The sequence below is a fragment of the Harmonia axyridis genome, chromosome 3, assembly GCF_914767665.1.
Source record: "Harmonia axyridis chromosome 3, icHarAxyr1.1, whole genome shotgun sequence".
Taxonomy (NCBI): domain Eukaryota; kingdom Metazoa; phylum Arthropoda; class Insecta; order Coleoptera; family Coccinellidae; genus Harmonia; species Harmonia axyridis.
This window is the reverse complement of record NC_059503.1, coordinates 33895117-34039295: the sequence shown is the minus strand read 5'-3', so window position 1 is coordinate 34039295 and position 144179 is coordinate 33895117. Positions and strand designations below refer to the sequence as shown.

Here is a 144179-nt window from a genome sequence, read left to right as displayed (position 1 = left end):
AAAATCACCGTTCATAAAGCGTTGAAACCACTCTCGACAAGTTATTTGGCTAATAGCGGCCTTGCCATAGATATTAGAGAGCATTCGATGAGATGCATCCTCAGATTTCTCTTTTGGAAAGCAGAAAATTAAAATGTCCCGCAAATGACGAGAATTTGGCTTGTAAACTGACATGTTTAATCGAGATTAACTTTATGATGCAGACACAAATTCAAATTACATTCCGATGGCGTTATGTTGATAAATACCTAAGCTTATTATATGACATCTACGATCTATTTATTTCGACTACCACTTACCGCTACAGCCATCTATTGCAAAACGGCGGAAGCAGAATAGTCCAGGTAGAATCTCATGGAATTTATTCTTTATATGATTTCCTGCATATGTCCGCCGCGGCTGCGAGTTACAAAGTCCATTAGATTAATTCATTTTTTCACTTTTTTTCCCAATGAATCAAGCCATATAATATGAATAGTGGCTTGAATTTTATTTATTTACTTCCAAGGCTTGAGTCAAGTTTTGCTAGTATTTCTCATATAGGGTGCTCCAGATTTTCACGCGTAACTTCAGTCTGCTTTGCGTCGACTAAATATGTTTCTGCCTCAATGCTGAAATGTTCTTAGGCAATACAAAATATTCCACGATCTACGTTGTGTAGTTGATGAACGTAGTTCAATCTTCAGATGGAAAAATATTAAATTCTCGTAATCTAAATCGAGTTAAGCGCTACGCCTGAATTCTCAAATCCAACGTGTTTTTTCTGCTACTCGTCACTACCAAATTCACAAAATATGCCGGATTTCAGCAATGCTGACCGGAGGCCGTACTTCAACCACTTCCTGTTTTTGCCCCACAGATCTGCTCCCTTCAGTTTCCGGCTCAGATATCAAGGACCAATTATCATAAAAGCGGAACCCTGGCGGTGGTCTGGACCGGAGGATGTAATAAAATTCCTCTTATCCATAAATGAATTTGTTAGCAGGCCATACTGTGGCCATAAACATCCTGCATTATTATTTAAATTGATTTACTGCCGGCCTGCCCGTATGCCGGATTTATGCCGCATCCGACGGAAAAATCTTATCGGAAAAAGTTGGACGGGAAATTTTCGGCGGTTATTCCGAACTAACGTCGCTTGAGTTATGGTCTCACGGGGCCCTCTTATAACGGACTGGGAAGGGTGTCGATAAATTTGAGGAGGGTCAGTTGCTGAGGTCGGGATGCCAATATGCCTCTTGTACAGGTTGATTTGTCTATTTTATCGACGAATTATGCACCGCAATGCTAGTGATAATTTTTTTTCATTTTTTTTGAGTATTTTTGAATACAGGATGTTCCCAAAATGGAGGTACAAACGAAAATGAGAGAAGTATTCGTTAATCTCGACTATAAATTTATTTGAACGCAAGGTTAATCGAGTATGTAGTCAATTATCCAAATTTAAGCTCTTTATTGTCTCAGTCAGGCTTTCAGATATTCACTTATCCTTCTTCAGGGCTACTGGAAATTACATAACGTTGTAAAAACATATTGAAGTAAGCTCGGAAGTAAGTGTAATAGAACTTACATCAATGTGAGATAATAACAACACTATAAATAAAATAAAACGAAGTAATTTCCACTATGTTATTTAATTGTTTGCAACAATTGTTTCGCCACACTGTGGCTTCATCAGGCTACATTTCTGAACTGATGTTGCAAACAATTAAATAACATAGTGGAAATTACTTCGTTTTATTTTATTTATAATGAATTTCCGCCAAGTAAGGACCGAATCCATTAAATAAACAACACTATAATCTCCATATGTATTATAATCATGAGAAACCTTTGTTGAATCTTAATAATTAATAATAATAATGAATGCATTTATTGTTGAGTCTCACACTCATATGGGACAAAAAAGATATCAATTATCAGAGATCCAGTAATCCGGACTCTGCTTAGGTATTAAATTAAAAAGAGATGAAAACAAGAGCAACCAATAACAAAATATTCTCATTAAACAACAAAAAGAATTAAATTTAAAAAATTACAAATTCCAGAAAAAGTCGTGAATAGAGATCATTAGTTTTGAAAATTTTGAAGGAAAAAAAAATTAAACATTCTGATAAGAAATACATCAAATCCACTTCAAAATTTAGTTGGATTTGAGACAACAGAGATGAAATCAAGGGATAAGGAGACGAAGGAGATAACTGTTGAAAAATGGTATTTGTTCATTGATGTTCTAAGAGATTTCGCTTATACTTGTTTTTCAAAGATCGAACAAGATTTTTAAAAGCATTAATAGTGTTTGCTGTGTTAATTAATCAATAATAATCAATATATAATTAACAAATAAATAACAATAATTAATAAGTCGAAAGACACATGAATGAATAATGTTAAAAATTAAAAACATAGAAAAACACAAGAACAAGAGGCGCAGAAAGGAATGACAAATGAGTACGAGTGACTTCATAAAATGAGCAAGTATTACGCGTTTTATGGAGGGAGAATCATCACATCTTACTCATATTCCACGATTTTACAATGAATGGAATTAACCCCATTAAAATCTGAGTTGATATTCAAGTTGTTATTATGGCTCATGATTTCAACCCCTTCAAAAAACTCTCGTTTGTACCTATTTCGCTCAGATCTTGAACACCTAGCATCTGAGAATTTTATAGTATATCCGGTTTCATATATAATATGTTTTGATAAGCCAGTGATTTGTCTTTTCCTTGTACAATCTCTAACATGTTCCTTTATTTCAGTTTTCAAATTTCTGCCAGTTTGGTCTATATATATCTTATTACATTCCATGCAATCTCTAGAGTAAATTATTCCAGATTTGTTGGTGTTTTGTTCTTAATTTTTTAGAAAACGTATTTACCTAAAGTTCAAGGCATGCGTGCAACAATTATTAGATCTTGATTTTAGGTACATGACTTCTAAAAGATTTTATGATAGCAGGTGTGATGACAGGATTGAAAATGAGAGATCCCTTGAATTATTTTTTTTACATGTGAAAATATGACATTTTGGTGGTTTCAAGTTTAACAATGCATTATTCTCACCAATTATTCGGGATAATAATGATTATATAACTCATGTTCTGATGAACCAATAGAATCTGTAAATTTCCCATGATTACGGCGTATTGATAAGTGGATATACCCTTGACAACGTGGTATAATCGTTTTGTTGTTTCGCCTCCTGCCATATTGGGATCATTCCTATCATTTCTTGGACGTTTGCCAAAAAAATAAAAGTCAAGCTCAGTTAAATGTCATTGAATTAATAAAATGCAGTGCTTTGGTTATAGTTATTGAAATTATTCGTTATATAATCGTAAGGAATACCAACTCGAGGATAGACAATATATTTCGATCATACGAGCCTCTTCACTCATATATTTTAATTCATTAGTTGGGTAAATCCAGTTCGAAATTATAGTAACACAAAACCTTGAGAATTCTAGAAGAATTTGGAAGTGCTCATTTGTTGCCTTCATATACCTATATGAAGGTGACGGAGAGTTTCATCAATTTTAAATGTTTTGGTCCTAATTAGGGAGTTTGGTATCTAATTTTTCACAGAAATTCAGATCAAAGAACATATTTCATTCTCAATTAAAATTGTTCCTTTCGGATTATCGAAGAGATACATAAAATGACACATTATATATTCCGAAAACTGGAGTTCAAATTGAACACTTCCAAATGAAGGGTTTTCCAGAGGAATGTCAATTTGATATTGAAAAAAAAAACAAGTATATTTCAGGAGAAATCAATGGATATTTATTTTATTCTGAAGAGGAAGAAACGTTGAAAAATGATATCAACCAAATGACCGCCACGGCTTTGTTTGCGGCACCATATGCTTTTCATGAAATTTTCCATGACCAATTCGAACATTTGCTACTGTATTCCCTCGATAACACCACGAATTCCATATTTCTGATTGTGGAGCTTTGGCATAGACCTTACCTTCACGAGCCCTAAAAAAAAGTCCAAAGGTGATAAATGTCAAGATCTCGGTGGCAGTTGTGATCACCACTTCAAGAAATGACACCATCTGGAAATTTTTCCTCAAAATCATTAATCATAGCTAATTAACAAGATCGACAAGAAATCATCAAAGCTGGGTTTTCGTCAACACTAGGGGCTACTGCAACAATATTTCGAGTTGTTCTTGATCCACGCAAATGTTTTAGATTATTCACAACACTAACTAATTCCAACAGTTCAAATATTCCCTTCAATTTTTTTAGTACCGGCCGAGAAGTTGCTTCAGGACGACCCAAAAGTGCTTCAATTTTGCGAATTGAGAGCGCAATATTTTCTCCGTTTCCGTAGTGAATTTCAACAATTGCGATGCATTGTTCCCGTATCGTTCCATTTTTAGTAATGGTGTAGATTTCACTAGTCAAATGTCAAAAAAACTAAGCTTCAAAGGTGACAGCTGCCCAGATCGCGGACTATTTCAAATGAAAATTTTTATTGGAAAACCCTAACCTACTACATTCGCTTATGACAATCAGCAAATTATGTACGATGAAATCACACGCCTTCTCACATCCAAACCTTTTACGATCGCTCCAGTTTTCTGGTGTATCCGTTCAACCCCATCAGTCTTACCAACGGGGGTATCTCGTTCCAAGTAGGGTGTCCAACAGAAAAACAATATTTTCCCATCTGGATAAGTTATCAATCATCAATTCTATTTTCCATTAGTCCCCTGACTGTGCGGCACTTTCAACCAGCACCCCCTCCCTAACCCTCAAATTCCTCCACGCCATCAATCATGGTCCCTCATATATTGCCATATGATGATGCAACAAAAATTGGGAAATGTGTGTGGTAGACGTCGAGCAATAACTAATTTTGGGGGAGATAGCTGTGGTGGAGATTCAGGTGGGAAACGAAAGGGTGGAGAATCCGATTCGCCACGTCCTGAGTGATACATTGTCGAGTGTCACTTGGGTGTAATTGGAGGATGGAAGAGGGTTGGAAAACTCACTCATTCTGAAGAGATTCCTGGCAAGTTTCGGAAAGATATCGGATTATGTGGTGATTCTTTTCAACGAATCTTCCTCAGAATTACATTGTAGAGGAAATGGGCAGGCTGATATCGAATTTGTACTCAGCTGTTCTTCTATGAGATCTTTAACCTTGTATTGGCTGTCCCTAATTCGTTGTATAGTGTGAGGAACTCAGAATTCCTTTGAGATGAGAAGAAATGAATACCACAATTTCGGGCTCGGTTTTCGGTTTTCGAGAGAATCATCTGGTGAAAACTACAACCTCATAAATTCAACAATTTTCAATTTCTAAGAGAAATTGGGGTAGAGAAAATTTGATGTGATCTCACCAGTCGTGAAACTTTTGATTTGCTTGGAAGAATAACTCAATAACATAAAGCTTTTTGAAACTAAAGGAAAAATGCAAAGGATTGAGAGGGAAAATTTGATATTCACTTCTCTACTTCTTGCTCATGAATATGATTAAATGTAATGCAAAGTGACTAAATGCCACTGGATCCTGATCTATGATCAGAGTTATCTATGTAACTCTACTTGTTAGGGTAATTGTTAAAAAACGAATGAATTGATTTAAGAAGATTTTTCTTCACAATTGATGAAATATAGGAAACATTTCCCACGAGGTATTCATTGATCGCCAGAATATTAGATTGTATAAATAACAAACACTGTGTCCGTAAAGTATGGAACAAATTCATTTTTAGCTAAATCAGACCATTTCATGAAATAATCCTGAAACACGTCGATTTTTGATTTTAATTTACCGTATTTTAAAATGATAATCCAATATACCTGGTGAATTACTTTCGAGTAATGACGTTACCGTCATGTTTTTTTAATGGAACACCCCCATTTTGTCCCAATTTTCCGATTACTCTAGCTGAGCTGATTCCAAAAATGTATCACATGTTGATTCCAATTGATACAGGGTGGACAAAAATACAATCGTTTTGTGTATACTCATAAAGTAACGCGTAACATTCTTTATTAGTTAAATTAACAATATTATCAGAAATACTTATTAATGAAATAACTTATTGTCTAGCGGCAATTGGTTTGAATGTAACACGCTGTTGTTTGTTACATTTTTAAATCAATAAAAATGTATGAAGGTAAGAAAAAATTTCTTTCATATTCTGTCTGCTAGACCACAAGTGCCAAACATGTTTGGAAAAATTATTAATCTAACAATGTAACGAACTACAGGGTGTTACATTCAAACCAATTGTCGCTAGACAATAAGGATTTTTGATAATATTGTTGATTTAACTGATAAAGAATGTTACGCGTTACTTTATGAGCATACACAAAACTATTGTATTTTTGTCCACTCTGTACCAATTGGAATCAACATGTGATACATTTTTGGAATCAGCTCAGCTAGAGTAGATAATCGGAAAATTGGGACAAAATGGGGGTGTTCCATTAAAAAAAAATGACGGTGACGTCATTACTCGAAAGTAATTCACCCTGTATATTGGATTATTATTTTGAAATACGGTGAATTAAAATATAAAATCAACGTGTTTCAGGATTATTTCTTGAAATGGCCTGTTCTACTAAAAATTAATTTGTTGCATACTTTACGGACACACTGTATATTGAAATGCACACATACATGGTATGTGAATAGAGGCAAAAAAAATTAGATATTAGGTAAATCGCTCCAACCTCCAATTTTTTTTTTCTTGAGCGAGACTTTTTTTCCATAAAAACCATCATCATATAATTTCATCCCTCTATGCGGCAACCCTAACCTTTAAATTTGAATAGGGAAGATGGGTCATGTGACATGTTGTTGAAAAAGTGTTTTCCTCCAGAAAGACTGAACAAATTGTTTCAATATCGTATTATTGCTTAATATTTATGATGTTTGAGAATACCTCCCAATTTATCTGAAACATGAAATATTTTCAAAAATACAAGACAGGAGGATAAAAATTGATGAGGAGGTGTAATTCTTCCCAGCAGACGCATTCTGTGCTATTAATTTTCGATTCAGGTGGCCCCACAAAAAAAGTCTACATGAGACAGATCTGAAGATCTATCTGGCTATTCTATAGGATTTCTCCAGCCAATGCACTTGTTGAGAACGTTAAAATCTACAAATTATCTAATACCAGCGGCATGATGAGACAGAGCTGTATCTTGCTATCAATAATTTGAGTTTTAACCTTCTTCCACTATTTGAAGGTAGCCAGATCATAATTATTTCAACATTCATGTTCTCAAATCATAATTAAAACTGTTGCTATAAGCAACTATTAAACAGTTAAACACACCTTTCGATTCAAGTCAAACGATAATTTTCATCGGGAGTGAAACATTAAAAAGTTTCAGGTGCAGAGAGGAAGTTCGATACGCCATTTATCTCGTGAAATTTACGGAGCAGGTGTCTTTTATTCGAGATTATTCCGGAGCTTGCTGAAATTAGCATCGGAAAACGTAGAAGTGGCCTCCGAGGCCGTATTTTTGGGACTGCGAAGGCTCAAGGGTACAGTTTGATTTATGAATAAACATTTTAACGATACATTAGCAGAAAGAGAATAAGTTTCCAGCTAGCGCGGGGTTTTATTCATGATTTATCTCCTACGTTTTTGCCACGATTCCGTTCAAAACAATTTATACCAACAGATATGTTGGAACCAGAATAGAAATAGGAAATATTTCTAAGAAATCTCGATTTATATCTATTCAGTGACAAAAAAAGTATTTTTCTACAACTTGATTTTTAGACGATATGGTTTGCAATTAAAATGAAGCGATTAAAATCAGGGATAGATAATTCCAAGCTCCAGGTAAAGACAGTCGTTTTATTGACGTTTCGCCTACACCTAGGCTACATATGATCAAAAAGTAAAATCGTGATATGTTCCATGACATTTCTGAATACGTTCAGGTGAAATGAGAAAAAACTGACATGAAATTAAGAGCTTTCAAGGGCTATAATTATATGTGCGGTCAAAAGCTTCTCCAGCCTAGCTCCATTTGAGATGCCTCAACGCATCTCTTACTCCTGTTCGGTTCCTTATGGTTTGGTTAGGTATAAATGATTTTAGAGCAAGTTCTGCACCTTAGTTAGGATAATATATATTGTATCACCTTCTCTGTTTTACACCTTAGTAAGAAAATTCTCCGATTCACATATCTACCTCTAACGTCCATTAACTTCGATAACATCTTCATTTCTACACATACTTCAGGACCATACTGTTCTCTTACAACGTCATAAAAACCATAAGGACACATCTCAGAGATCATGAATAATAGAATAATAGTAACGATGGTGCTTACTCTGTTTTAGAAATACTTGTTTCATAATGACTTGAGAATGGCTACAAACAATAGCCGAAACGTCGTCATTACTGAATAGAAATAAAGAGTAATTTACTGGAATATATTTGGTCACCTATATCCAATAACTCAATATATATAAATGATTTTAGGTATAGAATTTATCCAGATTCATAGGTGAAGGAAACCTGGCTTCATATTTTGGTTCATCATAATAAAATTCTTTGGAAATTCAAAAATACATATTCAAACTATCTTTTTGAATCATGGCTTCTCCGCCTATCAATTCATTTCACTCTCAACCTCAATCAAAATAAGGGAACGTGTAGAACTTGATAGAGCCACGTGTGTTGAATTGCTCCACACTTTTCAAGGTCTATATCAATGAGATGGAATCCACCAATTAAAATGATAATACTACCCATTTTCAGCTTTTTATGGTACAGAAATCTGGATGTTCCATAAATCAGAAATGGATAAACTTACAACATCTGAATGATGTTGCAGATGATGAAGCAGATTGCTGGATGTCTCATGTTTAGATATTATTATAAACGAGCCGGTTCCTCGCGCATAGATAAGAGGAAATACATTTAAAATGATAATACTGCCCATTTTCTGCTGTTGTATGGTTCAGAATACTGGATGTTCGAAAAATCAGAAAGGAATAACCTTACAACATCTGAATGATGTTGCAGGATGATGAAGTTGATTGCTGGATATCTCATGTATGGATATAATTATAAACGTGGCGGTTTCTCACGCATAGCTGAGGAGAAAGACATAGTAGGGATCACTAAAAAGAGGAAACACTTTTGACATATTATGAGAGAATTAAAATACGAACTGCTGGGGGTAATAACAGAAGGTAAGATAAGAACAAATTGAAACGTTGGCATAATGTTCGGATAGAGGCCAGTGAATTGTTCAAAGCGGCTGACAATAAAATAAAAATTGCTAATGTCCAACCTCCGATGAAAGAATAAGAAGAAGAATTATTTCATCATCGATTTTCATCTTTCAGCATCATTGCAGCCAGGGCCGGCGTTAGGGGTAAAACAGTTAAGCGACTGTTTCAGGCGCCTCAATTCGAGGGTCGACAATTAAGCCCGGTTTGTGGCCTCCTTTTCATATCTAAAAAAAAATATAGTCTTGATTCTTAAAAACAACATGAGGTTGATCCGCTCCTCTGAGTTTATCAACATTCCCTGCAATAAAAATCTCAAAACAGTCTTTACTAAACCGCCTGTTCAATAAATAACACATGACAACCCAACCAATATAAGCAGCATTCCTTATAAACTTATTTGAAAGAGGGATGAAATGTATTTCACAAAGACGAAAACAACACGATCTTCGCTTTCGAATAATGTGGAAGTTGTTTACACATTCAATATATGAAAAATTCCTACGATTTTGCATTCGAAATTAGAAACTGTTAAATGCCAAAATCTTTTCAGCGGAACATATGTTTTTATTTCCATTTAGTTTTCGAAGCTTTGCATGCCTTATCGCCCTTTGTATCTTGTATTATGATAGGTAATCTTTCATCGATCGTACGCTGTGTATTGTGGAAGTGAATATCAGATATAATACTTACGCATTGTTCATCGACGTCGTAGATATCCAGGAATAAATCAAGATACATACAGCGTAAGTAGCTGTTTTATTTAATTAAAAAACTCCAAAAAACACGTCATACTAGATTCTTCATCGGAAATGGAAAGTTCTGTATTTTCATCGGAGCAGGTGATGTTTTTTGGTAGGTGGGGTGGTTATGAAGGTGGTCATGTTGTTTTTGTTACTTTTTCAGCAGGGGTGCCAAAAAATTCTTTGCTTCAGGCGCCAAAATTGCTCGCGCCGTCCCTGATTGCAGCGGCTACGCGTGTTATGTGCAAAAAGGAATTCAAAATGTTCCTGATTACTTGGTTAGTCGGAGTGATTTTTCATCGCATCTCGACTGCTTCTAAATACACTGTAACACACATCATTAGCGCTATGGCACATTTACAATAAGGAGTTGATGGCAGTTTTTTGTTTGAAATGTATCTTTTGTGAAATCCCCAATTTAAAAAAAAAATTAAATTAAATCTGATTTCTTTATCAGGCGCCTTCCTGAAAATAACTTTAAAAACAAGCAAAAAATCCTCATCCTCATCCCACAATCGATCTTCGAGTCTCCAAGGATACGTTGAGATTCTACAAACAGGGATTGCGTTTAGCTCTATGCTGCCCTCTAAATAATTCGAACTAGTGGAGCGTTACTCCTACAGAATTAAGAACACTAATCACAGTTGCTTATGTGAGTGGTCTGAACTTTTCAATTTCGAACTCTTCGCAACTTTTAGTGTAGATGAAAAAGGAGAAAAGGGTGGATGATGTAGAGATGGATTCTTCGGTGATCTATATTGTTTCATTCTCGGGGGAAGTTATTAATGCCAAGGAAAGGAGTTTTGTTAGCTCTTTGAATCTGCAAGTTTTTGTTATCGTAAGTCCCTGAGTTGTAGAAGATGAGTTTCATGGGAATAAAGGAACCTCACAAGGCGCAACGAAGGCCTAGTTATTTTTCTCATTTTATTTGCGAGTAGAATGTTCATTTTTCATACTTTAGACTGGGATTGTTCAAGCAAGAACTAGAACTTCACAGGATGCATGATATTCTCATCTCATACGCACATACCGTATAGCTCAAACACCCTCACCTGATTTTGAATGTATATGAATATCATAACCCTGTTGTTCAAAATAGATATATAGTGCGATGTATTAGGCGAATTGAAATGTCCCCGGCCTGATGCACAGATGGCGGTGCTAGTGTTAAATCCATACGATTTTTAGTTAGTTCCAACCTTCAAACGATACGTGTCAAAATTTGACAGCAGTCCGACCATTAGTTTGTGAGATATTGCGTTGTGAGTGTAGCTACTTCGTGTGCTGATGAAATATTGGTTTTTGAAGGGAAAGATAGGATATTGTGCAACAAGTGGACAAAGTCCAATTTTTCTCGCGAGTGTGGAAGTTTGAGGCACGAGCCTGAAAGGCGAGTGTTGAAAACACACGAGCGAGAAAAGGACTTTCTTCACATGTTGCACACTATACTTTTCCTACAACTGCACAAATTTCAATAATTCAAGTAATGGACTTGATTCAAATCAAAATGGCCTTCATTGACAGTATGTGCGTTTCTATGGAAACAACTCAAAAGCTCAATTTTATTGGTCTACCAGTGAGGTGTGGGCAAAGTGCCGTGAGAAATAATATTTCCCTAAGTATGAGCAATACATAGTTTTGAAATTGAGTCAGCTATGAAGAATTTCGCTACTTTTCATAACAATTGTAGGAAAATACAGTTGAGGCAAAATCTTGGTTTGGTGATGAGTTTCCGGGGTCTGCACCAGGAAAATAAACCATCATTGATTGAGTTTAAACGTGGTGAAATGAACACCGATGAAAAAATCAAAAAATTCACAAAATATTTTTGAATGGCCCTAAAGTGAAGTTGATCGAGATAGCAGACATTGTTAAGATATCATCTGAGCGTGTATCCTCATATCATTCACGAATATTTGTACATGAGAAATCAGTGTGCAAAATGAGTGCCGCGCGAGCTCACAATCGATCAAAATCAACAACGTGCATGTTAATGAATCTGAGCAGTGTTTGAAGCTGTTTAAGTGCAATAAACCTGAATTTTTGCATCGATATGTGGCAATGGATGAAACATGGCTCCATCATTCCACTCCGGAGTCCAATGTTAGACACCTTACTCCAAATTTGAGTTCAAGAAGTTCAAGGGGATTCAAAATTATGTTTCCAAGATATAGAGATGAATTGAGAAAAGAGGGTTGATACTAGTTGTTAATGTTATTTATAGATGTTTTTCACCTGAATCTCTTAGGCTCCTTTGGGACTTGTCAGAGGGTGAAAACCTCGTTAGGAGAATCAATGCTGTTTTTATTTGTCAATCATATTTTTCAGTATCCCAAAGTTAACAGCGAATGGTTTCAAGGTCTTATGAAAGCGGAAAATTTATCTCTGGACTCGAACTTTCTGAGTATGGAGAATTCAGCTACTGAACCTAAACTGCTGCTGAAAACTTTGTCATATCTACTGATATGTTCTCCTTCAATCATACTCAGTAGTCATATCTCGAGTTCTTGCCAAATACCCAAATATTTCCTCAAGTTCAGAAGGAATAATATTCGATGATATTGCAAGCACGAGGTATATGAAGGACTATCTCCCGAAAAAAATATTAATTGAAGGCTGATTTTTCAGGTCTGTAGTTTTTCGGAAAAAACGTTTCCATTCAGGAATCCATGTACTTCTATAAATGCAAACAAGTCTGACAGGGTTCATAACTTTCGATGTCGAGTCTGTTTACTCCAAATTTCATTTCATTTTTATCTTCCATTTTTTCATATCTCGAAGAGTAAACTTTGCAATTGAATGGAGAAAAACATTCCGAGTCCATATCGATTCTTGTAAATATCCACTTCCCCGATATCTTCGACAAACATCATAGATCGAAACAGGATAAATATCAACCGGACGCCGGTTCTATAAAAAAAATGACGCCATCACATTCAATGATGGGATGTTATATTTGCGTCCAGTCTCTCGTATCGTTGTGCAAATATAACGGAAAGAAAATATGATTCCAATATTTCTTTCGAGGTCGATCTGGAAGGGAACATCATCCCGGACCTCCAAGCTGCCCTGAGGGGAAGAATTTCCGTGAAAATAGGATACAGGGAAAATGGGGCCAGATGTCAAGCTGGTACGGATTGGGATAGGGACAGAAATGGACGGGTATGATGAGGGGTAACGACGGATATGGAGATGACTTTTTGGAATTGAAATAACGGGTATTTAAGTATTGGGTTTTAATGAGATATCTGGAATTGAAATTCATACTTTTCAGGAACATTCTCTTTATATAACGTGAAATATACAGGGTGGCCATTTGAAAACGAAACAGACGAGATTACAGACGAAATAAAGTTTTTCGATAGAAATGCTCGGACAGGTCGATTTCTGTTTCGAGGGTGACAACTTAAGATGTAGGTTACGGACGCATAGCGCTTCAACCCTTGCTGCTACAACCCCCACCCCCAATTTTTGAATAGGGAAGATGGGGTGAGTGATACCTCAATTTAAAGGTATATTTATACTGATTTCAGCACAGTAATTGTTTTTTTCATTTTATGCATTAGTTCTCGAAATATTCATGCGTTAGTTAGTTAGGAAGGAAGCCACAGTCATGGTTGTTTTGAAGCTCAAAATGTCGAACACTACAAGCGCCATGAAAACACCACTTCATTTCCAAATACTTAGTTAAGAATATTTCGAGAACTAATGCATTAAAAGAAAAAACAATTACTGTGCTGAAATCAGTATAAAAATACCTTTCAAATGAGGTATCACTCACCCCATCTTCCCTATTCAAAATTTGGGGGGGGGATTATAGTAGCAAGGGTTGAAGCGCTATGCGTCCGTAACCTACATCTTAAGTTGTCCCCCTCGAAACAGAAATCGACCTGTCCGAGCATTTCTATCGAAAAACTTTATTTCGTCTGTAATCTCGTCTGTTTCGTTTTCAAATGGCCACCATGTATATACACTGTGTCCGTAAAGTATAGAACAAATTCATTTTCAGCTACACAGACCATTTTAAGAAATAATCCTGAAACACTTCGATTTTTTTCGTATTTTAAAATAATAGTCTGATATAAAGGGGAATTATTTTCCAGTAATGATGTCACCGTCATTTTTTTCAAATGGATTGTCTCAATTTTTCGATTACTCTAGCTGAGCTGATTCCAAAAATGTATCACATGTTTGATACAGGGTGGACAAAATTACAATAGTTTTGTGTGTGCTCATAAAGTAACTCGTAATATTCTTCATAAGTTAAATTAATAATATTATCAGAAATACTTATTGTCTAGCGGCAATTGGTTTGAATGTAACACCCTGTAGTTTATTATATTTTTAGATTAATAAAAATGAGCTGTTTCCAAACATGTTTGGCACTTGTGGTCTAGCAGACAAAATAGGAAAGAAATTATTTCTTATCAATTTAAAAAAAGCATAGTCGTCTAGTTTTTTGTGAAATGTCATTATTTGTTTATTGCCGCTAGACAATAAGTATTTTTGATAATATTGTTAATTCAACTAATAAAGAATGTTACGCGTTACTTTATGAGCACACATAAAACTATTGTAATTTTGTCCACCCTGTACCAATTGGAATCAACATGTGATACATTTTTAGCTCAGCTAGATAAATCGGAATATTAAGACAGAATGGAATTGTTCCATTAAAAAAATGACGGTGATGTCATTACTGAAAAGTGAATCCTCCCTTTATTTTAGATTATTATTTCAAAATACGGTAAATTAATAGTATATTATTCAACGAGCGGTAATGTAGGTCATAACTCACGCAGATAAAGTTTGAAGTTTTACATCACTCGCCTGCGGCTCGTGATGTAATTCATCAAGTGAGTTATGACCATTACCGCAAGTTGAATACTATACTTTATCTACGACTATATCAATGAATACTAAGAAAAAATACAGACTTAGAATATAGACAGAAGGAACGGGAAATAAACATATGTGCTCAATCCCGACTACAAGAGAAATGGAAACTTAGCGTCACCAATCACAATCGAACAAGCTTCGGCTAGCTCTAATCCAGTACAGAGTACAGACATAGAACTATATTGAAAACCCTTAATAGTTGCCTATAAAAATGCATTAAAATATACCAAAAAACATTCCCTGTAAACGACGACTTAATGACGTTACTGCTACAAACTCCTTTATATTTTTTCGGGCAAGTAATTCTGTATGGTAACATTAGCTGTTTGTCTTTTGGAAATGTATACCCATATAATATTTCATCTTCACTATCTGAATTAATCGTTTTCAGCAAAACATTCACAATAATTAGATATCAACTTAATTTGCAAACGTCAAAATTATTGAAGTGACATTCCCTCGGACATTCCTCCCCTCAATAACAATAATGGAATGTTCCCTTTCGGCCAATCGAATAAAAGCAGAGAAGTATAGAACCACAGATCCATATTTTCCGATTTATTATAGTGAGTTATTATAACTCACGATGTTTGTTGATAGATACTATTAATTGCTCAAAAACAGTTGAATAATGAATATCTAATTCAATAGGAGTAGATAAAATCAAAAATCGACTTGTTTCAGGATTATTTCTTAAAAAGGTCTGTTTAGCTAAAAATGAATTTGTTCCATACTTTACGGACACTGTGTATAACTTCAACAGTAATAAATCCTTGATTAATAATACATGTTATATCATGACTTATACTGAGGACAAGCAGCACATTTTTGCTTTTGATATGAGCAATTTTTGTATGGCTCCTTACCATATTAAGTCTATAGAAGTGTTTGCGATATAATTGAAATAAATAAATAAAAACAGAACAATAGAAATTATTCTACCACTTGCAACATCTCTTCAATTCGCATAAACTATAACACTTTTTTGGACATTTTATATTCATCAATAGAGGTTGATGTGAAGGTTTCCGCCAGTACTAGCTTCCTGGGTGTTCTAATTGATCATCAGCTGAATTGGTCGGAACATATCAACTCATTGCGTAGTAAATTGAACTCTGTTCTCTACACTCTCCGTGTTTTGGCATTGCAGTCCGACTCTGAGGTTATGAGGACAGTGTACTTCTCTAATTTTCATTCGATCATGTCCTATGGAATCATAGCTTGGGGTAACGGTTCGGACGTTGGAAGGATTTTTGTGGTCCAAAAAAGAGCACTCAGAACCATGCTTGGTTTCACTGCGAGGACATCTTGCCGCGGACATTTTAAAAGTCAGGGAATACTTACTACTGCCGGAACTTATATTCTAAAATGCTTATTATTTTTTAAGAACAACCATGATCTGTTTCGGGAATATGAGAATTCCAATAGAACAAGGCGCATCCACCTGTTTCACTTTCCCAGATATTCACTTTCACTGACGCAGAAAAATGTGTAATATATGTGCTTGAAGCTGTTTGATAAGCTCCCGAGGAGTTATCAAATACTAAAAGGAAACCTTTTCAAAAATCAAATCAAAAATTTATTGATAAATCTGGAACCATACAATGTCGAGGAGTGCTTGATTTCTGTTTTTCAAATCTGAACGTTTTAGTTTTGCATAGTTTATTTAGTTATATTGACGTATTTTCTTTTCAATGTATGTTTCGATTATGGAAATAAATATATTATTATTATTATTATTATTATAATACTCTTTTTTGTAGTTTTGTTGATGGAACCGAAAGTCCCATGCTCTACAAATTTACTAAATTAGGTACTTTACTACCAGAAGAAACTCTTCTGGTATTATTTGAAATGTTTGTATCTGTAATGTTTATTTGTTTGAAAATTGTCAACAAGTTGTGTATCTTGATCAATTTTTGGTATCAATATATTGTATTAAATGATATTGCATACCAATATTTAAGTACCGAAACATCGATTCCTTCGAGAGCATTCGTAATTGGTTCAAGCAAAAAACTTCATCACAATTATTATATTATTTATTACTGTCACAGGTGATGATACCCGTATTAGGTGGTGTGAAATGCATTTAGTATAGTTACAATTTTTCTCTACGAAAATCAGATACAGCTTTCCTTCAGAAAATGTAATGAGCTCTTAAGCATTCATTCGTCGTTAGATCCTAACCAGCCAGTAATTTTTTGTCTCTAATTAACTGGCTTCTTCCAGGATGTTCATATTCATCACAGTCTGATGATTCCCTATCGAGTTCGTTTTTAAATGAGGACGTTTTTACTTCTTTTTGAGTTCGTTACCTGAACATTTCGTTACAGCTTTTGTGATGGTCTCTAACGACAAATTTCTACTCACTAGATGATGAAATTGTTTTCAAATTCGAAGATGTCCATTCGTCTGACCTCAAACACGATAACTTTCGAATAAAAATACCCAGAAATGCTTCATTTTCAGGGTACATTGATTTCGTTAAATGAAATATTCGGACTATGGGTTCCGTAAAGATGACCCTTTCCATGTTAATTTTGGAACTGATGGGAATTTGATCTGAATAGAAAATCGCTTTTGGATGTAAAAAATTTCAGCTACGAGCAATCTTATGTTCATCTCCCCTGTCAGATCTAAGGAAAATTCAAAAATAAAATAAAATAAGTTCGGAAAAACCTTGACAACAGATCTGATGGCTATAAAATTAGATAAAACCCCTAATAGTCCAGTAGACAAATATAAAAAGGTGGGTTTTCTGGAAAAAATTCCGAACTTAATGAAACTCCTACAGTTTGTTCGGGGGTGTTGTGGGATGACAAGTTATCCAACAGCAGGACCTTGCACTAACTTGAGCAGGGCCGAAGAACCTCTTAATTTCCGGTATTTCTCAGTATTTTGCTCATAACCTCTAAACTGAGTAGTTTTCGACCAAAACGTTCATATTTAAGTTGTAACGCATTAAATTCTCTACAATTTACCACAAGTAAGCACGGGGTCCTCATGTTGGATAACTTGACAGGAATCATCACATAGCACCCCCAAACCATGTGTAGAAGTTTCATTGGATTCGGAATTTTTCCAGGAAAATGTACATATCTACTGGACTATAATATTATGTTGGATGTGTTTCAGCATCGGTTTTTTCGGACCGTCTGCAACCATTTTTCAACCTACTGAGTGCCAAGGTTATTGCTCAAATGTTGGTTGGTTTTGATTTGGATATATTGTTTGCTTAAATGCATTATCAGACAGTAAGCAAGTTTGACATCTGTTTGAAACATGTTGTTTTAATTCGTTCAAATTATAAGCCCAGATTTAAGCGGTTCAGTCCGTACAAAAATTCGGGTATTACTTGGAACTTGGAACTTCATTCTCTTTTGCAGTCAGGCTATTAGCCTTTTACTGTTCCATCTCAATATAATTCACCTCTGGTGAGCTCTAGTATGTGGCATTATGCCACTCAGAAGGTTTGTGTAATCATGACACAATCTCTGTGCCAGTAAGAGTTTGGCTTTAACTTACACTTTCTAGGGAAGTGCCATCTTTGGTCTTTTGTGTTTCCTAGGGGCTTTTTCATCATAGTCGCAAGCTTTCCTTTTAAGAGGGTTAATTTTCTATTTCACTGAAGGTCCTCAAGCTCAGATCATTTAGATGGTCGTCTAGGAATGGTATTTGCAGGTCTTCATGTGTCCGTTCGTTGCTGACAAACCATGGTGCATTTACGGCTCGTCGCAGGATCGTATTCTGCACGACTTGAAGTCGCTGCAGATGCATCTGCGCCGTATCCCCAAGCTGGGCATGCGAAAGACATGACTGGCCTAATGGTGGAATAGAGAAGAAGCTTGTTGGAAAGAGACATTTTGCCGGTTTTTTAGAAGTAGCGGTTGCAATGCTGCCGCTGTTGTCTCTCCCTTCATCACCGCTGATGTGACATGTTGTTTCCAAGTGAGCTTCTTGTCAAGTATCACTTCCAGATACTTGGCCTCGTTTTTTCATTGGATCCTCCTACCCACCATTATGACGTGTGCTTGGGGATCTTTTGAAAAGAACGGCTTCGCTCTTCTCAGGGTTTACTTCAATTTTCCATCGAGCAAACCACGATTGAAGTCTGTAGATGGCTTCTTGTAGGTATTTCTTAGCCATTTTGGGACACCAAGAACTGGCGGTGTCGTCAGCTTACAGTACCATGGAGGTTTTCTCTGTTCCAACTGTATGATCTTCTTTTCTTCCGTTATTGTCTTCAATCTTTTCAGAATGACTGTTTCCGTAATTCGAGTATTATTCTCTTATAGTCTCTACTGAAGCGGTAAGGGTACCATGGATATAAGTATGGCGTCTCATCAGCAATTTTTGATATCTAGGAAGCGCTAATTTTTGGAAATACTATTTTCTTATTATGCGGTCGGTCAGAGATTTGTGCGTTCAGAATTGAATTTGGATAGTTGCATGGGATGCTCGCTTTATTTAAGAGGTAACTTTCAACTTTGATGGTAATTCGATGTTTTGATCATTTATTTCGGGACTTAAAATTAGTTTAATTCGTTTTATTTTAGAATTAATGATGAGTCAAAAACTTTATATTTTATCAATTTCCACTTGTGAGGCCCGGCCTCTGTTGCTTCATATAAAGAGCCTCCACTGTCTCAACGTAATGAAATTCTATCTCTGATATCGTGAAAAATAATCCAGGAAACATCGAGCCCAAAACCCGAACGCTGCCGCCTCAGGAAAAAACCAATTCTTTTACTACCCACAAATTACCGAATGCGTATGCCATACTCGAATACGGAATAGGTGCTCTAAAATTCTTCCGGTTTCTCGTTGAATATTCCATAAGCAGCGGAGAAAATAATATCCGAAATTCATATACTCGGTACCTTTTCGCTAGAGGTTAAATAATTGTTCAGTACGTGAAGCAGGTAGAATTTCCCGTGCACCTGTGCCTTTTCCGCTTTTTTTCGCTTCCCCACTCCTTTTCTCCTCCTGCATAGTCAGGCATCCTTTAAACGTATAGTCGGAATTTCTTTCTACCCTACTCAAACGGAGCTATGCTAAGGTTATTCCAGGTCTGGTTCACGTTGATTGGAATTTTTCGGGGGGTGTTTTTAATACCTTGGTATACCTATAGATTTCTTTCGGGATTTCAATCATCATGGAAATCCATCTTGGAAAGGTATTATCTATGTAAGAAAAGGAGAAATATTTCGATCGGAACCGATTGATGTCGAATGAATTTTGTCTGATTGGATTTCTTCTGTTTCCTATACTCAATTCGAATAGTTCTCGCAATCAAAGTCTAACGACGGGTTTGAGAAATCTTTAATTGACCAATCAACTCGTTGAATGTAGTTTGAAATCTATGGAATTGTCAAAAATGAACTGAAATTGAACACAGACATGATTTGATAGAGCAAATAAATCACCACGATATAAGTTTCATGAAACCCAGCATTAGTCACCTAATGATCATGTTGATTATCTTGAACCTATGAGTACAGATTACCAAATTTTTAATTCAGAATTATTGTTCAATATTCAGTAAGATATAACATGTAAATTCAGGGACACATTTTATCATCAGAATATGTGGAAAACTTATCAGACTGGAATTTGAAGATATCGCCAATTTCATCCGCTGAATCATTAATATTCTACAACGTATAACTCACAAATTGAAAATCTCTCGTTCGGTATATTTTGTGAAGTTTTTGAATATATCAATTATCCCTTCCTGAGCATATGAGATAGTATTTTCTTGATGTGGCTGACCGAATCAAATCACATTGAATTCTTTAATATTCAGAGATCGAATATGGGATGGTAAATGGTTGAACAATTTTATGCCCTGATATGTGGGAGACATTTTAAATTTTGTTGTTTTGTGGTATAAACAGCACTCCCCTACTTCTTGTATGGTTATTATGAAAGCTAGATAATTTGGTGATGCTATTCTATTTTTTCTTGATATTCAATAAGATTTTAAAAATAAAAATACAAGACAGTGTGAGAATACTATTTTGTAAAAAAACTGGTCAACAAGACGACCCTACCAACTTCTAAAGAATTTTCCCCAAAATAGGATGCTGTGAGATAAATGGCTAAATACTAAGCTGTAATAAATATTGATCAGCGATGACATGGAAAACAAGTGTCTCAATATACCTACTTATAGCGAAAATGAACTTTTCAATCTACCACAGACCAAATAAATGTGACTGAACCATCACAAACCTCCATCCAGAAAAATTCCAAGAAATTTTACACGATCTTTAGATATGGTTACAGTATCTTGATGATGAAGAACAAGTTTCACACTTTTTGCACCCGATGAAAAATTAATATAATACATTCAGTCTTTTCGATATCAATCACAAGATTATTTGTATGGCACCATTTCACAAAACAATCCAGTAGAAAGAGAATATTTGGAGCTCTTCGAAAGAAGAAGCCCTAACAGCAAACGACGTGTCGTCATCAAACAAAATAATTAAACACATCTTCGAGAAAGATGGTGACTCGTTTTGGGAACAAAATCAGAATAATTCATCTCTCAGACTTGCAGGAAGGTCATTGATAAAAAGAAGAAACAACAGAGGTCCCAGGACGGATCCCTACGGATTATAACATTTTTCTATTATAAAGTCGAAAGAGAGACTATCAAAGGTGCTTGAAAGGTCAAAAAACAATCCAGCAACATGAAACCCGTTATCAAGACATATATGTATATGTATTCAGTGAATTGAACAGTTGCCGTTTGGGTTGAACGGCGAGATCTGAAGCCATGCTGAAATTATTCAAAATACTATATTTGTCGACATATTTCATCATTCTGCTGAAAGCTATCTTTTCTCGACAACTTTAGAAAAGAGTTCAGCAGATAAATTGGCTTGGTCTATATGATATCATGAATCTAATTTTTCTTGAACACTGAAATGACTGTAGCTCTCTTCAACGATGAAGAATATTTGTTTTTGATTATTGACGAAAGAATGTAAAATTTCAATTCAAACATTATTTTTTATGTCTGTGATAAAAAGGATTCTTTCAGTTACAACATGTTCGTTATCGACACCGTGAAATGCTTTTCTGTATAATTCACCCAATACCACAGCCGCGAAAAAGTTCCGTAACAATACTTTATCGCATATATCTCGTGCAAACCGCATACGGTCCCATTAACTCGACGGCCCAGCGAAATTCGGTTCATTTATCTGGAATGCTTTTATTATTCGAACAGAATAGATGTGAAATGAGGTCCGGTCTATGAAATAACACTTTTGCAAATTGGAAAATCATTCATTTAGTTGGCCTCCACGCGGACGAAGTGTAAAAATTCCAAATTTGTTATGCAAATGCGCTCAGCGTTGTTCGTACAGTTTGGCAACGCTTCATTTCGTTTCACGAGGGAGAATATTTCGGTTCGACAGTTGAATATTTTTCATTTATTGACGGATGTCCTAGACATAGAAGTTAAACATGCGATACAGTATGCAAAAAATAGGAAAGCTTGCGGCCCAGACGAAATACAATTACAGCAAGTCCACAGGTTCAGATACTTGGGAGTAGTGCTAAATGATAAGTGGGATCCAGATATAGAAATAAAAACGAGAATAGAGCAGGCCAGGAACATGTACAACAAATAGAAGCAAATTATCTGTAGTCGAAAACTGAGCTTGGACGTTCGAATCAGAGTAATTAAATGTTACGTTTGGTCTATCCTTCTGTATGAAGTTGGAGTGTGGACACTAAAGTTGAATACCATGAGACGCCTAGAAGCCTTTGAAATGTGGCTCTATCGCAGAATGCTCAGAATATCATGGACACAAGACATAAGTAATCAAACAGTATTGAGCACCATTAACAGAGAACAAGAGTTAATAACAACAATCAAGAAAAGAAAGACCTCGCACCAGAAGAAAAAGACGGATGTGGCATCTACAGCGCACATTCCAAAATGGGGGATTTTTGAGGTTAAGTAATCAATGTAGCTAGTTATGATTACTATACGACAATGATCTAATAATATATAGATTTCCCTTAAGCGGTCGTGCAGTGAAAAGCATTGTCTCCAAAATTAAAGAAAAAAAAACTTAAAAGGGAATACCTCCACGTGCAACTGTTCAGTTCAAAACGAAGTAATAGATTTTCCTTCTAGCAACTGCCAATTTTTATGTGGTTTTCACAAAATTGCTCTTAACAATAATCTACATTGTAGAATGACAATAGGTATTATCAATTGGCGAATGAAAAAAAAAACTTTTCGTTTTCTGCAGAAGAATTGATGATATGTTTAATGTACAAAGCACTGATATTTTTTTTTAATATACGGGAAAAAAACCTACAAAGAATCTTTACAAAAGAGGTGAAACTAGAAAATAGATCTACAAAGTAAGTAGGGCTGCAAAATAATCAGGTGGATTTTTCTACTATGTAGATCTTTAATGAAATAGTCTGCTCGCTAACTAGTTTCTTGCTCTAAAGATTCAAAGCAATAAACTAGTCAGTTTTAAAGATTCTTAAGATATAAAATGCAGATCGAATGCAAAAGGTATCAATCATGGTTTCTCTCAAGGGTCAGTGCTTGGAACGATTTTATTTTCGATATATGTATATCAATGACTTGATAAATAATATGAAGGTAACCTTAATACTGATGATGCAATTATTGTGAGAAAGAGAAGTATCACCATGATCTGAGGACTGTGCTGGACAACATAACAAATTTGTTTATAGCTAATAAACTGATAGTAAATGAAAGCAAAATGCATGTTACTATCAAGTTTCTTGACCATATGAAAAGTAAGGGAACTAATAATTATACCCTAACATCATGACTACTACTGCAGTGTCCTCAGAATTGAGAGCAATTAATTTTACAGATATTGATCTCAAGATTTGTGTACTATGTCCTAATCCAATTTGTCATATAGATACCTACTTCAATGATCATTTGGTATTAGAATTGACGTTTATTGTATGTTTATATAGCGAATAAACATTATTATTATTATAATTCTCAGATGAAATTTCAGAAGCTCTAAATTGTTATTCCTTATTTAAATACAAATTTTCATCTCGATATAAGCAGCAGTTTCTAAATTTGAGATTAGAACCTAACCTGAAATTGTCAAGTTCCTAGGTTTCTAGATAGTATGAATTCTTCATCAGACAAACCTTAACGTTTGAGACTATTCCCGGCACGAAATTAAAAAATATTACAGATATTTAAATGAAATGATAGCAATCGCTCTCGAGACCTAGCACTCAAAAATGGCACTAGATCAAGTGAAAACTGAATTAATTAAATCTTCTAGTAGGATTGTCCTTGCAGATCATAACTACCTAGCTCTTCAAGAATCTTATTTCTTGTCCACTTAAGTTAATCTTCAGATTAAGCGGCAACCACTACATTCTTTATAATTCTTCCGGAAATTCGAGTTGAGACCACGATGTCCTGAACAATAAGAAAGAAAAGCTCCTTTTCATCATTGAACTGCACTAATGCAGACCTCCTGGCCCGGACGACTGCTTTGAACTGCTGTCTTACCCCCTCCATTTTCCTCCGCTCCCCGTCATCCGAACAATGCGAAACATTCTCTTCATATTTAGCCAGGTTTTAATCTCCTGAGTGGAAATATGGGAATTAAGGGGAGATTGAATTCAGCCCTGTTTTTTTTTTATTTTGGGAGGTTGCCGGCCTTCTCTCCTTTGTCGGGCTTTGGAGCTTCGAAAGGTTGGGTTGGATCGCAGTTGAAATATGTTGAATTTTTTTCAATTCGTTCAGCCTCTCTCTGGACGAGTCGTTCAATAAAAGAGTTGAAAAAAGGGCTTGGTAATTGGAATTAGGTATGCCCGAAAGCATTTTAGAATTAGAGAAAAGAAACGTTAACTTCGATTTAGTCGATTCGAATCGAAAAATGATCACAATTAAGCATGGGATTTGCTTCAGAAAAGGTTTATCCTCTGAAAAGGATTTAGGGATTATGCGTCTAGATCTAAATGATCGTTTGGCAAGTTCACGAACTTTTTTATATTCTAAGAAACTTATTGAGCTACCAACTTTGTGAATCTGCCAGCTTACTGTTGATCTACCAATTCTTTGGATCTACCAGTTATTGATGTACTTATAACGTGTTCAGATACATTATATCTGATCTTGGTGACAATCGAAAGAAGTGTAAATTCAAATTTTGCGTTCAAAGAAACAAATAAATGTTTACAATTCCTATCGTTAGAGTGCGTCTTGATTAAAAATTGAATTGATGGCTTGTGAATATTTATGGGGTTTTACTTCACTTAACTATAATTAAACAAACTGCGTATAATATCTTCGCATGAAACGTTAAAAAATTCAGTGCAAATATGTCAACCAAATGATAGTAATATGATTAGTTTATTGTTTATTGGTGATGATTTTTTCTGTTAGCCACTTCTGAATAAACATTTTTTCTTTCATTCGATTCGCTGTTAATGTGAGAATAGCATCAAATATCGAATGAAATTTATTTTCAAAAGATAAGTTAGAGTTTTCCATCAAAAGATGTCTCCAGAAAAATGTACCACACTTCTCTGCAATATCCTTGCAACGATTAACATCGTAAGACTTTTATATTCAACCTTATGACATTTTATGAATCAAATAATTTGACAACTTTGTGTCTAATCCTTCACAATAATATATCTGTATGATATATTTAGTTTATTTTTGTCTTGGAATATATTCCAATTCTGAAAATGACAAATTTAAAAATCAACCAATAGAAAATTCAAAATGACTAAAACTGTACAAATTGAGTAAACGGTTAATAAATTGAACTAAATTAACATAAAGACATGGAATGCGATAAACAATAAACGTGATCAATGCTCAATGAACAATTATTGTAAATTCAAATAGATATTTACGATGCAAAGATGTTCAATATTAGTAAATTCGTTAAAAAAATAATAATGAAATTCGTTTAAATAAAAAAAAAAAATTTAATTTGTTCTTCCAGTAATTCAGATTTCCCAGAAAAAGTAGATAATGCCGCTCTCCCTTATTTATTTGCCGCCCCTCTAGTGTGGGCCCTGCACTTTCAGATTCAGTTTCCATTTAAGAAAAAGCTTGAAAATTTGTTTTTTTTTTGTTCAAGATTATCGAATGAAACAAATGATGCGATGAACCATTATTTATTTCAAATGCACCCACGTCCAACACTAGATAATTTGATATAAAAAATTAAGATTAATAGAATGTGGTATGAAATAATGAAACTTCTTATAATTCTCAAGAAGAATCAGTTGGAAGTGATGAAATGGAATTGTGTTCTTTCATTTTGCATTCCATTCTGAGGAATCAAAATTCTGATTAGAGAATTGAAAAGAAAACAATACATAACCCATATGGCAATAAAATTCGGCAACGTAAAGCGGACGTCGACAAGCCTGATGAGTGCAAGTGTTTTTTTAGCATCAATAACTCGTAAACAGCACTATGAGCGGATTACTCCACATCTGGATATTTATGAGTATAATGTAAAATGCGGCACCTTTGATGGTTTTTGATGTCAATTAAATTTGTCGGTTTTCCTTTCTGTTGTTGCTGTCCAATTAAAATCTCATTTGGTATTTTGAATTTCTACACAAGTAATTTTTTTTGATCGAGCTTGAAATGCTCGTTGCCGCCCTTGAATTTTGCAGCCCCAGGCGACCGCCTACCCTGCCTACCCCCTAGTGACGACCCTGATCTTAAAGAAATTACGCTAGTACTTGGTATGAACAGTGTAACTAACGCCTTCTATGAGAGTCAGATATAAAAACAAATTGACTGGATGTATTGCCTCCCAAAACATTCTCGTATAAAAATTCATTTCAATGCTGCCAGTAGTAAAAAAAATGATTTGTTTTTCTTCAACGCCCTTTATCTTGAATACGGATGGCGTTACAAAGTTTTTGAATGAGCAAACACCAATTGGTTTTCAGTTTTCTACCTTTCCTAAAGACGGGGTCATCTTTTTGAGACACCCTGTACCGACATATATCGTTTTATTCGTAAGTAATATCATAAGGGCATCTAATTTTTCCGAAAAGAATCGAAAAAACACGTTGCTAAGTAATATTTTGACAAGAAGCATGAGTGCTGGTGGCAACAAAAATCCGAGTCGAAGACGAGGATTTTTGCACCTGCACGAATGCTTTTTGTCAAAAAATATTACTTTGCAATGTGTTTTTTCGATTCTTTTCACAGGAAAAATTAGATGCCCGAATGGTATTTGACAAGACTATTTCCTGAGTAACAGATTATCCTGCATGCATTACCTATGTATAGGTATTAATTTGAAAACTGAAAAACAGATACTCAATTTTATTTCATCCAAAATACTACAAATATAATTATTTATGGTACAATTAAAATATAAATTGCAATTTTGGTACACGGTAGGGGTATTGTTTGAAACTTTTGTTGATTCATTGAAGATGTGGGGTGTAGGTACATCATTAAAAAAAATTGTTGAGCGTCGTTTTCTGGTGTCCTTGGAGATTATAATTACGTTTGTTTTCAAAGGTATCGTAATTTTTGGTGACAACAACTGTCAAGTTTTGCCGCGGGTAAACGCGAATAAACTGCTGACAGGTCCTGCCAAACAGTTTTTCCACCTAGAAACCATTTGTAATTCAAAATTGCGCGTTTCTGATTGGTGCAAATTACGACGAGGGAAATAGTCGCCATAATATTTCGCCACCAAGAGTCAAAATGACAATTTTAAACTCAGAAGCGAGTTTGGAAGGCACGCTGTTGTAGAGAAAATACTCCGTCTTAACCTTCTTGGGAAGATATTCCTCCACATTCTCATCATTTCCACAACATGAACTGTCCGCGAAAATAGAGGAAAAGTCTCAAATCCCTTGGAGCACGTCATGAATACCAACGAAACGGGTCGACTTTTCCCACGAAAATATTCAACCGCAAACATCGCAAATATTTCAGGAGGATTTTCATTCCAGGCTCCAACGACAGGTCCACAGAAGCAGGATAAGTGAAGATTTCAGCGTCTAGCGGAGTACGTGATGAAATTTCTTTATTAAAAGTTTTTACTGTCGCAGCAGACCGGTCTGTTGTTCTCAGACACTTTTGCGTTATTGGCCAACGTTTTGGAGAAAAACCTAATTGGTGGCAGATGAACGAGAGCAGTCTTGCTCGCGGCGTTCGTCTAGGAGGACAAAGGAAGTTTGTTTTCAATTAGGTTACTGGGCGGTTGCCAGATTATGGAGAATTAATTCCTGGAGAGCTTCCACCTCGAAAAGTTAATGTGTTTTTCGCGTTTATTGTATAGAGGGATCTATGGAAATCTACTCCAATTCGGATGATAATAGGAGAATTAAATCATTTGTATTCCCAGAATAACGCAATCAATTACAATTATTATATTTTATGATATATTTATCAGCTTTCTAATTGATTAAATTTGTTAGGTATTTGATTATTTACTGAAAACTTTTCATTGTGATTTTTATCACAATCACAATTATACAAAAATTTCCGGGTAGATCCCTTTTTTAATATCTGAATTTAATGATAAATTACAAATATCATAAAATCAAATAACAAACAGATAGAGATCCACAACCTCGTTGAGTACTGAAATGAATAGCTTCTTAATTGTTTGTTGAATTATTGAATGTTCAAAACTGTGTTTTCTTCTTTTTCTTCAATGTGTATTACTTTTTGTTTTTTTGTACGAGTGCTTAATAGATTTTGTTCAGTCCCTATATGTCTGTTCTATCATTGATCGAATTCTGAATTTGATATTTGATTATTTACTGAAAACTTTTTATTGAGATTTTTATCACAATCACAATTATACAAAACTTTTCGGGTAGATCCCTTTTTTAATATCTAAATTCAATGATAAATTACAAATAATATAAAATCAAATAACAAACAGATAGAGATCCACAACCTAGTTGAGTACTGAAATAAATAACTCCTTAATTGTTTGTTGAATTATTGAATGTTCAAAACTGTGGTTTCTTCTTTTTCTTCAATGTGTATTACTCTTTGTTTTTTTGTACGAGTGCTAAATAGATTTTGTTCAGTCCCTATATGTCTGTTCTATCATTGATCGAATTCTGAATTTCTTTAATGGAAATATTTCGGGGAATTTTCTGGTTCTTTCATTTTTCTCTTTATCTAATATTTTCGTTTCTTCTAAATTGAAAGTATGTTTATTATCCCCTATGTGTTTGTAGAGGGCTGTCTGGGTTTTTTAATATTTATAGTCCTTCATTTGGACACAAAAAATTCATTTTGTTTGTCTTGTGGATACTCCATTACATCTATTGTATGGTATCTCATAAGTCACATGTGATATCTGATTTTTTGGTCTTTTTTATTTCAATATTCAAAATAGTGGCTGGGCTTGTATGATCGGTCGAAAAATTGAAGAAGTAAGTTTAATTTCTTAATCTATGTAATTAACAGCTGCTGCCTTCATTTGTCTGATTTTATGTATGGAATTTTAGTCTGTTTGAATTTATGGTTTTTCTCAACATTTTGATTTTTGTTAAGTAATTTGCTCTGATAACAGTGATATCTGAATCTTATTCACTTTGAAAGAAATCCTACTGAAAGGTTCTGAAAATAGTTCGAACAGTGTTATTTGAATTGGGGTCGTTTTGGTTTGGTAAGCCTTCCGGCTTACGTATGTCCCAAATGTTTTGTAAAATTGGGAAGATTGATTTTCGAACGGTACAAGACTTGATGCAAGATGTAGCCAAAAGCGTATTGTTGGTCTTTTATATTCAATTCTCAATAAAATGTTGTTGTTTATAAAACTTCAAACTAAACCTATCCTGAAAAATTACTGTAAAACCTTGTTTTCAATTTAAATTTGTATGAAGAAATTTGTGTCGAAAATTTTGAGACGTTATTGTGCTCATTACATCAAGTAAGCCTGTAACGTGATATTAATCATTTATTTTTCATCAATGTGGTAATAATAATAAATTTGACGTCATAGTTAGAAATATGACATATAATGGATTTAGTCCTCATTCAGCGGAAATTCTTCATAAATAAAAAAAAATAATTTCCACTGAATTATTTAATTTTCAGCAACAATTGTCTCGCCACATTGTGGCTTCATCAGGCTTCATTTTTGACCGAGAGAACAGAGCGTTTCCGAACCTTATTCAGGAACAAAATATAGGATTTCATAAACTTCAAAGTTATGTTGGACAATTTGGCGCCTTTCGGAAGCAATTCAATAAAGATGAGTTCACATCTGTTTGTTCGTTCTACAGAATATTTTGGGTATTATACCTGTTTATTTCTAGGGATTCTAAGACTGTTAATATTATGTTCTCATTTTATAAATTGAGAATTTCAAAGTTTCTATTAAAGTATTAAATTAATTTCACGGCATTTAGACACTTTTTCAATTCCGGATAAATTATCTCCCCGAGCGGGACTCGAACCCGCAACCTCCGAATAACTTGTTCGAAGCCCGCTCGGGGAGGTACTTTATCCGGAATTGAAAAATTGTCTGAATGCCGTGAAATTAATTCAATATATTAATACACAGACGTTAAACTATTATTTACTTTTTTATTAAAGGTGTGATCCCATTCTTTAAAATGATTGGTATAAGTTGGAAACGGAATATAATAATAAAACACCTATCTTAGATCTAATGAACATAATCATTGTAAGATTAAGATTCACATTGGGGAGGTTCATCATAGTAGCCAGAAATGAATGATTTATGGATTATCAGTGAGGTGCACTGCACCATTTGAAGATATTTTTGAATGGAAATGATGAAACTATAGCCATCTGGTCGAAGTGAAAACCGATTGGTTCCCTGGATAATATTTTTTGTATTTTTTGTAAAGAGAAATGCGTCGATCTTATCAGAATTGGTCACATTTTCAGGGTTTGGAAACTTTCCGCCGTAAAAGCCCTAGGTACATTCATTTCTTCGGGATTCGTATAAAACACCTTGACATCTCCTCAACTAGACCACCTACCCTCTAAATCTCCACGCGAAAATCCAATGTCGGAAAAACAACCCCCATTCTACCATAACTCGGCGAAAAACGAAATTTCCCTAACCACCCTCATAATTTATTCCTCTGAGGGATCCCTGTGACCTGGTCTCGGATTTCCTATTCGCTTTTTTCATGATGAGAGAGTGGAAAATAAATTTAGCCCTCCAGTTGTTCGCGGAAAATTAATAGGGGGACGTTTCTGCATTCATCAGTTCCTTTGTAGGGACACTGGATTAACTACCTCATTCTTGAATATATTTGTCATAAAGCGATGTCGTTTTATGGGAATAACTGACGGGAACGTTGTTATTATATGGCGACGATATAAAATTCGTGCCAAAAGTGGAGTCGTTACGTTTACTGGTACGGTAATAATCGATTCTGTTCAACCCGGATACGATGGAACTTTCTTTGTAGATGTTCATCCGAGATTGATCAAAATTATTGCGGTAATTACTAGATTTGAGGACAAAGAATATTTTCGTTATATTTCAAGGTAACGTTGTGGAGAAGAATACTAAAATAGAATATTACATGACTTTCTGCTGAATCTTAGGCGCATCGCACACCGGAGCAATATGCAACAGGTAACTAGCAATAATCAATACAGGGTTAGAACTATTTAGAGGGGTACTACAGGGATATCAAAAACAGTCAGAAATCCAGGGTGGCTTAAATTACAAAAAAATTGCGTTATTTAGGGATGAGTGTGTTGGTGTGGACAGATCCAAAATATCTCCAATGGTTCCTGAGATATCTCGAAAAAACTAAAAATCGAGATTTCCTTTTTTTTTTGTATAACTCATTTGGTTCTGGAGATAACTTCACGAAATTCGGTTTGTAGCCATTATCCAATATTGAAATTCTAATGGTGTGTCAGATTCTTTCTGTTCCTCATTGTTTCAGAGATGCGATAGTATCTGTGTCGAGGGTTATCGTGGATTTGTGAAAAAGTAAATTTAAGACTCAAATAGACCAAAATATTAGTTTTTGTATGGTCAGACTATCTAAGGACTCAGACTGAGACTGAAAAATTATTAGGACGCGAAATTTGGGTTTTCTATTAATTTCGAAACATCAGGCGCAATCCAGATAAAAATTTGTGTTAAGAGGTGAATAACAAATTGAAGTCACTTGAAAAATTTCATTTGAATTGAATAAATTAAAAATGAACATCAAAAGAAAATTATTCATTATTGCTGTAACCACAAAACCAACGGAATTGTGATTTTGGTCTAAAGGTGTTGATGTGAAATACCAATTTCAAGCTGAACACAATATCTGAAACATAGAAAACGATATTGGAAAAAAATACTAAACACCAATGAATATTTTCATGATAACAAATCTAATCCGGTTGAGATTTTGCGGTTATGTATAGAATACTCATTTCAAGTTTCTTACGGCGCGGCGTTGGGTGTGGATAGCTATAACCATTATTGTTATTTATTATTTCACTGAATCGGGGTCGTTACGACTCTGTTAGCCTGCCAGGAACTGCGGCCAAGTTGATCTTTTGTTCTTAACCCTAACCATTCATACAAATCCAGGGAGGCCGTCGATGATGTTGATGAAACCGACGACATCCTTACGAGCCTTGGCTATTACTTCGTGAGTATCCAGAACTGACTTTTTCATATAAATCAGCATTAGGCATTTGTACACCTTGTGTTCAACTGGTTTTACCTCTGTTCCACAGAGTCTGCAGATCTAATCCGCTGACTTACCCATGCAGTACAAAAGGTGTTTGCACCGACAGTTTCCTGTCAGCAGTCCCACCATTACCCGAAGCTCAGCTCGTGGTATCTTCAGGAGCTTTCTGGTATAAGTCGGTGAAAGCACAACAAATTTCGTTGCCTGAGCAAAACGCAGAGTATTCCTCCAGAGGTTTCCCTATTGTCCCATTGTTGGATCGCTGTCTTGTATTGCTATTTTCCAAGCCCACATAAGGTCTAAGGACTAAAAGGGGTTAACCTTGCTCCCCTATTTGCAAGTTCATCGGCTTTTTGATTTCCTTCAATACCACAATGCCCCGGTACTAGCTAGAACCAAAGAATATTTAACGATGTTTAAGTCACCCACTGGAGTTCTCCGCTGACGTCCAAACAGATCCGACCCAGTTGATATTTTGCAAGTATATATAAAATAGTGATTTTCAGATTTTTGCAATATTGTGTTCACACGAAATTATAAAAAAAAGAAATTCAACCAAAATTTCAACAACAAAAATGAATGAAAACGACAATATTCATTCTTGCGGCAATTGCACCTTGCAGAAAACAGAAGTTGATATAGATATAATATGTAAAGGGGAGGGTGGGGCAACTGAGACACCTTAAGGTTTAACGAGGTATAGCTTCCTCAAAAATGCAAATGAAATTATGTTTGTTGATTGATACATAACTTTAGACACTTATTCAATACACAAAATTAACAAAATAATAATTCTTAGATGAGAATTTCTGACTTAAAAAAAACAAATGCCTCGCTTACCCCTTATCGCGGGGCAAGTCAGTCTTTCTACTCTCCGTTCATCGAGGCGCTATTACATATCATATATCACATTATTCATTCTTCATGAAAATTTTCTCAATTTGTTCCGTTATATTGTGTTTTTTCTTCATCTGATATTATTGGTGGTTTTCTCCGGTAAATTATATTTTTTGTGCTCCTATAACAAAACAAAAGTTGTATCTCAATAAATCTCTATTTCTACTTAAGTTTCCTTTTTTTTTTTCATAATGTTTTTCATTGATACCACGAGGTAATTGATTCACTCGCAAACTGTATCAGTTTTTGCCGGATATATTGCCGGTCAAGGAATATATTGCTAAAGACGCACTTGCCTCGTATGGCTCACTTGCCCCACACTCCCCTACAGTACTGGCAAGACGGTAGCTTATGGAAAAAATATCAAAGTTCAAAGAAGAAATGCTAATGCTGAAAGTCAAACGAAGAACGACAAGGATCCACAAACATTGAAAGTCAAAAGTGAGGTTACACATTAGTTACTTCAGTATATGGTATATCTTCTTCATAGTATTTGGCGCTTCTCTCGTTTTGAACCAATTAGCTGCTGATTCAGAAAAATACTTCCCTATAATTCCAAGCTTCTCCATAATACAAGCTGGTGTATCCGCCCTTGAAGCTGCCCAATCATTGATGTGAGAACTTCTCGATTTGTTGAATCGTGGAGGTTTTGAACTCCGAAAGTGGACCAGTTACTTGCCGACTGGCCCTTGTCGTCGATATCCTTGTCGTTCGACAAGGACCTTTATTCTATAAGGTCCTCGTTTAAAATTGGAACCATAGTACATATTGCCGCAATTTTTCTTTCAGATTCACTACCTGAACGATCTTGCACGAAAAATTTTATGTTATCCACCTAATCCTGAAATTATGACCCACTTGAGTTTTCAGCTGCGGTACATTCTTCGTAAAATATTCATTATATCGATATAGGATGTGATGGAAATATGTAACTGTACTACCACCTCTATCTAAATTGAAGATTGATCGCTGGTTGTCTGCTATGGGTTCGTCTGAATATGAATTACATGGTTTCTGCGATGCAAGCGAGAAGGGTTATAATTTTTTTTTATATGTGCGGTAATTACAAATATTAACCCTGAGGTAGCCCCCCTCATGAAAATAAGTTTTCCTAGATTGGAATTATGTGGTGCTATTTTCTTTTATTAGAGGTTTTATATTTTTCTATGGAATGATACTTGTATTGAATTCGCATATTGTACTACAATGGATCAAAAATTTTCCTCATCGATCTAAGACCGTACATGCAAGCGAGAATTCTTCCTGATAAATTGTTTTACGTTCCAGCCTGATATGAGGCTGCAGGTATCACATATTGAAGTGCTCTATCTTCTGAACAAGCTGGTTTAGAGGTTCGGAAATGTAGTAGGTAATCTCATAGTTTTCCCATTTCGATTCACACTCGGTTAGTTTCACTTTCCACCTGGAAAAGGACGAAAACAATATCTCTTTTCGTGGAAATACAAGCTAACTCTTTGATTTATAAATTGTTTGATTAAATTCGGGACTTATTCCAAATTCTTGAATGTTTTTTGATTCAAATAACCCTCTTGGAGTTGTCGGTACACTGAAATATTGTTCATTGTTCCATGATCTAAAGTACCCATTGTTTTTGAGTAAGACTAAAAGATTTAGAACTTTCTCAATCCAATATTTTCAACCATAATATTCACATACTGTTTTCCGGATAACCCATTTTTCAATTATTCTAGAATATCGAAGTCAAACCATTTGGACCATCTTTGGGTGATTTATCTCCATTCAGAATTACCAAAGTCAAGCATTTTAGCCACGTTCAAGTAAAAGGTTTTTTCCCCTTACCATCACTCGTCATCGTGGTGTAAATGAGGCAAAGCATATTTATGCTTATTTATAAGGAATTTTATACCATTTTGGCATTTAATAGTATATTATATACCGCGGGACTGAAGTAATACATTTAATCCTGAAGGTAAAGTTTATGGCCCGACCGCAGGGAGGGCCATAATTTACCTGAAGGATTAAATGTACTTCAGTCGCAAGGTATATACGATACTTTTCGTACTTCCGGTATGATTTTATTCATTATTTCAATAATTTCAATCAGTTTTTTCTCTTTTCAACTCATTTAATAAACTGTCTTTAAAATAAGTTACCATAGTAACATTGCGTTGTGACAATTATAATTTAGAAACATTGTCATTACTAGTGTCATTGTAAAGAAACATTGTTATTGATAATTATTGGTATCATGAGTGAAGAAGGTGTATCTGATATTGATAAAAGAGCAGCCGAAGTAAGTGAAGAATTGTTACCACCGAAATCTAGAAAACTATACGAGCAGCAGTACGATGCTTTTAAAAAGTGATGCCGCTTAAAAAATGTGAGACAACCTACTGAAAATGCGCTGTTAGTCTACTTCAATGATAAATCGAAAGCGGTTTGTGCCTCAACTCTCTGGGCACATTACTCAATGCTGAAATCGGTTATTAACATTAGAGAAGATATTGATATAAGTAAATTTCCAAAATTATTAGCTTTTTTGAAGAGAAGAAATGAGGGATTTAAGCCAAAGAAGTCAAGAATTCTCACGTCTGAGCAGGTAGATCAGTTCTTACGGGAGGCTCCGGATGATAAATATTTAATGCTTAAGGTAAATTTGGAAATTTGTTTATATTCAGAAATTTTAAGAAATCAATTTTTTTGTAGGTTGCACTTATTTTGGGCGTTGCGGGAGCTTGTCGTGGAAAAGAGTTGGTTAATTTAGAAATCGACGATGTGAGAGATTTGGGCGATTCCTTCCTAATTGCGATTAGAAACACCAAAAATAAAATTGACCGAAATTTTGTGATCAAAAATTCAGAAAACAGTGCCATCAGTTTTGTGGCGATATTTCGAAAATATGTGGCATTGCGAAAGACAGGGACACCTCATTCAAAATTTTTTGTTCAATACATCAACAAAGAATGTACTACGCGAGTAGTAGGAAAAAACATGTTTGGTACATTTCCACGGCAAATAGCAGCTTTCTTGAAATTAGAAAATGCGACGTCTTATACGGGACATTGTTTTAGACGCACATCTGCGTCTTTGTTAGCTGATTCGGGAGCAACAATAGACGTGCTGAAGAGACATGGAGGATGGAAATCCTCCAACGTGGCCGAGGGATATATTGAATCGTCTATTAAAAATGAACAAAAAATTTCAGATAAAATATTTGGTCAAGTCGCCGATTCGTCCACTATAGTTATGTCACAGTCCTCATTCTCGCTTCATGTTTCCGCAGGATCTTCGAAACAAACACCAGTTCAATATGAAAAGGACCTATCTGTTACTCGTCAGTTACCTGGTGCATTAACCCAGGAAAGACTGGTCAATATGACGAACTGTCACAATATTAATTTGAATATTAACGTTAATTACCATTCTAATTAATTATATTTTTCAATAAAATATCGCTTAAATTCGTTTGTTTGTGATTTAATCGTTCCGGGAGTTTCGTCAATATTTAATCCCGGAGGGATTAAATGTGACACTTTAGTACCTGTCACAAGGGAGTGAAGTTGTCACTTTAGGCCCGGAAGTACGAAAAGAATGTATTTTGAATTAACGATTCATAACTGCGTTCATAGATGATATTTAAGATATAAATGGTCTTACTTCTTTTCCTTTTCCGTTGGCATCAATTCCAATAGACGGTATCACACATGAAATGAACTGGTTATCGCAATTCCAAATGACCCGAAACATGCATTAGGATGTCTAGAAGCATTGGATTCGCAAGTATTTACACACTATTTAGGAAAATGGTAAATGGTTTTATGATAACAATTTACTATCCGGTTAATGGATATTATCCTGATTAGTTGAGCTTCATCTCATTTGTGATGGATTGTGCTAGTTGTTACCATTAAAATTGAATCGAGAAAATTCCAATTATTACTATGATCAGTTTATCAAACATAGAATCCGTGACATTTTTTTGTGTCAAAGTCATCATTAAAATTTTATTTTTTATGCCCGTGTCACTTATTTCATTTCATTCTAGACATAACTTCGATATTGAATCGTACACATTCAGACATTCAAGTGCATGTTACTCCAAGCTCAAAGTCAGCTGGAACTGAATATTAACTACATCGGAGATCCGTCCAAAGAGCCATTTGTCAAGAAACAAAATATATTCTTGGACTTTCCCTACAGACTGAGGTGGTACAATCAGATTAAGTGAGTCATCGACCATCATTTTTGGGATTTTATTCTGAATTGAACCTTGTAAAGCTCCTCCTGCGAATCAGTCCATTTTTCAATCCAAAATATCGATTCATATTATACATATATAATCGTCATAATTCTTTCATACACATACTTCATATATTGAATTGTTGGAATGCTCGAAAGTCAAGAAACTATTGAATTCAATTACTTGTTTAGCCCTATAAACGTAAAAATATTCATCCGTTTTCATATATATATTTTGATTCGAAGCATTCCGTTCTATAATTGTGGTGATTGAAAAGGTATACAATTAACAAAAATTAATAAAAAAGGATATTTCAATTACTTTGGGGAAGCATAATTATGAAAGAGGACAAGTTATAATCCTATTGATGATAAATACCACTGAAATGTTATACAATCATAAACAAATCACGAATCCTCTATCAATAATAAATATATATTTTAATTTCCCAATATTCAAACCGTGAAATTTACATAATGTTTATACCTCAATAACGCCTCCAGCAGTCCATACATTTTATGAAATTTTTCGTTGTGTCATCACAGGATTTTTCATTTATATTATTCGACCATGTATTTCAATAACGCTATTTTTCAATGACAGCGTTGTATTCTTCGAGGAGAAATAATGATAGTATTTTAAAATTTATATGCTCCTCAATTCGATAAGTAGGTAGGAAGAGTAAATTTTTCCACCCTCTCCGAAATAGGTCAGCACACACGAATATTCTTCTCTTTATTATCAATTACCATTCATTTTTTACGAATTCAATGGTCACAGAATCTTCTGCGGAAACACATTTGATCAATTTTACGCTATATACAACATAAATCAGAAGAATCTCGAATTACTAAGTAATTATTGATCAAGGTGCGTACTCTTTTTGAAATGATATTTATCATTTTCTTTGTCATAGAATCTGACGGAAGTTATCGTCGAATATTGTTCACAATTCTAGTTCTTTTTAGAAAGCAGATCATACTCTTACTGATATAAATTTAAATTCTTTTGAGATAGAGTAATGTACATATTACTCTATCTCAAAATGATCAACTTCAAACAATAGAACATGTGTAGATAAAATCTCAGTATTAGCAGAGAAAATATAAACGGGGCATGATATATTTCAATGTATGATACAAGAGAACATATAAAAACCTCAGCAAAAACTCTGTCTCCCCGTATAGTTGTAGTGATTGATATTTGTTCACAGAATAAGCTGAAGGGAATCCCCTTCATTATTCCTCTTCACCAAAAGTTGGCGACATCTACATATATTATAAATAAATCTGAAAATTGATAAATGTGAAATGTTTTATTATATGGATTTGAAGTTAGCGACCCATTCTGAAAGAATTTGAAACTGAATGGATAGCTTGAAAACCATCATGACATTCGTCAAGTATTCACCAAGGGCTCTATGGTTTCTTCTACACCATACTAACATAGTAGGCTTTCAATGGAATGCCATTTGAAGAGTATTCTATTGCAAGGACCATCGCCAGTGCTATGTCGATTTAAAATACACCAAATTCTCCTAGGGAGATTGAAACCTGGAACTTTCTCTGAAGGATGACTTAAACTTTTGTTGAAAACATTACATGAACTCCATTCCGAACACCAAATTTCCTTGTCACTTTCATTAGATTGAATAAAAATATACTTGAAACTGACCTCAAAATTTAAAGCGGTACCCACCTTCAATACATCGATATTCTGTGATTCTACATAGACGAGCCGATCGAAAATGCCCGTATAACATGAATGCCTTCATATCTTCAAACGAACCGATTCCCCAACAAAACCCTAGGGAATACAATGCTGCCACAGTAATAATTGAGAAAACCAACGGTTGCCTCTCAGTATCAAAGTGGATCGGAGTTAAAGGCGCAACTAATCACGAAAACAACTTGTTTAATTGAGCGATTGTTTCGGGGCACCAGTAATGCGACCCCTAGGACTGAAACTTCCAACTACGCGACACGAGATAGCGTTCAGAAGATTGTAATCGATCATTTTCTACTGGGAATATCATGTGAGGTGTTGAAATTTGGGGCTTCTTCCCTTATGTTGTTATTAGCCGGGGGTTTGAATGGATTTTCCGGAGCCGCTATGAGTCGCTTCGAATGAAAAAACTAATAATATCATTTTAGAATTAACTAGAACTAACTGGAAGTTAGACGGTATAGAAAATATCATTGTAGTGACTCTGCATGCCCGAGGATGGCGTTGCTGGCTTCCCGTCACTATCTAGTGAGGCATCGGTGGGTTCATAAAGAATCCCCGAATTTGTTCAGAGTAACCTCTTAACGATGGTGTGAGAGGGTGTGCCTTGAGAAGAGATTGCTGGATAGTCCACCAGCGATCTCGGGATTAAACAACGTAACCCCTTGAGTGAGGGCGCAACTACGAACTCGAGAAAGACTCGCCAAATAATATTCGCAGATTTGTTCCTTGTTATTTCGTGTACATGAATAGATAGGATCTGCTTTTGAACTGCTTTAATAGTTCTGTTACTAAGTACATTTAAAAGAGGTCCTCATAATAATGGATACCACGACTTAATGTGAAAATATACTCAGAAACATGCCTGGACATTCTTCTGATGAGATGATCGATCTCGTCCTGAGTTATCTCAATGCAGGCTACTTGTACCTCAAGCCGAAGTGCTGCTAGAGTATGAGGAGGATATTGTAAACGCAATAACCTTCTTCTCATAACCTCCCAGACATATTCAATTGGTGAAATTCAAGAAATCGAAAACATAATATGTACTTATTCACCTTACTTGATGGTGGTTCATTATCGAATAAAATATACCTATTTCATAGTCATAATATCACAAGTGCATAGACGATATTCGATTATACATGTTCGGATTTGACGTTGAAGAGCTCGCTTTGTAATAGGACTTCTATTCTTGATGTGGGACCGTTCTTCTCAGACGTCCTGCACAACTAGCTCTTCGTATATTGCATTCCTTATTTCATTCCCAACAATAAACTTCCATTTACTTCTATGTACCGTCAGGGCTATTTTTCTATAGCACAAACAAATCTCATGTAAGAGCACTAGTCGCCCCCTCTCAAACTCCCTGAGTTGTTTGAAATTGTTGTTGCTGTTAAACCCCAAGTTACAAAATGCAGTCGATGGTCACTGCTCGACTCCTGTTGACCAGTATAATGATCTGAGCATCATAGTATCCTATTATTTGAGCTGCTCTCACAACGTGGAGGCTGTGGCAACAAAGACCAGACAGATGACCTACATGATTCAGAGATGTTTCGAGCACTATATTGCAGGCATATGTGCCTTTTGATGGAATATGCTGAGCCGGTGTGGTGCCCTTCTCTCAGGAGCGATCATCTTGTCCCCGAGTCTGTACAGCATTGAAACACAAGGATTCCATTTGGGAGGATAAGATCTCCCTATTATACTCGTTTGAGATTATTGAATCTGCAAAGCTTTGTGGATCGGCTAAATAGAGGTGATCTTATTATATCGTATGGGGCTCTGCATAGGTCCTTTGTTGTGAAGTTAGATCACCTCCACATGAGAAGCAGCACTCAACTACATGGCCATGCCTTCAAACTGGCAAAGGAGAATTACAGAACCACTCAGCGTCAAACTTTCCTTTCCAACAGAGTTTTCGGTAGATAGAATGGATTGCCAAATAGTTTTGCTGATGCAAATTCGATGAATTCCTTCAAAAACTGACTCGAATAGTTCATTCGAGGACAGCATCGCCTCTAACTCAATTGAGTAACTATGATTATGTGCAAGTTTCTTTATTATATTTGGCATTATGTTAGTTACATTTTATTTTATGAGTTTGACTTCAACTCAGTTAAGTGGCTATGTGTAATTTTCTTTCTAAATACCTGTAATTTTGAGAATTCGGGAGAACAAACAAAATCTGAATTGATAAGAACACTGACAGAAGTGATGAGATCTAGAGAATACTGGAGTAGAATAGCGAAAAAAGTTCTTAATAATTCGATCACAACAGATCCGATCTGTTTGAGATTTTGCAAATGAATATGACAAAATGCAGATGTGACCAGTGAGTGAAATTCATAGCGTATTCGAATGGCGCACCAGTTAATTCGAATTTTTGTCGAGCTAAATGACATAATTAGTTCGAATTAATTCGCACTGGTGCACCCAGTCGAATACGCCATAAATGTTGATTGCGTCATCAGAATGATTAAATCGAAAAATTGAAGAAATTATGAAAAATTAAAAGAAACCACTAATGTGTAGTGTGAAGCTTGAGCGCTTGAATATTGAGAAAAAATGAGGAGAGCACTAACTTGAATTTTAGAGTTTTTGAGAGCTAGTTCATTTATGCGCTGAATACACCTTTGGAGACCAGTTTTATGGGTACCAGAAGTGAGATTGGATAATGAATTTGAGTTCACAGATAGGTAATGTCGAAATGATAGATGTAATCAGGACCGGCGTTAGGGGTGAAACAGTGAAGCGACTGTTTCAAGCGCCTTTTTTCTGAGGGCGGCAATTTAGCCCAGTTTGTGGCCACCCTTTCATATTTCTGAAAAAATATAGTCTTGATTCTTAAAAACAACATGAGGTTGGTCCCACTTGCTGCGTTTATCAACATTCTCTGCATTAAAATACTCCAAACTGTATTAACTCATACATTGCCTATTACCCTGATTGAATGACGGATGGAATGTATTTCACAAAGACGAAAAACAACACTTTGAATAACGTGGAAGTTGTTTACACATTCAACAAATGAAAAATGAAAAATTCCTACGATTCTGCATTCGAAACTAGTTACTGATAAATGCTAAATATTTTCAGCGGAACATATGTTTTTAATCCCATTTAGTTTTCGAAGCTTTGTATCTTGTGGTGCGATAAGTAATCTTTCATCGATCGTACGCAGTGTCAGTGTGAATATAATACTTATGCAGTTTTCATCGGCGTCGAAGAAATCCAGGAATTTATTGTAGGTAAAAATGTCCGAAAAAAAAAGAAACCCAGTGGAAACGACTTAAGAAAGAAACGATTAACAAAAACGCTAGAGAAATAAAAAATGGCGAATTATCATCGGGGCAGCCTATGTTTTTTGTTGGGGAGGGGGGGGGTTTATTTATACTTTTTTAGCAGGGTTGTCAAAAAATTCTTTGCTTCAGGCGCCAAAATTGCTGGCTCCGGCCCTGGATGTAATCAATGAAATTATCCGAGAGAAATATTATCGCAGCCCTTTTTACAATTAAAATACGACACATATAACTTCTTCACTAAACCAATCTATCGGGCAATCTAAATAAGTCCAACACTAACATCTGAATTCATCTCTAAGCATCTAGTAGATTGCTGAAATCTTTTTGATAAGCCTTTTCATGAGTTTTTCAGAAACAAGTCGCTGCTGTTTCTTCTTCGATTCTCAGACCGAAAAGGTCACCTGTTATCATCCGTGAATTCATTTACTTACAATCGTGTGCTTCTTATTATTTGAACATTGTCAAAGAATCATTCAAGAAGATCTCTTAGTTGTCTGTCTGATAAGTTCACTTTATATTTCAAAATGAAAACACAACGAAATAGCATGTTGAAGAACTCGCCCACGCCATAAACTCAGCGAACTTCAAATCCAGGAGGAAGAATATAATAATATTTCACTCCCTCTTATGTCTTATATTAATGAAAATTTATTATCCATTCAGGTAACGAGACAAAGAGAAAATGTCTATTAATAATTCATTTCAGAATACTCTGCAATATTTCAGTGAGAGGAAATTATATTTTAGGGTTATGAATTTTGCAGATTTATAACCCTTACCTTCGAATTCGAGAAATAAAAAATTGAAATGAGTGGGAGGGTTTAATGTGAAAGTGATGCAGGCATGCAAAGCATCATGCGATATAGATGCATAGCATGATAATAATGATAATAATAACATACTTTATTTCTCAACTAATAATATGGTCATTATGGAAAATGTCAAATTTAATCACAAAAATTTTTTTTGATAATCTTGAATTCTACAAATCAACAAAAATTTGAAAGAATTTTCAATTCTGTACCAACATTTCTGTAGAAGTCTCGAAGCTTTTCGTTAAATACAATATTATATGATATGCATGGATATTCAGAATTCTTCTCGATCTTAATGATGGGTGACAAAGATCTTAGCTAATTTTTTGTATTAAATTTCTTCACACAGGAGCTACTACCATCCAGAATTTTTTATTGATCCAGATTTTTTAAAAACAATAAGATTATCCGTTAGAAATGGTAAGTTTCGAGATGACATTTAGGTGATTCTTTCGTTCCGATAAATATTGTTGAAATTGAAACCTATTTCTGAAACACCTATTTGTTGTGTTACAGTGCCACGTATTCTTTCTAATGACACCAATCTACTATTAAGATTCTCTACACTGTATAAAAAAAACACAACCTTGCTGTGTAACCAATATTTAGTGAATGCTTGACAACATATTCTTGTTGATAGTGTAGCTACACCAAAAATTAGGTTTAATAGAGATAAAATTTCGAACAGTATTGGAATACTTTTTTGTATTCCATCATTCGATACAACATTGTTTCAGTGCAGTTGCACGTCAATGTAGTGTTCTCCAAATGAATCATAAGATAGATTTGCTAAACAACAATGATTAATATAAAATAACTATAAAATATACATATTATATTTATCGCCGACATTTCCAAACATAAACACCTCAACCAACCAATAACAAATACTTGAAAATTCATTGAATGGACATACTTGCAAATAATATTACTAAACATTATTCATTTGAAAAATTCAATTTCGAATGAAATATCATCCTTTTGTCCGTTAAAAATTATATTTTATTCGTATTTTCATTTGAATCCTATTGATCCCATTGAAAAATGAATTGATTTTCGATATTGAATGCTATTCGGGCTGTGTTGAGATCTAGATATAGGAATTGTATTCTGATGGAGAATAACAAACAGTTTAAAATTTATGATGCCTATTAATTTGGATTATTATTCGAAAGATTCCATGAAATTATCGGATGGTACTACCAAATTGGTACTTATGCATAGTGGAGAGGATCAAAATATGAATTTCATTTTTTTTTGTCTCTGAATCTGAAATGTGATGATTTTTGCAGGTGGAAGATACGCACAAAACTAACCAGTAATCTATAGGAAACCTTCATTTCAGGTAAGCGCATTTGTTTATACTTTTGACGAATATTATTTACATTCATACATAATTTCAAAGTTTATCATCTGAAATATTCGGAATATTAACAGAATCTCAGACTTGAAAACCTATACAGTTTTTGAGAAGTTCATTACAGAAAGACGCAGCATTAATTTTGAATACAAAAATTGTATCCTCCTGAAAAAATAAATTTCAAGGCAGAATCTCCTTCTTCCATAATATAGTAAAAATACATAATAACATCGAAACAACAAAAATTGAAATGAATTTATAGTTTTTATATGCTCTTTCTTTTTCATAAGTAATAAATTAATATCACATTATTCTATGTTTCCATCGCATGTCGCAGAGATCAGGAAGTTTCTACTTCAGATTTTCATTCAAAGGAAATACTTGGAGCATAAAACAGCTGAAATCTACACTATTTCGAGAAGAAATTACATGACTACCAATTCGAACAAACGCTCAAAGTTTGCAAATATACCCAATATAAATTTTCCAAGATGAATCAAGTCATTTTGTTTCAAATTCAATATCCAGTTTCTATAAAGAATTAACAGTTTGATCAAGCATACTTCTAATTATTATTTTACACAGCGTGTTACAACACTCAGTAGGTGGTTAGGGTTTACAATGGAAGAAAGATGAACAGAAAGCTATAAAGTCCAAAATCTCAGCTGATAACATCGAATATTATCACGAAAGACATAAAAACAGGACCATATTTCAAAAAAGTTACATAACATGTAAATTCTTTCGTTTGCTACTCTTTTGAAAAAAGTGTGTAATGCATAGTAAAAATTGAATTCATCAGGATGAATGATGTATTTTACCATTGTAATAATGATATTTCTCTAAAACGTGTCAAGAAATATAGATTTAGAAGTCTAAAGGAAAAAACTCAATTATCTTAGTAAGTATTGAGATCAAATTGAACGTTTCGAAGGGTTGCATGAAGTGAATAAACTCACAAAATTTGAACAAAATCGGACTGCTGATTCCCAAGTTATGAAGATCAGAAATTCAGGCCAATTTTCTGAAACTAACAGTCTGGATGACCTGCATTCACCACTAGGCTGTAGCCAGTCAGTCGTGTTACACCCTGTATAACACCTCCCCCTTTAATATAAATCCTTTAGAACTAATTTATCTGATTGAAAATGAAATAACTAATCGAATGAACTACTTGGCAATGTGACCGCACAAAGCAGCACTCTCACTTAATGTAGGATATCTGATCTTAATGTGAAGACTGTAAGTGATTTTTGTGATAATACATTGAAATAATAGTATATTATTCAACGAGCGGTAATGTAGGTCATAACTCACGCAGATGATGTTTGCAGCACGAGCCGCAGGCGAGTGCTGTAATTCATCAAGTGAGTTATGACCATTACCGCAAGTTGAATACTATACTTTATCTACGACTATATCCATAAATACTATGAAAAAAATACAGACTTAGAATATAGACAGAAGGAACGGGAAATAAATAAATGTGCACGATCCCGTACAAGAGAGATGGAAACTTAGTGCCACCAATCACAATCGAACTACCTTCGACTAGCTCGAATCCAGTATTGAGTACAGACATAGAACTTTATTGAAAAACCTCAATAATTGGCTATAAAAATGCATAAAAAAAAAATACCAAAAAATATTCCCTGTAAACGATGACTTAATGATCTTACTGCTACACCAACCTTGAAAATTTTTTCAAACTCCTTTATATTTTTTCGGGCAATTAATTCTATATGGTAACATTAGCTGTTTGTCTTTTGGAAATGTATACCTATATAATATTTCATCTTCACTATCTTAATTAATCGTTTTCAGCAAAACATTCACAATAATTAGATATCAACTTAATTTGAAAATGTCAAGAGTGACATTCCCTCGGACATTCCTTCCCTCAATAACAATAATGGAATGTTCCCTTTCGGCCAATCGAATAGAAGCAGAGAAGTATAGAAGCACAGATCCATATTTTCCGATTTATTATAGTGAGTTATAGTAGTGATTTATTATAACTCACGCTGTTTGTTAATAGATACTATTAATTGCTCAAAAGCAGTTGAATAATGAATATATAATTGAATAGGAGTAGATAAATTATTTTACCCTCATATTAAAGAAACATAAAGAACATTTGGGGAGTCACATACGTCTGAAATAATTCCATTCAGCCCAATGAAGGATCATCCTTCAATAACGGAAAACACCTTGTCCTTAATCATCCAGAAGTTGACTTATTCACAAGGGATATCAGATTCATCCCTTCGTTTCTGGTCGCCGGGAAATGGGAAGATTTTATTAATAATCCCCAAATTTCGGTAGTATAGCATCGGGCATAACTCATGTAGAATATAGGCCCTCAGATTATCGTGTTATAATTTACGGCGCAGATTACGTATGATTTTCGATAACACAGAAACAGCGGGGATTTGGAAATTGACCCAAACTATAATGGGCTGATTAGATGGGAATTTGGTAGGAAATTAAGGTTCCAGAGGCGGTTGAAAAGTTATTGACCTTGCCCGAAGTTGAGTTGACCCCCATTTCTGGTTTTAATATGTAGCGGTTAGTTTGGGAGTGGGACTCGGATTGGGACTTGTCGAATTAGGGGATATGAATTTTGGATGTGGATACATTGTGCTGAATTGAATTAGCAACAGTTTTATGTAACAGACAGCTTTGAAAATCTTCATTTTTGGCATACTTTTTTCGATGGTTCAATTTCGATGTCAATTAGGTAATTTGAGAAAGCCTAGATTCAAATAAAAATGATTCAGTTCAGAATAAAAAAAATTATTTTTTTAAAATTTTCAATTTGATTGCTTAATTGATACTTGTTACAACATAAAGAATATTAAGATCCATATCTTCTCATATGGCAAGTACTTGTGCTTCTTCAAATTATGAGAAATTCACCGTCGTAAATATCAGAACCCATTGTAGTATGCTAGGCCAAGTTCTAGTAACCTTTTTTTATCTACTCCTATTGAATTATATATTCATTATTCAACTGCTTTTGAGCAATTAATAGTACCTATTAACAAACAGCGTGAGTTATAATAACTCATTACTATAACTCACTATAATAAGTCGGAAAATATGGATCTGTGCTTCTATACATCTCTGCTTCTATTCGATTGGCCGAAAGGAAACATTCCATTATTGTTATCGAGGGGAGGAATGTCCGAGGGAATGTCACTTTAATAATTTTGACGTTTTCAAATTAAGTTGATATATAATTATTGTGAATGTTTTGCTGAAAACGATTAATGCAGATAGTGAAGATGAATTATTATATAGGTATACATTTCCAAAAGACAAACAGCTAATGTTACCATACAGAATTATTAGGCCGAAAATAATATAAAGGAGTTTGAAAAAAATTTTAAGATTGGTGTAGCATTAAGATCATTAAGTCATCGTTTACGGGGAATGTTTTTTGGTATATTTTAAGGCATTTTTATAGGCAACTATTGAGGTTTTTCAATATAGTTCTATGTCTGTACTCAGTACTGGATTCGAGCTAGCCGAAGCTAGTTCGATTGTGATTGGTGACACTAAGTTTCCATCTCTCTTGTACTCGGGATCGAGCACATATGTTTATTTCCCGTTCCTTCTGTCTATATTCCAAGTCTGTATTTTTTCTTAGTATTTATTGATATTGTCCTAGATAAAGTATAGTATTCAACTTGCGGTAATGGTCATAACTCACTTGATGAATTACAGCACTCGCCTGCGGCTCGTGCTGCAAACTTCATCTGCGTGAGTTATGACCTACATTACCGCTCGTTGAATAATATACTATTGTTATATGTTACATTACAGTTCACACAAACAAACTCACCTGCTTATTTTTTTCTCGATTTCCAAACACTTCTCAGCGATGGAATTTCCAACATTAGGCACATCAGAAATTCTCGTAGGTTGTCGTGAGCGAAAAATCATTCTTATCGGACGAGCTCTTTCCACACATTGGCCAGAAATATCACGAGAAAATAAGAAAAACTTGCTAAGATTAATTTGGGAAGGTAGCTTATCAAAAAATTCAACTATTATCTTTAAGTATTGTAGTAATTTGAGCATATGTTATCAATATTGACAAAATTGTTCTTTTGAATCAAATTTCACCGTAAAAAGAACATAACAAGACTAATAAAAATTAAAGGAAATATTGTGGTTGTTTTGTATAACGCAAATTATAATTTTATAAATATTCTTCGTCATCTTCTTCAATATTCCAGCTTAGGCCAAAGGCTTGTTCTTTCATCAAAATGCTCACCTCATCCACAGGTCTATGTCACCACTCCATCTCTTTCTAGGACAACCAACAGATCGCCGTTCACCTTCAGATTGCATCTTAAAGGTTTCCTTGTTGTGGTAATACAAATTGACTGAAATTAATATATTGAATTCTTGCGGTGTTATTGAAGACATTCAGAAGTTTCTGAAGGTCATCTTCATTGTCGGCCCCTATCATATGCATAACAACGTATCTGGATTGCCCTGTCACCCATTCTGTAGCCTCTTCCTTTGCACACTCTTCTGATAATTTCATTCATTATGCGGTCGAAGGCTTTTGTTGAGTCTACGAAACATACATACGCTGGCTTGTTATACTCTATCACAGCGTCAACATAAGACCTTCCAGATCTAAATATCCGCTGCTATTTTTTAATCCTGTTGGCTATTATTTTTGTGAGTAGTGTTAAGGTAGTCTTAAGCAGATTTATACCCCTGTAATTATTTCGTTGGCGCTTGTCTGTCCTCTTGACCATAACTCTGCTGGATTTCCATTGTTTATCTGTTTAGTATCAGCATCAGCATATTATTATTAAATAAATATGATGAAGACATCTTAAACAAATTGAATCTTTTTTCAACCAAGGCAGTAGAAGCCTAACTTTACTGCCGCTTTACTTCATTCTCTGCGACCGAAAGGCAGTTCTGTTCTTACAATTTTATGACACTTGCGTCACAAACATAATATAATAACTACAAATAGTTATTTTTTCATTTACTTTATTCAAATATTTTATTTGCATTCTTCGAAGCTGGGAAAACTTTGGATATTGTTTTATAGTACATTAAGTATCAAGAACGATAAGAATATTTTACCGGAGGAGCTTTGGCGAATCAAGCTTCGGACCCTTAAAAAACCTGAACCTTATTACTTCATTCTTCACAAAGAACACCATATTGAGGAAAGCAAAATTGTATGTATAAGAAATGTTACTAGCATAGACTGCTGACCGGGGAAGTGGAATGTAAAATTGATTTCAAACCATATAGCATATCACAATCATTCCATTTGAGTCCACAATGGAATACCGCACATTGCAATCAATTCAGCATGAACCTCAAATGGTCTGGAGATAGACAAGTATCCATCCTTTGATATCAGTTGTGGTGTCCAGAACCCCACATACACCATTGCATCTACGCTAGGAAATATTTCGATGAGAATGATTTCCAGCATTGACGGAAGTCCAACAATTAATATTAAATTTGTTTAATATGCGGATTTCAAGAAATATTGAAAAAATCTGGATCTGCATAATGTTTTCCCAAAATTTGCCGGAAAATTGAATTTCGTTGAGGTGAATAATTATGCTAGTAATATTTTCGCACGTAAACAATTGCCATTGTTCACTAAGTAATGCAATATCGAAGATTTCTTAACAGAATTGTCAAACTTGATTTTGTCAGAAACGTACCCATTTGGATAAAAACAGCCATATCTTTTTTCTTTGAATAACAAATGACTTGTGTGATACCTCTTTGAAATCACTATAAAATAGACAATTTATTGGTATAATGGACAGCAGTAGCTCGGTACATTTTTTTTCCACTACGATGGGCTAAACTTCATGAACGAAATAATCCACTACCAAAATTTCCAATAAAAATATTTGTCATAGCCCCCCTTTAAAATGTTCGGAGGATGTTTTTAACGTAAACGTTAAAATCATTCTTCAGCAATATTTTACTGAAAAAATTAACCAAAAAGATGTAAAATTGTACCAACCGTAAGGACAAAACTATGGAAAGGGGCAAAAATTCATTATTTTCAACAAAAAAAAAATATCTCGAAAACAGTAAGACTTTTATAATGGGAATTTATCCTTTGATCTACATTCTCCCTCAGTTTGACGTGGTCTTTACGGGACACCCTGTATATGAAATTTTACTCAAATCAGCCTTCTGATACAGGGTGGGACTTCCTTGCTTTATCTCATGCTCTAAATTACTTATTTTTCTCTAGAAATTTCCTAGGATACTCTCCTCCCATATCTGGTTCATAGCCATGGGTATGGAAGTAGATATAATTAATGCATTAATTATAGAGTCAGAAACATCTATCATTAGTCGTACTCTCATACGGATTTGGAAAAAAAGAACGTTCTTTTCTCGGGTACTATTACATTTTATCGTCAAAGAGCTAAGGATCTGCTGATTTTATTGTCTAAGGAGAATAACCTCGGATTCTGCAACAATATTTGAGAAGTTTTGACAAACATGGGTTTGACAGAATACACTTAAGATGATTGGCGATTTCAAATAGACAGTTCTAAACGAAGCTTAGATAATTTGTTCTTCTACATGACAGGAACAAATATGGCTCAATTCTTATTGATCAATCTACCACAATGAGGAAAGAATATAAAACAATTACACAAAAAATGCGAAAGTTCTCCCTTCGTAATAAACGAAGCTTTGGTTCTTTTTCAAGTGCCATCTCCAAAGCTGAGGTCAGTAATCATCATGGCTATCTTGATATTTGAGGCAGTTGCTCTGAATAGTTGTTTTGAGTTGCAACAAAATCATTGTCTAAGATTTTTCAGCCATGAGATTCTTCCTATTCTTTTTTTGCTTTCTATTTCCCCTGCATTTCGAGTATAAGTAGTAAGATACTAATACATATTTTGGTTACAAAGGGAACAATATCACTTCTTGTGATTTGTTCAAGTGGTGAAAATCATAAAACAGAAAATCACCTAAAATTAGTGAAAACTATTTGTTGAAATTTTGAAATTCTCTGTTGTTACATGGCCATAAAAGTTCACCACTTCCACAACCATATATGATGCCATGTTTCAACCATTCCTGGTTAATTTTTTGGTGCAGAATCCAAAATAGCCATCATATTGAATCTATTTGAAATCTTGTATCACGTTTCAAACTTTACTATTGGCAGTTTCGAAAAATACATACCTAGATTTAAGTATTTATTTGATCGACTATTTAACGGAAATTCATTTTGAAATTATGAACAGCAATAATATTTTACTTTGGAAGCGAGAGTAGGGTATTGTTTTTATTCATGAGTATTTATTACAATTGAGGTACATTGGTGATAAATTTTCATGTATATGACTTTCAAGCATGGAATTAAGTAGGGTAGTCTCGCTGAAAGCTCCAAGAATATTCGACCATCATGTGGTTATCCTATCGTTCCTGATATCGATCTTCCACAGCACGACCTGATGGGATCTTAGCTCCTTCTCTTGACGATAATTACCCAAGTTTTCTGTAAAGCGATCTAGCTGACTGCATAGGTAGTGAACTTTTATGCTTATGTTACAGCCGATAATTTGAAAGCATAGTTTCCCCTAATTTCACTCGATTCATGGTTCACAAGAGAATTTTGTGCGCATTTTGAACGAACGAATGTTGAATAAGTTGCTCTATTTGAGGATCATCAATTATACCAGCATCTAGTTTTTCCTTCTTGACACCAGAAAATATATTCAATCTTTATTGAATGGACTAGTTTTCATTTTTTTGTTAAGGATTAATTCTAAAGATTTAAGTAAAATGAAACAAAAATGTGGAAGAATCATTGAAATATCTCTAGAAATGAAAAATTTATGGGACTTTGAAGTTGCGCTTGGAAGAATAATTTCATAGTATGTGTAAGTGTCGTGACGTCACACACTGGACGACTGGTATTCGCAGAGAGCTTACGAATTCATTGGTGTACAGGGTGGGCAAATTTCGATGTTTTAGCACTACAACTTTTGAACCAGAGGAGATAGACAAAATCTGATACCCACTTCTCGATCTCTTTTTCTGAGAAACTAACAAGGGTAGTATTCATTTTTGGCCACCTTCTTTTGTTTTCGAGTTATAAGCGAAAATTGGAAAAATGGCGATATCGAAAAACATTTATATCTCCGCTAATACTGATGATAGAGCTCTGAAATTAAGACATTATACAGGCACTTTTTTACGTAGAATCCAGTGGCGTGCTCGTCTTTTCAAAAGGGTTTTTAATTACGAAGCTATGACCCAAAGTTATGTTTTTTTAAATGGGAACACTAGATTTTTGTGCCATTTTCTGAAAGCTTAATTTTTCCTGATTTCAAAAATATATAACATTGTATGATTCGTATCAAAATGAATAACAGAAAATGGTCAAAAACCTTTTTTTCCTTAAGAGTCTCAATATTTCTATGGTTTCAACTGTTGATGAGCCTTCCTATAACAAGAGCAGTGTCCTTCCGTCAATCTGATTATTTCTATGCTTTTCACTTATTTCTACCAAATTCGAATCTATATTCATTTTATACAAATAGTTTCGAAAAGATGAACGAACTTGGAAAAAGGTTCCTAGGTAGCTTGAACACAGTTTCAAATATTCATCTATTGAAATATCGAGAAGAGGTGTCGACTGTGCATTGTGCAATTGTTGTCATTATTAGGTAAAATATTATTTCTTGTTTGTCCCTTCGTAATTAAAATGTTGAGTTCAATCAGATATGCATTGTTTCATATGCTGTTTAAAATGGATTGGTACTTGTGCGTATTGATTCTGGAGTCCTATGTAAATAATCTCCTGATACATGCATCTCATTACAACTCTTTCGATTGAAAAATTCGAGCTTGTGGTTTCTCCGTTATTTCCAAATCAATTTTTAGATAAAAAATTTATAAAACATATCTAGATTCGAATTTTGTAGAAATAAGTGAAAAGCATAGAAATAATCAGATTGACGGAAGGACACTGCTCTTGTTATAGAAAGCTCAATTTTTCTGTGTTCATCAACAGTTAAAACCATAGAAATATTGAGACTCTTAGGTGAAAAGAGGTTTTTGGCCATTTTCTATTATTTATATTGATCCGAATCATACGATGTTATATATTTTTGAAATCAGGAAAAATTAAGCTTTCAGAAAATGGCACAAAAATCTAGTGTTCCCATTCAAAAAAACATAACTTTGGGTCATAGCTTCGAAATTAAAAACCCTTTTGAAAATACAAGCACGCCACTGGATTCTACGTAAAAAAGTGCCTGTATAATGTTTTAATTTCAGAGCACTATCATCAGTATTAGCGGAGATATAACTGTTTTTCGATTTCGCCATTTTTCCAATTTTCGCTTATAACTCGAAAACAAAAGAAGGTGGCCAAAAACGAAAACTACCCTTTTTAGTTTCTCAGAAAAAGAGATCGAGAAGTGGGTATCAGATTTTGTCTATCTCCTCTGGTTCAAAAGTTGTAGTGCTAAAACATCGAAATTTGCCCACCCTGTACAATCACTTGTGCCGTTCGTGTCGTGTTTTGTTCGTTACACGATGGCTGAAATAACTTAGTATATACAAACATATAAATAACTTTTTTCTCTTTTTACTTTTTAATCCTCACATGAACATGTTTTGCCATTGATAGACTTCAACAACCAGTACTTAACTACAAACTGTTTATGAAACGTTTTTTAAATAAATCATCGTTATAAGTTGAACCATGATGAAGCAAACTCAAAACTAGATACTTACTTGAAAAGTTTAACTCCTTTTATTTCTGCACTGACATAAGATGGATTTGGAGAAAAGAACTCCATCACTGCGAATATATCTATTTCAGGAAAATTGTCACTTTGTCCTTTCACGAAGCCTTTTTCCATTATGGTGACATAAAAACAAAACTCTAGTTAAAACTACACTGTACAACTATAAACGGCGCCAGAGCCTTGGCGCGTCTAAGTATTTAAACGTAATTTATGGTGTAGCGATCACAGGCAAGAGCCGTGACGTCACAGACGAAAGACGTTCCGCGCTAAAATACGTAAATTTAAATAATCTATTTCTCAGTCATTTATTGATGAATTTTCAAAATTTTTTCACTGATTTATCAGTTTTGCTCTATATTTTAATTCTATCGTGTCAAATATAGTATTATCAACATCATTAAACTGGTCCATTGTTTCATCATTGCAACGGAAAATGAAAGGGTGAAACTGTTATTTTTTCTCTCTTAGCCCTCCCAAGCTTCGTGAATTATGTTTTGGTTTCCTCGAATCATGACATCTTCTGAAGGCCAATGAATCCAGTGTTCATTTTTTGCTCTGCTGTTGCAAAAGCATAAACAACAATTATGTTTTGTTCACCTAACTTGCTGTTCAAGGAGAAAGTTAATAATTTTTAAATCAACACTAATTGCCATATATGTTCGTCTTTTGGTTTTATTCAAAACTAATTGAATTTTTTCATATTCTTCTTTCATGTTAGTAAAATAACCTATAGAAGAAATAATACCTACTACCTGGATATAATAGGTACTCTTTCTCAATCTAAATGCAAGTATCCCATCAGACTCCTTTGAAAGGTTTAGGTCTCTCACGAGATCATTGCCGTCATCAGATTGTTGTGCATAAAGACTGCTGAAGGATTAAATGTTTTTTTTTCGAATTGACTACATTTCTACAGGTAAGGATATGTCCATTTGTTCCATTAATGCATCCGATATTATCGCAAGAATTAGAAACTATTTGTTTTTTTACAAGCGCAATCGCATAAAATGAATTGAAACTGAAATTTTATGGATACTATCTCAATTGAAAAAAAGACGTGACTAACAGCACACAAAAATAAATTGTGAGACAGCAGTTCGTAGAGGACGGAGCATTAGAATTTTGGTGAACATTTTTTTTTTCTGATTTTTAGATCCTTTCGAGTATCCCTCAGCCACAGAAGTTGATTTCCAGCATCGTTTGATATTTGTTATACCTTTTCCAAAATTGCCAAGGAAAGTATCCCAGGAGTGCTTGAAATTGTGACCCGTGTATAGTTCTGGAATTTGAATATTTGAATTAGCTGTAGTTCCGAACGGTTTTTTTTCTATTGATTTCATTCCTACAGGTTGAATTGTAGATTTTTTATGATATATGAATAATAGGTAATTTGGTGTTTCCTTCGGACATAGGTTTGTATATTTTTTTGTCTTTTCTCATAAAATCTCGATTGTTTGTTTCTTGAAAAATAACAAAAGATCGAAGATTTTTGGTGTCTTTGCTATTGACGATGGTCAGGTTTCCTTTTTTTTCATATCGTATATAGTGATTCTCGTAGTTTATAGTCGTCTAAAGGCACCATTCCGAAAACCTTCTCTCTCATCAATTTTGTTCTATATTCTTCAGTGAAAATTTTCTACTGCAGCCAATCTTCTTATAAACGTATTCAATTTCAGAATTCAATTTTTTTCTGTCTCAGAATATCGACCCGATAATATGTTCGGTTTCAAAAAAAAAATTCCAAAAAATAAGCTTAAAACACTTTTTTTCTCGGTTTTATATTTTCAGTGTTACTCAAATCAATAAAATTAGTATATTGCTTCCCATTCATCTTGTATAGATTTTTGGCGGCTGGACATCATCAGAGGTATCCATTTCAATACACAGATCAAATTTGATTTGATTAATTATTCATATAAACATGAATGACATACCTAATTCTGCATGTCGTTACCAGTTATCTTGTCATTGGAGTTAACTGAGCGTTCGGTGCATTGAGATATGACAGAATTCAATTTGCTCTTTGGTATTTGCTTGCGGAAATTGACTCTCTGCGACTTGAAATGCGTGCACTTTGAAAAGTGTTGAACGCGCACCATCGAAGAAATTTAATATATTACATAACAAAAGTTATAAGAAGCATATCACGCACAACTAGAAAAAGTTGCAGACGAGCTGCATAGAGCCAGTGCATAATTGCCTTAAAATTCGAGTTGGGTCCAATTTTTTTTCTACGACCCATTCATTCCCAAACTTATAATTCCATTGAGTGAAAATATGATCAATTAATAAAATAATCACAAAAATCCTTGAACTATGTATGTAGGGTTTTTCATATTGTTTGTCTAGGAGTTATAATAAAGGCCGCCGGTACTTACTATTGTTTATTTACACTTTGTACAATCTCAAGTCTCAACGTCATTGTACAGCCACTGAACTTTCGTCAATCGAAGTTATTTTATTTCTTCCAATGAATAAGCGTCTAATTATTCGAGTAGATCCCTATATTCCCGTCTAATCTGTAACGTCGAATACCACCCTCGTTCGTTTGTGTCGTACTCCAGTCTCAGTCTCAAGTACCTCTTCCCCTTACGTCTCCCTATATCCATAAAACTGCATGGTCCACCGTTTTAGGATCGATCGTGTAGTTTTCGTATTGTCAAGTCAGTAGCGTATCATTCAGTTGGGGTTAAGAATTCGGATCCCACATCCATAACTATACTTCCATTTATTGAGATAATTATAGATTTTAACTGTGTAGTTGCTAAAACCATGAGAGGTCTGATTTGTCTGATTTGTTTTGTAATTTCAGAAATAATAATTATCATTGTTTTCTCCTTTTGAAGTACTATTCGAAGCCATATGTATTTTTGAGGAGCAGGCATGTTTTACAGAATTATCGAGATAGATTTTGGTGACTGCTGATGACCGCCAACTACCATGTCTCTTTAATACTATCATAACTCCCCCAGCATCTAGATGTGTAGATAAAATCTCAATATTAGCAGAGGAAATGTGAAGGGGTCATCATACATTTCAACCTATGAAACAAGAGTACAGATAAAATCTCAAAAAAACTGTTTCTCCGTATAGGTGTAGTGATTGGTTTGTGTATTTGTTTACAGAATGAGCTGACATATTTATATCAAAGGCTTTCCTCTCCATCCAAATAAATTTTTTTCCATTTTGTCTCTCCACCAAAAGTTGACGACATAATGTAAATATCAAAATTAAATCTGAAATCTAAAAAGAAAAGAACCAGAAAGGAGAAATACATAAATAATATAAATAAAATACATAATTCCAATCTATTGATTTACATATAGCGACCCATTCAAAAAAAAGGATCTGAAATTTATAAATTGGACAAATATTCACCAAGTGGTCAATGATTTCCTTTACACCACACTCATATAGTGGGCTCTCAAAAAACTGCCATTTATTTAAAGAGCATACTATTGCAACGACCATTTCCAGTCTTAGCTCCTAGAAATACATCAAACTTTCCTAGGAAGATTGAAACCTGGATTTTACTCTGGAAGATCAACGATTAGACCTTTGTTGAAGACATTGCAAGAACTTCATTCCGAACGCCAAATTTCATTGTCACTTCATTAGATTGAAATACCAATCTACTTCAAACTATAGTGACTTCTATTAGATTGAAGGAAAGTATTAGTTGATAACGGTTTTCTCAACTTTAATATAGGAGTTCTAGTACCTGGAAGGTAAGATACAATTGGAAATAAGTTCGGGTAGAAATTAAATTTATCCCAAGACTTCTTGACCCTAACCTCTCTACGAATATGAGGCGGAAGTTATGTGATAGCCTCGGTGATAGCTGGTAACCAATGTGAAAGTGTGGATCTAATAGTTCCACTTATAATTCTCATATGTAGAAACGTTATCCTTTACATAAACTTTATGACCATGAGCACTATTGAACAGAACAACAGTATTCAGCAGCAGAAAAAACCAAGACCAAAGCTGCCGTACGAAGAGATCACTATGTTTAAAAATCTATCGGTCATTCTAGTCATTCTGACGGAGACTGGTCGGAACGGTGACCAGGGCCGGCGTTAGGGATGAAACAGTGAAGCGACTGTTTCAGGCTCCTGTTTTCGATGGGCGTCAATTTAGCCCAGTTTGTGGCCGCCCTTTCATATTTCTGAAAAATATATCTTGAAAATAACATGGGGTTGATCCGCTTTGCTGCGTTCATCAACAATCCCTGCAATAAAAATCTTCAAACCGTCTTTATTAAGCCGCATGTTCAATAAATAACACATGGCAACCCAACCAATTAAGCACAATTGCCTATTACCCTAATTGAATGAGGGATGGAATGTATTTCACAAAGACGAAAAACAACACTTCGATTTACGTGGAAGTTGTTTACACATTCAACAAATGGAAAATTCCTACGATTCTGAATTCGGAACAAGTTACTGGTAAATCGTCAATGTTTTCAGCGGAACATATTTTTTAATCCCATGTAGTTTTCGAAGCTTTGCATACCTTACCGCCCTCTGTATATTGTGGTGTAATAGGTAATCTTTCATCGATCGTATGTAATCGATTGTGAATGTGAAAATTACATACGCATTTTTCATCGGCGTCAAAGAAATCCAGGGGAATTTATTGTAGGTTAAAATGTCCGAAAAAAAAAAGAAAACCAGTGGAAACGACTTCAAAAAGAAACGATTATCAAAATCGCTAGAGAAATCAAAAATGGCGGATTAACATCGATGCAGATGATGTTTTTTATCGAGGGGCGGGTGTTTATTAATACTTTTTCAGCAGGGGCGCCAACTAATGTTTTGCTTCAGGCGCCAAAATTGCTCGCATCGGGCCTGACGGTAACTGATACAGGACTTATGTGAATAAATCGACCTTAACATAGTTGACGAGTTGTACAAATTTCCTTATTCTATAATAATAATAATAATAATATATTATTCATTCAACCACCAGACAAACCAAGTAAAACTGGAAAGATGGAGAGAGAAGCCCCTGCATGGAAGACACACGAGGTGAACCAGGATCATGTCGACATTGAAGCGTCGAACTATTGGCTCACATCAGGTGCAATGTACCCAGAAACGGAAGGTTTTCTTTTAGCCATCCAAGATCAAGTGATCTCAACTAGAAATTACTGCAGGCATGTCATAAAGGATCGAACTATTACTGACGATCGATGCCGATATGGGTGTCCAACAAATGAGACAATACAACATATCCCGGGAGGATGTCAAATGTTTGCAGGAAATGAATATAAAGAGAGACACGATGCAGTAGGAAAGATACTACACCAAGAATTGGCAACCATATTAAAACTAATTCATTCTGAAAAATGCCATATTACAAGTACCGACCGGAGACCATCCTGGAAAACGAACGCTATAAGCTGCACTGGGATCGTACAGTTTTGACTGATAAAACAGTCCCTCACAATAGACCAGATATATTACTAGTCGATAAACATCAAAAGACAGCATTACTCATTGACGTAGCAATACCAAATAACAACAACCTGCGTCAAAAGGAGGTCGAAAAAATTTCAAAATATAGGGACCTCAAATTTCAGATAAAGCGCCAGTGGGGAATGATATCAACGAAAACTATTCCAATTATCATCTCAACAACTGCAACAACAATCTCAAGAGGAATATCAAGCAACTGGGACTTAGTGAGTATTTATGTAATATAATGCAAAAAGCTGTTCTTTTAGGTACTGCAAGGACGGTGAGAAAATTCCTAGGAAGCGAAGGACAGGTCCAAGGATCACGTGTAAGAGGACCAGAAGTTCGACGAGAACCAGGGGGACCACAAGGACCGGACACGACCGAGCTCTACCTTCTGATATTTTAAATATCTGGGATTGAGTGAATGTTCCTCTTAGCGAGGAGTGAGAAGCCGACGGCGAGGAGAAATCCTACGCGTATAGGCAAAAGTCGGGGGATATTTATTTATCCTTTAGACCATTATAACATCATATACACAATATCAATTATATATACAACAGTAACAACTATAGGGGGGAAAATAAAAATAAACAGGAAAGCATTGATCAAGACACCAGGACGATAACCCTGAAATATCTGAGCAAGTTCCATCTCACCGAATCCAATTCCGATTCAGATTCAAGTAATCCCATCACAACATCACATACTTTCATGTGAGTAAATACAAACCAACCCCATTGCAACAAACGCGCGGAAGTAAAGCCTACCGTAACCCCCCTCACCACGAAGTCGCAATCTCCATAAATCCATCATTCGAACAGAAAATCCGTGTTTACTCGGCGACGTGAGCATAGAATTGCATGCGGGTGTGCCTTCCTCCGTTGTTGAAGGTCTTCGATTCCGCAAGGAGGCTATCTCGCAGCGCGCTGTTGTCTCCGTCTCGTAATTAACGGAGATTATGGAAATATATGCACGTTCCTGTTTGCTTATAATCTACCTGGAGCTGGTGGATTGGGGCCCGTACGAGATGTATCTCGTGTAATTTCGAATTGTTACAATGGGGGCAAGAGGTTACTTTCACTGATGGATTACGGAATTTGAATATACGGGTCGACGTATAACGTTCCTGTTTTGACAGGAGGATGGAATTTGCTCGACGTTAAGGTTGGTTTTCAGCGGGGATAATAGTTTGAGTTATCCAAATATTGTTAGAACAAGTGTTGGAAGAAAGGAAGGTATTTGAATCTTCGGACGATGAATATATATACTAACTGACCGAGAAACTGCAATACCAAGAAGGAGCTGTTTAAATTTTGATTTTTTTTTAAAACATAGATAGTATAGCAAGGTGTGAAAGATTTAAATTCGGAGAAGAAACAAAGATTCACATGGGTCGCTTCGAAAAAGTTTATGCTAACTCTGGCAACATGAGATCGGGCATTATCTTGCTGAAATATTGGATTCTCGAGTCGGTTAAGGTAAGGGAGAACCTATGGCTCCACTATTTCTTGGAGGTAACGAAGCGCTGTCATGTTACCCCGAATAAAGAACTAAAGGTGACCCACTTGCATGTGCAATAGCACCTCATACAATAACGCCTACTGTCCAGTGTAGGTACATGACACTCATCATCAAACTTAATTTCACGTCTTTCTCCCCGACGTCGTCTAACCCTTCTTCGGCCATCATGTGCACCCAAGTAGAATCGAGATTCATCAGAAAAGACAACTTGATACCATTCCAATGTTGACTTTCTCTGCACTGTACTCGTTGCCGGCGATGCTCAACCGTCAGAGCTAACACAAGTTGGGGCCGATAATGCTGCAGTCCAAAAGACGTCATCTGGCGGTAAACCGTTCGAACAGTTAGAGGAGTTGTTCTCCTAACCACTCATCAGCCAAAGATCGAGTTGTCGTGAATCGGTCTCTAACAGCTGTAAGTCGTAGACGTCGATCTTTAACTTCATTTGTGCCTTTTCGATGTACCGTGCCTACTCTTCTTCGATTTTGGGCATTATCAAACCACGTGTGACAACATCTCATGACTGTAGTTGAATTTCTGTTTGTACGGTTTGCGATTTCTCGAAATGACCCCCCTCCTCCCGTAAAAAGATAATTCGACCTCTTTCAAATTCACTTAGCTGGCGATAAATTTTGCGTACACATGCTTTAGGGCCTAAGCATTACTACAACAACTAAACATCGACGTTGAATCTCCTCGAACAGATTCTTTGTTGTAAAATTTAAAAAACTTGCAAAATACGACTACAATATTTAAGTAACAAAAATTGTTTACATGAAAAAACCTTCACGTTTTTTTTTCCATATTCAATCATCTACTCCTTGCTATACTATCTATGTTCTACCTATCAAATAAAAATTTAAACAGCTCCTTCTGAGTGCAGCATTTTCTTTGTCATATATTATATTATATACACGCATTATATCGAAATTATGTCATTTCCAAGGGCATATTGTCACTATGACAAAATTAACATAAAATTGAAAAATGAGAAATGCTCTGAAGTGAAGTCAGAAGCTTGTGCGCGCTTATTCTTTCATGCACGAACTGCAGCCTTGGGGATCAAACCAAAACTGCAGTATAAAGGTATATCCAGGGGTACACTGGGCGCATGAATGAAGACCACTCGAAGGTTCCTTACTCAACGTCAGTGGTTCTATTTTTGATGTTCTGGTTGAATTTTCTATGGTATCAACATGGAGTTTGGAACTGTTATTTTATATTTTATATGTCATGGAAAAGTTCAACTCGGCCGGTTTTATTCCATAGTTATTCATGATGAATGGTGTGATATAATATGTACGCTTTATAAGCTTTTCAAGCTTGAATATTCATTCGTTCACATATTCTGCTCGTTAATTTTGTTATTCCTTTTTATCAGTAAATCAATTCAGTGGCCCCTAGATTCGGGAATTTATATTTTGCCGCTAGTATATTTTGCTCGAACTTTTATTCAAAAATACTCCGATGTAACCATATTTAATGAAAATACAATTCTGTTCTATTGTACCCTGAACTAGCTATACCTTGTTTTTTCAATATCGATGTACAGGGTGGGCAAATAAGAGAGGTAAGCGGCTATATCTCAGGATCCACTCATCGTGGAGACTTGCGGTAAAACATTTAACCACTCAAGTGTACAAGAGAACACACTGGAAATTGTTTTGAAGTTCATACCTCCACCGCTAGGGAGCGTAATAGCTACCGTCGAGTAGAAAAATGAATTTTACTCGAAAATGTTCCATACGAAGTTGAAGAAAAAATATCATCACTGTAATCCTTGGAAAATTCTCTATCTTTTTGAATTGTCACTTTCGATTTTACGACATCAAAAAAGGGTAGGGGAAAGGGAGAAATCTGACTGATTGAAATGCCTGTAACTTCAGTTTGGCTCAACATTTTTGAGCAAATTAGATCTCTAGTGTGTAGTTGGTGTATTAAATGTTTATTGAATTTTTTCCTCAAGACAGGTCAAAAAGTCCTATCAATTTGAATTAGGTTGAAGTTCCTTCTATATGAAAAAAAAGTTGCAACATACCGAGCACATATCACTGTGTCGCCAGTTCCCCGAATAGTATAATTATTGAGAAACTATATCCCGCTTTCTTTGATGCATTTCATCTTCACTTCCAAAATTTGTGGGAATAAATTCATCTTTTATTCAATTTTTATCCTAGTAGTTCTATCTCTGATGTGACATGTGCCTCACTAACACATAGAACTAAACAGTTTTTTTTGTTTGTATAAGCTATTTTATTTCAATCAGATTTTGGTAATATGCAAGATGACTTATTATGTGGTGGAAACAGAAAGTTCTGTGTTTTTTATTGAACATGAGCAATTCTCAAATTAAATGTTTGAAATTAATGATAGAAATTTTCTATTGATTATTTTGCACACTCTATTTTCTAACATTAGCTTCTTGAACAATTGTCCAAACATTTCATTAAAATTTTCAAATTTCAAGCAGGTAATAGTCTCAAACAATGAGTTTTTACCAACTGTTGAACAATGCTTCCTCAAATCATATTCTTGAGGACGTCCGTGAATATGATAACCTAATGGAAAGAACTAGAAACTTGAATGCTCCTGCTGAGCTTGTTAATGAGCAAAATCAGATGAAGGGTTCTCTAAATATGACTGTTTAAAATATTGTTTCTTGATCGAGATGCGAGTTGCATTTGATCATTTAATCATTGCAATCGGAATCATAAAAAACCAAGAAGAAGAATAACCCACTATTGTTCGTGCCATTGAACCGACGGAGATTTTCAGATTCCATATTTGTATATGAAATATCAATTTCAAGCTCAGTGCAGAATTTTATAATATATTATTTACAATATCATCCGAGCAATTGAAATTTTGTGAAAAATATTAGAAGAAAAATATTTCCGCGATTTACAGATTCGATAGGTTTGAGATGAAGAAGCACTGGCGAACTAGCGGCTTTTGGGAGCTCATTTTTTCCACGGACATTTACACCCCTGAAGACCACATACCTATAGATTTACTGCATGATAGAATAAAAAAGATAGATATGATATCGCGCAGCAGTGGGCGTGTCTAATTCCAATAAGTGACGTCACCTTGTGAGTTCGGCGCAATGTTTACTCACATCGACAATCGACACATTTTTGTGGCCGGACATAATTCGTAGTTTACGTGTGGTTTTGATAGTTTTTTCATTTTCGAAGCCATTTTTCAGTGAATAAATTCAAGAAAATGAGGTGTGCTGTCTTTGGATGTGGTGTCGACAATCAGGCGAAAGGATTTTCGCCTGATACGAAGTTCTTCAGCTTCCCAAAAGACAAAGAATTGGAAGCTAAATGGAAACATATTTGCAAACGAGAAGACAAATTTATCCTGAAAACTGCTCGGATTTGCTCCAAACATTTTTGTGATGAGGATTATGAGCGAAACCTGAAGCACGAGTTGCTTGGATACAAGCCAAAAAAATATAGACCCCTAAAAAAGGACGCTATACCATCAAAAAACTTATCGCTACTTAGCAAATCTGAAAAACTTCAAGAAAAGAGTGCATCTCTCAGGGAAGAACGCATTAAGAATAGGGCACGAGAAAAGGAAAGAAAGGAGTTGATAAAAACTGTTTTGGAAGAGTAAGTTATTTTGGGGATTGTACATTATGTCCTATCATTAGATATACATATATACATCATTTTGTTGGTATTTTTCATTTGAGGTATAATATTTAGCAGTGCACATAGATATTGGGTTATTTGTATACTAATTTGGTTTGGTTTGGATTGGTTTTTACAGTCGTTAATTTGAAGCTGTTGGCAAAAACAATATCCTCCTAGCATGTCTATTAACTAACCCTTGCTGGTCAATTTCAGTTGTCCCTTGCATGTATAATATCCAATAAATAATAATAGGTGTTTTTTGCTTGTAGAGTGAATGTTTTGGATGGTGATAGCGTTAACTTTAGTATAAGTGAATATCATCCGATTAATGAAGAAGAGGATTTGGTAGATGCTCAGGTAGATGTATCTACTCGAGAAATAGGGTACATATTTCATATTTTCATCATAATTTGCCGCTGTAGTTTGAAGTTCTAGTATTCTTGGTTTGGTTTTAATTTTCCTTCTTAATACTATTTTTTAGAGTCAATACTGACACACAAGTAGATGATCGTGACAGAATAATAGCTAGCCTTCAAGAAAAATTGAAAATTTTGGAACATAAACAAGATATTATTGGAAATCTATTTAGCAGGGAACAACTAAAAAAACTAGAGGGATCAAAGGCTCGCCTAAGATGGTCTGTCGAAGACATTTCAAAAGCTATTGTAATATATTCTGCTGGTCCCAGATCATACAGATTGCTCTTGAAGAAAGGGTATCCCTTCCCTGCAGTATCCACTCTTCGATGCTGGCTCAGAAAAATTCAAATTTCTCCTGGAATATTAAAAAGTGTTTTCAATATTATGAAGCTATCAGATATGAGTACTCTGGATAATGTGTGTGTTATATCATTTGATGAAATGAAAATTAGAAAATGTTACCTATACGACAAAGTCAAGGATGAAACTTTGAAGCCATACAGCTATGCACAAGTAGTAATGTTAAGGGGACTTTTCAAAAGTTGGAAGCAGCCTATATTTTATGATTATGATTTCAAGCTTACTAAAGAGAAATTATTTGAGATAATCACCTTTGTGGAATCCTCAGGTAATTAATTATTTCTAGTAAATTAATATGCTTTTTTGGATAATTTAATTTTTCATGAAACAATTTATTAAATAATTACTTGCAGGTTTTCAAGTTGTGGCTATGGTAAGTGATCTGGGAGGTGGAAATAGATCTCTTCATAGTGAACTGAATTTGAAACATAATAACACTAGCTTCACAAATCCTTCTAATGGTGAACCTGTTTTTGTATTTGCTGATGTTCCCCATCTAATGAAGTTAATAAGGAATCACTTTGTTGACTATGGGTTCATAGTAAATGGGAAAGAAATAAATAAAACCACAATTGAACAACTCTTGGAAGTCACAAGCACTTCTGACTTGAGAATAACACACAAAATTTCAAAAGAGTCCTTAAATGTACAAGGAGCTGCCCGTCAAAAAGTAAAACATGCCACAAAGTTATTTTCACATACAATATCAATGGCCATTTCTCGATGTGGAACAATGGGGTCTATAAATCAACCAAACTGGGTAGAATGTGCAGAATTCTTCAAACTGGTATTTATATTATTTGTTTAATTCCATCTTCTTAAAAAATAGTAAGCTATTCCTATGCCTTTTAAGGTGAATGATTGGTTCGATATATTGAATGTACGAGTTCCTAAAAGTGACAGTAGAGATACAACCAAAGCTTATGGACTTGCATTAAGAACACAAGACAGTATACTCACTAAAATGAACCATACTATGGAGAACATGAGAGTGAAGGGCAAAAGAACTTTACTTCCATTTCAAAAAGGTAGGTACAGTAATAAAGTTTTTCTTTATAGCTTTCTATAAACATACATAAACTAAGTGACGTGGCTAGAGGAGGAAAAAAAAGAGGGGTGTTTATGGATGAGTTATCTAACATTGCTTTCATTCTCTGTCAATTTTGTTTAAGAATATTGCAGTTTTTCAGAGGGGTTGTAGCTCAAAGTGTAATTTGGGAGAAATTTGATGCCTACGACAAAGAAGAAGGTCAAAATTTGGCAATAAGAGTTTTATATGACTTATAATCAGTACTTTGGATTTACATAAGGATCAAATTTTCTAGTTTTCTTTGTTTTAGGTGTAATTATGACAAATACCTCTTTGAGATTGTTATTCGAGCATCTGAAGGCAAGATTTTCCACAAAATACCTTCTGACATACAGGCTAAACCAAGACGTTTTGGAAAACTTTTTTGGAGTTATAAGGGCTAAGGGAGGGCTTCATGATCATCCAGATGCCCTTGAGTTTAAATACAGATTGAGGTCCTACATTCTCGGTAGAAATGAGGGCTCTCTTTCAAGTTTTGGCAACGTTGAGGAGGACGATACTCCTGATTTACCTATTGAGGAAGTTAATCTATGTGGACATTATTTTTCAGCGGTTGACGACAACAAAGAACCTGAGGAGCCTAGTGACTCAACAACACTTAACTCAGTTGATATTGAACTGAGTGATATTGAGTATGATGGATTGGAAAACCTGGCTGGTTATATTTGCTATAAAATGAAACATCTTGATACCTCTACCTCTACAACTTCAACATCGAGCTATACTTGGGTTTCACATTTGAGTGAAGGTGGCTTATCAAAGCCATCTTCAGAATTCATGATACAGTTGGAAGAACTTGAGAAAATATTCAGATCTGTAAATAAGGACAGTTTATTGATCTCCAAGAATTATTTGAAGAAATTAGTGGAAATGAGTTCTCATGTGTTGTGTGAAGAGAAGACCAAATTATTGTTTTTTCGTTCTCGAATGTTTTTTAGAATGAGGCAGTTGAATCATGATTTGCTTAATGTTGATATTTCTAGAAAACGAAAATATAAAAAAATAATGAAATAAATATATGAACTGAGTTTTAACATTGTTTTATTTGCAATATAATAGTAAGATTAACCAAGGGTTAGTCTAAGTCTAGTTGTTAGGTAATGATTGTTTTCAGCCTTGTTACTATTGTTGTCGCCTTAGTTACAAGACCTAAACTTAAACTCAGATCTTGATAAATACTGATACTTGATACATTTTTGTTGTTTATATAACACAGTAGGTACAGACTGTCGTGCGATTATATTTTGAACTCTGCACCTACATCCTAATCTACTAAAAGTTGAATTTACTATAGACGAAAATGTTAGTGGTTTGTAGGGCTGGGTGACAGTAAACAATCCTTTTCGATTGGCCGACGTTTCGAGCAAATTTTACTCTTTTTCAAGGCTTAAATAAAATCACAGTCAAAACAATATCACAAATACAAATTAATGACAACGATGGTCAATAAACGATACAACAAGAAATGATGAAGGCGAACACATCAAACTGAAAACAAATTGAATTTACTCTTGTATTTGATATGTATAGTTTTCTAGAGAACCAAAATAGAACTTAAATGGGTAATATATCAAACTTTTTTAATTGATCCAAATATATGACAGGTCTTCTATTTGGGGGGAGGTTTTTGGAGCATATTTATACGATTTTGTTTTGTTTGATGTTGATTTTAATGCCCTGTATACGAATTTTCAGACATATTTCAGAGTGCCATAAGAGGGAGGCTGAAGCCTCAAAGGCCTCCCACGCTATGCCAATGTTCAATACTTTAGTGTTCAAGAGGAGAAACCATTGAACATTCTCATTTCAAGGAGGGACACAATTTTTTTTGCGGCATCTAGGTTATAGGAGAGGTGAAAAATATAAACGGACACCCTGCATTTACTTATTTTGAGTTCGATAATTTTTCATCACATCCAACTAGTAACTTAAAAACCTTCCAAACAACTAATATTTCAAATTTCTACTTGCTAATATTAAAGCGCGCCATGAATAACTCACAAGATGACGTCATGCTGCGCGGATCGGACGAATTTGGAACCGCTACGTATCATATCTCTTCTTTTCATTGTATCATGGATTTACTGTTTTGGGGTTCCAAAAGACGCAGTTGGCACATTAATGAACGAGCGCTAAAAATTCTTGGTGTTACTAGGATATTTATAGAGGAGATAGAGGACATAGAACAATAAAAATTCGGTCGTCTATGAACAATTCAGCATAAACTGAAAAAATTTACGAGGGAAAAGTTCATTTTACAACGCTAGAATGTTATGCAAAACTCCTTCATTTTCATATCTTTCGAGATAACTTACGAAACTTTCTCCCCTCTCTACCTTATGAAAGATGATGTCGCCGATCCCTCTCAAGCCTCCCTACTCGAAACAATTCTCGATCGAATCCAAACCATATGCTCCATAATGGACCTTGGCCGTTACAAGTCGTTCCGGTTAAATCATAGATGAGATCGCTACCGCTATTTCACAACACGAATGGGCTGGTGCGACATCAACAAAGTTTCCAGGGAAATCACTCTCCGCGTAAATTTTGCATTAGGTGTTTCACGATCTCGGGTTCTCCCCCGGCTCTCCAATACCTTTGACAGTCGTTAGCCGTGTAATTGAGCATGTTACGACAGGTAGATGGGATTGCGCAATTGGCCCAATCTCAATTCTCTCTGTGCGTGAAGGAATAAAGGTTACACATCCGGTTAAAGTACACCGATTTCATTGCTGAAATTTTGTCGTCTGATTGACGGCGTAGACGAGTCTGATTACTCTTCAAGGTTCCTTCCTGATGGGCACAAGTACGTTGATTCAATGTTGTATCATTGGTATATTCAAGTTAGCAGATGAATTTTTAACATAGTCATATTGGTTTCAGAATCTAACGTGTTTCTGATACGTCTAGATTACGTTATATTCAACGTATTTTTTCAAGAATAAGTTTTGAAAATAGTCTTCTATAATACGTTATATTGCATAGATATATTATTAATATGAAAATAATATAAGGTGTGTGAATAAGTATTTCCCGTTTTTTGTAAGAGATGGCGCCACCAATACTGTGCGAGTATTTAATGGTTACATAAGTCATAATCAAAGCTTATTCATCTGTCAACAATTCCACACTAACACATTAGTTGAAATTTTTTCGCATCATAAATTTTTGAAATCGTGAAAATGTCGAAATTTGAGCCGAGTCGACGTCATTTGCGGGAAGTTTCACTTTATTGGTTCAATTTGAAGAAATCTGCTGCCGAGGCGCATCGGTTGCTTCAGGAAGCTTATGGAGAAGGTTGTGTCGATGATTCAAGTGTTCGCGGATGGTTTCGACGCTTCTAAAGTGGCGATTTCGACGTGGAAGACAAGGAGCGTTCCGGGCGGCCGCAAATCTTTGAAGATCAGGAATTGGCGACTTTGCTTGATGAAGATTCGTGTCAAACGCAAGAAGAACTTGCTGAAGCATTGGGAGTTGACCGAGCAACCATTTCCAAGCGTTTGAAAGCCATGGGAATGATCCAAAAGCAAGGAAATTGGGTGCCGTACGAACTGAAGCTGAGAGACGTCGAACGGCGTTTTTTCACTTGTGAACAGCTGCTTCAGCGACATAAAAGAAAGGGTTTTCTGCATCGTATCGTGACTGGCGATGAAAAGTGGATCCGTTAGGATAATCAGAAGCGAAGAAAATCATGGGGACTACCCGGCCATGCATCATCATCGACGGCCAAGCCAAATATTCATGGCGCCAAGCTCATGCTCTGTATATGGTGGGACCAGCTAGGTGTGGTTTACTATGAGCTTCTGAAACCGAATGAAAGGATCACAGGCGAGGTCTATCGACGACAGTTGATGCGTTTGAGCCGCGCACTGCGAGAAAAACGGCCACAATACTCCGACAGGCACGACAAAGTTATTTTGCAACATGACAATGCTCGCCCACATGTTGCACAGCCGGTGAAAACATACTAAGAAACGCTCAAATGGGAAGTCCTACCCCACCCGCCGTATAGTCCAGACATTGCTCCGTCTGATTACCATCTCTTCAGATCGATGACGCATGGCCTGGCTGACCAGCACTTCCATTCCTACGAGGAAGCCAAAAAATGGGTGGATGACTGGATAGAGGCCAAACCGGTCGAATTTTTTCGCAACGGGATTCGTATGTTGCCAGAAAGATGGGGAAAAGTTGTAGCTAGCGATGGCCAATACTTTCAATAATTCATTTGTAACCATTTTTTCACAATAAAGGCTCAAAATTTGAAAAAAAATCGGGAAAGACTTATTCACACACCTTATATTAAGATAAGTTATTTCAACTTTGCATTGAAATCATTCAATAACCACCTATCTATAGAACACGTCAATTTTACGTTTTCTCATAACTACATCACCACGTTTTCATTCAACGTTGATATAAACATATAATTCATACTCCCTGTCTTTTTTATCGGTAACATACACATTTTTGTTCAACAATATATTATCGTTCATGTTGAATATATATTTTAATCGACCTCTAAACTTTTTTTCGACTCAAGTGGTTGAAAATGATAATGGAATGTCTGTTTTAAATCGATAATGAAACTACGATCTAATTATGTTACTATATCGTGTTGATTCACATGTACTTGTACATTATTAAGCAATATTATGAAAAACTGATATGATCGAGCAATGTTATTTCTCAGTCTCAGAAGATTTCAACAACTTCTCCATTTATGAGAAAACTTCAGATGAAAAAACTATGTTGAAAATTCTCTTTGAACTATTCAATTATGAAAACCGAATTTGGAAAAATTTTTTTTTGAAGACCGGTTAATTCTTGATGACTTTCTATGCAAGTGTTCCATAGTGTTTCCGATAACATATTTGAATTGCCCGCGAAAAATATCATCATATTGATGGATGTCTCTCAAATATCGCTCAGATAATAATTGATCACAATATTCAGTGACCTGCTTATGTGAACCACATAGCACAAAAATAGAATTTTTGGTATATTGCTTATAAGGAAGAAGATCTATAACACAGAAACCTATTTTGAGTAACCTGGAAGTACAAGAATGATATTAATCTGTGATATACAAACATTCAGACATTCATATGTACATTTGGAGTGACCCTTTGCTAGTCTATCAAAGTCACCCATAACTCGCTGAAATTGTCAGTTCATATTAGAATACTGAAACTGAGGAGCGATGGGCGCGATTAGGAGTTGCTCTTGAATATTTAAGTGTACTAACAATTGGTTATATCAACGTTTTTGTTGATATCATAATAAAAGCATATTTTAACGTTTAAAATTGATATATTAACCATTTTTAGTGATAATAAACGGTTGGTCACCCATCCATTTCACAATATTACATCTATGTAAATCTGTGCCCACAGTTATTTTATGTGAACCTGAGAGGCGTGCCATTACTGCACCATTCTAGAAAATCGAATATGTAAAGAAAATTTTAAATCCAATGGTATATTTATTATTTCAAATAAATTTGATAATTCATGTTTTGGTTGCGTTTTTCTCAGAAACGGTTTATATCAACGCTATGAATCCACAAAATATATTTTGCATCAAAAATCCAAGGATCCATGATTTTATATCAAATTGTGAAAAATATTTCAACAAATCAGGGAATACAGTCAAAATTCAATAAATCCAATTTTTTATAGGTACCTCGAATGAAATTGATTGGCAATAGCGTCAAAATTGATAATTAGTGAAATTTTCGAAAGGTTCAACTTGAGATCACCATGAAACCTCGAACGAACAAATTTGGCGACAAATTCGATAAATCGAATTTTTTGGGGATTCCCGTAGCTTAACCGTATGTCGTATGCCGTAAAATCAGTTCAGGTTTGCGTTATGAGGTTTCACCAATATACATTAGTAGTTATTGAATTGATAAAATTCTTTTTACGTATATTTGATAGGTACACCTCGTCATCTTGATTGATAACAATATGTCTTCGAAACTTGATCTCTTGATGAAAAATATAGACTTTTGAAAGAAGTGAAACGTGTTTCGCAAAAGAAAGATATAGCTTTGAAGCATGGTGTCCCGTCAAACACCGGTTAGTATTTACCATTGAAAAAAAGGGAAACAATTAATAATTGGTGCAGTTGAAAGTGGTAGTGCGTATGGGAATTCCAAAAGACTGAAATAGTTATTTATAATACAAGTGCAGAAGCATTGATATTCTTCCACGAGTTCAAAATTCAAAAACGAGCCACGAAGTGGCGAGTTTTGGAATGAACGAGTGGTAGAATGAGCCTTCTGTACGAGTATTATACATTATTTTCTCTAATTCATTGCAATTTCATTGAAATTAATGAAATATTTCCATAAATATATTTTAGTGATTTTTGCATTGAAAAATGTTGGTTGGCAGAACTGATTTCTTTAAGGCAAATTGATGAATTGACAGATAAAGCCGTGGCGGAAAGTTCGGAGTACCAACATAGAATAATAAAATATAACCATGAAAACTGTGCGTTTCTGATATATTCTCGCACGATTTTGTTCTACAAGATGTGGAAGAATGAACGGAATAACCACAGAATTAGAGAAAAACCATTTTCAATTCAGATGAGACGGGTTCATTTTGTAAATGTCTTCAGGATAACACATCAACTTTTGAAAATCAAAAATGCCAATCCTGGTTCTAGAATGAGAAGGTTGATTTCATATAATTCCAGAAATATTTTCGGCTGATTTGATTGTTATTTCAATAAAGGAATTTCGTTATTTTACCTCTATCTTAAAAACTTCAAAAAACTTAGCAAATAGAACAATTCGGGTGGCATTCTTAAAATCAGCACATAAAAGAAATTTCTTTTCTAAATAAGATGTTATATTTCTGTTTTTTCATCGTTAGCCTCTTTTCGTTCTTCGGCAGAATTGCGAAGAACAGGAATTTCTAGGTTTCAAAATATCTTGTTGTTTATGGCCACTTCTCATCGATATATTTCCTACCACAGATGCCATGGAGTACAAGGTCTTGTGAACACTGCAATTAATATCAAAGGATACTTGTCTCCCCCCAGACCATTTTGTGATCCATGCTAAATTGGTTGCAATGTGCGGTGTTCCATAGTGGTATCAAATGGAGTGAACATGACATGCTGTATATGAGGCATGAAATCAATTTTGCATTTTACTTCTCCGGCCAAGAGTCTATGATAAATGAAGTGAAATAAACTCCGTCAACACAAACTTCCTTTTTTTTTATACTTATTTCTTTGAGGTCAATTCTTCTAAAAAGCAATTACGGATTATTTTCATTTTAAAATTGCATTTCGAATGCTGATTCGGCACTGCTCTCCATCCTTCTTCCATCGGTTAAACATTGTTATCTTCTTAACTTTCTTGATACTTATAATACCTACTATTAGACCTAACAATACCCATAGACCAAATATAACAGAACGAGTTTTAGTTTTTTCGTGCTAATCCCAGAATATTCACCTGAAAATTTCCATTTCGATTCAAAGCTTTCCTGACATATTGTTTCAGAATAGCAGTTTATTTTTCAGAAGACTTTTTTGATATCTCATCTCTTATGAGATCGTTTGTGTTTTTTGTATCACTGCCGTTATTCTTTGAACTTTATTAGAAGATGTTTTTGTATCACCTTCTAGGAGTTCTGTAAGACTGCTAAATGATGGAATGGTTACTTTTTCCGAATTTGCAACAGGTCTTCTTGCATAATTCAGATCATTACTTGAATATTAGTGAGAAAAGAAAACAGTCGTCATTGCTTTTGCAGTTTTCTTCGAGCTATTAGTAAACAAAACTTAGGCACTTCTTTCTCTTTCCAACTGTCAAAAAGATAAGCACAAGGTCAGAAATAGTGTTTGGAATTTCCTTTGAAGTGCATTCGCCAAATATATTACAAAAAAGTCGATACGATTTACACAGCCTCTGTTTGAGATGTCATTATTTAAGTTCAGTTTTTTATATTCTATTATCGAGTGACTTTGTCACTTGAAAGCACTTCACATGCGGAAATACACTAAATCGGATATGTTATGGGAGAATCATAGGCAATTCCAAGATTGAAATAATATTTAAGATATTGACAGTATAGGTTTGTGTAGGGGCTGGTTAAACTTGTATATAGTATATACAGGGTGGCCACTTTTTCATTGGGATTGTATTGGTAACTTTTAAACCATAAGAGTTAGAAGGTCGGTCAAATGGAGAAAAAGTTGCATGCATAGAAGCATTATCAAGCAGTTCAAACAAATCGAGATTATCAGGGCCGGTTATTGAGATATCATAAAAAAAGTAAATTCTGTCATTTTGATTTTTCTTTTTTTGTATTATTCTGTTTATATACACAGATTTGTGTTCAATTATATAATCTCAATTCAAAATGATGTATTTCCGTTTTTTAAATAATTTCACGCAGCCATTTTAGTAGTGAAAATATTTCGCCTTATTTTAGACTGGAAATAATTGACAATCACAATATTCAGCATGGCAAAAATTTCAGTATTAATATTATGGTTGCGCGAAATTGCTCAAATAATTTGAAATTCCCGCTGTAAATTGCACAAAGCGGATGGGGCGCCATCTCCAACTGCCTTAAAAGATGTGTGTGACAAGGATGCAAAATATCGGATGAAATTTAGTGGGGAGTTGTGTGTCTCATTGTTGTCTCTGATATTACTATTCAAAAATGTCAGTTGTAGTACTTTTCTCTTGAAAATAGCTACTCTGAGTAGTAGAGAGTATTTTAAGGTTGAGTATTTTTCCCAAACAGCCACAGGGTTGTGCTCTGAACTTTTTTCGAATGAAAGTTTTAAAAAGATCATGTGGGGATGGTCTGGAAATATCGGAATTCCTATGGTCTTTTTCAATACCAATGTGACAGGTGAATATCGTTACAGCATCCGAAAAAACGTCCGATTCATCCTAAACCAACATCGCCTAGTCAATAATCGAACAGGATGCCGCCTGAAAATGTTGAAAATTCCTCCGAAAATCTCTACTAACTTCCGAAATTGCCTAAGGGCGTTACACAGAAAGGCGCACGACCTTTTGTTCTTTCCTCATACCCCCCGCAATCCTGACATTCCACCCGGCTAGGCAATATAAGTGCGACGGATATTGCATTTTCGCCCGCGTTCAGGGTTCCGCAACGCTTGACGTTTCATAGACCTATATCCCAAAGACGGACGGTGTACGATTAACGTTTTTTGTCGCGTGTGGGACATCGAAAGCAAAAGCGACTCGTCTAATTTTTTTTCGACTCTTAGCCCCGGTGCACACATACGACTTTTGCAATCACGACACCGTTGCTGTGTCGTACTTGCGACCTGTGGTACAAAGAATCAAATGGGAGCATGCACACTACCCGCCGTGCAGTTGCGACGTCGTAACTGCCAGCCTAAGGTCGTTTTTTGGTAGCATGTCCCTCTAGGCCGCAACTGTGCCGCAGTCGTACATGCGATCTCTCAGTACTCTTTTCTATATTGACCTGTGCACACATACGACTTTTGTCGTGAGTTCGCACAATGGCAGAGAGGGAATTGGATATCGATTTCTTCAATGAAGAAACTAAAATGAGATGATGTCATCAGAAAAATTTATTGGGTAGTAGTATGTTGTTCTCATCAATTCTTCGAACAACAGGATTTTCAACAATTCATCTCTATTTCTCATGATCGGTGAGTCCGCTGGTAGCCTATATATTTTCTTCCGAACGATTTTATCATTGTCTATAGTTATTGCGAAAGTAATAAAGTGTCTTATTCAAACTCTTATAAAAATTTAAATTCAATTTTTGAAACGGCTAGAGATTTCAAGATCATATGAGTGACAGTTTCGTAGAAATCATGAAAAACTGAAAAAGTTTTAAATTTTTATGATCCAACAAATACAATGCGCACTATTTTCCCATTCAGCATCGTGAATGTATAATCAAATAAGTCCAGAAAGTATTACATTCACGATGCTGAATGGGAAACTAGTGCACATTGAATTGATCCGGCTCCGCAACCACGCCGGTGTAGTATGTAGTGTTCATTGAATAGGTACGACACCGCAACGGGTGTCGTAACTGCAAAAGTCGGATGTGTGCACCGGGCCTTATGCTACTCTACTTGAAATATACTCTGTGTCATAAAAAATGCAACCTCAAGAAGGTGTTGAAATTTTTTGACAAACCTACATTGCTGAAATATTCAACAGGTGAAGGTCGTATTATTATAATTGATTGCAATTTGATTCAAAGTAATGTATAAACCAAGGAACATATGTCGGTTCACTTGTAACAATCGGAACCATCAAAGGTAATACCACCATTGCTTCAAATCTCATCGATAATAATTTTTGATTTTCCACGAAAACTTTATTTGGCAAAAAACTGATTGATGAAATCACGAGTCCGTTAGGATTAGTGATTTTATTTGAATTCGGTTTTTTTGAATGTGTTTTCTTCTCGAATGAATAAGTTTAAGTAATGAAATAGAAATTATATGATGAAATTTCAAGAAACATTTCGTTCTTAAAAATTTTGGGAAGATTATTTTTTTCAACACTTTAAATGTTCAATATTCTCTTGAGTGATGGTACTGAATCGGTTTGTGATCATTTTTCAATAAACCTGGAAGCTCTTTAAGCTGTAACTAATGACAAATTCAAATATTTTTGCGTTTCATTTTAAACAAGGTATTATCGATGGGGAAGCGGTGTTATCAGTTATAATATCACAAGAGTATAGACAATTCTCTCCTACAATTTGAGGCTGCGATTATATCTGAATTCGTCAATAGGTCGCATTGCCTTACGTGAAGGTGATTTTTCATTCTGTGAAATGGTCGTTACCATATAACGAATTCTCTTAAATATGGTGTTATAAAGCATGGTCTAGATCTTTAGAATATTACGTTCCTGGCAATCTAGTCTTGAATGTCGTACCTAGTCAAGGAAAGTAATGGCCAAGATAAACAAAAAATCGTATACACAAATGATAATAATCTATCAATTGTTTCAAAATGTAACCCTTCGCACAATTTATCGCGGAATTAAAGCTTTTGGCTTGTTATCGATAGAGATGCATTCAAGTCAAACTATTTTGATAAGACTTGACTTTATTAGTTATATTTAGTTCAAATATCATGTGTTGTGCGTTGTGTCTGAACTCGAAATGCCTGAACCGAACTTTTTTCATGTAACTCATGCAGCTCGGAATACGTACCAGAACGAAGTGAATCTGATTTTGAAGATCTCTCTCCTGGCAAACCATGAGATAAAATCGAGGCGAAATTTATAAACAAGAAAAATAAATATACAGATTTTTTGACGTTGCTGAAGTCGATTCCAAAACAATGAAAATTGCAAAGTGCAAATTATGTAAAATGAAGAACAAAGGTGTAAAATGCCAATAGTGGAACTATTAATTATTAATACAAAAAATTGTATGAAGAAGAATTTCCGCAGGAAGCAACACTTCTGGATCGAGTAGTATTTGTGGTTCCTTTATTCTTAAAGTTGAAAATATGTTGTTTATTCTAGTGCACTTATAATTTTTATTCTCAGGGGGCTCTAGTGCCAGATTTCTTGTTCGCAGCATTCACTTGATTTATAAGAAGTTCTGAAGTGAGAACTTTACTTTTCACGAAGAATTTGAGGTAACAAGTTGGAGTTGATTGAAAAAAACTTCAAAATAATGTATTTCCTTTTTGTTTAAAATTAAAGTAGAGATTTTTTGTACGTACTCACTATATTCAACATAAATGTTTCACCCTTTCAAAGCATATCCACTAAATGAATTATTTATCAAATAATTTCAAACAAGTTTGAATTTTCAAACCTGTTACCATTTTCCAGTTTGATTTTACTTATAGAATTATTGTTCAGAAAGATTGACTTGAGTCTGACTCAATTTCAAGTCAAACTCAAGTCAATCTCAAATATTCATGTCAAGCTTGTGCAACTCTTGTTATCGACAACGTTTGGAGTGGTGTTCTTCGAGACTGGATTAAAACGTACCATAGCATAAGGGGAAGAATCCTTATTTTGCTTGGAGACGTGGACAACGCCACAATATATAGCTTGCAGATGAGCAGCATGTTTTCTCCACTGCATAGGTTATGGTATGTGATGCATTGTTGATGGAAGCAGCTCTCAATTGGTATTCATCCGAAGTTATATAAATGCCCGCCGATATGTCAATGAAGTGGTAGAACCTCATATTCAACATTTCATCGGAAGCCGATTTATGAATAGATTTATGCCCGTTCCAACATTGCAAGGCATGCTTATCATCACTTCGAATAGGCTTATGTCCATATCTTATCGTGCGCTTAAAACAAGAACACCTATATCAACTACATCTCACATTGTTACAGTGATATCACAAAAAGGTAGGGTCAAAGAAAATACCCACATTCTTTGGCATTTGAAAAGGAAACGTAAACCTAGTGAAATGTGGAAATTTTTCGGACCCGTTATTTGATACGCTAGAAAATTTGAGTTTATTACATCTCATACGGCGTTATACGAATAAATCGAAAATGCTGGGGGGCGTTCGCTCCACCCCCCCATTGCCCTTGTGTACCGACGCCCTTGCTTGCTCGCGCTCATTTAATTTATACTTTTTCAACGATCATTTGCACTCTATCTCCGAAGCGGTTGTTTAAGTCATTTTATTACTTCAAGTAGTCCGAATTTTGTTTTCCTGCTAATTTCAAAAATGCATATTCGATTGAAATATACTTTTATATTTCAATGCGGAATGCCAATTTTAAGCCCTATGAATAATTCCATAAAATATTCAAAGAATAAGTCCATTCTTCTACAAAACCCACGATGTTTAGATCCTGAGTTTTGATATGAGATAACTTTATTCAAGCACCGTGCAGAACACAGACAACCGACAATTCAAAAGGAATATGGGAAAAAACCAAATATTTCCGTGATTACAAATCTAGTCACGATGAGTTTGGATTGAGATCATCTAGTTTGAAGATGAATATGCTTTAGATAGAATGTTTTATGAATAAAATGTCTTGAAGAGTATTACCAGATAAATAGTTTCTATAATAACTATCAGTATATGGTTGATGATATGAAATTGAAGAATATTATGTCTATCATTTTATTCCGAAATTGTTTAAGCAAGGATTTTTTCTTCAAGAAAAATCTTTTTTGAAAAATTATTTCAAAATTTCGCATATGGCTTAGCTTAGATCGTCCCAGAGGAAATTATTCATTAAAATAATTATATCCTAGAGAATGGACCAATTTGAACCAAAAAGCGGTACAATACTATTGATATAACCGGAATAACAAAAAAATATATAATAACTCTTGTACTGTAACTAACAGGGTAACCTTCTTTTTATGACAATTTTTTTTTAAATTCAGTAGAAATATTTTTGTATATAGGTAATATGAAAAAACTGTTATGCGACCGTGAGAATTCGTTTTTCCATCAAGGTGTATAGTGGTCTAGATTATTTTCATTGTTTTGTTGACTCAAGGCCCTTTGGAAAAATTTTCCAGCTCAGCGAAACTGATTATTTCAGATATTCAAGGTGTTAGCAAAAAGTTTTCAGGGGGGGATTTTTGTTGAGACTTGAAGGGGATTTGTTATATAGTCAGCATTTCTTAGGCTGTTCCATGAAAAGTCGAACCCTTCCAACATTGAGGAAAAAGTGATTTTCATTGTTTCATTGAAATTGTCGAAAAAGAGTCGAAAGAATGACATGTTGTATCATAGAAAACGCCATCTATCGGAATTTTTTACTTTTGTTGGTATCCTTCAAAACGGTGAAATATGCAATGTTTTGGAGATACCAATCGCTCCGGCAATTGATTCAACCGCATACAGATGTGCATGCTGATATATATTCATAGAGAATGTTATGAAAATAACAAAGCGATTTTCGATTATCAATATTTGTTTTTGTTCTCTTATCCCGAAATATAAAAATGTACCCACGTATTTCATTATATTCCGGGAAAATGGAACGTCACAAAATGACATTTCTTCTGGCCTTTACTAATTTCGAAAGAAGGATTTTCTCAAGGAAGGCCCTTGTTGAATTTCAGATTCTTACTGATTTGATTGAAAATAAAAAATCATATTCACAAACTTCACATAATCATAAATAACCAATTCATTGGGGGAATCGATAAGACTCGCCTAGTTAACCTAGCCCGTTTTCCATAATCGTATCCAACAAATTAGTTCATGGGACTTGTTGGTGTTACAGATTCGACCAGAATAAATTGCGTGTTATCTGCGCGAAACACACGAATTCGCCAATAATTAAATCTCTTCACTACAAGGTGCAGTTGAGTCCGACATATTTGAGCAATGTTTTGAAGCTTCATGATGAAATTGGCTGATATAATGAGTGATGATATGAATTGAAAATAGATTAATTTTCTAATGCTAATGAATCCAGCAGTTTATCGAATTCTGGTGATTTTTCACTACATGGCAGGAAAGCTTACATTTATGACCTATGAAATCGTATTATTCGATTTTATTCTCATCGATTGGTAGAGTGAATGCTTTCATTTTATTATTAATATTATTATTTTTTTAGTAAAAAATTTAATATTTTGACTTTCATACGCCATATTCATTTGATCAATACAAACTTTATATCGACATTCGATCAATTGTCGATGTTCTCATAACTCGGAAAATGATGGCGCAATAAATGGGTAATAGGCTATTACACCCATAACAATAGTTTTACCTAGGAAGTCTAGTTGTCCGAGCTTCCGTTCTTCAATGGCTCAGTAAAACATCGTTTCAACACATTATGTGCTCAGGTACAGGGTGAATCCCAGTTACTTTGAAGAAATTTCCTATGCTAAATATTTACGTATTTAATTCAATATCGATTTTGTTTTGTCATATGAGTGAATTATGGAGAGGAAAGAATAATTAAGAATTTTTTCTTTTCGAGCTCAATCGTAAGAAATATTTTCAAACTATGGATTTTATGGAAACAGGGCTCAATACTCGGCTCAATAATGATTTAAATTAGATGTATAATGACCTAATGTTGGCATTGAAAAACCATCTATGACGTTACTACACCACACCAGTAATGTACCTAATCATCGTAATATTTTTATTTGGGTCTTTGATTTTCCACAATATTCAAAGAATCAGAAGAAGAAGAATTGGTTTTAACGTTTACGTACAGGATTTCCCAAATTTGAAGCTCACTGAAAGTATCAGGAGAATCATAAGACTATAAGAAAAAGTCTTCAAAGATTACATAGTTACAAGGCGTTTCTAAGAAATGAATGTTTAAATATTTCGCTGTATTATTGTTTCCTCTTTTTTCCAATATATTTTTATGGTTATGATTATATGTTATGATACTCATAACAGATCAAAGAATTAATTATAGTTTGAGAGATACAGGGGAGCATTGATGATTTCAAATGGGACACCCTACACAGTGCATACAGTGCGTTTCTAGTAATTTTACTTTAATCTTCTCTACATTTTGGGTGGAAGTACCAAATCTCATAAGCAGATCAGAGCAAAGCTTCTTTTAACATTTTTCTGAACAATTGTGTTATTTCATCCTGAAATCATTGATAGATTTCAGTTTGGCAATCGGTGATCTCTGCGAAATACACCTGTCATTTCTATAGCAGTGAACTTTGCCAGAAGGAAATATACTTACAGCATACTGCACACGGTGTTCCTAAGCGGTCACCAATCCAGGCTCTAACCACGCTTGGCGCGGCTAGGCTTCATTATTCTAACGTGAACTTACAATTTCAGTGTGTTATGGGTAACTTTTCTGGACTAGCAGAGAGTCACTACAAATGTATATATAATATAGTGAACAACCGCCTAATTATATGTGTGAATCATAGATGAATATATATAAAAATATTATTTTTGTACTTCCAGATTACTCAGAATAGCTCTCCGAATGAGAGATCTTCCTTATAACGATCATAACAGAAATTCAAATTTTGTACAAGTTGGTTTACCTCAGTGGTTCATTGGATTTTTGGGAGTGATCAATATGATTGTGAGTTTTTTCATGGGCTTTCCAAATATATTATCGAAAGAACTATCGAACATAGGCACGGAAAGTTATTAAGGAAATCCCGTTTTCCCAAAAATTTTTTTTTTGCAAATTCCACCGGTTTTCGAACTTAAATGGTTTAGAGACAATTTCTGACCAATTGTTTTTTCCCATAAATGGAAAATTTATTGAAAGCTTCTGAAACAATGGGGAAATAACGTTGCTTGATAAGTTTGAGAGGTCGATTACAAGATATATTCAACATGAACGATGATATAATGTTGAATACGAACGTGTATGTTACCGAAATGAACGACAGGAATAATGAATGATGTTTATATCAATGTTGAATAGAAACGTGATGATTGCGAATATCGAGATCGTCAGTTTCAACATTGAGACTGGCTATCTCGATATTCGGAACAAATAAGGAATTGCATTTCATTGAAGTATATCCAAAGTCACTTGAAAGAAGACAGAATATTTCGATGATAAAAGATGAATGATTGAAATTCCTTTGGGGCCAGTTCTTTTCTTATTGCCTAACAATACTTACAAATAAACCCCGGTATTTAACGGATCGCGATATCGTTTTCAAAGGGACATCTGGCAAAGCGTTTTTATGGACCATTTCAAGCGACTTTGGATATACTATATAGTACTCAAAGAGACATGGAAAAAAGATTCTACTCGAAACTTTTGTATAATTGTGACATTGATAAGAACCACAATAAATAGTTTTTAGTGAAAAATCATCCCAAATAATCCAATTCAATTGATGGAATGAATAAGTTCAACAAATGAGTAAAATTTATTAATATCTTGCAATGATGATTATGCATATGATTGAACTATATAATTTATTATTATTATTATAATTTTTCAACATCCAGTATTCAGGTGAGTAACATAGGAATGGATCACACCCAAACGAAAATTTCACAATTGCAGTGGGAAAAGGATCGATTTCTTGATTTTCGTCATACATTTCCATTAACAATTCCTGCTCGAATTAACATAATGAAAATCTCTTGCGGAAACACTTTTACTCTCTAACTTAAGTTCTTCGCATTCCGAGAAGTCAGTTGTTACAAATTAATCGGCGACTTTTAGTAGAAACCTGATATTGAATTCACAAGAACTCCAGAGGAAGAGAATAAGAAAATTAATTTCTGGAACAGCTGTTGGTTTAGAAGACATTGAAACTGTCTACTGAAAGCTCATTGTGAAGTTTGCTATATCAACGTGTGAATGGTATAATAATACGTTATTTCTCTATTTCGCGTATTGAACTCTGGAGCGATCAAATAAATGAGAAATCATTTGTTTTATAGAGAAATTGTTTGATAATAAAACTGGATATTGAGACTGCAAGAAATGGAAAAAAAAAGATGATCCCGCCAGAACAAAACGGCTCAACCGAACTAAAAACCTTGTACCTTGATAGAGACCATAATCATCAACACCAACAGAAACCATGTCTCTACAACCATATTGTATAATGTCTCAAAACCATTCAAAATAAGTACTTTATTTTCAACAGGCAAAACCCAATAATACTAATAATCCTAAGTTAATACAAATAATTTTCCCAACATAAGAAAACTTGAATATTCTGTGTGAGAAAAGTCCAGTAAAAGAAAGATCATTTCAAATTATCGGGAAAAAAATTTTGAACAGTCTTATCCACGGAATTTTTTGTTCTATTCTACTCATTAAGGATCAAACTTAATCGCGGCATTCGAAATCCAAACCTGTCTCCCTTTTTATTCGACGGATATCGTATTTACCACACAGAATTCGAGGAATTCAAATCTCAGTCCTGTTTATGTGGATAAATCTGATTTTTTGAACTTTGTCCAAGTGAAAGGAATATTCACTTTTTTGTTGACCATACCCCTAGTATTATAGATATTATTTACCCCTTGTGGGAACAAACAACCAGATTTTTTTTTAATATAAACTACACAGTGCAGGACAAAGAGTGATGGAAGGGTTAAAAAATTGTCCCTAAAATATTCACGGCAGAAAGTCCGTCTAGTGAGGCCATACATAGATCGAACTATGCACTTCTGCATCCTGAAAACCATGTTCACATCCGTGCTATTACACCAACATAGAATTCCATAGTCCAGCAATGAACTAATCGAGGAGTTATAGTACATTTTGAGCACATCAAGATCGCATGTATGCTTCAACTGGCGTATCGCAAAGTTCCTCGAGGCAAGCTTTGTACACAGGGTCGCCACATGCTCCTTCCAGCACAGTTGTCTGTCAAACATGACGCCCAAGAATCTAACTTCATTGGACAGCTGCATGCTCGCACCATTAGACCAGATTAGAGGGGTCACGTTATGAGAAATCCGGAGAGGTATCGACTTCTACAACTGATACTACAAGGAAAAATTCAGGGAAAGAGAAGCATTGGACGGCGAAGAATGTCGTGGTTGAAGAATTTGAGAGTCTGGTTCAATTCAACAACCACAGGGCTATTTCGGGCAGCAATTGATAAGGTCCGTGTCGCCAACATCCAGAATGGATAGGCACCAAAAGAAGAAGAGGGGTCTCATTATGTAGCGTTCCATTGGGAGAGAAGATTATTGCTGCAATCTTGCTCTCATTAAGTACAATTCCGTTTACAGAGCAATATGCCCTCGTTCTTGCGAGACAACTTCGCGCCTTTACAGCCAGCTCTCTCAACCGATGTATCATCAACGTACTGTGTGACAAACCCATATTCTCCCAGATAGTCAACTGTGTCATCCGCATCTAGATCAAACAATGCAGGACCGAGAGTACCACCCTGAGCCACACCAGACAACAGCATCCTCAAGTCAGACAAAAGAACCAAACCGTTTTCACAAAGTCTCGCCATCTGAGACCTATCCATGAGATATCGGATAAGAGTATGTACAGTTACTCTTGGGACACTCTGTATATTTGTGCTGACTGATTTTTCAATGTTTCTTTAAACAATTCACTGATAACTGATTTTCATCATTCGAAGAAAAAATTGACAAAAATCTGAGAAATATCTGACCAGAACGTGACATCACAAATATAGTACAAGTATTTAAAGCAATTTTCGTCGAAGAAAAACGAAAGTTCCGGACTAACTTTCTTCAATTTTTTTTCACGAAAATATCGAGGGTATAACTTCCTATGAGTGTAGAACACTTTTTTACTCATATTCCCATAAAAAAATCGGAATACTGATGTGCTGGGATTAGTTTTTTTTTATTTCTGAGTCTTTTTGTGAAATGTATGACTAAAAAAAAAAAAAAGACCTAGCTTTCAATTGGATATCATGATTCTCCGAATTATTATGATTCAGGAGGACGCAGAAAATATTCGATAAGCACAACTCAGTGAATGTAGGGTAGACTGAGGAGGGTTGATATTTTTTTTACAAAATTGTTAATAAAAATTTGTATTTAACATTTACCAATCCATTTATGTCAGAGTGAAATTCAAGGACTCTGCATAAACGTTGAGCATTATTCAATAACTGAAAATGGAAATTTCAACCTTGATTAAGAGTTCTTGAAATTGTCGGTGAAAAGTGTCTCATACCTCCCTATACATAGGAAGCATGATATACTAAAAGGCAGGATTGATACAATAAGAAATAAGGTACAAGCAATAATAAGAAATCAATCTTTTATAATTCTAAAACTACCTAATTCCTACATAATTCGCAAGTAAACATTTTTAATTCAGTACTGACAATTGAACACGCACTCCATTTTTTGATGAAGATAACGATCCAGCTTCCAAATACTGAAATTCATTATTTTCGGCGTTCATCAGAAAATGGATCTTTTTCATTTCCTCAGGATCCAAGTCATCAAACACCCTTTTTTTTCTGTTTATGCATTTCTGTTTGAAACTTTTCTTTTGAGGTGCGATTCATTGTATCAAACCTCTCTAGAAGACGTATTTAGAAAATATAGGACGTGAATATATTATGATATTCGATTGAAGATCTGTACTACTGGCGTATATGTTCTCGATGAAATGCGCATCAAGTAGTGGATTTCGTTAGTTTTTGTTGATAAAGAGATAAAGCCTTAAATTTGTTATGCAAATTCTCACAACAAATTTGTAGATAACACTTTTTATGCTCAAAAACTCTTTTTCGTGACGCGATCGTTGATAGATTTCAACTGACACTATTTTCACACTCACAGAGGCACTGCACGCGATTACGCCTTCTTTGAAGAACCGAGGCGGAAAATTTGAACGTGTATCAAACCTCCCCCTGTATCAACCCTCCCCAGGTTTCGTCTGTTGAAACCCAATAAACACTTTTCGGGAAATATATTTTGAACCGTATGTAACCTTAAAAATCAATGGCACAAAATATCATAAACCTAAGACAGTCCAATTCTGTAAAAAAAAAATTCGTTTCATGAATAGTTTCTAGTCGATTTCCACGAATAACTAATCACGATTGTGCTTCACTACCCATGTCAACTAAATTAAATTATTGGTTTCGTGAATATTTGCATGACCGTTCCGTTGAGACGAGTCATTTTCCACGGATTTTTGAACCACGACAGTAATAATAATAATAATAATAATAACATTTATTGATCCTTTAAGACAAACAAGTATAGGACAGGTCATAATGAAGCAAAAGAAAGAAAATTCAAAAAGATTAAACTAAACAAAATTTGCAATTGACTGTTACTCGTATAGTTTCAAGTCATTGTCCTCTAAATATTATCTTACAGAGTAGTAACATTTATTCAGTAACAGATTCTTAACTAATTCTTTGAAATAGTACATATTTCTACTTCTTATAGAGACTGGTAAATGATTGAATAGAATAATCCCCTGATAGTTGGGAGATTGTTCGTATTTTGATGTTCTGTGCCCAGGAATTACTAGGATATCACCGCTCCTTGTTGGGTAAGAATGGTAACTTGATAACTTAGTAAGATTTTTTTCATTCTTTTTAGTATGAAGTAAACATTTAAACAAGTAGATACCCACTACTGTTAATATTTCATTGTCACAAAAATAAGGTCTACAAGATGTGCGTGGATGGATATTAAATATCAGTCTTATAATTTTCTTTTGACAAACGAGAACTCTATTCATTTCAGACGTACCGCTCCATATGAGTATGTTATATGCTATATGCGGATAGCATAAACAGTAATAGGTTTCTAAAATAGATTTTAGGGGTAATAATTTTTTAATTTTATTGATGGCAAAAAAGGAGCAATTCAGCCGTTTACATACCGCATCTACATGATCTCTCCACTGCAAACCATCGTCAATATATACACCCAAAAACTTTGTAGATGTTCTTGAAGCGATAGAAACACCTTTGTGAGATGTAACTAGAACATCCTTTGTTCCATTTTTCAGGCTGAAATGAATTGAGATTGTTTTCTCAATATTGACTATAAGCCCATTCATGACACACCAGCGGTTAAACATTTCAACAATTGCTGTGGTCGTGCGTTCTAACTCTTCAAGATTTTGTGCAACAATTAAAAATGACGAATCGTCAGCAAACAGAACAATTATATCCGCTATGACATGCAACGGTAGATCGTTAATGAATAGAAGAAACAGAAGCGGCCCGAGTACTGATCCTTGTGGAACTCCGTGATCAGCCTCATAATCATCCGAGAAGAAGTTATCAATCTTGACTGACATATTACGATTTGATATGTAGCTTTTCAGCCAGTCATGAAATATACCTTTGAAACCTAGGTTGTAGTATTTACAAAGCATGAAAGAGAAATTCAGAGTGTCAAACGCTTTTGTCAGATCGAAAAAACAAAGCAGCTACGCACTTTCCTTTATCTGAGTTTTCATAAACACCCTGAATAAATGTGAAAGCTGCTGTTTCTGTGGAATGTCCGGGTCTAAACCATGTTGAGAGCTTGTTATGAGATTGTATTTACTCAAATAATTCAGCATTCTATTAAAAACAATTTTTTCAAATACTTTTGAGAAGCAGCTCAACATTGAAATAGGGCGATAATTCAAAATATCATACGGATCACCTTTTTTCAGAATAGGAATGACTGTGCCCCTCTTTAGAATATCTGGAAACGTACCAGAGCATACCGACATATTAATTAGGTAAGCGAAGTGACCAGTTATGGTTTCATTAATAACTTTGAGCATCCTCGCTGATATACAGTCTCTACCAATGCTACCCCTGTTGCTCAGCACCCTTATAGTAGCATATACCTCATCATTTTCCACCGCATGAAAGAAAAACGTAGTGTCGTGCATGTGTGAAGCAGTGCACAATTCTGACATTGATCCACCAAAATACTTTGTCAGCATTCTGGTGGTAGCTGTGGAGAAATAATCACGAAAAGTGTTGGCAATAATAGTTGGATCACAAATTAGATTTCCTTCAAGGACCAGTGATATCCGATGATGACCTTTCCTTACTCTACCAGTCTCTAAATTAACAAGATGCCAAGTTGTCTTTTTCTTTTGAGCTGAACAGTCTATTAGCATAGCAAAATAAGATTTTTTAGTATCTTCCAATAGGATATTATAGTTCTTTTTCGCGGTCTTGTAATTTTTTAGTGATGTATCACTCTTTATGTTGGAGTGAATCCAGTGAAGATTTTTGAGGTATTCACTGGCTTGTCTTATTTCAGGTGTTAACCACCCCTTCTGGATATTTCCAGGATTTCTGACACATTTTAAGGGACAGCTCAACTCAAAATTATGCTCGACTATGTTGATGAAAGTTTCAAAACAAACATTAACTTCATTAGAGTTATATATATCAGAGAAGGTATTCTCTTGAATCAAAATTTTCATAATGTTTAAGTTTTCTTGAGAGACTTTTCTTATGTATTTCATTTTATTTTCAATTTGGTTAGATCCTGAAACCAAGGATTTATAGAAATATTCTAGAGAAACTATTCTATGATCAGCAAGATTTGCATCAAATGTTCGAATTTTACATGATTGAATATCAGCATCTGTCAAAATATAGAAATATCCACTAACCATGTGAACCTAGCTTAAATCTAGCCAATTTATTCAGCGCCTTTGATGTTGTTGAAGCTATCGATTTCTATCAAATCACATTCCACCAACGCCATAACTAACGAACAAATACAATACAACACATCTACGATTACCAACCCAGATCAGTGTGGGCGTTGAATCATCTCGTTTTTCCTGAAAGGGGGGAAATTCGAGTAGGACGCGTTATCTGACGATGCCGTGAAAGAGAGCTCAGGAACAAGGGCAAGTTAATCCCCTTTTCGAACTACTGAAAGCGACTTAACCATCGAGCAGCTGCGTTATGGACGGGCGAAGAAAAAGTTCGACTCGTAAGGTAGGATGAAAACACGGAAAGGACACGTACAGTCCATTAGGTGGGAGTATGTTTGGGGGTTGAGGTCTGATGGTGAAATATCTGTTGGATAACTCTTTTGAGAGGGATAAAGCCATTGGAAATGTGGAATAGTGTTCTGAAATACTCGTGAAGACCTTCGAAATCAATATTTATTCGAGGTGGACTTGAAGCAGTAGTTATTATCATTAGTAGGTCTATGACAAAATTGTATACAAATTGTTTCTCTTATTACGATTTACTTTTTTTTTACTGTTTCTGGAGAAAGCAGAAAGTAGTCCCCATAATGCTCAACAATGAAAAAATGTGAATCGTTTAATGTTTAGTTTTGGGTTATCGCAGATCAAATATATGTAGGCTTGGTTTAGTGTAGTGTGTAGGTACTCATGACTTTTGAATAGTTAAAAGTTAGTAATGTTATAGATCTCGTTACTGTAGAGAGATATAAATTGACATCTGTTAAAATATTCTCGTGTGAACAAGCTGAATATACAATTGAAAAAACCTAAGTTGTATTATTATAAGATAAATTATAGGTGATGGGCCCAGGCACCAACTAGTGTTGCATAAGCGCAGATGTATTCATACTTGGCAATTTAAGGATATCGGGTATGGTAGTCAAATTCTATATGATCTATCTCATTTATTGTACCATCCTAGCTTTCGGCCATCATTGTGACCATCTTCAGGGAGCTGAAATATACATTCAGTAAGACAAAAATATAACAACAGACATGACCCAAAACACTGACATCAATTCGAGATGTTTAGGAGTTAATAGTTGAAAATGCTTCAATGGTCTGATTATTAATCTGGAAACTACGATTTTCCATTCAGTATTATCTCTCAAAGTTATTATAGTGTAACTATTAACTCCTCAACATCTCGAATTGATGTGAGTGTTTTGGGTCATGTCTGTTGTTATATAATTTTGACTTACTGAATGTATATTTCAGCTCCCTAAATGAGATAGATCATATAGAGTTTGACTACCATACCCGATATCCTTAAATTGTCAATTTACTGTAGTCGATATAAATAAGTTGTATTCATACTTGCTTGGTTTTTAATGCTTCTCAGGATTTGAAACCTATTAGACAAGACAAATGAACAATCACCATTCAAATAATATAAGAACAAATAGAGCCAAAAATTCACCGATCTACCAGGCTGCAATGGAATATAACAACTTACCAGAAAAAGTAAAGGAGAAAAATTCATTAAAATTATTCATTAGATCACTTAAAAATTATGAAATGACACATTCATAATGGGGGTTTCTTACTTTTGCATTGTATTAATTTATACAAATAAACATATTCATTCTATGGGAACATCAATCTATTGATGATTTGTAGAATTAATGTATTAAATAAAATAAATTATCGAAATACTGATGTTTTATATCATGATAATATTACCCCAATATTTGATGTTATTCACTCTTATTGACACTTGCTTGATGATATGGTTTTTAGTCTATTTCACGATTTCCTTTTCTTGATCTTTTGTACACAAGAACAACCAGTAAGGGTCTCTTCTGATGTTTAGTTCTTTTGTCTGTCAAATCGGTTTATCACTTCGTACGAATATCTATTATCGAAAATCGTTAATTCAAAAAAAATATCAAACTAAAAAACATTATTTTATCAACAGAACTCAACTCTAGAAAATTCCAGCAAAATATGAAGGTGTTCCTGATTTGGAGGTTGAAACAAAAGTAATAATAATTAATAATTTAAAAAAAAAGTTTCAAAAACATCGGCTCAAAAACGCTTTCTTTTCGAGTTGTTACATGGTGGTAAAGTTTGATTTTTTCAGAATTTTTTCTGGTAGCAACTGCACTTCACTTTTGAAATATTGAATTTTTTCCGCCAGATCGTTTTTTGGTGGACCTCTAGTAGTTCAGAAAAAATGTGGGTAGAAACTTTGATCTAGTACTTAACTTTTCGATATAGTTTTATCGTATCTTCTTCTGATTTCGAGAACAAATATCAAACATTTCTCTCAAAATTCTCAGGATTTAATTAAATTATCATAGAAATTCAGTTAGTGGGATGTAATGAAAAAATTAATTATTAGTTTTGTTGCTTATTTTCCTGACGTGTACATATTTATAGTATTCATTTTATAGAATGTTCATTTTTTTTCATTGATAATTTAGGAACAGCCTTTATAACTGGCGCATTAATCCACGAGCGTTTTAAAGCTACTGAGATACAAGCAATCCTTTTTCTTAATAGAATTTGGTTTGTAAACTATAAATCATTATCTGTGTTTGCGTTCGCAGTTCCATTAGTAAAAAATACAAAATTTCGTTTTATGTTCTGTATGTTTAGGCGCATATACTATGACTTCATGCTCCAATTGACATATTCTGCAGATTATATCTGAAAAATCGATCAAACTGATTATCGAATATTCAATTATTAAGATGAGTTGATTCAAGTTAGACAATGTGAACTTAAAAAGTTGTGCACTTTAGTAAGTTGAGGAGAAATTTCAACCTTCATTCATCCAACTACTGTACAAGTTCACAATTATGAGTATTAACCCAGAACGAATAACAAACCTCTCAATGAATTCAAAATGCTGGGTTTCATTCACGTGCATCATTCCCCTCTCAGGTAAACAGGCGAACGAATCACAATAGCCCTCATCCGTCACTGGGCAGTATGTATTTACGTCAGCATCAACAAAAATATTTTATTTTGCTAGCGGCAGTTCTGTTTTTTTTTCAATCGCGCTGCGTCTGTAATCCTGCGAAAGCGAGGCAGAAATAAAAACAGCCAGGGTTTAATCTATAGAAGCATGACAGAGGATTTGGAGGCGAGTGTTTGCAGATATGGTCATTGTTCCACAGGTGCATGGCCGCTATTGTGGGGGCGAAAGGGACGAGAAGCTATAATTCAGGAGCCGCAATGGTTGTTTTGATGGGAGGAAACATTTTCTGTGTATATGCCGGAGAATTCCATTCTGGTAGCGGAAGAGGGGAGGGTTTACGAAAACGGAGGTCATCTAACGGAATATGAATGAAGAAAATCGATTCTGAATTTGCATCGCTTACCCTTTCTTTAGTTGTAAAAAATTGAAGAGAAGTACTGACATGATTTCATCATTCAGAACTTAATTCAGTTCATGCTGAATAGAGAAACAAAATCTCATCGCCGAATCCAATATTTAGTCAGGTTCATAACATTTTATGGACACCTAACGTGAAAAATATTGGGTACTGCCTAACATTGGTCGAAGATACAATTATGTATAATGAGATATCTATTGATGAAAGTGGATTCCGCCCAAATATGTTTTCTTTGAAGACATTTATTTTATCGAACTGGGATCTTGTGGTAGCTCAATAAAGTTTCAGAATGATTCAGACGGAGCCATAGATAAATGCGGCAATTATTCGATAACATATGTTGAATTCCATATTTTAATTCATTTTGATAATCGCAAAACACACCTAAGATGAACTAACGGATGACGACTGAAGGGATAGTTGTACCTACCAATTGACAAAAATAATTAGAATGGTTTCCCCAAACGGCCACAAAGAGAAGTTGTTATTTCGGGCAATATTAGATGATTCAGAAATTTTTCTGAATTACTTATTAATTTCAATAATTAAAAATTTTTCTCATAAACATTTTCTCAATCTATTCAATAACTAACGTTCACTTTATCTTGAATGATTTATGTGATCTTTTTACCAGAAGAGGTATAAAAATGAAATTTCATTGAAAAATTTGGTAAAATTAATTCATTCGCGGTGGAATACATAAAAATTCATTCGTAGGACCACCTTTATGTTACATAAAGATTTCACTGATTATCCTATTTATTTATTTCATTCATTTATTATCACTGGTAATCCTAGATTCATTTAATACATTTGCTAATATCTAATTTATGTTCGATATTCAGTTATGATTTCATCATGAACTTGAGTCCACCTTTGAACTCTTCGTTTCAAGTTTCATTGTCAATCTACAGAAATTATGGATGATCTTTCACCAAGAACGCACATTACCAATAATTTCCGGAATAGTTCTTACAAAAGTTCTGATATTTGGCACAGAAGTAGTGACCACAGATATTTAGATTTGTGTTTTTCTCTGGAAGTTTTAGTTTTTAATATGTTATCAATACAATAGTTGCAAAGACGTAACAGGGCAAAGTCCCCGGTCTACCATAGTATAGTATAGCAGTAGGTTTTTTGGCAAAATTCGATTTTATTATTCAATAAATAGTTGCCTTCGAGGGCGGTACAGCGATTATAACGATCTTCCAACTTTTCGATAACATTTTTGTTGTACCATTTGTCTTTCGCTTCAAAATATGCCTTAGTTTCGGCGATTACTTCTTCATTGGCACTAAATTCCTTTCCAGCGAGCATTCTTTTGAGATCTGAGAACAGAAAAAAGTCGCTGAGGGCCAGGTCTGGCGAATACGGTGGATGCAGAAGCAATTCGAAGCCAATTCATGTAATTTTGCCATTGTTGTCATTGATTTCTGACACGGCGCATTGTCTTGATGAAACAGCACCTTCTTTTTCTTCGAATGGGGCAGATTTATCCAGGTGTATTGTACTTGAAGAACTTCAAATAGTGCTCAGAATCATTGACACGTTTCTGCTTCTGATGTAGAGAGAAAATTTTTCTTTTGTTAATTTTTGGATTCTGTTTCATCTGTCGTTAGAATCGAATTTGTTTTTTCACAACTGTAAACAGTTATATAATAACTCACAGTTTCTTTAGAATTTATACAATTTGAATTTATTATGTATTTATTATGTTGAATAAAGTCATATCTATGTAGGATCCAGTTTATTGTTCCCTGTAAATAATTGAGATGGTCAACCGGATGCTTGGAGACCTATTAGTCCCTTCAATTGCCAAGGGCATGACAAATTCAATGAAAATACAGGGAACGAATGGTCATTGTACCTAATGCGAAAAGGATGTGTTATTCTTCGGGGTGTCGAAGAATGTCATATGTCGATTGTAAAACTTATGGGGTTGGGAAAAGTTTCAGACCAAGACGATTATGCCAGATGGGTTACATCTGTTTTCTCAGGCTCTAGTCCTTCTAGAATATTCGAGTCCCAGGAATCCGCGAAGATCTTTGTGGGCGGTACGGCAAAAATCTTATTGGACTAGGGGGATGGTACCTTCTCCTAAGGGTGTGGTCAAACCGAGACAGGGTAGTTCCAATCGGCAGAGAGAACAGTTAAGATTAAACCGAAGACGGGTACAGACGGTACAGTTTAACTTAAGCCGAAGACGAGACAAGTTCGGTCGGTCAACTTGAGACGTACGACGTAAAGACGGTTCGCGGACTAGATTAAGAAGAGTCGCGTACAAATCAAAGACGACACGACCGAAAACTTGAAGTACGACGAAGACGTGATAAACGATGACGTTTCGAGTAAATCAACTAGAGTTAAAGACGAAATTCAGTACCGTAGTGAGAAACTTGTTAATTAAGACGTAATTAGGATCTTCTCAATACTGAATTTGTACTGTATGAGTGTGGCTTTGTAAATAGATGTAAATAATTCAAAAGAGTTTAATTATTACAAATCCAACAAAGTCACGGAGAAAAAGACGAAAGGCCAGGTAATCGAATCATACCTCTAGACGATCGATTAACCAAGCCTACATCTATATATCTATCGATTGTGAGCTCGCGCGGCACCCATTCTGCACTCAGCTTCCTCATATACAAATATATAAAATAGTTCTCATAAAATAATAGAGGTCTGGCCATCGTGGGCTCTTGGGATATAAATACAATACTGCTCCACCAATTGAAAAGTCTCAGCTTGATGCAAATTACATAATATCTATTGATTCCGAGAAGGCAATTGAGAACAATTATTACGTTCAATTCGAGCTCTGCATGTTGACTATTCCACCAAATCGACACACAGACCCATCTTCAAATGCCCCTACCCGTTTGCACGTCCTGCATAACGACCTCAATAATTTCGTAGCGAACCCCATAGTGAATCTAAATTAAGGTCCAACGAATGAACTCGCGATACAGGGGGGCGTAAATTCCTCCGTTTACATCCGTTTTTACTACCCATTCAATCAAACGTACCTCCTCCCACCTATATAGCATTCCTCGTAAATTGCGAACGGTGTCAACGCCTGAACGAAAATCAGAAACCTTTCCTCAACCATTGGCGTAGATTGGAGAAAGCGTAGATTGAAAATTCAGACCTTCCTCTACCTCGTCATTGAGATTCAGGTTTTAATTTAAATACTCTAACATAATGAAGGGTTTTCTAGGCATTTGATGAAATGTGGCATCAGGATTTGATATTCAAAATGAAGTTAGATTTCTTGCGATTGCTAATATAATTTTAAATTGTTTTTTGTTTATTATCATTATTGTTATTATTATTATGAATGTAACTCTCATTATTCTATTGTTTTTGATTGATCTACTCATTCATTTTGCCAACGATCATATTATTAGATAGTATTCATTCGTATATGTGAAGTTCAAAAAGTTCATAGAAAAAAAAAATTATTTTGAAGAATTCGTGGGTTGATATCGGAAGTTCCATTCATAGTTAGCTTCCAACACTTGGACTTCTATATTCTAGCCGTATAGTACTATATTGCATCAAAACTGCATACATTTTCACGGATTCGTTTGTCTGTGAGATGCTATCATCAATTTCGAGATATTCTGAGGAAAATGTCTTGGCACCCCATTGTCAGATTATCGAGATTTGTGAGAAACAAATCACATATCATATGTAAATGACATCAATAGTGATCACAATTGTGATCCCTGAGGATATATGATTATGATTTTCCCATTTTCCCCCATTACAGCTCGCGATGCCTGGTTATGAACATTTCGGCTAACATATTTGATATTATTGGACATCAGATATATGAGGATTCAGTTATTATGGTCTCTCTTAAAAAAATCTGACAATATGTCGTTTCTCGGTCATGTAAGTTATTCTGGCGTCATCTTGTGGCATGAAAAGATGTATGAAAGATCTTGGATTTTGTATCTCATTTCATAGCCAATGTGGAGCAGTGTATAAAAAATTATCGATGGCGGTGCCTAATATAACCAAGGAAGATCATTTCTTAGTCGGATTCTGGCCGCCAAACATCCAAATTCCATCCCAACCAGAAATGAGAGCTCCCCGATTGATGAGCAAAAACCTCGAAAATTGCAAAAAATCTATTTTCAAAGCTCCATATCTCGAAAACTGTTCATTTTTGAGCTTTGTGACTTCTCTGATCAGTTCATCAAGAACTACAACATATCAAAAATTCAGCCAAATTCACGGAAAGCCATTTCCCATACTAAACGTGCGGGGTCATTTCCAACCAAACTTATGAGATCAATACAATCGTACCTGGCAAATAGAAAATTTAGAGTGAATATCTATAGTACCAGGTCGACGATCAGAGAAATTGAAACCGAAGTTCCCCAAGGATCGGTCATAGGACCGCTGCTGTTCAACTTACATTACATTGCATTGCACATCGCATTGCAGACACACCAAAAATGAATAGATGCAAGATAGCTTAGTTTGCAGATGACAACGCTATTTACTATCACAGCAGAATGAGGAAAACAATTACCAGGCAGTTACAGATTGACCTAGACAAACTGATGGAATACTTCAAGGAATGGAGATTCAAAGTGAATACATCGAAAACAGTTGCAATCCACTTCGGAGGAATAACAATAAAGAAAGAGAAAGCAAAAAAACCTCAGAGTAGAAAATCAGACATTAGAATGGAAAAATTAAGCATAATATCTGGGAGTAATTCTAAATGAAAAAATGAACTTCAACAAACAGATAGAAGAAAACAGGAAAAAGGCAAGACAATTTCACAGGAGACTGAACCTGCTGTTCAATACAAAAAGTAAAATTTCCTCAAAAAACAGCATTACGTATGCAGGAGTACCCTGGTATAAAACGAAAGACAATAATAAAGACAAGTTGCTGAATACAGTAATCAGAACAGCAGTTGGCGTTCCATGGTATATACCCAAACAACAAATCTGAGAAGAATTTAGAATTGAAACTATTGAGGAAATAGTTAACAAACAAAAAAAGGAGACAATAGAGACGCTGAAAGAGATTGAGGATAAGGAATTAAGAAAGATACTATAGATTAAAATGAGATTGACAGATAAGAGGAAATACTTCCTGTGATGAAGATGAAATAAATTCCAGTCCTTATACAATATTTTCAAAAAATGTAATATTATGACCACAATAGCTTTATATGTATACAGAATTTTGTTATTTTTTCGTAAAAATATATTTTATTTTCTAAACTGTGTGAATACAAAAGCTGCCAGGAGGATGTATGAATACTTTTATCCTCCTCATAAATTTTCAGCTATTGAATATAGTACATTTTATTGCAGCATTAAGATTTATAATTATCTTCCTAGAAGAATAAAAGATATTTCTGATTTTAATTTGTTCAAGAAAACTGTTTCTTCAATTTTAATTGACTGTGAACCATATTCGATATTAGAATTTGAAATGTATTGTAAAAATAAAATTTAGAATATGTTTCTTTCTATGGGTAGAATATCTTCTTTTCTATTGTTGTATTATTTAGTTGATTTTTTTCTTTAATTATGACCTGTTTTCATTTTGTTATTGATAGCAATTTTGAGAATAAATATCTATCTATCTATCTATCAATAAGAAGATCTGAAAAAGGGTTTTCCAATGAGGGGTTATCTGGGTAGCTGTGGCTTTTGAGGCTGTCATATTCTCGGCTGGCAATAGTGAAACTGTTGATCTGTTGGGACAAGTTAGTAATGTGAAGAATCCAAAACGTTTGCGTCGTCCAAGAATAACTGAGAATATTGCAGCTTTAGCACGTACTGTTGACAAAAACTCGGGTTTTTCGATTCCCGTCGATCTTGGAAATTCCAAAAACTATATTGCACCGTACTTTCCCTCAAGATATAGGTTCAACACTCCATTGTTATCTCACGCATCGTCAATTTACGATCGCTCATAACCATTTCGTGAACCTTTTACATATTTTCTGAAACAACTGCCGAATTATGGCGAGCAGAACGTTCAGCATCGTCGATGGTTTTGGACCACGTTTGAAGTCAGCATACCACATTTTAAGCATGATGTGGATAAAGAAGTTCAAGCCACTGATTTGCTTGAATATTTCCTTATAAAAAAACAGCGTTTTATCTATTTTCAAAAAACAAAAAACGTAGCGTCACCAAACCTTCAATATCTTTATCCAGACTTAACTCTTTGTTCCAAAATCCTGAAACGCATCTTTCGAAGCTTGATTCTAACTAAAAAAAAAGTGGTTTGGCATTGACCGTGCCATCTGTGGGCTATTTTCGGAAGTTGCATGTTATAAGACAAACGCAGTTTTGAGAACAAATTTTTAAATTATACACTGCTCAACAATTGGTAGGGATCACTTACTTGTTCTAAATTTATTTCTGAAATATTCGCTCCAAGATTATAAATTTAGTCAGATATCATAGTATTTTCAGTTGATAATATGGTTCACTTGAGAAAAGAATGACAAAATGGAAAGTTGGAGAGAAAAAAAGACTTTATTAGGAACACTCAAAATTCTGTGTTTGAATAACATAAAAATTTTATGACGAAACCACAAGAAGGCTGAAGTTTCGGTTAAGCTAGTACCTAGTTGGTCCCCCACGAGCTCGTCTCAAGCATTCTACCTTACGAGGCATACTTTCGATCAAACGATTTATAAAATTTTGGGGCAAATTCGTCCAAATATCCCGTAAAGCGTTAGAAAGGTCCTCCAGGTTATTGATCGGTTGTTCTAAGGTTGACAATTGTCTAGACATCTCAGACCAGACATGTTCGATGCAATTCATGTCTGGAGAGCGAGCTGGCCAGTCCATCCTATCAATAGCATGAGTTTCTAGCGCTTCATTAACCAGACGACTACGGTGTGGACGGGCATTATCGTCAATTAAAATGAAATTCCCACCCACGGCGGCCGCAAACGGAAAAATTATGGGTTCAATAATCATATCGTGATATCTCTGGCTGGTCATGGTGGTGTTCTGCAGAACAACCAACTCTGTGCGTTGGTTCAAACAAATGCCTCCCCATACACATATAGACCCTCCGCCAAAAGCTGTTGTGGGTACCATAAACTGTTCTGCATACCTTCGACCTCTTTCCCTCCAAGCAAGAATACGTCCATCGGAGTTGATCAAACGAAATCTAGACTCATCCGTAAATAAACGTCGGCTCCAATCTTCAAGTGTCCAATTGCGGTGCTCCTCAGCCCATTGCCGTCGATGAACCCGGTGTTCCCTATTCAAACGGGGATGTTGTACCCTCCTACGTGCTCTCAAACCACGAACATGTAGTCGTCGTCTTACAGTCTGGTTCGAAATTAGAACTCCTGTTACAACTCTCAGTGATCTATTGAGCCGCGACGCCGGGTAAGTGGGATTTCTCCTAGCATTGAGGATCAAAAGACGATCTTGGGCAGCTGTTGTACTGCGCTGCCGACCTCCCCCATGAACATAAGCTACTGAGTCGTTTTGGATGAACCTATTCCAAGCCCGTCTCACGACACTTTGCGAAACATTCAACCGCCGGGACACTTCTCGCTGGGACAAACCTTCCTGTATTCACCGTATGATTTGGTCCAGTTGCACAGGAGCCAAACGTCTTCTCGGCATGAGTGATAAGCTGATATTGTTCTCATTTCTTCAATTATTGTCACCTTATGTGTTTGAACGAGAGAAAAAAACAGATTTAATAACAAATACCACATTGCTTTTCACTCCACCTGTAACAGCCTACAGATAATAATCGATTTTGTGAACAAGAGCCGATGAAGTGAGGAAGACTTTGATATAATCAACTCAAAACATCTTACTTTTTCCTTAGAGAACATATAATGTTCAGATATTCACGAGATAACTTAAAAAAAATACAAATGAAGAGAAGTTCATAAGTGATCCCTAGCAATTGTTGATCAGTGTATATCGAATGATTCTCTCGCAATCAGGCCAAATATCGAATTTCAAGTTGTAATCCCACTACTTTCTTTGGTATTCTTATGTTTGGGTGGATTTCTACATATATCGAATCTCGAATCTTTTCCAGATAGTGTTAATGGATATTGAGGTCGAATGTTCACATCGTTATGTGGTCTCGATAAGAAGATAGGGCTTTAGATATTAAGTGAGTGTTGCAGAATGTACTAATGTCAACAAGAAAGTGCGATGAAATAAAAAAACATATTTTGTGTCTGTGACATGAATACAGAAAACGCTGTACCCACCCGAAAACTAACCCAGGCTACGCCAATGCCCCTCACATCTTTCGGTGGCCACCTTGTCTTGTCGAACAGGCAAGATTCCGATGAGGGATGAGGTCGTATCGACGTTGCGGAACCCATAAAAATCATTTGCTTGCGGCTCTTCCTGAAAAATGGGACCTTCCTCAAGGGCGACTTCTATAGCGGGGGTAGGGGTTGGGAGAGTAGGTGGCGTGTAATAGAGTCGTGAGGTAGGACGGCGCAGGGGGAGATAATGGAGAGTCTCATGGTGTATAAATAATACAACGGTTTCTTGCAGGATGGGGTATTCTTCTGGTTACTCTGGCGCCAGATGCCTTTTTCAGGCGGTTAGAGCAGGAAGAGTGGATTTGTTCCCCACATTTGTTAGTATTCATGAATATTATATTTTATCGCACTATGTTAGTGCTTTTTTTTAGTTCCATAAAATGGGAATTATTCAGAGTCATGCTAGTGTTTCTGCTCGTCTCACGAATGCAGGAATCCTATTTAATACTGTTCTATTCTATATGAAAAGAGTAGAAATGATTCGCCAATGAGAAAAAATATTATGTTATATCGTGTGTATCTAGGGCGTACAAAAAATTATTGCGAGTGTAAAAGTAAAATAAGTAAAAATGTGACTTTCTTACGTGTCGCATTCTTTTTATCCTTTTTTATCCTATTATGTATTTGAGAGGATTGATGTAAACTAGAATTGTAGTTTCTCTGTTCAACTGATTAGTTTTGCGGGATGTGAACTCATTTTATTTCTGATAAATACAGGGTGATTCACCGCGATGGCCTATTAGACCTTTACGGAAAGTTAAAGAGAAATTTCAATTTCTTTCTGTTTTTCCGGAAGTCACCGACTACCGGTGCTGCAATAAAGACAAAAAATAGATAAAATGACGTCACTATACAATAATAAATATGAAATATAAACTAGATGACAAAATAACAATGAATATAAATATAAAGCAAAACAACATAAACAATTCACGCCAGGTCGGCCAAGGAAACAATAAAATTACAAGAAAAAGCGATCTCACCCTATGAATAGCGGTTATAAATCATTCGAATACATCGAAATCATCAAATAAATGTTCATACAATAAAATGGCATTCTCAGGATAGCATTAAAACCATATCAAACAAGACGTATCAGTATAAACAAAAGCATCAGGCAAGACAGACTGCATTAAAATGTGTGAGATATACTACACACCCGATTCAAAACGAAACACGAACTACCGCGCAATAAAATTATCTAAAATTGCGCGGTAGTTTGTGTTTCGTTTTGAATCGGGTGTGTAGTATATCTTTTTGTATTTGTCGACAGTTTTCATCTGTATGTGAATGTGAATGTTGATTAGTCATCATTTTGGATATATGTTCTCCTTCCGAGGAAAGCTGGAGTCCTTCGTTCAGACTTTGGTTTGCCCTAGGATCATTGGAGGATGCTTTTGTTTTCTGATTGTTTTTGGTTCACTTGCAGCAGGAACCTTTCGAAATTTTTCTTGGCTGATACTTGTTAGGCACTACTACCATATCGTCACTGTTTTTCCATAACAACGGTTTAAGCCATGTCAATGTGTTCAGGGGCACATCTTCAATGAAAAGAGGGAATGGCCTCCCCACATCACTTTGCTGGTGGTTGTGCAGCAAGAGTAGTCAATTTGGTCGATAGTCGACGAAATATTGGCCGCTCATCATTCTTTGGCGCACTTTCTTTGTATTTTCGAAGACGTTTCAAATTTTATCACTAGAGCTAGTGTTTTTTTAATCTTTTGTGTCCTATTAGAGCATGTCTCGCAAGAGCATTCTTGATCGTAATACTTTTTTCGCCATTGGCATCTAGTCCCAGGCTCCATAGAATCTACGATCTTTCAATTTGGACTCTACCAGGAACTTCATTAATCCATTTATTTCCAGTTAGATCTATGAGCATTATAAGAAATTTGTGGTCAATGCTACAATTCAGAAGAAGATGATTTAACGAAGAAATTATTGCTCTGGATTGAATTTGACTCAATAATTTTGAATTATTCAATTCACTAGCCTTCCGGTACAATTTTCATTTTATCCATATCCCTCAATATTCAATCGCCCTTTTCGCAGAAAAATAGGGATTTAAAATTTCATCAAAAAACTTTCATTGATTTCGATGCTAGCTACTGGCAGAGGACTATGATTGGAATTGCGTTTAATTCTATTCGAGTATTCTGAACAAACACGGTTCTGCACTCGAAATATTGTCATAAATGATTGGAATTAATGCAATAGTCGAATATATGACAAGATCAGGATGATATTTGATTCGATATTCAATATGTTTCATTCGTTTTCATACAAAAGCTAATAGTTTTTGTCTCAATTTCCTGGAATTAACATTCAATGATTTAATGCGCGGATTATCATTGTTGCGTAAGCGGAATACTGAAAGTGTTATCAGTTATAATATCACAGATATTCGATTATTCATTGAATCACGAGACGTAGTTCGTTAGAGCGCAGCTCGAGTGGTGTATTGCAACATATGTACAAAAAAAATGTTTTCCGAAAAAGTTTCACAAAATCAACTAATGTTTTTTAAAATGATTTCACAAAACGAAATATATACAGTGTGGGCCACATATTGATAGCAACTTCATTTTTTCAAATGGATCACCCTGTATATTTTTCTATATTTGACTAGCTCTTTTTCCCCTGATTTCAAATATATAACATATGTTTGGCCTATCTCGCTTATTCTGAGAACCACAGAGTTTCAAATTTTAAGAACCACCTGGCATGCAAGCTGGCAGTTTTCAAGTGGTAGGCTGCGATAACTCAAAATGATCTTTATTGAGTTATCTCGTTGGCAATTTGACTATATGTCATATCGTTGCCAACGAGATAACTCAAAAAAGAGCATTTTGAGTTATCGCAGCCTACCACTTGAAAACTGATTACTGAGCCTGCTAGGTGGTTCTTAAAATTTGAAACTCTGTTTTACTCAGAATAAGAGAGATAGGCCAAAATATGTTATATATTTGAAATCAGGGGAAAAAGAGCTAGTCAAATATAGAAAAATATACAGGGTGTTCCATTTGAAAAAATGAAGTTGCTATCAATATGTGGCCCACTCTGTATATATTTCGTTTTGTGAAATCATTTTAAAAAACATTAGTTGATTTTGCGAAACTTTTTCGGAAAACATTTTTTTGTACCTCTTTTAGTTCCAAAGTTAAAGGGGGGGTCAAATTATGGTGAAAAACCCGGTACTTCTAGTGAAGACGTTCGTATATTCTGTTATAATATCACAAGAGCATCGACAATATTCTATTACACACCAATTCACGAGACGGAGTTCGCGAAATAACACGAGAGCGCAGCTCGAGTTGTGTTTCGCGAACTACGTTGAGTGAAGAGGTTCGTATAATCGAAATCTATGCTCGAGTGGTATTCGTTACGATTATATAACGAATAATTCCAATAACTATAACTGAATCACTGAATTTTGATTATTCAATGTTATTTCACCGAGCTTGACTTTTATCTTTTGGCGAACGTCCAAGAATGTTAGTATGGAAATTATCACAATAATACAGGAGGCGAAACACCAAAACGATTCTACCACGTCGTAGTTTATTCACTTATCAATAATCCGTAACTATGAGAAATTTATGGATTCTAATGGTTCATATATAACTTACAGGTCTGTCAAAATTCAGCTCTCAAAATATTGAAATTGCCTCTTATGCATTCAAACAATTGTCAGCGATTTTCAACCTATTTATTACCTGAAATGTTCAATATCTTACCGCTTCTTATTAAGAAATTAATAACTAATGAAAACAAATTTAAAAAAGAGGTCAACTCGTTTATCAGAGGAAATCCAGATTGTTTCAGTTGATTTTCAGTTCAAAATCGGAGTTTTTTTTATGTGTGTTTGTATTCCTTGAAATACGCTACATGAGTTTTCGCCACTACTTTGTTCACTGATCCATCTAATTTGATGAATTAGAGTTTCACTATAATTGTAATAGGTAGAGAAGGTAGCACACAAGCTGTTTACAGCTTAGGCTATATTTTCTACCATATATTCATACATATTTGTTTATAAATTGTGGAAATAAATTTGAATTTGAATCAGAATATGAATTATGAAATCGAAATATGTTGCAGGAGCGAAATACCAAAACGATTATACCACATCATCAATCGTCTACATTCACTTATCAATGCTCCTAACTGAAGAAAATTCACGGAACCAATAAATTTTGGTTCATTTGAACATGAGTTATATAATCGGAAGGTATTGACTGAAAACAAATAATTTGTTCACTTGTTTTTTTTCGCTACTTCTTACTTTCTATATAATGTATACTGAGTACAACTATTGACTCATAAAAAAGACAGCAAATTTTACACTATGATTTATTGTTTCCTCGTAAAGTACCTCAAATCCTTAAAAAAAGATATCAACGAAATAAGAAAATCAGTAGGTAGGTACTATATTGAAGTCAGACGTTTCGGGCGCTCATTCAATAATTGCACAATTTGAGACATCAGAACTTTTTTTAGTACAATATAAGATGTGATTGAGAATAATATCTGAAATTCGGCTTGCAAATTCCATTTTTAATAACATATACAATCTATCTACGAAAATATTGGGCATTCTTATCTATATCTGCCTGATTTCCATATGATACTGGTTGATTTTCCATGGAGCTTGAATCTACAAAATATTGTCTAGATCGGCCATATTCAAGTATTCTTTTATCAGTTTTTTCTTTACCGTAGTAAAAATCGAACTAACCCTAAAAATTTTCAAATTTCTAGGTCTCTCTGTTTGAAAGTAATTGTGCTCACGCTCAAAAAATAGTCTCATGGTGGACTCAAACCCAGGTGGTCCCCGTTTCAATATATAATTGAGTGATTCAGACACAACTGTTCAAAATTTTTTGTCGTTACAAGGATAATATTGTTACTCATGAAATTATTAAAAGTTAGAATTAAATTTTTTTAGAATGTGGGAAGGTTCATCCTGACCCAAATAGATGGTACCCATGGTAGAATTTGACATTATAACTTTTCAGAAAATCCCATAATGGACATAGAAGCAAATGAATAATTTTGGTTGTGAAGGGTGTCTTTTTAGAGCTATAGAACTTTAAATTGCAATAAAACAACGATGTATTATTCGATTGACATGAATTTTGTTTATCCGCAAGATAATCTTGTGGCATTACATTTTAAATATGATTTCTGGCATATGACTGCCACGGCTGGCTCGGATGTAGTCCAATTTCGTCTAATTTTCGATGACTTTTTCCAACATTTGTGGCCGTATATCGGCAATAACACAGCGAATGTTGTCTTCCAAATGGTCAAGGGTTTGTGGCTTATCCGCATAGACCAATGACTTTACATAGCCCCACAGAAAGTAGTCTAGCGGTGTTAAATCACAAGATCTTGGAGGCCAATTCATAGGTCCAAAACGTGAAATTAGGCGATCACCAAACGTGTCTTTCAATAAATCGATTGTGGCACGAGCTGTGTGACATGTTGCGCCGTCTTGTTGGAACCACAGCTCCTGGACATCATGGTTGTTCAATTAAGGAATGAAAAAGTTGGTAATAATGGCTCTATACCGATCACCATTGAGTGTAACGTTCTGGCCATCATCGTTTTTGAAGAAGTACGGACCAATGATTCCACCAGCCGATAAAGCGCACCAAACATTCATTTTTTCTGGATGTAACGTTGTTTGCCTTCAATTCTTGCACGAGTTTGATTTTATAAGCAAGCAAACCAAGATCCTTCCGCAAAATGTTCCATAAAGTGGATGGACACAGATCCAATTCCTGTGCTCGATGGCAGATAAAATAATTCGGGTCTTCCTCAATGCTACGCTCTACAGCAGCAATAGCTTCTTCTGTACGCACCGTACGGCGTCTCTGGGGATGCGAGTTATCAATAAGAGTAAACGTGGTGCGAAAACGTACCATGGTTAATCGAATTAACTGCTCTGATGGGTGATTTTGTTGACGATAAAATGGACGTGGTGGGCGATACGTATTCCGCACAGAACCATTATTTTCTAAATGAAATTGCACTATTTGCAAGCGTTATTCAGGCGTGAGTCTATTGATGATGAATTGCCAAACCAAACTGAGAATAAATCACTTGACAGCTGTTAAATTGGTCGCCATCTTGAACAGTAATGCCAACTTAAAGTTATATACCTCGAAAAAAACACCCGATAGTTTGAATCACCCCAAAATCTCTGCACACTGCAAATGAAACAGTAACTGAAGAATATCTATAATTATTAATTAATGATGTATATTTTATGCATGAATATCTAATCCCCCTATCGTTTTTTTTTATAGTAGTACATATATCAAATTGGATGCTGCAAGAGATGTCAAAGTACAGAACAGGATGAACCCAACCTTTCAACACGAACCGAGCTCTGTTGACGGCATCCACTTTCATGTAAACGTTGTTGAACAAAAGCGTGATTTGTGAAGAGGGGTTTCGTGAATGTCCCTGGTCTGTTGGCTGAAAAAGGTCCTCAACAAGGGTCGGAGGTTACTACTATGACATTAGTTATGAGGCCCTAATGAAGGGAGGAACGTGTGGTATTCATAGGTTCAAAATTTCGTTGAATTTGCCGGATGTGTAGGTAATTTATGGTAGAGGCATTTAGGTTAGGAAGAGATTAATCGAATTTATATGAACCGTTGGTAATTGTGGGCGAAATTCATTCAGGAGTTACAGATACATACAATTTATGTAATATCGGGTTAACATCATAGGCATAAAAAGTTTTTTTGAGAGCTTTAAAACTTAAAGTAATGATATAAAACACAGAAATATTTTTTTTTAATAATCTGGTACATTTCATGGTAAGTATTGAATATGATTTCCGGGATTGAGCCGCCGCGACTAAGAGTTACATAGTCCATCCGCTCAGTCCAATTTTCACTTCTTTCTCCAATGAACCTGGCCATATGTCATCAATGTTAGTTTGGTTAGTTTGACTATTGGCTTCCAATCTTTAAGGAGTTGCTGGTGTATAGGAACTAGGTATGCAGGGTGTTCTAAAAGCTTTATGACATACTTTGACACATGAAAGCATAAACCGATGACTTAGCATAGCTACATAAAAAGTAATCGAGAGGTATTGAGTTACGAGGTGGCCAGGACCATTTTTGGAAATAAAGTTATTACCAAATTGATTTTGCAATGAATTGATGTCTAAGCGCACTGTACACTATGTAACATAAGAACCGACGATGCCACTAGCTTAAAAACTGCACCAAACAGTCAATTCTATTGGATGTAATGGCGATTTGTTACTGGCTTGAAGATTGTCTTTAGTTCATATACCTCAACTTTGCTAACGGATGAAGCCGTTCAACCTGAATGGCGAAGTAAATGATGGTCATTTCGCTTCGATTATTGCACAGGCTGTATTTTATAGGCAGGTTAGCTAAGGTTCTCACGTAAAATTGTCCACGTCGTCGTAGGACAAAGGCCAACAAGTTGAGAACAGCGACGTATCTACATTTCGGCATCATCTTCAACATTTCGCACTACAGCAGTAATTCATACATTCCTTTATTGTGTCGGAAAGAGTAAGATTAGTGCGAAAACGATCAATAACTGCAATAATTACTTGCTCACTAGATCGAAGTAAATTATCACAATTTGGAAGCATTGTTCTAGCGTTTAACGATTCATAATGAGTTGCCAAATCTTACTGAACAGAAATGTCAATACAGTTTGTCATTCTAAAATGTCAAACGCTGCTGAGAATACCGGTTGTTTAGAAACGTACGTCAAACAATCAGAAATCGACCAGTTGTATTGTCGAAAGGTTGTTTTTCAAGTTTCCCTTGTGTTCAAATATCGAATTATGCAATTGATATATTTGCCTATATAAGTTCATTTCTGATTTGATGTCTTTCAGTTCATTTTTGATACTTCCATAGATTCAAAACTACAATCAGCAAGTTGATCGATTAATCAAAGTCTTATGAAACCCGATGATATCTGAAAAAATCAGGAAAGCATGGACTTGAAGCGCTCTTCCTTCATTGGTATCATCAAAGACCACAAAACTATGAATAGGGATATATGAAATGTTTGAAATTCTTTTTTGATAATCATACCCAAAATTTTTATTATTATACAGGGTGTCCCGTAAAGACCACGTCAAACCGAGGGAGAATGTAGATCAAAGGAAAACCCACCTGCTATGACAAAATTCTCATTATAAAAGTCTTACCGTTTTCGAGATATTTTTTTTCTTTTTGAAAATAATGAATTTTTGCCCCTTTCAATAGTTTTGCCCCTACGGTTGGTACAATTTTACATCTTTCTGGTTATTTTTTTCTGTAAAATATTGCTGAAGAATAATTCTAACGTTCATATTAAAAACATCGTCCGAAAATTTCAAAGGGGGGCTATGAGAAATATTTTTATTGGAAATTTTGGTAGTGGATTATTTCGTTCATAAAGTTTAGCACATCGTAGTAGAAAAAAATGTACCGAGCTACTGCTGCACATTACAACAATAAATTGTCTATTTCATAGTGATTTCAAAGAGGTATCACACAAGACATTTGTTATTCAAAGAAAAAAGATATGGCTGTTTTTATCCAAATGGGTACGTTTCTGACAAAATCAAGTTTGTCAATTCTGTTAAGAAATCTTCGATGTTGCATTACTTAGTGAACAATGGCAATTGTTTACGTGCGAAAATATTACTCGCATAATTATTCACCTCAACGAAATTCAATTTTGCCGGCAAATTTTGGAAAACATCATGCAGATCCAGGTTTTTTAATAAGATCATTTGGAGCGACGAGTCTTCCTGTACCAAGGATGGGTACATGAATCTCCACAATTTGCATAGCTGGAATATCATAAATCCACACGAGGTGAGAGAAGAAAGATCACAATATCGATTCAAGATCAATTTATGGACTGGAATATTTAATGGTGCAATTTTGGGCTCGATCGAACTGCCGCCATCACTGAACGCAAACAATTATTTGGAAATTTCAACCAACCAGCTGCCATTTTATTGGAAGATGTGCTACTGGCGCTGCGACGTAGTCTGTGGTTTCAACATGATGGATGCCCAGCACATTACGGACTCGAAGTTAGCGCCCATTTGAATAGAACTTATCCCCACCGGTGGATTGGAAGAGAAGGTGAAATTTTTGGCCTCCTCGTTCACCTGACCTAAATCCTATGGACTTTTATTATTGGGGCTGTCTAAAAGACAAAGTATACGCAACACCCATACGTGATGAAGCCGAATTGAGAGAACGCATCCGCAATTCGGCTTCATCACGTATGGGTGTTGCGTATACTTTGTCTTTTAGGCAGCCCCAAAATTAAAAGTCCAGAGGATTTAGGTCTTCATGTACCCATCCTTGGTACAGGAAAACTCGTCGCTCCAAATGATCTTATTAAAAAAATCTGGATCTGCATGATGTTTCCAAAATTTGCCGGCAAAATTGAATTTCGTTGAGGTGAATAATTATGCGAGTAATATTTTCGCACGTAAACAATTGCCATTGTTCACTAAGAAATGCAACATCGAAGATTTCTTAACAGAATTGACAAACTTGATTTTGTCAGAAACGTACCCATTTGGATAAAAACAGCCATATCTTTTTTCTTTGAATAACAAATGTCTTGTGTGATACCTCTTTGAAATCACTATAAAATAGACAATTTATTGGTGTAATGTGCAGCAGTAGCTCGGTACATTTTTTTTCTACTACGATGAGCTAAACTTTATGAACAAAATAATCCACTAACAAAATTTCCAATAAAAATATTCCTCATAGTCCCCCTTTAAAATTTTCGAAGGATATTTTTAATGTAAACGTTAAAATCATCCTTCAGCAATATTTTTCAGAAAAAATTAACCAGAAAGATGTAAAATTGTACAAACCGTAAGGGCAAAACTATTGAAAGGGGCAAAAATTCATTATTTTCAAAAAAAAAAATATCTCGAAAACGGTAAGATTTTCATAATGGAAATTTTGTCATAGCAGGTGGGTTATCCTTTGATATACATTCTCCCTCGGTTTGACGTGGTCTTCACGGGACACCCTGTATTATTCTTCAATAGTCTCTGATTCTGATGAAGCAATCAATATGAAGCACACGGAGTTTCAAACTATCATGCATCATCTAAATGCGAACTCTAATTTTCATCGAATATATATTTTTTTTTTAATAAGGAAAACAAATAATTTACGGTCATATTTACGGAACCAATAGTTACATTCTGTCTACTAACCGACTTTATCACAGCATTTCAGATAAGAACCTACACTGAGAATTTCAAGATTCAAGCTTTTTCCGTTAAGGAGTTATCATTTCTATGGTTTAATGTACGGCTGGACTGACGGACATCACTTATTTGACATCAGTGGTCATCGCAATTAAAAATATACAGGGTGGCCATTTGAAAACGAAACAGACGAGATTACAGACGAAATAAAGTTTTTCGATAGAAATGCTCGGACAGGTCGATTTCTGTTTCGAGGGGGACAACTTAAGATGTAGGTTACGGACGCATAGCGCTTCAACCCCTGCTACTACAACCCTCACCCCCAAATCTTGAATAGGGAAGATGGGGTGAGTGATACCTCATTTGAAAGGTATTTTTATACTGATTTCAGCACAGTAATTGTTTTTCCATTTTATGCATTAGTTCTCGAAATATTCTCAACTAAGTATTTGAAAATGAAGTGGTGTTTTCATGGCACTTGTAGTGTTTTGTGAAAAATCGACATTTTGAGCTTCAAAACAACCATGACTGTGGCTTCCTTCCTAACTAACTAACGCATGAATATTTCGAGAACTAATGCATAAAATGAAAAAACAATTACTGTGCTGAAATCAGTATAAAAATACCTTTAAATTGAGGTATCACTCACCCCATCTTCCCTATTCAAAAATTGGGGGTGGGGGTTGTAGCAGCAAGGGTTGAAGCGCTATGCGTCCGTAACCTACATCTTAAGTTGTGCCCCTCGAAACAGAAATCGACCGGTCCGAGCATTTCTATCGAAAAACTTTATTTCGTCTGTAATCTCGTCTGTTTCGTTTTCAAATGGCCACCCTGTATATTACATCGTGATGAAATGATTCAACAATTTGTTCGGGGAAGGACCTCTCTATACCAACTGTCATTTTATAGTTTCAAATATTCATTTCTTTAATTCTGTGGTTATTCCGTTCATTCTTCCACATCTTGTAGAACAAAATCGTGCGAGAATATATCAGAAACGCACAGTTTTTATGGTTATATTTTATTATTCTATGTTGGTACTCCAAACTTTCCGCCACGGCTTTATCTGTCAATTCATCAATTTGCCTTAAAGAAACCAGTTCTGCCAACCAACATTTTTCAATGCAAAAATCACTAAATTATATTTATGGAAATATTTCATTAATTTCAATGAAAATGCAATGAATTAGAGAAAATAATGTATAATACTCGTACAGAAGGCTCATTCTACCACTCGTTCATTCCAAAACTCGCCACTTCGTGGCTCGTTTTTGAATTTTGAACTCGTGGAAGAATATCAATGCCTTCTGCACTTGTATTATAAATAACTATTCTGACGGGAATCCTCAATAACACATTTTCAAAATTTTATGAAATTCATGATGCAAAATATACTACATATTTCAACCCAAAACATATCACGTTCATACATATTTTTAGGAAAGGCTCAGGTCTCACGTCAACCACAAACTTCTTTATATCCAGATCACAAAAGAAACCCTCCGTTTCTCTCAACAAGGAGAGAAACGAAATCCGGTCTGCCGAATGCTAGACGTGGATTCCGACAAATTCCGAAATTCAACAGTATTTTAAAGCGAACCTTCGTCCGATCGTATTTTGGCATTCACCCTGTCACGTAAACGTCAGCGCGGTAACCAAATTAGGGAAAGCTCCACAAGAATTTGGAACAAACACGATTTGCAGGATTCCTTGCGTTGATATAAGAGGATCAAAATTTCAGGTTGAAGAAGTATAAACATGAAGAAATATTTTCCACAGTAAACCTATACATGGTGTTTGGATTTAGCGTGAATATATCTCAGGATATGATGCTTGAGATCGTAATATGGAATATTTGAAATTCAATAGGGCAATTTTTGGATCAACCAAATATTCTGGTTATAAAAGGAAATTACTAATTTCCATTTGTGAGAAAAATAACAACTTCGTACTGAATAAAAAGGTAAAAAATCGGATGAGAATTGTATAGGGTTCTCGAATAAAATGTTTCGTTTTGAATAGTCCACTATCTAAACATCATTAATGGTGAAACTGTTGGAGACACAATTTTCAAAACTAAAGCACTTTTGAGTCGTCTTGAATAACTTTCTAGGCCGGCAATAGCAAAACTATTGAAAATTGTTTTCACTGAAATCAATAACTAAATATATGTAAGAAAACACAAAAAGAACAGTATATTTCGAAAACTTTTGGTCACTTTCAAATATGGGATAATTTTATGAGGAAAAAACGAAAATTTGGAAAATATGTTCTCAATTTAAAATAAAAAAACAATTCGAATGATTTTAAACTGGGGTTTAAGGAATCATGTGGAGGAGAGTTTAATTCCAAAAAATTTGGAAAGTATATGATTCGTGCCTATGAATACCTATGAAAACTGAGAAAAATACTGCCCATATGAGTATCAAAGCCTTCAATAGGTAACCTAATGTTATCAAATAATAAATCACTAAGAAAAAAGGTAGAACATCTATTGAATACAGTAGAACCATATAGTCTTGAGAAATATTTAGATTTTAGAAGCTTCAAAGGAGCTTAAATTTAGTGACATCATTTCATTAGTTGAGCTGAGTGTAATTTCTTTCAAATGAAACGAAGAAATATTTCATCTTAACTCAAAAATTTGAGCTGTTGGAAGAAATTGATGATGTGAAGAATTGAACCCGTGTGCGCTGCTCAAGAACAACTCAGAATATTTCTGGTGTAGCCTGTATTGTTGACGGAAATGCAGGTTTATCGATTCCTCATCAATCTTGGAAACAAGGCATTCTGCCAAAGACATTACTCCGTATTAAAAAAAAAGACTATTTTCTACAATACGGCGCTACGTATCACGCAATCAATGTCATTTCTCGATCAGGTGATCACAATTGATTACCGTGATCTTGAAATTTTTGGACTCTTCTTTGGGGTCACGTGAAAGATAAATCCAATGCTTCACAATCGATTCAAGACCTTAAAGTTGAAATTTGTGAAGTTATCGAGCAGCAAATGTGAGAATTGGTTATGGAAAATTCCATGAAAGGATATGGTGCTGCAAGCATAGGCCGAACATTTGGCTCCATCATTAATGATATATACCTTCTTCTTCTCAATGGACATCCACCCATTTATCGATTTCTATTGAAATATACTCTTTTTTTTTCGTTGTTGCTGTTCGTTCGACTGGCAATATCATTCATTCATTTTTTTTCCAACAGTAGATATTTCATCCTAAGATACCACTTGCCAGCACTTCATACAGACAAATATGTAAAAATTTCAAAGATCTTTTTTTGTTTTCTTCTTCTAATTTAATTAATTACTTTTTTTGTTGGTGATACATTCGATACACACACAAATGGTTGATGCTATATGATTCTTTCTCTAATTCTGTGGTAATTCCGTTCATTCTTCCACATCTTGTAGAACAAAATCGTGCGAGAATATATCAGAAACGCACAGTTTTCATGGTTATATTTTATTATTCTATGTTGGTACTCCGAACTTTCCGCCACGGCTTTATCTGTCAATTCATCAATTTGCCTTAAAGAAATCAGTTCTGCCAACCAACATTTTTCAATGCAAAAATCACTAAAATATATTTATGGAAATATTTCATTAATTTCAAAGAAAATGCAATGAATTAGAGAAAATAATGTATAATACTCGTACAGAAGGCTCATTCTACCACTCGTTCATTCCAAAACTCGCCACTTCGTGGCTCGTTTTTGAATTTTGAACTCGTGGAAGAATAACAATGCCTTCTGCACTTGTATTATAAATAACTATTCTCTAATTCTGTGGTTATTCCGTTCATTCTTCCACATCTTGTAGAACAAAATCGTGCGAGAATATATCAGAAACGCACAGTTTTCATGGTTATATTTTATTATTCTATGTTGGTACTCCGAACTTTCCGCCACGGCTTTATCTGTCAATTCATCAATTTGCCTTAAAGAAATCAGTTCTGCCAACCAACATTTTTCAATGCAAAAATCACTAAAATATATTTATGGAAATATTTCATTAATTTCAAAGAAAATGCAATGAATTAGAGAAAATAATGTATAATACTCGTACAGAAGGCTCATTCTACCACTCGCTCATTCTAAAACTCGCCACTTCGTGGCTCGTTTTTGAATTTTGAACTCGTTGAAGAATATCAATGCCTTCTGCACTTGTATTATAAATAACTATTCTAGATATAGTTTATCAAACGAAAAGTTGTATCGAAACATCGTAACCCAATCGCTATTGGATTCTCATTATTTTTCGAGCTGACTCTTCCTGATCGTACTCCGTGTTAACGGAAATCACAACCGTCTGCAAACGATGGATCGATTTACCTCGTTTACAATGGAACACAACAACAAACGCCATAATGAATTGGATGGCTCAATGCACAGATCGGCGATTCTCATATATAAGGATCTGTCAAAGGCGACCCCAAATGTCACCGAGGCGGCTCTGTTAACTTCCACGTGTTCAACGCTTGGAGATAGATGTGTTAGAGTCAACATGACCTCAAAGTATTTACCCCTAGATCCACGAATGCTTCGATAGGTTTAGTGTAGTTGGCTGTTTATCAAAGTGTTGACCTAGCTGGAACGTGAAATTATGTAGTAGATATATGTCAAAATTTTTTGTTGAATGGAAATTATTATGATTTTTTCAAGATGAGGTTTTGACCTCATCTTGAAAATTTATAATAGCCTTTGGGCTACTAACTTGACAGCTGATCAGAATGATGGGGATCATTTCCGGATTCTGTGAGGAGAAGAATTGAATGCTGTGGCGTGAGAAATCAATGAATACGTTATAACATCATATATATCAAAGTTTTGGAACCTGGGATCTGTTCTGATTAATTAAAACCTTGATTTTTCTTTGAAGTGTTATGAAGACGTCCATGGTCTTCATCATTACGCAATCTTCTAGGTAATTATCGTATTCTACTAAAAATCAGTCGCCCCAGCCGCCATTATATGTAGGTATAGATCTCTAGACAAAATTGCCCAGAAACTTATCGTTTTTTGTCAGAAAATGTATGTGCAAGCATTCATCGAAATTTTAGGGTCATGCGCATAATGATACGAAGCTAATTCTTGAGAATACATAAGTATATACATCTTAAGTATGATTTTGAAAAATTTGGAAAAAATTATCCAATATGGTAAGCATTTGTGAAAATAACTCTGATCGTCTACAGCTACGTCCAACTTGTCCCACATAAGATCTGGAAATACCGCCAGTTAATAGCGCTCATATATCTTAATCTTCATTAGAAAATTTAACCTATTGCTTGAATTTCACATTTTCTGGACAATTTTCGATGTTATCGATATAAAATCCGTCGTTTCTTCCAATTTCCCAATTACTCAGAGTCGAGTACTTTTCATCGTCCATGACAATCACTTCGTTATTTGCGAAATGAATGCGCCTTAAAGCACGTCAAAATTTCGGTGGTATTCGAACTGATTTGGCTAATATTTGGAAACATCTTCCTTTCAAGATATTCAACACCTCTTCTGTTCAGGTATAGGTATAGAAATCGTAAGCTTGGAACACCCGAACACATTAATCGTTTTTCTATGACTTACTAGTTTCATTCCTGGAACTTTCGATCAACTGATTTTCTCGACGTCCAGTTAGAAATCTAGGTCTTCCACTTTTTGGAAGACCAATGAAAATTAGAAGTAGAAAGAAATTTTGAGATTGATTATGTTCTTTTTATAAATGAGAAAGATTCATTCAATTTAATATACATTTGCCTTAAACTTCCAATTAAACACACATTCGAATATAACTCGACATGAAGAGGCCAAAATACTTGCCAGAAAAGGAGCAAAAACTCCTGTCATCTGCCCTGAACCTTTTTGTGGTATAGACAAATGTACCTTTAAGAAAGAGTTTCAGGAGAAGAAAAAAACCGAAAGAGAAATACTCTGGCGGAATCTTCCTGGTTTGGATCATACCAAAAAGTTTCTTCGACACTTTAACACTGCGAGATCCAAGAAGTATATGAATCTCTGCTAGAATAAATTACACCTCCTCACTGGATTCCTCACAAGGCATTGTCGCCTTAGAAAACACCTCATGAGAATGGGTCTACAGAAAATGACGAGTGCATATTCTGTGGATAGGAGGAAGAAAATTCAGATCACTTGATGACGGAATGCCTCTCCATAATCTGCTTTGGACAAGAAACTTGCAGAAGTGAGGAATAAGCCTCCTTGAAGCCATCCCAGATACTGGAGTTCATTAGAACTCTGGAACTGAAAGGCGAGCTGTATATCACGTTATGGGGGCACAATAGATCATAAGGTCGCAGTGAAACGGAACCTACTAAATTGAATCTAAATCTTCTCAATAACTCGACATAAGATATTCTTTTAATGCACTAGTACTACGAAATTGTACCTTTTATCTTTGATTTTCAATGATCCATAGAAATCGGCATTATCCAAAAAATGAACCACGTTGACTAATGCATCGAAATCATAGTAACGAAATATCCATATAGGTTTCTCAGAAAGAAGTTTTGTTTAGCTCACTGTGTCAATCGGTAGCCTAGATCTTGGGTATTTAATTGCTATAGAGCGGTTTACGGGAGCGAATCGCGCGTTGTGCGTATGCAAATTTTACAAAAATGCTAATTTTACGACTATAACGCAAATTAATATATCCAATACTCGAAGTTTCACTCAGTTGAATGATCCGTGAACCATCCCTCTTAGTTTGAAATGGAAAAAACAGTTTGAAGGGGCTGGCTCAACACTAGATAAACCGAAACTCGAGAAGATAATGTGGAACAGGTTAAACGGTCTGTTCGTTATGAGCCTGACCTCTTCATTCAGCAGAGTGCAAGTACTTTGAATGTGTTTGATTATTGCTACACTTCATTCTGCACGAAGGTCCAAAGTTGCACCTTTATAAAATTCAATTAGTGCACGAACTAAATCTCAAGATGCCATTCGGAAGTTAGAACTCGTGAAAATAGGCAATTGGGCGCTTCGAAACGTTTACCAACATCTTGTTTTTGTATGAATCCCATTTTCACCTTAATGACCACATAAAAAAAAGTAGTTTACGTTAACACCAACTTTCCTGGGCCAGTTAAAACAATATTTTCGCCTGTATACAGAATGCGGCATTCGACTTGGTACAGTTAATGGTCTCAAAGACTTAAAAAAAAATGTTTCGAATAATAATTGTTTGTTATCAAGAGAAACAGAAAATTAACCTTGATCTTGATTTCAAAGTTATTTCAATGTCAACTTGATCTTTTTGAATGGGAAGTTATATTTTTCAGTGCCGATTCTTTTTCTTCATAAAAAAAAATTAACTGTTTGAAAATTTTTTTCATCGGATTTCAAAATATTGAACTGAATTTTGTTTGAACGGATGATAAAAAATTGAAATTGTTTTTATTGATGATCATGTTTTTATTAATTTCACATCATTTCATTAAATGTTCGAAATGATGACTTTGGACTTCGATACATTCATCTATTCTTTTAATGAATGATTCATTACATCACATCAGATTGATCGATATTCCTGCAGCCGTTTGATTTAGAGATTTTTCTTTTTCTCAGTCTGTAATGATGTACATTTACTCTAAGTAATGGGCTCACTTACGTTATTACATAAGAGAGCAGCGGGTTATTACCCGTTGCTTTTAATCTAAAATTTTGCATATTCGAAGATCAAAAGGCAAAGTGCAGAGAACCTATGATAGAACTTGAAATTAAATATCCCTGCCTTTGAATTCAAACGGAATATTCTGATGAGAAATTTATGTTTTCTTCTGGTTATGAAGCGAAACAAATATGATGTTATCGGAAAGACTTCGAGTTAACTGAAAGAAATAATCAGGAACTTTTCTGTAGCTCTGAAAATAAAAGATATTTTTCTAGAATTCAGGAAATACTACTTCTGGTAATAGATTTTTCAGAAGCATCGAACGTCTTATATTACATGGAGAACGAGGGAGCAAATAATGATTGCTAACCTTTCACGTAAATAATGTTATTGATTCTCTCCTGGGATTATCTGTTCATTGAGTTGAAGTAGCTATAGCTATCTAAAGATTCTATTTATATTTAAAATGTCGGTTTTATCGTCACGGAGATATTGTTTTTTTTTTTCAATGGCCTTAAATTTTGTATGGTTTTTGCTATTCGATTGACATAAAATTTTTGCATTACACTTCATAATTTTATTTCAGCCAATATAAAGATTTCAAATGAACAAGAAAACAATAATTCGAATCAATATATTCACACAAGCACTAATCGGATTTTGCATTTAAACGAACACATTCGAGATCAAATCTAACCTGCAAATTTTAAGTTTCCAGGTCGTTCCGTTCGAATGTTAATGTGTATACAGAAGGACGGACGGACATAATCGAATTTGAGGATGGGATCGTCATAAAAATTAATTTCATTCGAGGCCATTCCGGGCTCAATTCGGAGCGTTGAAAAAGAAGGCGTTAAAAACAAGACATGAACACCATTCTTTTATATTTATATTCAAATATAATTAAACAAAACCAGTGAAATAATTTCCAATAGGAAACAACGAATAATGGAAACCACATGGAAACATGAGATTAATATTTACACAAATGTGTTATTTATAAATTTAATCGATTATCGATTGAAAGCGATATGGTGCTATTTCGATGCGTGTATTATTTAACTATTCCTGATCCAATTTTCAAACAATTCAGATTGTGTTACATCATTTCGATATCTACACTAGTGGAAAAATATAATAGATGCGAAAAAAATCCTGTGCTGTTGAATAAGTTTATCTTCCACGATAATTAGTGAGTTTATATTTTCTCCTATTTAAATGCTTCTTTTCTTTATGTCTTGAATCCAAATTCAATTTATATCCAATACCTGTTTTGTATATTTCATTTTTAAAGTCTTCACCCTAAAAGAAGTTCAAAACCAATATTTACTGATTCCATTTGAAGCGGCACGAAAAATAGCGATGAAACAGTTTTATGCTTCCTTGCCAACAGAGGACGGATCTGTAAAATTGAGGGAGACAACGAAATCCTTTCATAAAATTCTATCGAGTATCTGAGTTAATTGGAAAGTGGTTTCAAGATCTGGAGCTTAATTTTTATTTTAGTTTCATCGATCACATTAAAAATAATCTGACTTGAAATTGAAATTACTCCAATTCCTGACTATCTTGATGGGTATTAGAGAATCACCTGAAGTTTTTCATTCAATTTATAAATAATCTTCAGTATTCAATTGATGAAATTTCGAAATATTACAAACGATCTTCTGAACGAAACGGAATTTGGAACAAACAGATTTTTCAGTAGTAATCTCTGAACGCATTAAGAGTTTAGAGTTCGAGAAATCAAATGAATGATTTAGAATCACGCTTTTCGAGCCGCAATATCCGAGTTCGGATGAATTAAATACATTAATTATTAATTTTTCATTATTGCTATCTTCTGATTCGAATGAAGTATATTTATTGTTTATTTTGGAGTTCACAAATGACAATTCATTCCGCCGAAATCAATCGGCAAAAAGGTTTGATGAAAATTCGTTTGATTGGTTCGAGAGTTTTTGTCCAATCGCAGAAATATTATTCAATTTTTTTTCTCCTCGAATTTGCAATGGTTCAGATTACGCTAATACCACAAGATTAAAAAAGCACGCAGCATGAATTGATTATTTTATGTGATCAGGTGAAATTTCAACTCAAAGGAATCTGTATCCACGGAAATAATTGGAATATTTGGGATTTTTTTTTCTATAGTTGATGATGATACAATCTCGAACAAAACATTAACGACTCAGTCTCGACTTCTGAATACCGAACCTACCCTGAGCCTCGAGGTCCGTTAGTGGTTATCTATTTTCTAAGAATCCTGTAAAATATCAGCGAAAAATTTGCCATTTTAGCAAAGATGTGGAAGTTTATAGTTTTAGTATTTTTTCATGAATCATCATATATATATATATATATTTCTGAAACCAATATCCTTATGAGACAATTTAACCCCCAATTCTCATTCAGTTTGAGGTTCTATTCTGAGTAGTTTTTCCTCACGTCACCAGTCATCCTATCCTATATACAGAGTGATCCACCGCGATTGCCTATATTAGACGTTTATGGAAAACTAATCATAAGTTTGTGCTGAAAATTTGCAAATAGAGGTTGGAGGGTTGGAGACAACGTAGTATTATTAAACTGTTTAAAATTTGTACCAAAAATGTACAGGGTGTTTATAACTCGGACAACTCAAATTCATTAGAACTTAAGATTTTCGAATCAAAACCTATATTTTTTATTACTCAGTCAATTCTACGTATAAAAAGACGGGATCACTTAAGCAAACCCTATATATAAAATGAATACTTAAGGAATTATCGATGAAGAACTTTAAATGAGAAAAACTCGCAATTTCTAACGGTGTGGAGTAGTCTATAACTTCCGGAAAATACGAATAAAATCTAAAATTCGATGTTTCTATAACTAATTTTTTCATTCATGAATTGTTATCAAAATGCATAGAATCCGTGGTGTGTGTACTGATTCGATTTTGTTTCAGACTTTTTGATATTTCCGCCTGTTGCTTTGGTGTTCTGCTTCACAGAGTTCAGTAAGGTAGTGCTCTTCAGAAATTTTCTAATTCCCGCTATCTGCCTGGCACCGTTTAAAAATTAAATACTGATTTCCAACTTTACAAACTTCCACAATATTATTACAATTCAGTTCCTATCGAATTTTTAATGAAATGAATGGAATATAATGACGGAGTATAGAAGATTGTTATGAGCATAGAATATAAAATATATTGTTCTATTCTCAAAGGTCACGAGAGCCGAGAATTGAAAGAAATGTCAAACATAAACGATGTATGCCCAATCTGAAACAGACGCGATCCCTCGAAATCAAGTAGGTATAAATCGGAAAAACCTTCCGTTCTGTCTGAAAATTTTACAGGTAAGTAGACACAGCAGGTTTTCTATGCATGTTAATTGCAACCAATCATGACAACTCCATAAAACAATAAAATTTTCAATTACGAATAATCAAAAATTTTATTGTTTTATGGAGTTGTCGTCAATCCCAAAGAACAACTCTTTACAATTAAGATGTTTTGAGACATCTTAATAACAGTTCATGAAATGTCAAATTTAGGGCCAGTTGCATCATTTGCCTAAACATTGATTAAAAATTTAAACGTCGATTACTCTATGATTTCTAAAGAGAAATCAGAAATTAATCAATGTTTAAATTTTTATCAATGTTTAGGCAAATGGTGCAACTGGCCCTTATTTATCGAAATATCGACTTATCGTTTCTTTCTATGTTTTCCAAGAGTCACAGACTATACTCAACTCATTTAGAAACTGCGGGTTTTCCTCATTAAAGTTCATAAGAACTCGATAACTCTCGAAGTATCAATTTCAGGTATAGGGTTCGCGTAGGTATACGTAGAATTGATTAGAAATTATTAGTTTTCCATAAATGTCTAATAGACCATCGCGATGAATCACTCTGTATAGATTAAGGAATACACCTCCTAAATCTTATCGAATGAAATCATTGTAATGTTCTGCTCATATCCCTCAACAATGAAGCAACTAAAATATTCATTTCTGTCACGCAACCAATTAAGGTGATGAAACGTCTATAACGGCTTGATACACTAAAAGGGAGGATTGATACAATAGGAAATAATAGGTACAAGCAATAATAAGAAATTAATATTTTATTATCATAACACTACCTAATTCCTACAAAGTTCGCAAGTAAACATTTTTATTTTACTAATGATACTTGCACAGGCTGAATAGCACTCCATTTTCTGATGAAGTTGACGATTCAACTTGCATCTACTGCAATTCATTATTTTCGGCGTTCATCAGAAGATGGATATTCTTTTTTTGGTCCTCAGGATCCAAATCATCAAACACACTTTTTTTTTGTTTTTGCATTTCTGTTTAAAACTTTTCTTTCGAGGTGAGATTCAATGTATCAAACCTCCCTAGAAGATAAATTTAGAAAATATAGGACGTGAACATATTAGGATATTCGATTGAAGATCCGTACTACTAGCGTATTTGTTCTCAATGAAATGGGCATCAAGAATAAAGTAATGAATTTCTCTGTAGAGCTTTGAAGAAGCAACAATGAAGTTGCGAAACGTCACTTAAAGGAATGAATTAACGTCTTTCATTTTTAAACTTATTCCACTCCCAAGAGAATTTATCCATATTATTGAAGATAAGGAATACGACAGTGTTAGATTCAGTAATGAATTTCGTTCGTTTTAATTGATAAAGAGATAAAGCCTTGGATTTTAACTGACACTATTTCCATACTCATAGAAATTTGAACGTGTATCAAACGTCCTCTTGTATCAACTCTTCCCAGTCTCCCCTGCTCCTTTTAGGTATAGGGTTTGCTTGAGTAACCCTCCTATTTTAAACGTAGAATTGATTAGAAATGATCAATTTTTCATGAATGTTTGATAGGCCATCGCGGTGAATCACCCTATATAGACTAAGGAATAAACATCCCAAATCATATCAAATGAAATAGTTGCAATTTTTCACCCTTCAACAATGAAGCAACTAATTGAGGTAATAGAACGTCTATATACATTTCGCGCACAAATCCAATCCTCGACATTCATCCTCCCTATCATTTGAGCTTTCACGAATGTATAAAAATCATCGGGGACAATATTAGACTATTCGGTATCAAAATCACAGTCACGGTATCGACGGCGGACAGGGCACAAAAGAGATATCCGCGGAAGCGGAAAACGCACCCCTTTCCCGTATGTCTCTCCGTCCTAATTTGAGCGTCCGGTCGTTTTTTACCCATTCCATTTTAATATTTCAAAGCCCCGAGGGATGCCGCTATTTTGGACTGTGATCGATGCGTCCGTTTCAATTATTCTGCGATATTTCAGAGGGTGGGAGACAGGACAGATTGTGTCCTACGCTATACGTGAATGAGATTTGTGATACGGAACGGGTGTTGTTTTCATGTAACGGAAATAATTTTTTTTTGTCTACTTATTTGTATACTCTGTTGCCTCCAATTAATGTTGAGGTGTTCAGAGATAATGATCTGCCGTTTTTCTTAACGAATATCTAGGTAATTGGAAAATGCAGTAGAATCCGAATATAACGATCTTCAAGGGACCGTTTATTCCGTTCGTACTAACCGAACGACGTACTAAACGGATATAGAATATTATAATTGTTTTATTATCATCACAAGAATATGTTTCCTACGCTACGTGAATGATATTTGTGATACGAAACGGGTGTTGTTTTGATGTAACGTAAATAATTTCTTTTTTTTTTGTCTACTTATTTGTATACTCTGTTGCCTCCAATTAATGTTGAGGTGTTCAGAGATAATGATCTGCCGTTTTTCTTCACGAATATCTAGGTAATTGGAAAATGCAGTAGAATCCGGATATAACGATCTTCAAGGGACCGATTATTCCGTTCGTACTAACCGAACGCCGTACTAAACGGATATCGAATATAATTGTTTTATTATCATCACAAGAATATGTTTCCTACGCTACGTGAATGAGATTTGTGATACGGAACTTGTTGTTTTGATGTGAAAACCCACATTCTAAAAGACTAAACACCAGGAAATTCTCCTGTAATTAATTGAATTATTCGAAATTAAATTTGTAGCAATTTCGAAAGAGCGAAGCATTTTATAGCATTCATTTCATCGCATAATGAAAAGTGGTTGAAAACAATTTTAATAGAGTTGTCGATAGAACACAATGTCGAAATGAAAATTTATTCAGTATCGAATGAATATCGAACCCGCGCATTCACCATTTTGCAGCTAAGTTTCAATTAAGTGATATTGTGATAGTTATATTCGAAGTGTTTTTCAATAAAAGGTTCCATTTTGATATTTTAAGAAAACGAGTATATTTCAAGACAAATCAATCCATGTTTATTTTGTCATAAAGACGAAGGTATGCCATCAACGATGGAAATTGATATCAGCCAAATGGTTGCCACGGCTCCATATCCTTTTCATAAAATTTTCCATGGCGAATTCGCAGATTTACGTTTGTTGGTCCTCAATAACTTCATGAATTCCTTATTTATTACATGGCAAGGAAACTTTTCTTGCAAAATTTCGATTGCTCCTTTTTCATTTTTTCCAATTCCGGCCATAAAGAATAATCGAGCATAGCCTAATTCTGAAGATCAACCAGGATTGGAAAAACTTGGGTTTTCGTCAACAATACGGGCTGCAGCACCAATATTCTCCGTTGTTCTTGAGCGACACACACGGTTTCGATTCTTCATTTGACTAACTTTTCCAAACAGCTATAATTTTTCCCCAATTTTCATAATGCCGATATCTTTATTCACGATGATCTAAAAGTACTTCAGTTTTGTGAACTGTGTATAATGTAGGTCAAATTCCAATATCCATGTCAGTAGCGCTATTTCCACAAGTTAGCTATAATTGGGATTCATTGTTGAATCAGCAATAATATGTTATTATGCCGTCAATGATTATTTGTAAACTACATTCTGTTATTGATAACTATGCATAGCAGCCGATATAATATCCATATCGCGATAAAAGCATCGAGAATCAGCGGCTATTTGATAGATATATTGTGGGAAACAAAGCGATGAGCTCACAGGCCAAGACCAGAATCTATAAAACGAATGTGATATCTATTCTCACATATGCATCAGAAACCTGAGTCGAGATATCAACAGTTAAAAGTATAATGAGAACCAAAGAAATGAAAATATTCAGAACCATCAAGGGAGTCACACTCAGGGACCGAATAAGGGTCAGGACATGAAAAAGATTCAGGAGGGATCACGTGGAAAGAATGCTAGAGGACAAATGGCCAAAGGGGTCTAAAACTCTAGGACTGAACATACGCAGACTGGTAGGCAAAAAAGTGGTACGGAAGCTGGAGTTCAGTATCTCAGGAAGATCCCAGTAGAGGGTCAAATGTACAGGATTGAACAGGACCTGGTTCTATTGAAAGAGGAGAAGAAGAAGTGGCTGAGTCATAGGCATTGCTAGAAAATTTTAGATTTGGCATTATTTTTCTTCACGAGATAACTGATTTATCTCGTGTTGGTGATTCTTTGAAAAATCCTTATCTGAACTTCTATAAGTATGTGTCTTATTTTAACCCTGCGTGTACGATGAGACTTGAACCTGGGTAGATCATAACATGGCGATCCTGCCAGTCACATGCAGATTTGGTTGATGAAAATAGGCATCTGAGATGACATAACAGCTGCTAAATATGTGTTCTTCAAAATACAAAGAATAGGAGATCATAATCACCCAAGCAGGAAACAGTGGAAGCACGACCAACAAGTTGAAAGAGTGGATAATCACCTCAGAATTTTTGGGAATGCTGCTTTCGTGAGGAAATGTGCAGGAATGGTTTATTTCATATATGGGCAAGCATAGAGAAAAGTATAATCAGGGAGATACGAAAAAGCCAAGAGTTAGTATGAGTGATTCAAAAAACAACCATTAATTCATTTTTACTTTTTAGTTGTGATTTTGTCGACTCCTATTTTTATTTAATGAATTTGATTAACATTATATGGATATTATTGAGGAACTTAGTAATATAGTAAGGAAATTTTCGAAAAACATCAATAGAGAACGGAAAGAGCGTAGGGAGCGTTTAGATAGGAGTTAAAATTTTTTGTGTCATTCGAATGAACTAGATGATTAATTTGCAAGAATAATCAAAAATTTTCAGCATTTTTGTTGTGAATTTTAACGATTTCAATTCGTTGTTGAAGCGTGTATTTTACTTGTAAATGTAGAAGTATTACAGCTTCCAAAGTTACAGCTGCCCAGTAAGCGGTATATCCAAAATTAAATTTCTTATTGAAGAACCCTATATATAAAAAATTATGAATAAATTATACCAGAACATTTTAACCGATTTCTTAAATTAAATAAAACCGGCACATTCGCCATTTTGTAGTTAATTTTTAATTTAGTCAATTTGATATTATCGTTATTAATGTATATGAAAATGACTTCCAACAGAAATTACACAACCTGAAAGTTGCTAGTGTTCTTGATTTTAATTCAATTAATTAATATTGTATTAGTTTATATGGACTGTTGCGATTTAGTTTGCATTTATGAGTGATATGTACACATACTCTGGGCGATCCAGGGGTTCTCGGTTTCATGGTTACCAATGAATATACGAATCTCACAAACATATATGCATTCATTGTTAATAATCTACTTACTCCAATACCGCTACGTCTGCTGCTGCAATAACATATAATGCTAGTGTACAAGTTATTCCTGTTTTCATATTCAACTACTACGTGATATCATCTAGGCATCTTTCCTTCCTAGCAATCTCAATATTTGTATTTCAGGTTCTATGTCACGTAGCTTCTATGTTATCAATAGGAGAGATGAAAGCATTGTATATAATTCGAACAAAACCTCAAGGGACACAGTTCAATAACAGAATAATAAAATTAGAAAGGCCTTAATGAAGTGAAAGTAGTTCGAAAAAAAAGTTTTCCATGGGCTAATTCTCATGTTGGCATGTTGACATAAGGCGTTTTATATTCAGGACTATTAACTTTTTCTCAACAAAAAAGTGGAAGAAAGTAAACTACTCGAATCTGATGCAAAATATTCAATGAAAGTACGTAAATGATATGTGAAAACCACAAGTTTAATGCCAGCTGTGATTTTTTCAATGGATCAACTGAAGAACATTTCAATTGTGAGTTCAATAAACAATACTGAATAATGAATAGAATATCGCATTCGGTTGCGCTAACATTAATTTGAAAACCGAAAATCGCTTTAATCTCCAAAACAACTCATTTGCGGACTCATATTAATATGATATAATTTACTTATTTTGAAGTCTGTAATCAGCTTCCAGAATATTCAATTTTTTTTCAACACGCACTATCAGTTTGATTAACTTCTTCAATCGTTTCGTCAAGATTCCTCTACCAAACTACGAAAAAGATGATAATACCTAAATTCACAATACTGACAGTCTTTACGATGTTGCTATCGAAAAGTTATCCGAATAAAAAGTATTTGAGTAATTATGATATCCATCAGATGTTCAACTTTGATTCTGCCGTTTTGGAGTAGACGGCTGTAGCAGTAAGTGGTAGTCGAAATAAATAGATCGTAGATATCACTCAATATTCAAATTCTCGTCATTTGCGTTGGTTCTAATTTTCTGCTTTGATATGAAGGAATCTGCGGCTGAGGCTCATCGAATGCTCTCCAATACCTATAGTGAGGTCGCTATTAGTGAAAGAACGCGACGAGAGTGGTTTCAACGTTTCAAGAACGGTAATATTGATGAGTTTTCTTCGAACAAAACATTGAAAAGTTCATTCATATCATAGACGCACAAAAAACGTTAATGAAAATTCTAGTTAGTGATAACATGTTAACTTTTCATTCAATATTCACAAGGTTAACAAATAAAACGGCTGATACTTGGAAATAATTGATGAAAAGAAAAATAAGTACAATATTTAGTACAATTTCCCACAAAATAATAATATCAAACGATATTAAATTATTCATCTGGTTAATGTATCGGAAATAGGAAACTGCCATTTACATAACCAATGTCAGACAGAAGGACGCCACCATGTAGGAATCATAATCGAAAAGAACCCAAGGAGAATGCGTGTCATCCAGAGGGAATAGCGATATACCGGTTTCACCCTTATTAGGGATCATCAGTACCGCATAATTCTACCCAAGATGACAAATAAAAAAATAGCAGGCACCTCATTGAACGCTGACAGACGCTAGTCAGTATGAATTACTGCGGAGCGCCACCCAGCGGACAAATAACCCAACTACCTCCTCCACGGGTACCTCTAAAAAGCAGAATCCCACGTCAACAAGGAAAATCTTCCGTTTTTTAGCCTAAGCGACATTCATCGTGAATAATTACAAATAAAACGGCTGATACTTGGGAATAATTGATGAAAAGAAAAATAAGTACAACATTTAGTACAATTTCCCACAAAATAATAATATCAAATGATATTAAATTATTTATCTGGTTAATGTATCGGCAATAGGACTAGCGTCTGCCAGCGTTCAATAAGGTGCCTGCTATTTTGTTTGTTTGTCATCTTGGGTAGAATTATGCGGTACTGATGATCCCTGATAAGGGTGAAACCGGTATATCGCTATTCTATCTTGATGACACGCATTCTCCTTGGATTCTTTTCGATTATGATTCCTACGTGGTGGCGTGGAGACCTTCTGTCTGACAATGGTTATGTTGATGGCAGTTTCCTATTGCCGATACATTAACCAGATGAATAATTTAATATCGTTTGATATTATTATTTTGTGGGAAATTGTACTAAATGTTGTACTTATTTTTCTATTCACAAGGTTGGCTCGAATTCATATTCGGATAGAATATTTGATATTGATCTGGAATTTTTGTTTTCCCCACAGTATCCACCCTGCGTTGAAACCTTTTTACGACCATCAAGCCGATAAAATCGAAAAAGAGAGCCAACAGTATACAGTTCGTCGTTTTCGTTAAAAGACGGGCTCTGGAACGTTCGGTAATTAGTAGAAATGAGAGCCAATTCTCGAACTTCGATAAAGCCGATCCAGCTTCGTAATATTTCATTTTTGAGAGCCGCTATTACGTGGAAATCTCGTTAGGGCGATCGGTCTCTTTTATGACGGTGCGATAAAAGTGCATGTTTGTGAAAGAAGATGCAGATGTTGGAGATTCTGGTTCGTTATTGAACAGTGTCGAGTTTGGAATTCATGATTCGTTGATTTCTGTCGCTCCAGGATGTAATTTATGTTATTTACTATATCGGTTTCTTTCACAATGGAGAAAACGAGAATATTATGAGTACTCGGCTATAGGGAACTTCAAGAAACATCAACTCTTTGTTGATTGGTTCTCTATATTTCAGTTCTGAGTTGCAACCTTCTTTTGGACCCTCAAAGTCATATATAAATGAAAAATTAGCAATTATAGAAGGGTAAAAGGCAGAAATAACTCACTGAACGTAAAAGAACAACTATATCGTACTTTTATTTTATATAGTTTTTGTGCATTGACAAAAAAACACAACAGAGCAAAAATGATGGATAATATCGAACTATGAATAAAACATAAGATTGTTTTGCAAAAATGGTTTTATTCAATTTATGTTTGTATAATTTTTTATATAACTGCTTTTGAAGTTTTCTTGTGGCAATTCAGTGCTAAATATTACGATTTTTGCGTTGTTGTATTTCTTCTGTTCCAATGCACAAATACTATATAAAGATCGTAGCACGAAGTGGTTTTGTTTTCACTAATTATGTTGTTCAATGAGTTCTCTTTACCTAATAAAGACAATTGGTCAACAAATAATTGTTCTTCAATGAAAGCCCTACAGCCGAGGGTTTACCCATAATTTAGAGTCTGGTACATCATATTACGTCATATATTTCATTTTCAAATATATCGCTTTCATTATGAAATATGCTGACTCGCATTATTTCTTGTTTGTTAAGTAGATATCAATTTTTTCTATGTTGCGTACATAGGGTAGATCTATCATAATTATCTATGATGAAAAGCTTTGGGACGACATTCATAGAAACTATTCTCGCAAAAATCTAAGAAATTTGTTGAATATGAGTAGTGTTTTTGTGGAGTAGAATTATGGGTAAATGTCAATGACTATAAACATTTACAACATTAGAGGATGTCCATCTGAAAAGTATTCATCTCCGATATTTCTCATAATATAATAAAAAGCGGAATACACATGAATACGTCCACTATTGTTTATAGCGGGACACATGTTATTGTAGAGTTGATGCTTGAAAACGCAACCTTCTATGAGAGGGCACTACAACCCCAATCATTTGCATGAGAAAAGGGGTCGAATGATACAACATGCTGAAAGTCTTCAAATTTCCTTTGAAAAAATGTTTTAGTCGATATATTCAGAGCAGTGGTTCAACCAAAAAACGAAATAATTATTTTGCTGTTTGCATTGTATTTAGTTTAGTGTAGGTACGCGAGGAAACATTCATTGGAAATTTTCTAAACGACTATATCTTTGTCCAATTTATGATGAAGCAACCTGTGTTCTAAGAATATTACAAATTCAAGCCGCATCAATTTTTTTTACTTGATCGCGTAATAAGAAATAATCACTCGAATAATCATGTCGAATTTAAGGATGATTGTATCTTTAGATCTCATACTAAGTTATGTGGTCTGCAACGGCTCAAAAGACACATACATAAACGAGCATCAACTCAGTTTTTTCCACGAAATTTTTAAGATTACTCTCAATATGAACCACTAAGAAGTTACTTGTCTGCATGGCGTGCTCTGGTATCAAGGTTTTGTGATTGTGTATGATTCCCGGATTATCACTATTGTATATTAGATTTCTACATTATTCATTGTAACGGCACGAATTTTAGAAAGAAAGTTCAAAACATTTCGGAATCCAAGATTGGATTAATCAAATCATAATTGAACCAATTCATTAAATTTGACGAATGTAGAAATTTCACTCATCATCATATTCAATATCAACAAAAAGTAAAATGATGTATTCATCATTGAATATTGATAGAGATCAATATTTCTTTGGAACAATTATATTCAATATTCATTTCGATTATAATGACAATATCCAAGAAATATTCATTTTGTATTATCGAGAAATATCAGAACTCTCTGATATTTTCACCCAAGTTCATTTCGAAATGAACGTCCAGCAAATGGAAAAGGTAGCTCAAATTTCTAAAAATAATATCTCTTTTTCAGATGGAAACATATCATATTAGGAGATCGTAGACGCAAAAACGGTGAGTAGAATTATCTGTTATTATAGAGATAGTCTCGCAATACATTCGTTAGCCTTGTAGTTCATAATTTAGGAAAGTGCGAAGAAAAACATAACGCGGAGATTGTATCAGGAAACAAAGAAGAAACTCATAATCTTCACGCGAACTTTGAGTCGAATTTCCTTTTTCACACTGTGATATGTTACCAAATTCTATACAAAACCTTATGTTGAAATATTGGGTGTTCTTTATTATACCTTCAGGGCCTTGTATATACGAGACATATAATATTACTCACTTCCTGACGCTTCTCCAGGAGACCATCTATTTTCATCCTCAAGAATTCCATCCCTGGAAATCCCTTGGACGCAAAATGGAAATGGAAAATTTTCGCTATTATATTCCTCTGCTCCCAGGCTGCTAGACGCTGGGTGAGAAATATTTCTACTGCACTATTCCTAGTCGGAAGTCTTTATAAATAATATAATACGTTCTATTCCTGGGAAAAGTAAGCGCCTTGAGCGCTTTCACGCTATACGTGAAGAGTCGCCTTTTTCACTTGAGAAATGAACGAACGTACGGAGGAAATTGATTTTCATTGCTTTTAGTTCATATTTTGAGTTTAAGAAGAAGTGGATTCTTGATGTAGGGGGTCCTTTGAAAATATATGTTTCAATCGAATAAAATTTTCTGGTAGAATAGAAGGATTTATTTTTTGCAATTGAATTGAAGAGATGTATCCAAACTTGAAATCAGTAGCGACTGGACTGTGAAGCTGCAGTAATGGTTTTCAGAATGAGAAAATCATAAAGTTCTATAAATTCTTGAGATATATTATTGTAATATCATATATTTTTGAAAGTTAATCGTTCAATTCCGTTATTTGATCTAAGTCTATCAGATTTTTATACGTCTCCAACTGATACGCCTATGTGTCAACAAACCGGCACAGCCGACGCCATAGGTCTATCTTCCTGGATTGTTTGATCCAAACTATAAATATCTCCAAGAGAGTAGAAGTCTATATTGTTTCAACATGTTTCGGTCGTAAACTAGTGGTGCTGCATCTGAATTCGTCGTTTAGAAATATAAGAATATTTAAGATTTAAAAATTCTGAAAACTTAGAAATCAAACTGAATGGATGCTTTATATTTTCCTCATTAAGAAAATTGAATGGTAGTGGTATAAGAAAATTTCACAATCCTATGAGTTTTACTGAAGCATTCCGTTTTTCATTATATATTTAACTGAAATATCGTATTTTTTCTCATGTTTGCTGCGTCTTGGTATCTCAATGTATGACAATATCCTTCAGGAAGTCTACACAAAAAAATTTCAATTGAAAAGTGTACTTATTACAATGATACCGATAACTACTGTAGAAGCAGAGATAATTAATACATATTGAAACATCAAATGAAGACTCAAAAGAACTGGTGTTTTAATGGGTTTTAGGTCTGAAGATGACAAAAACAAATTGAAACAACAGGTCATCATAATCCAAAACTACATATAGATTATAAATATAATTAAATTTTGGGCAGCAATTTTTTAATTTATTTTTCGCTTTCACTCGAGCTCTGTATCACTGCCTCTCAAAAAGGGAATGAATAAAATCATTTGAGCGTGAAATACTCAGGCCACATCCCTCAATTTCTTACCAAAACTCTGACGCTCCTGCGATGACCAAACTCTGTACGGTGTAGGAAGTTGTACATTCACTTTATCTCCTTTCTTTTTGCGTATTATATAAGTAGAAGGCTGCATAATACGACAGTCGATTATTTTTTTCACAAAATGATAGTTTAACCTCTTTTGTAATGTTTTTTTGTAGTTTTATTTTACGAATATTTTATAATTATACAGTGCTTTGTACATTTAAAATGTCATCAATTCCGTTGCGAAAAAACGAAAATTACCAACAATTCCTTTTTCATTCGCAATTGAAAAATATTGTCATTCTACAATGTAGGTTATTGTTTAAAGAAATTATGTGAAAATTCCATAGAAATCGGTTGGTGTAAAAATCTATAATTGCGTTTTGAACTGATCAGTCGCTTGGTAGTATTCCCTCTTAAGGCGAAATTATACTGCTGTATCAGGGTATACGCTCTGTCGCTCTATCCTTACATGTGACTTTGGAATTGGATGATTTCAATCCTCGGCTCAACACAGTACCTACGCGTTGATAGCATAATTCTAGCCATATTGCATGTATCTGATATGCTTCTGACGCGTCCCTAGGCAATAGTATGATGCCGCCTTTACGTGGATGAAATTCTACCTAAAAACTCAACTAACATGCTGTTAAAAGTTGATTTATGGTTCTTGAGCATTTTTTCATCGATCGATTGCTTACAATGTCTATAATGACGAATCTGTCCTCAAATTGTGGAATCGTGGATTTGTACTCAAATAAATTCAAGTTAAGTATCAATAAAATATGTTTTTAAACTCGACTATGATTTCAAGCCGTTTTAATTTGGAGCTGGTACCTGGAGTATACTTACCAGCTAATAAAGAAAAAAATATAATCTATTCGAAAACTGCCTGTTTGATCTAGATAAATATTCGCAGTTGGATGTTGAATGACAATTTTCAGCCTGGTACAAAATTTAATGTTGATCGTAAGTAGATTATAAAAACATTTAGAAGATATTCAACAAAAAAATTTCAGTATATCAGGGACCACAACACCCTGAGATTATTTATGTGACATAAAACCACGATTTTGAGCTTCGTGCAAAATTTCAAGCACATCATATGTTCAGAAAAAGAAAAAAAGTACAAGCTCTGAGCTTCTCACGATAATAGAATCTCGATGAAAATTATAAACATATATTTAATTTGAATAGAATTTTACTTTTCACTTGCTGATGAATGTTTCAAACATTGGTGATTCTCAAGATAGAGGTGAAATATAAAATGCCTGGGATAATATCTGAATAGTCCAAAGATCGATATGAAAAAACAGACCAACAGTACTAGCTTTCCAGAAATTGGTGTAACGAAAAAGGTGGTGAAAGAATTCATAGAAAGATGTTCTATTATTACATAATAATACAACATCGTAATTAAGAGTTCGTTTTCGGAAAGAATATTCTATGTTCAAGAGAATCATGTCCCTCAAGAATGCTACTGTTATTTCAAAATTTTGCCCATCTATGTCCTATCTTCAATTAATAATTGTGTTAATAAATATATCAACATTTCCTTATTTCAGCCCTTTTTTTCAATTGAATATATTATTATGGAATCGTCTTTGAATCTAGGAATCAGAAAATCATACCGTCTTATGAACAAAAACAGTAAGTTTGATTGAAATTTTCGTTGGCGTAATTATTCATGTGCATGAAGAAGATGTTCCAAATTCAATTTTCACTAAGAGCACCTTGAGAACTATTAGACTTAGGGACAAAATCTTCGAAGATTCGAAAAATCGAATTTCTCGAATAGAAACCAAGATATAGCGAACTATTTGAAACATCCATTTATCAGAAACGCCCTGTTACTCGAGAACAAAACAAAATATTTATGATCTAATTTCTGATATCTATTTATTTCTAAGAGAAAATCTGGATTCCTTGAAAATCTTTCTTCTTAAATTCTTATAACTCTTTTGGAAGCTCTTAGTGAGCATCGAATTTGGGACACCCCCTATACAAACAACTTCGCAGAGTTGGAAAATTCCCTACTCATATATTGTGTACTTTATATGATAAAGAAACGAAATTTTTATCCAACAAAAAAAAATAACAGCCTTGGAGTATTTGTTATGCCGGCATCATTTATCAAAGAAGGGAGGAGACGTGCATTATAAGCTCCTCGTGTTTTGTCCCAAACCTTGTGATTGATTTCGCAAAAAATATTTCGGATGGATGGTACGGTGTTTTGCCCCAGACATATGTCATTTCACTGTTCATTGTTGATTAAATTGAACCTGAATAAAAACGGAGTTTATGAAAATCATTTTGAAATATTTTCGCAGCATCGAAATCGACCAATCTGACTGATCATGTCGAACCTGCCCTGGCAATACCATATATTTCCAAAGGCGGGAAATTATTAAATGTCGAGGTATCCTAATTCAATGAACAATCGACAAGACGTGCTATTTTCCAAGCCCGTTCGAAACAAAGTACCTAGATCAGCAACGTAGACGTTTTTAAAAATTGAACATCAGTTAGATCCATTAAATGATATTTATATAGTGAGGTAAAAAAATAAATAAACCTTAATAATAAAATTCTTGCGATCACTCAATAAGATCACAATGGAGAATGTGGCTTCGGTTTTTCTAAATATATCCACCACTTCATCGGCATCCATTCTTGTGAGAACCAAACTCTATGTTTCCATTTGGATACAGTATTTGGTCTCACTTATATAGATATTTCATGCTAGATTTTGTAATAGGGAAGGTTCTTGACATCAATGTTCTTCATAATTCAAGTTCCGCTTCAACCACAGATGTATTGCTTGTGGGAGTACATATGAGAATATGCAAATTGCCTCTTCAATTTCTGTCCGATACTATTTTACGCTATTCCGTAAATCTTTCAACTGATTTTAGAATTTTACGAACACATTAACTTTACACTGTCTGCTTATATCTGATGCATTGTTGTGAACCAAAGACAGTGTTCAGTGTTATTGTTTATATAAGACTGTACAAAGCCAAAATTTCATTGTAAAAGAAGACCACTTTTGATACTGAATGTTATAAAAAATTACACAACTTCGATAAGAGTATTGAATGAAAGTAAAAATCTGTTAATAGAGCCAATATTATAGATACAGCTCAAATTCCACATGCCTTGTTTTATTTCAAATTGGCAAATAACTTGGAATACTGTGCCAATTGGTAAGGTACTATGCTTTCTCGTCTTGCGTTTTTCAGTATCTAAATTATTTTTCTTCTTGTGACACTCTATTATCTCTCGAAAAAATATGATTTTCACTTACACAACACTTACCATGAAATGAAAAATCTAGAATTTTTATCAAATATACTAACTGACAAAGAACCTGCAACACCAAGAAGGAGCTTCGTAAATTTTAATGTTTTTTTGGTAAAACATAGATAATATTGCAAGGAGTAAATGATTGAAATTTGGTAAAAACGAAGGGTTCACAATTTTTTCAAATAAATTCATTAATAATGTGTTTTTCCACCGCGATTATCTATATACTCCCCAACACGTCTATTTCTTCTTGAGGGATACTATTTCAAGCTACCTGTACTTCGTGTCTCAGAGGCTCCAGAGACCGTGAGGGCTGGGGTAAATTTCCAAGTCTTCTACCCATGATGCCCCAAACATGCTCTATGGACGAAAGATTGGGGGATCTGGGCGGCCATGACAAAATATGCAACATGAGGTCGGGCATTACCTTCCTGAAATATTGGATTTTCGAGCCGGTTAAGGTAAGGGAGAACATATGGTTCCACTATTTCTTGAAGTTTACGCAGCGCTGTCATATTACCTCGAATAAAGACTAAAGGTGATCTACTTGCATGTGCAATAGCACCCCATACCTCAATATCCAACTAAGGATCACGTCTTTCTCCCTGACGTCGTCTAACCCTTCTTCGGCCATCAATATGCACCCAAGGATAACCAAAATTCATCAGAAAAGACGACCTGATGCCATTCCAATGTTGGACGTTCTTTGCACCACAGTAATTGTTGCCAGCGATGCTCAACCGTCGGAGGTAACACAAGATGAGGCCGATAATGCTGCAGTCCAAAAGACCTTATGCGGCGGTAAACCGTTCAGACAGATAGAGGATGGCCTTGTTCTCTTAACCACTCATCAGCCAAAGATCGAGTTGTCGCAAATCGGTCTCTAATGGCCATAAGTCTCAGACGTCTATCTTGAACTTCATTTGTGCCATTTCGTCGTCCGGTGCCTACTCTTCTACGATTTTGGGCATTATCAAACCACGCTTGACAACATCTCAAAACAGTTGTTGGATTTCTGTTCGTACAGTTAGCGATTTCTCGAAATGACAACCCCGCCTCCCGTAGACCAATAATTCGACCTCTTTCAAATTCACTCAGCTGCCGATAAATTCCGCATACACGTACTCTAGGCATTTTAACAACAACTAAACATCGACTTTGGATCTCCTCGAACAGCTGGTCTGCTGTAAAATTCAAAAACTTACCAAAAACGACTACAATATTCAAGTAACAAAATTGTTCAAATGAAAAAACCTTCACGAGGTTGTCTCCAAATTCAATCATATACTCCTTGCTTTACTATTTATGTTTTACCAACAAAAAAAAATTAAATTTAAACAGTTCCTTCGGGGAGTTGCAGTTTCTTTGTCAGTTAGTATATTAACCGTCCTAACCCCAATATTCTTATTTCTCCATATTTCGTCCAAATCGGACAAGTAGAATTAGTATAATAGAGATCCTTGGTATTCACAATTGATAGTCAGAAAGAACTGATTTTTCACGAAACCATTTACTACCTGAGCAAAATATATAAGTAAATATTGTCAATATTGGATAAATAGGAAAGATACACATTTGTGAAAAGTTCTTACCAAATTTCATTGAAATCAGCTGAGAAATATGGAAGTAAAAGAGTCTTAAAACAATGCGGACAAACAAACCGACAGACAAACTCAGAAATAAAGTTATTCAAGATGCTCTGAAATGCATTCTGCAAATGGAAATTTTTGTAATCAAAGTCCAAAAATTTTATTTCTTCCCTTAAATTATCACAATGCTTCCACAACCTCCAGTAGACTCGCTGGCAAAACGTCATTTATGATCAGCGTCGAGAAATAAGATTCCTTGCATACGTAACACTTACGACCTAGAAAGTCTCTCCCGTCTCAGCAGTATCAATCAAGCGATCAGATCGAATCCATCAATAAGCAGGCGAATGGCAATTTATCATCCATCCACTCCCTCAAATGAGCTCATCGCGAAATATACCCCTATTTACTTATCTCCGAGGCCCGACATCTCGCATAAAACCTGAACACCCCTGAATGTAATACCCAATCCCATAAAACAACAGCGTGGCAGATTCCCGGGCGTGGAACCATACCAGACATCGTTTTATGTGCATATATATCGAACACTAGAGCGTAGTCCGGGTTGTACAAGCACAATATTGAAATTGCATAAAAAGTTCAGGTCACGTCTTGCACCAGAATGATGTGGATGGCACTGCGACACGATTGCATCATTAGGGGTAGGTACAGTCATACTTGATGTTGAGTTTGTGCGTTTGTTTATCCAAAAACAGTGATAATTGAATTCTCTGAAAATATGTTGATATTGGCGGTATTTCGGGAATATATTCCTAAGAGGACTTTTCGTTGAAGCGTTATGTAGACTGTTCCTAAATTTATGCAAAATATGTTGAGTGGGGGGATATCTCAAATATCCCATATATTTCCTCCACGCCAAAATACTGACAGATAAATTTGACGTGTTTTTTCATATCTTTCAATGTACTATTTGAGGAGAGAATTTCATTCAGTTGCAGTCATTTTACGAATGAATTTCATAGAGAAAAGGTAATTGCTATTTTGAAGCTTGATAAAAATTCTTACGATGCAAGTAGTTATCGTCCTTTAAGTCTTCTTTTTTAGTGTTCCTTATCAAATTTTGGAAAGGATTATTCTATTCAGGGTTGAACAACATGTTGAAGATGCTCTGAAGAATTGTCATGAAGGTTTTAGAAAATATAGAAATTGTTCTGATCATCTTCTTAGTCTTACTACTTTGATGAATCAGGTTTCAATAATAAGTTGAAAATAGGAAATTCTTCGTGGATTTACCTGCAGCTTACGATACACTGTGGAAAGATGGTTTGATTCATAAATTCCATAATCAATTCAATTATGGAAAACTGATTTATTCGATTGAAAATATGTTATCTGACAGGATATTTCTTGTTTTCATTGATGACATAAGTAGTAGTTTCAAATCTTTGAATAATGGATCGCAGGAGTCGGCTTTGTCTACTATAGTTTTTAATCATACTTGTGTGACATCTCTGTTACCCCATATTAGAAATTTATATATGCCGATGAAATAGCAAAAGATCAATTGCTCTTGTGTTTCGTCATTCTTATTTCGGAGTTGATGAAAAAATAAAGAATTTTTTGTTTTCATTTGGATAATCGAGATAAATATGGAAAATTTCAATAATATATGTAGGCTTGGTTAATCGATCGTCTAGAGGTATGATTCGATTACCTGGCCTTTCGTCTTTTTCTCCGTGACTTTGTTGGATTTGCAATAATTAAATTCTTTTGAATTATTTACATCTATTTACAAAGCCACACTCATACAGTACAAACTCAGTATTGAGAAGATCCTAATTACGTCTAAATTAACAAGTTTCTCACTACAGTACCGAATTTCGTCTTTAACTCTAATTTAATTACTCGAAACGTCTTCGTTTATCACGTCTTCGTCGTACTTCAAGTTTTCGGTCGTCTCGTCTTTGATTTGTTCGCGACTCTTCTTAATCTAGTCCGCGAACCGTCTTTACGTCGTACGTCTTAAGTTGACCGACCGAACTTGTTCCGTCTCCCGTCTTAGACTTAAGTTAAACTGTACCCTCTGTACCCGTCTTCGGTTTAATCTGACTGATCTTCGCGGATTCCTGGAAACCGAATATTCTAGAAGGACTAGAACCTTTCAGAAAAAAGATGAAACACATCTGGCATGACCGTATTGTCTTCGAACCTTATCAACCCCCCAATAAATCCCTTAAGTTTTACAACCGACCTATCTTCGACACTTTAAAGAATAACACATCCTTTTTACATTATGTACAATTCGTTCCCTGTAATTCTATTGAAACTGTCATGCCCTCGACATTAAAAGAAACTAATAGGTCTCCAAGCATCCGGTTGACCATCGCCATTATTTACAGGGAAACAATAAGTAACTGGATCCTACATATATTCTTGAATTATTTGTTTACTTCCAAATATCTTGAAGTTAAACTTGATTCTTCTTTGATTTTCAAGGACCACTTGGAAAATTTTATGAATTCAAGAATTAGGTGGTTTTTCATAGACTGGTTTTCTTCCACTGCTGACTACTCTTTTGTTTAATAGTGTTTATAAAATTGATGCAAATCTTAAAGTTTTTATGAGAATTATCATTGGAACTATTAGATCCACACCTTCACATTGGCCACCAGTGCTACCACATATACTTCTGCCTCATATTCATAGACAAGTTGAAGTCAAGAAATCTTGGGATAAATTTCATATCCACCCGACCTTTCATTTTACCTCCCAAATACTAGAACTGCAAGATTAAGGTCACGTAAACCTTTATGGATGCCACATAATGAGATGTGATGTATTATGAGGTCATTTTAGCCGGATAGTCTATCTAGATTATGATAACATGCTCCTGATGAAATTCCTGATGAGCATTTGGGTGATTATTTTACATATGATGACCAAGTTTCGAAACTATTCGGATCTGAAAATTTGCAGATTATTCTTTCCATAAGCTGCTTGAGGTTTTTTGGTTCTGATGATGCGATCCAAATAAAATTTCAATTTTTTTTTCTCTATTTCAGTATCGTAATGAGTTCATTACAGTTCTAAAAACAGTGCTGTAATGAACTCATTACTGCATTGTTTTCAGTTGTATTTTTCGTTTTGTGGTTGTGCACAGACTTCCAATCCTATCAAAATTCAAAACACGTCAAATTGTCAATATAATATAATTTGGATTTAGTGAAATTCTCGGTGAAATGATTTGCAACATTATTCGCAATTTCTCTTGAGTTTAGTGGTATTAAATCGATTTCGTCGGACATAATTCACAAATTTAATGCTCAATTGTGAATTATTTCAACATTCGAAATGTACGATTCATATTCAATTTTCGTAACAGTCACACCAACTGCCAATATCAATACAAAAGTCACTAAGATATATAATCTGAATTTTTCGTTGAATTTCGACAATATTTCACAAAACTTGACTGAAATAGAGAAAATATCGTCTAATACTCGTTGCAGAAGGCAATTCCAACACTCATGCGTTCAAAAACTCGCTCCTTCGTCGCTCGTTTTCGAATTTCGCATTCGTGTTGGAATAGGAGCCCATTCTGCAACTTGTTTTAGAATATACCATTAAATTACTGTTTGAATCCTGTTGAGTCATCTACCGAATGAAAATATTTTATCCAAGGAAAATACCTAGTTGAAGGAAGAAGAAAAAGATGTTCCTTTTCTTTCTTTTATCCGGGATCAAACCAACGAGTTCAACCTATACGGAAGGTGTGAAACACTTTTTTTATGTATATCTGTTGGATAAGTTATGGATAGCTTATCTAGGACTTCATCAGCGAATGGTGAAACAGGCTCTAAGACTATTAAGAGCATCTGCAATCACCGTCAGAATAAACTATTGTTCGAACTGAACAACAGTTTGTTCTTACAGCGATTGCACTGTTATGATAGACTTTTTTATTTTATGCCACTCTTAGTTCTTATACATTCAGCGAGAGGTTACTTTGGATATCCGATATACTCTGTACTCAGACTTATCATTTTTATCGACTAAGGGTCCGTTTTTTCATAATGATAATAAATGAATAAATATGAATGAACATATAAATGAATTTATTCGCATGTGAAAAATCCGGCTGATTTCAATAACCCTAATCCTGTAAATTAAACTGCAGCATTCCTAAGTAAGAAGTCCAACTCGTACGTTCGAAAATAACTCCCAAAAAATAATACAGAAATATTGGTCATCAATACAGTCTTGTTTTATTTCTTTATAGCTATTGTCTAATTTTTATACCCGAATATTAAAAAGTTCCCATTTAACTTTCATTATTTTTTTCAATGAATAAAATGAATGGGTCACCTGATACTTACTAAAACTCAAAACATTCCACCCTACTTTGCAATCTTCAGATATAATAAGTATTTTAGCCTCACCGGCTCGAAGACACAGGTCGTTCATACCCTCCCAACCTGCTACGATCTACGATAACCGAGCCGGCAGAAGCACAGGCGCAGATCAAGTCGTCCGTGCATATCTCGAGCGCTTTACCGGGTGC

At 34.9% G+C, this 144179-nt stretch overlaps 1 protein-coding gene and 1 long non-coding RNA gene across 2 annotated transcripts; both read left to right on the top strand.

Moving 5' to 3' along the window:
• The first annotated feature begins 35846 nt into the window (after positions 1-35846).
• On the top strand, positions 35847-36880 carry LOC123675267. The gene is made up of 2 exons (XM_045610613.1): positions 35847-36098; positions 36155-36880. The coding sequence occupies exons 1-2, from the start codon at positions 35919-35921 to the stop codon at positions 36878-36880; spliced, it is 906 nt and encodes a 301-aa protein (XP_045466569.1). The 5' UTR covers positions 35847-35918.
• A 573-nt stretch (positions 36881-37453) lies between these two features.
• LOC123677190 lies at positions 37454-133788 on the top strand. Its single transcript, XR_006747071.1, has 4 exons — positions 37454-37672; positions 44829-44881; positions 133084-133124; positions 133420-133788. It is a non-coding gene; the product is annotated as an uncharacterized LOC123677190 (long non-coding RNA).
• Positions 133789-144179: the final 10391 nt, after the last annotated feature.

What these genes read in the sequence shown, in the direction of transcription:
- LOC123675267 (XM_045610613.1), top strand. Translation starts at nt 35,919, where the DNA reads ATGCTGAAATCGGTTATTAACATTAGAGAAGATATTGATATAAGTAAA. An exon ending in ATAAATATTTAATGCTTAAG is followed by an intron (nt 36,099 to 36,154) that starts GTAAATTTGGAA and finishes ATTTTTTTGTAG; the next exon opens with GTTGCACTTATTTTGGGCGT.